The sequence below is a fragment of the Leptidea sinapis genome, chromosome 21, assembly GCF_905404315.1.
Source record: "Leptidea sinapis chromosome 21, ilLepSina1.1, whole genome shotgun sequence".
Lineage (NCBI taxonomy): Eukaryota > Metazoa > Arthropoda > Insecta > Lepidoptera > Pieridae > Leptidea > Leptidea sinapis.
Genome location: NC_066285.1, coordinates 1,765,877 through 1,868,595, shown reverse-complemented (window position 1 = coordinate 1,868,595; position 102,719 = coordinate 1,765,877). Strand labels below are relative to the sequence as shown.

Here is a 102,719-nt window from a genome sequence, read left to right as displayed (position 1 = left end):
AATAATAAATAAACAAGTAACTTTCTGTAACAGGTAATAGTCATGGATAATGGTCGTATAAGTGGGGTCTGTACGCCAACTACAATGAAGGAGGGACCGCTGTGTGACTGGTGGCAGTTAGCTTCTGAGGCCCGAGCGAATGTGGCCAAGAGTGGAGCCGGACCTCCAGGAGGGACTGCGGAAGAACGGTCTACACTCGCTCGAACATTGAGCAGAGTTCAATACCAGAGAAGTGTGTCTGAAGACAACATCGTAAGTTCTTTGTCATTGACAAATCAAATAATTTAATATTATATTTTTATATACAAAATTTTACACTGTGGTAATAAGCCTTCAAGTTTATTTCATTCGCTTAAATAGTCACTTATATGATGTTCTTGATGTTAAAACCTCGATATATCGACTCTGTTACCGACGCGGGTTGACTGTCGAAACGCAAATATTTGGCAACAATCTTTTTGAGTCTTTTGTTACACTTATTATTCAAATTTCGATAAGAATTTCTATAATATACTATGACATATTTTTAATACTAGATATATGGCCATAAAATATTTACATTCACGCACACCTGTCCTTTGGGGGAGGCCTTTATCCAGCATTAAAGCACGTCAATTTCACAAATGAACAATAACACGAAAGTTACTCTGATCTTGTCCGGCGTAAATATGAAAAAAGGTTTTCGATTCAAAAATTGTAACCTACAAATTTGTAGACTTAGAAATATTTAAGTCTATGGAAAAGGCTCCCTGTAATACATCTGTCGCTTCCAAATTGCATTATTTGAAACATTTTTTCCTCCCGTCTATTTATAACATCATATCAATAACCAACAGAACAAAATTCCACTATCTTTCACGTAGAAAGGCGTATTTCCACAACAATGGATATCCTAGCAATTGTGCGTCTTTATTGGCTAACGTGCGTCATATTTGCGAAATGAAACATGTTATCATTATTTGTGAGATTCCATCAGCTAATTATGTATGTCATTGTTTCGTTAGCCACCGTAATACACAGTTATTTAATAATATAAACGGAAACACCCTGGCGGTGAAATATACAGACAAATAAAGATCGAGTTAACTAACTAACGCATATAGACGGCAGTCCAAGGTAACATTCATCCGGTAAAAAAAATATATGTATACAAGAATAGTGGTTTATTGACGGTCCGTTATCCGGGGACAAAAACGGACGTCTACAAGCGCTCTTACGTTCTGTGCAATCTTGTGGCGATTGACCCAATCATTCGGGACCAAGCTTACAAAGCTAGTGGCCCAACAGGTGCAAGAGTTTTTATTAGGTAAAAATATTATATATTTAGATAATTTTGTCTAAATACATAACTCGGAAACAAATACGAGTATGTATGCATTTTGGAAGTATTTTAAATACTTGTCTATATTGTTGTCGAACACACATAATATGCTTGGTTTGTGGCCCGTAATTCGTGTGATAGTTCGCCAGGATCATTTATACCTACATTATGAATTCTATGCGACTTCATAATATATTTAGGCCTCTTAAAGAGGTTACACTAAATGTAGTGTAACTTCTTTAAGAGGCCTAAATATATGCAAACGTAAGTCGCTTTCGTTAGTAGTTATCGTCAGATCAACATCAACGAAGCTACGTGTTGTTTTCTTTCTTCTAAGGACATTCATCCTATTGCTTATAATGATGTATTGACCTATAAATTCACGGATTTCGGGATTCCTGCGCCTCCAGGCCCCCGTGGCAGTTCAGCGGGACATATGGACCGCTGAATTATCGCATCGGTGGTAAATCTTGTTCTATACAAATATATAGAAAGAGTTTATCTTAATGATTTTTTTAAGTTGTTATAAGAATTTATTCAAACAAAACAAATCTTATAACTATATTTACAATACTATGGCTACATAAAATTAAAACTATAAAATTTTGACACAAATATGTTTTGTATAGAAGTGGGCATTGAGATCACAGGGGAATAAAGTTCATCGACATGTACGTGTCATATGCACATATTGTCTGTATTTGTCCACAGATAGACATTAACGAAGCGACAGGTGCGCACCTGCTCGCGGAGCTATCGACATGCGCAGGCTCGGGTATGACCTGGCGCCGAGCACCGCGGAAAGTTCGCACGAGTTTGTCAAGGCAGCTTTCCTCTCCGCCGCCACTGACGCATAAGCAAAAGTAATACATTCAATTTGTTATTTTTTAAAGTGATATTCCTCTATTCTGGGATTAATTATATTAAATTATTGAGGTTGAGCAGGTTATCAAGTGTAAAGTACAGCCTGCAGATAGAGTTGAACAAAACGTCACTCGATCGGTTGGATCAGGGGACCCGTACCTTTATTTAAAAATATTAAATATACCAATTTTAACAAAAAAAAATTATTAAAAAAAGTTCCCAAATTCGTTCTCTGCACCCTCGAAAACCTCGGATTTGATATCCATATTGTTGAAATCATAATTTTGCGCGATGGCCATCTTGGATTTCAAAAATGATCCCAAAGTCGTTCTCAGCTGCACCCTCGAGAACCTCGGAATCGATATCCGTATTGTTGAAATCATAAAGTAGCGCGGCGGCCATCTTGGATTTAAAAAAAATACCTACACGATACAAGGCTAGTAGGGAAGATGTTCTACTTACTAGCGGCCGTGCGCTAAACTTGCTCGATACCAGACTAGTAGGGAAGCCCCAGAGTAAGAAATACTCTTCCTCAATCGCTCTCTCACTTGAACAAATACCTCCTCCTCTTCTGGAACAAAAATGTCTAACATTTTCGTGACGCTTTATTGCGTTTCATTCACAAAAAATTCAATAATTATACCCTCATGCGTCTAAAGAAGTTTCACTTCAAAAATTTAAATATACCAATTTTAACATCATAACATTCTTCAGATCTGTTTTATTTAGTAAGTCTATTTTTTTATTTCTTCTTCCCGAGACTACGCCTACCTGAAACTGCGCTTCTGGCAGGAGCGTATCAGTCTTCAGTCCTAACCCAGAACTCATCGTTGTGACTGAGTCAATACAAGTTTTAATCAACATCGGTTGAGTAGTTAAGTCGTGAAATTATAAAGACAGATATTCAGGTACTTTTATTATTACTTTATCAATAGCTGAATTTTACAATAGGTAAGTACAAGACGAAACTTACTTGTACAAAACTAAATTAAAATAAATGGCAAGGATCAATGAATCTTATATCCGATCAAAATGGTTCGAGTCCCTTCCCGATGGCATATAGAAGTTGCTATGTAATTGAACCTCAAATCAAGGCAGGCATTATTTTTTAAATCGTATACGATTATCCAATCTGCAATGCAGATTGATAGATAAGATATAGAAAAAATAATAATATCATATTATATCTTTGACTTTTGAATATTTGTCCACTTTTAAAATAACTAATTGATTATGTAGTTAAGGTTAAATATTGGGTCATTACACGATGTTATAAAGAAACAAACACAATAAAATTTTTAGGCATTATATTAGATTGCAATTGTAACTGGAAAGCTCAATGTGATACAGTGGCAGGCAAAATAAATAAGTTCGTTTTCGCTTTAAGAAGGCTCAGACAAACTGTATCCTTTAATGCTGCACTTACTGCATACCACGGTTATATTGCGTCAGTTTTACGGTACGGGTTAATAGTATGGGGAAACTCCACTATTATTTCAAATGTTTTTCTGGCACAAAAAAAATGTATAAGAGCTTTATGCAATGTCAGTCCTCTAGAATCGTGTAGACCATTATTCAAAAAGCACCGTCTGTTAACGCTTACTGGTCTATATATATTAGAAATTTGTATGTTCATTAAAAAACATGGTGAACTTTTTAAACCAGCAAAGGACTATTCCATATTAGGATTAAGAGATCCAACTCGCCTTCTGATGCCATACTGTAGAACAGCGCTTCATCAAAATAACGCAAATGTTATGTGTATTAGGGTATTTAACCACCTTCCAAAGAATAATAGAGAGATGCCTAAAACATTAATGCATAAAAAATTAAAATTATGGCTAATAGATAAATGCTTTTATAGTTTAAAAGAATTCTTTAGCCAAAAATAATAGTATTCAAATGTAATTTTTGAGAGGTACCTACAAACTAATGTTTATTTTATATTATCTCATTGGATTAAAGCTATGTAATGTGTATTAAGAACGTATAAGTATAAATTAAATATGATATTCCAATATTGACAATCAAATATTTGTATGCCGATATATTGGCGAATTGTGCTGTACACCAATTAATTGTTAACAACTATGTTACCACGATTCATACAAATAAATCATTTCATTTCATTTCATTTCATTATGTTTAAGTGCTAGTACGATATATATAAATAAATAAATATTAAAAATGTTGACGCCGTCAATTGTTATGTGACAGGTTACGCTATGAAGTACGTCGGACAGTCAGCGCAGACGCTACAACAGATGGTTCAAAAGAGGCTGGCTTCCTGGGGAGACTGTTGCACTCGCGTGGAACACTCACCAGGTTTGTTTTGTATTTGCACAACAGATGGTTCAAAAGAGGCTGGCTTTCTGGGGAGACTGTTCCATTGCGTTGGACAATCACCAGGTTTGTTTGGTAATGTCACAGCAGATGCTACAACAGATGGTTCAAAAGTGGCTAGCTTTCTGGGAAGATTGCTGCACTCGCGTGGAACACTCACCAGGTTTGTTTTGTATTGGCACAGCAAACGCTACAATAGATGGTTCAAAAGAGGCTGGCTTTCTGGGGAGATTGCTGCACTTGCGTGGAACACTCACCAGGTTTGTTTGGTAATGGCACAGCAGACGCTACAACAGATGGTTCAAAAGAGGCTGGCTTCCTGGGGAGACTGTTGCACTCGCGTGGAACACTCACCAGGTTTGTTTGGTAATGGCACAGCAGACGCTACAACAGATGGTTCAAAAGAGGCTGGCTTCCTGGGCAGATTGCTGCACTCGCGTGGAACACTCACCAGGTTTGTTTGGTAATGTCACAGCAGACGCTACAACAGATGGTTCAAAAGAGGCTGGCTTCCTGGGCAGATTGCTGCACTCGCGTGGAACACTCACCAGGATTGTTTTGTATTGGCACAGCACACGCTACAATAGATGGTTCAAAAGACCTGGTGAGACTTTCTGGGGAGATTGCTGCACTTGCCTGGAACACTCACCAGGTTTGTTTGGTAATGGCACAGCAGACGCTACAACAGATGGTTCAAAAGAGGCTGGCTTTCTGGGAAGATTGCTGCACTCGCGTGAAACACTCACCAGGTTTGTTTGGTAATGTCACAGCAGACGCTACAAGAGATGGTTCAAAAGACCTGGTGAGGCTTTCTGGGGAGATTGCTGCACTTGCGTGGAACACTCACCAGGTTTGTTTGGTAATGGCACAGCAGACGCTACAACAGATGGTTCAAAAGAGGCTGGCTACCTGGGGAGACTGTTGCACTCGCGTGGAACACTCACCAGGTTTGTTTTGTATTGCCACAGCAGAAGCTACAACAGATAGTTCAAAAGAGGCTGGCTTTCTGGGGAGATTGCTGCACTCGCGTGGAACACTCACCAGGTTTGTTTTGTATTTGCACAACAGATGGTTCAAAAGAGGCTGGCTTTCTGGGGAGACTGTTCCATTGCGTTGGACAATCACCAGGTTTGTTTGGTAATGTCACAGCAGATGCTACAACAGATGGTTCAAAAGTGGCTAGCTTTCTGGGAAGATTGCTGCACTCGCGTGGAACACTCACCATTATATATATAGGCACATTGAGTATAATTAAGCAAAAAAAGAAGTATGTATAGGAGAAATACTTTGCAAAAGTTCTAATAATTTGGTCACTTCCGGTTTTGGACTTAGTAGCAGAACTGCGGACAGCCTTAGACTAGATTTAGACCAGCGTAGGACTTGATTTTGATGATAAATATCATTAGCAATCACAAAGTACAATGTTTATAAATTGTATTTTTTATAAAGAGTGTAAAAAGAATTCTCGTAGAGTTTCTTGTGCCTTTTCTTTTCTCTCTATTCTTTGAGGAAATACATTTGTTTCTGAAGCGGTGGTAGTGTTTTAATTTATATCAAAAAATTTAGTTTCATGCCATATTTTCATAACGTAATCTAACAAACGTTCCGAATTTCATTAATTATTAAAACATTTTTCCTTTGAATGTCCTACTGAACTTAATTTTTGAATTGTCACAGATGGACACCGAAGACCTTGCGGCGGTTTATGAGTTCGGATTCCGAAACTAACATCGAAGGTGCCAATGGTATGGTTTGTATACTTATATACCGGGGGCGTCTAACGAGACTTGTAATTACTAAATATTTTTGAATACTTAGTTGTTATCAAATACTGGACCTGCCTTCTTAACAGGACGTATAGAGTTGTATGGAGTATGGAGGAGTATGGAAAGCCGTTGTTATTTGCCTGGCTTTGAGGTGAGGGCTCCGACTCCGACGCAGTATAGTGCGAATGACAATATGCATTTTGATGTGATGTTTTTGTGTGATTTCATAATTAGAAATTGTTTAAATTATATATTTATTTCTAGAGTTAAAGTTATGCAGTTCACACTTATGAGCATTTGTCATATCTTTTCCGATATATATGATCGCCAAATATCGCCTCGAGTACCTGCCGTTAGCGGTCACGCTGTACTTATGACGTTATTCGTTGAGTTTGCCTGTAGTTTTACAATAAGTACTTTTTTAGAATACCTCAATATTATAATTATAGGTATGATCATTTTTTCATTAAGATTTTACTATTTGCAGAGGCTGCATATAAGGTCAACGATTCAACATTGAGCGCACTGTCGTCCAATGGCTTAGAATCGAGCACACTACTCGAGGCTCCACAGGCGGACAGAGAACCTTCCGAGCCACTACTAAATGAGGTAAAGTAATTAACTACTAGGTTGCAATCGTAACCTTATTCAATATAAACATTACATAAAAATATCAAAATATACATAAAAGTATAAATTTTGAATCGGTAATTTTATCGCTTTCATATTTTTTTCTCGTATAATGCATAATACTAATAATAAAAAAACATACTAATATGTTCGAGTAGTATTTTTATGTGTCAATCCATTTAATTAGTTAAAAAAAAATATGTATGAATTTTAATTTTATCAGTATTATACTTATATTATTATCAGATTTTATTTTAATGTAATTATTATTTACAAAAATATTTTTTCTGTGTACATATAGTTGTGAGCCTGTTGATTGATGATTGTGAAAATAATTAAGTACCTACTGGGTTTTACTCACTCTTTAAGTTATAAGACGTAGGCAATACTGTGATTATAATTTTACTTTCGCAATATAAAGTAAATATAGCAAATCATGGCAAATATATAATATGTAATATGTATAACAAACCAAACCCAATCGAAACAAAATTTAATTTTAAAATGAATGTTCTAGAATTCTTTCGGAATACAGCACGGTTCAATTAACTTCAAATAGTCTAAACTCTAAAGCAAACCTGTCAAAGCTTTCGATGTGCTCCGAATATTGATTTATGATCTTGAGTTGACTGGATATTGTAGAAGTAATCTTTTAACTTTGGTTGTTTATATAGTTATGATGGTATATAAAGCATTACATTGATTTTCAATTTTGGTAATTAAGAAGGCTAGTTTATATTTTATTTTCATTTATTTTGGTAATTATTTTCCTACTGGTAGGTAAAGATTTCGATTTTTACTACTAGATAAGAAGTTTGGAATAACAATTGTGTCGCGATTTTGAATCACGCCGCGTGCGGGCATGCTGAGAGGGGAGGACGCATGGTGGTGGCCTTGCCAATCTTTTATTGGTCACTTTAAACTAAAATCCGTGTTAAGGCGCGGACTGACTAGGATTGTAAATGCTACAACTAACGCTACAATATTTGTGTTGATCATGTGGCTAAGCTGCTAATGGGCATTTATTTTACTGATTTTCTTTTGTTTACTCAAAATTTACATATTAAATTGAAAAATCGTTCAGTTTAAGTTTTTGAAAAGTACTAATTCTATTAAATTCTGTAAAAACAGAATGTTATTATAGCTGAAGATTCAGAGATTTTTGACTCCAAAGTTTATTTTGGGGAAGCAAATTCTAAATTTTTTATTGGATATTTCAAATTACCTATAAATATTTTTTCTTTAAGTCCTTCTTTGTGCACTGTATTTTTTGCGTCGGAATATTTTCAATGTGTTATGTTGTAATCGACTCTCTAAGAAACCAATTTTTGTGGATATTGAGGTATGGCCGCGCCTTAATTTGTTCAAAACAACTTTCACGGCTTTCGCATGCTCGCAGTGGACTAAAGTCTATTCAGTCTAAACGAGTTGGGGCGTCGGAACCCGAAGCTAAGTGAGCAATTATTTAAGACCACTAAGCTTGTCTAGTAGTAAGTATGCATAGAAGTCTTTGTTGGTAGGTATATATTGACAATGTTATTATTTATTCACTGTTATGTACTACTTACATTTTATTTTTGTTAACACTTAAATTTTTTCATTCAATTACAATCTATCCCTAGTAATAAGCAATTTGTTTTTAACTTTATTTACTAACTAGAGTAAAACTAAGAAAGTGTATATCAGAAGATTTCTTATACTAGGACTATATTAAGAGGATGTTCGATGTAAATCCATCGAACAGTATTGTATTACCAATATTGCTAAGTAGACATAAAATTAATTGCAATAGTAATAGTTAATAAACCATGAGTGTTGCCTTTGGTAAGGCAGTACGCGTCTAACCATTTATCAGACCGGTCCCAGTTTTTTTATGACATTGAGCAACGACACGAGCAGGAGCTGATGGTAATTGCTATTACAATTCAGCTCATTACAATGTAGTGCCGCTCAGGATTCCTAAAAACCCAAAAATTCTAAGTGGCACTACAATTGCGCTCGTCACGTTGAGACATAAGATGTTAAGTCACATTTGCCCAGTAATTCAGTAGCTTCGGCGCCCTTCAGACAGAAACACAGTAATGCTTACACATTACTGCTTCACGGCAGAAATAGGCTTCGTTGTGGTACCCATACTCTAGCTGGCATGCTGTGCAATGGAGCCTTCCACTGCTTACCAGTATTCGCGTATTAACTCTTGTAATAAGAATTAATTATATTAATTTAACAAGAGCAATAGTCTAGATTAATACGTTATATAAATAAATACTACATACCTTTTCAGAGGATACATATAACATAGGACACGATGTTCTTGTTATCTTTACACTACATATTACATGTTGATAGAATAAAATATGGTGGGAGTACGTCCGCAGCGGAGGCTGGTGGGGCGCCGTGTATCTCCTCGCTGCTGCCACCGCCCAGGCAATGATAGTGGCCGCGGACTGCTGGCTCTCACAGCTGGCTCAAAATAATAAACAAAATCCATTCAATAGTGAACAGGTACGCATGTTTTAAACAGAATTTTTAGTTTCGTAATGTCAAATGTCAAACACTATGTAATTGCCCGCTATGCCAAAAATTGTCAGTGCGCAAGGTACAGCGCCGTGTTCCTTTTGTAACATAATAACCATATCTCACATAATATATAGTTTGTCATGATTTATTGTTAGCAGGCAAACATATAATGTAGTAGTAATGGTTAATTTGTTTGATAAACGTAATGGAAAATGCGTGTCTTACTTATGGGTACATATATTTGCGTAAAGAAAATACTATGCTGCTGGACCAAGGTCTCCCCCAAAGATTTCCACGACGATCGGTCCTGCGCTGCCCTCATCCAACGTATTCCGGCGATCTTCACCAGATCGACGGTCCATCGGTCTTCCGGTACGTGGTCGCCATTCGAGGACTTTACTGCCCCAACGGCCATCTGTCCGTCGAACTATGTGCCCCGCCCACTGCCGCTTCAGTTTCGCAATCATTTTGACTATGTCGGTAACTTTGCTTCCCCTACTATAAAAATTACGAAAATAAATCAATAATGAAATCCTTCGTAGTTACGCATAGATAATAATATGTAATTTAGATCTGGTCGATGTTACAAACGTACGCGTTATGGTGTGTGTCCGGAGTGTCAGCGGGAGCGCTCGCACAAGCTGCGTGCGCATGCGCCGGGGCCGCCGCTCGACGTCTGTTGCACGACAAACTGCTGCGAGCCACGCTCAACGCTCCACTGCATCACCATCACACGACCCCGCCGGGCGCCTACTGCCATCGATTCTCAGCTGACGTATCCATCATTGACAAGGTAGAGTTACATAAATATATAAATATAAATCACTGGGCAAATGAGACTTATCATCTTACGTCTCAAGGTGACGAGCGCAATTGTTGTGCCGCTTTGGTTTTTGGGGTTTCAAAGAATTCTGAGCGGCACTGCATTGTAATGGGCATGGCGTATCAATTACCATCAGCTGAACGTCCTGCTCGTCTCGTCCCTTATTTTCATAAAAAAAAAGTCTTAACTTGAAAATCGATTAAGTGATAAAATTCAAAATTTCAAATATTTTTATTCAAAATAGGATGTGATATCACTTATTGAATATCAAAAACTACCACCCATTCGAAAAAGTATGCCTCAGACCTGAGAAGAACGAGCGCAAGAAACTGAGCGGCCATCTTTTTTTTTGAACTGAAAACTTCTAACGTACAATTTAACATATAATTTAACAGCCTGAGGGCGGTCGCTCCATTCCCGATCTGTGTTTTTTTTTTTTTTATGGAATAGGAGGACAAACGAGCGTACGGGTCACCTGGTGTTAAGTGATCACCGCCGCCCACACTCTCCTGCAACACCAGAGGAATCACAAGAGCGTTGCATAGGTATTATTAAGAAAGTCATTTATGTTATAGTCACCTTTACCACACGAACGTTTTTTAACAATTCTTTTGAATTTCGTAATACATTTGTTTTGAACTTTTTCTCGGATCTTGTTCTAAAAGCATATACATCGCCCCACTAAAGACTTACTAACTCGACTTAGCCGAGTAGTAGGCATTATAAGTTTATGTCTTGTACTGGTGTTAACATTATGGTTATGACAGTTTCTAGCAAATTCACGAATGTGCCTATGAACATACATTACATTATCAAGAATATATTGAAATGCAACAATCAAGATGTTTATTTCTTTAAATTTTGCTCTCTATGATCCTTTAGGACCTAGGTTATAAATAGCGCGAATAGTCTTCTGCAGCACAATAATATTTACTAATGTCATGGTTCTGACATAATTCTGTATTCCGTTTCCCTTAGAGAGATTTTATAATTAGCGCTTCTTTTTAGATCTACCCTGATGCATTAGCATCAGTAGCACTACATTAGTAGTGCTACCTTAATTTAACGAAGAAAAAAAGAAGGACCTCCTAAGGTAGAGGACTTTCCATAGTATTGACACGGGAGTGGGTCAGGGATTGGAAATAATACTCCGCTTATAGGAACGAGTCTTTATTTGCGTTCACTTTTTCTGAACTTGCACTTCGCCGGTCTGCCGCTGTTCCTCTTGTGGGCGGCGGTACCTTCAACGCGTCACACCGCACCGAACACTTAGTCTCTTCTATCTTCTTCTTCTTGGAACACTTCCACTTTTCACTACTTCTTCTTCTTCTTCTTCTTTACACTTTCGAGTCAGAACTAGAACTGCCGTAGGCCACGCTTAGCACGGCTTATATACCCCCGGATCCGTTCCATTTTCAAAATGATTCTCCCATTCCATCTTTAAATTTAAATTGTACTAGAAAATTCTTTTAACTATTTTTATCCTGCTTACACATTTTCCATCCCTTTTTTTCTGTTCGATTTGATCCTGAACTTACTAGAAATTTCCTTTAACTTTACAAAACCCAAAAAAATCCATACACTGGTAGGTGTATCGAACCCGGGTCTACAGCGTCTGAAGTAAACACTTTTCCGCTGAGCTACGAGTATTGCTGACGGAGCTGTTGAAATTAACAATGTCTTGAAGTTTGACAACTCTCGTCATATACTTCGAAGGGTTGCTACGCAACACTGCCCCCTCCCAAGACATGATCGTCCCGATCATCGTTGCTTCCGTAGTACTTAGCCACCCGATCGACATGTACGATTTTCGGGGGACTTCGAGGGGTACGCTGGATCCTGAGAGTCACATCATTTATCCTTGTGATTACTTTATATGGTCCCTCCCAACTTGGTTGGAGCTTCGGAGACTTCCCCTTTCGCCTTACAGGATTGTGTAACCAAATCAGGGTTCCCTCTTCAAAACTAGGAATATTAGCTCTTCGATCGTAGCGGGTCTTCATCCGTTCACTTGCCGTAAGCCCAGTTGTTCTAATTTCCTCGTAGATGTCAACCATCTTTTTCCGTAACTCATCCACATATTCTGTTATACTTTTCGGAGTATCCGATGGACAGCCTGAGAGTAAATCAGCTGGCAATTTCAATTCCCTTCCAAAATTGGCGTACGCAGGAGTCACTGTTGTCGTCTCGTGTATTGCGCTTCTATACGACATAAGAAACAGTGGAATGTACTCATCCCAGTTATCCTGATGACTGTCCACTACTTTTGCCAGATGTCGCTCCAATGTTTGGTTAAACCTCTCCACCATCCCGTCCGACTGTGGATGATATGGCGTAGTTCTGGTCTTATGGATTCCCAAGATCTTGCAAACTTCTTGAAATACTTGTGACTCGAAGTTCCGCCCTTGGTCGCTGTGCAACTCCAAAGGCACACCGAATCTGCAGAAAACTTCATTCACCAGCTTCGTCGCAACGGTAACTGCTTCTTGATTCGGTAGGGCAAATGCTTCCGGCCACTTCGTGAAATAATCCATCACCACCATTATGTAACGGTTTCCAGATTTGGTGACTGGGAACGGTCCGGCCATATCCAGAGCTACTCTTTCCCACGGAGCCCCAACATTGTACAACTTCATAACTCCTCTGCTCCGGGTCTGAGGTCCTTTGACAGCAGCACAACTCTTGCATTTTCGGCACCAGTCTTCCACATCATCACGACAATGCAACCAGTAAAATTGTTCTTTAATTTTTGTGAGAGTTCTTACGGCAGAGCAACCCGTCATGCATCACCAAACTGTTCCATTGTGCCCAGAGACTCTTGGTAGCCGTACTGTGTCTAGCCACTTCTGACCATTTTGGTTTAAGTGATCCACTTGCTAGCCAATGTAAAAGTGGTTGAAGATCCTTATCATTTTCCTGAGCTCTCCTCATTGCATCGTTGCTCCAGTTCCCATCGATCGAATCTGTTCTGATCAGTCAGATTATTGGATTTTCTTTCTCCTCCTGACGAATGCAATGTTTGCATTCCGTCGGACAAGGTCTTCTAGATAAAGCATCTGCGTTTCCATGAGTTTTTCCTCCTCGATGTTCGATTTCAAAGTCATACTCTTGAAGTTGCTCAATCCATCTGGCCACTTGTCCTTCCGGATTCTTGAATTCTAGTAACCACTTCAAGGCGGCATGATCAGTCCTTACGAGGAATTTACGACCCAACAAGTACTTTTTAAAATGTAATGTCTTCACCACGGCCAGTAACTCCCTACGAGTTACACAGTAGTTTCTCTCCGGCTTTGATAAAGATTTGCTAAAGTATGCAATTACAACTTCTTGATCTCCTCTCTTCTGAGATAGTACTCCACCAATTCCAGTGTTGCTAGCATCAGCATCCACTATGAATCTTCCCTCTGTGTCAGGATATCCGAGGATAGGTGATTCACATAGTCTTTTCTTCAACTCTAAGAAAGCTTGTTCGCATTCTTCATCCCAGGAAAAGGCTCTTTTCTCCTCCGTCAGTCGATGTAAGGGCTTAGCAACATCGGAAACCACTTTCACAAAGATAATAAGAGCATAGTCCTAGAAATGCTCTCACATGTGTCTTTTCTGTCGGCGTCGGCCAGTCCTTGACAGCACTTATCTTGGCAGGATCCGTCGCAACGCCTTGCTCCGAGATAACGTGCCCCAAGTAATTCACCTGACGTTGAAAGAAGGAACATTTCTTTGGACTCAACTTCAAGTTGGCACCCTGCAGTTTTGCGAAGACTTTTTCGAGCTTCTTGAGATGATCTTCAAAACTTCGTCCCATAATGATTATGTCATCCAAGTAGACAAGGCAGGTTTCTCCCAACATTGAAGGGCATTGCAACTGCCATAATCCTTTTCCGGTTGAAAAAGCCGTCTTCTCCTTGTTTTTAGGGTCCAGATCAACTTGCCAGTAGCCACTTTTCAAATCCAGAGTAGAGAACCACGTCATGCCACAAAGTGAATCCAAGGTGTCGATCAACCAATCGATTCTTGGCAATGGATAACTGTCCTTCTTAGTAACATCATTCAGACGCCGATAGTCCACACAAAATCTAGTTGATCCATCCTTCTTCTTCACCAGAACCACTGGAGAACACCATGGACTCGACTACGGTTCTATCACACCATCATCATATCCCGAATCATGTCTTCCACTTCTTATTCGCGTGCAAACGGAATACGTCTTGGTCTTTGCCGTATCGGAACAGTGTCTCCTGTGTCGATCTTGTGTTTCACCAAACCAGTTCTGCCGATGTCCCCGTCGTTCTTTGAGAAAATCCCGCAGTAGCGTAGCAGGAAATTTCTCGCTTTTATTAACTGTAGCTTGGTAAGATTGTCCTTACAGCTATCCAGAAGTTTCTGTATGTTCACATCCTGGTTTGCAGCTACGGTCTTCCTCCCTTCTTCACACTTTCTTAACCAAGCTATCTCCTCACAAGCTCCCATCACTGTTCCCTTCCTAATGATTTGCTTGTCCTCATGAGGATTAAACACGGGAACCATCGCAATCTGGGAGTTACCCACAACAGTCCTGGCTGGGATCCATGTCGTGTCCGATGTCTCTCTTTCTATTATAGCGCATTTACAAGGTCTTCCTCTGTCATCCCTTCGCAGGACTACCGGGACTAGGGTCTGCGATCTCGGATTTAAAGTAGTGTCTCTTAAGCACAACACTTTCCCAACAGTTCCGCCTTTTATTGGAATTTCTTCACCTCCATGCTTCAATACACCATGTTTCATGTCAATGGTACACTGATGATTTCGAAGAAAATCCAACCCAATGATGCAGTCATCTGTGATATCCGCGATTACCACTTTTTGCCAATACAACGTATCCCCGATTTTCATGGCCACGATCTTCTCTCCCTGGACTGGTATGCGCTGGCCGGTAGCTGTTGTGAGTGTTAAGTTTACATTTTCTCGCATATGTCGTCTTCCGATGCTCTCTAGTCTTCTTTGGCTAACGACTGTACGTGAGGCTCCCGCATCCAAAGTGAAACGGCAAGATTTTCCATTTATCATTCCTTCTATAACTAAAGTGTTTCCGTCACATGTCTGCTTAACGAAGATCCTTGGGGCTTTGCTTCTACCGGCCAGCGCCCACCCCACTGCCCTGTCCTTTTCCTGCTGCTCCAGCGGTGATGTTGAGACCGCCGCATCCTTCCTACCTTGCGTTATGCTCTCACGCCTGGGGCAAGTGCTTCTAATGTGTCCTCGCTCCCCACAACCATAGCATGCTGGGTTATATGCTTGCCTTCGGCTGGAATCTGCTGGTACAATTTTGCGGAGTCTCAACGCCCGAGAATCGTGGCGAACCGCTTCCACTTCCAACGCATGTGCCACCGCTTTCTTCAAGCTGATATGATGACTCAATCGTACGGCTGCTCTAACTTCGTATTCCATCGATGAAAACTTGGAGCAACATTTCTTCTATTGCAGCTGGCGACGACTGATATGCTTTAAGCACTAGTTTCTGGGCTTCCACGGACCACTGCTGAAGAGTTTCGCTGGCCCTTTGACTGCGGTCCTTAAGTTGCGCCCGGTACACATGTGCGAGGTGTTTATCACCATAGCGTGCCTCCAACGCGTCAATAAGGTCTGTGTAGGTCACTTCCTCCTTCCCAGCGCCGAGTGCTTCCAATACGGAGAGTGCTTCGTCACGGAGCGCTAGTGTGAGGGCAGAGTGCGCTTCTTGGTCACTCCAACCGCAGGCTCTTCTGACCGTCTCCAATTGTAGCTTAAAGGCAGCCCAGGAAGACTTGCCGTCGTAGGGAGGTACTTTTAAATTTCTGCTCGATGTGGTTCCGCAGGAAACTCCTGTGTTGGCTGAAGGACACACGACCCTCCCACTGAGCTGATTAATGGTAACTTCCATCTCTCCCATCTTCCGTTGAAAGTTCTCTTCAACTTTGTCCATCTTCTTTTCCACACTGTCAATCCGGGCGATCTCTTTTTCCACAGCGTCAATACGGGTGGAGTTTTTCTGCACAACGGATAAAATGTCTTTGGAAAGGCCTTCATGCAGGCCTCGCAGCTGCTCCTCCTGTCGGCGTGCTAGTTCCTCCTGTTGGCGCGCTTGCTCGTCTTTCAAGCCCTGCAACTGCTCCTCTTGTCGGCACGCTTGCTCCTCCTGTCGGCGCGCTTGTTCCTCTTGCAAGCCCCGCAGCTGCTCCTCCTGTCGGCGCGCTTGCTCTTCCTGTCGGCGCGCTTGCTCCTCCTGTCGGCGTGCTTGTTCCTCTTGCAAGGCTCGCAGCTGCTCCTCCTGTCGGCGCGCTGCCTCTTGCATCATGGCGGCCATCTGCTGCATGAGCGCGCTGATGTCTACGGCAGGAGCCTGCGGTGCTGACACGGTCGCACTGAGTCCAGAGCCGGATGTTTCGTCCTCTGCCGCTGCAGCTGCTCCCGCTCGCGTGGTCACTCCCTTCTCGTTCCTGGGCACTAATGGCATCTTTCCAATCCCACTTCTGACACCAATTGACACGGGAGTGGGTCAGGGATTGAAAATAATACTCCGCTTATAGGAACGAGTCTTTATTTGCGTTCACTTTTCTTTTTTTCACTTTCTGAACTTGCACTTCGCCGGTCTGCCGCTGTTCCTCTTGTGGGCGGCGGTACCTTCAACGCGTCACACCGCACCGAACACTTAGTCTCTTCTATCTTCTTCTTCTTGGAACACTTCCACTTTTCACTACTTCTTCTTTTCTTCTTCTTCTTCTTCTTTACACTTTCGAGTTAGAACTAGAACTGCCGTAGGCCACGCTTAGCACGGCTTATATAATAATTTAATAATAATAATAATAATTTATTTCTCTTAAAATCATAGTTTACAGCAGCTAGTGGCCGGAGTCACCTTTTAAGCAAATAATGCCTGTACCAGGTGTCTCCGCTCTTCCAATTCAGCAATGTGTTATATTTAACAAAAGTTTTATTGACATGGTGGTGAAATAATAATAAAGTTATGAAATGAATATAAATTTAAAAAGGTTATGAAATGAATATAGATTAACAATTTAAATATTTGGAAAGTTACTTTCGAACACCTTAACAATTACAGCGACAAAGATTTACAATTACGATTTTTAATTCTTATCGAACATGTAAGTCACTTTTATTTATTATAAACATAAATGATAAATATGTGTAACTATGTGTGAGTGTGTGTGTGCGTGCGATACTGTGTGTTTTTGTGAGTGTTGTGTGCGTGTATATATGTTAAGTGCGTGTGGAATATTTTCTGTCTGATCTATGTAAACATTGGATAAGTTATTATACTCTGTACATTATTTAAGTTGTTTAAGTAAAATCTCCGTTGCCTCATAGTCGAGAGACTTTAACCACTTCTCTACGATTTTTTGACAATCGTTATATTGTTTTGAGTGGATATGTAGTTTTTTATTTATTTTATTGTAAATTTGAGCTGAGAGACTATTGTATTGTGCGCTAGCAAACTTTGTTTTTGTTCGAGGGACTTTAGTTACGTTAGGTTGCCTCCTACTTTGTTTATTATTTACGAGATATGGTACTTCTTTATGTTTTTTGATTAAAACATGTTTCAGAAACAGTTTCCTCACAGAGAGTAAACCGCACTCAAGGTAAAGTTGTTCTGTAGAATATCTGTAACGTTTGAAATACATGGCCTTAATCAATTCTCGTTGCGAGCGCTCAATGTCTAAAAACTTTATTTTTGCAGCACCTCCCCACACTGGAATGCAGTAGGTTAGGATGGATTCAACTAGTGCAGTATATATTCTCTTTAGCAGAGTGTTAGAGGAATCACTATCGTTCTCAGATTTGTCATTCTTTGGGACCACGTACCTCAGCGAGCGAAAAACCCATATTAATTTTCTGACTCTTTCAGCCAGTTGCTCAAGGTGAGGGTACCAGGAGAGCCTCTGATCAAGTATGACTCCTAGATATTTGAAATTATCTACTTTATATACCCCCGGATCCGTTCTATTTTCAAAATGATTCTCCCATTCCATCTTTAAATTTAAATTGTACTAGAAAATTCTTTTAACTATTTTTATCCTGCTTACACATTTTCCATCCCTTTTTTTCTGTTCGATTTGATCCTGAACTTACTATAAATTTCCTTTAACTTTACAAAACCCAAAAAAATCCATACACTGGTAGGTGTATCGAACCCGGGTCTACAGTGTCTAAAGTAAAGAGTGTTGCTGACGGAGCTGTTGAAATTAACAATGTCTTGAAGTTTGACAACTCTCGTCATATACTTCGAAGGGTTGCTACGCAACAGTATGAAACGTGCAGTGATTTGACATAAGTTTAAAATAGTTTTAATTACAGTATGGTGATTGGCGACGAAGTATAATCCGGCTAAGTTTGAAAGGAACAGTTGCTTAACGGCCGTTTTCAATAACCTATCCATCCTTAGTTTAACTTACGGATACATTGCTGTCACCGTAAAACGTAGTGGATTTCGGCTATCTCTGTTTTTTACAAGATAATAGCCGTCGTCTGTCAATCTATCAATCTCTGTACGTTTCATACAATCGAGTGAATCGCTTTTTTCTTAGAGAGTTTCACTAGGCTGGTCTAAGTCTAACCTACATCAATAATTTTTTTGCACATGTATTAAAAAATTATTTAAATATTCTACTTTTATTTTGGTTTGAGCTAATAATCTTGATACCAATGCTCTAAATAAAAAGTTCAAAAAAAAAAGATTGAGCTCGGAAAAGAAGCAATGACCGCGTAAAAGAAAGTTATCTACGATGTCGAAACAAACATGATTTAGTTACTAATTATTCTAAATTAACACGCGCTATTTATATTTATTAAAAAATTGAGCCGATTGATCACAAATCACAATAAGTTTTATTTATTTATTTAATTAAATTGCGTAACATGCTACTTAGTTACTAAACAAAATTGTAGTACTAAATAATTATCACATGCATCTCGTAACAAGGCATAGCAATGAACGACAGAGGGGCAGACATTCAAATATATTTTTCCTCTAGGTATTCAATAATTTAATTGTAACACTGCTTTCAATCGAGAGTGATTCGACTGCGAGGTTCTTAGTTATTAAATTTCCAAATCAGCACAAGTGTCTCATATGACGTGTTTAAATATGGCGCCAAATTACAAAAGATTCTTTTTATTGTTTTTGTGATTAATTTTGTTTTGTTTTTGTACACAGACTCAGTTTACCTCGCTTCGCTCAAATATACGTCGCAGCGAAGCGGTACGACGAGCGATTGCGGCATCCTAATAAATGATTATAATACGATTTCAGAAGTTACCAACTGCAGTGAGTCGCTGGAGTCAACTAGCTATGTTGTGTTTGGCAGCGTTGCTCGTGAATATCATTCTCTCTCCGTGGACGTTACTAGCTCTGTTACCTGCGTTCCTCGTTTACATCGCACTGCAAACTGTTTACTTGAGGACCGCTAGGTAGGTATAGTTCTTGTTTTTTATTTACTATAATCGTTCAAATTTGACAACAAGCTGGAAGTATTCGAAATGTGCGTGTACAAACGAAGGTTGCGAATCTCAAGTAGACATCGCGTTCGCAATACCACCGTGTTGAACAGTATGGGAAAGTCCGCAGAGTTACTTAAATGTGTACAAAAGAGAATGCTTAAATATCTGGGCCATATATTGCGAAAAGGAAAGATAAAAGGCGAATGAAAACCTGCCGCGGACAGTGGTTTAATATAAGTTCAAAACCACTATTAGGGGCAGACAGCGGTGAACAAAATCCATTTAGCCGTAATTTTTGCCAACCCCCGATAAGAGATGGCACTAGGAAAAGAAGAATAATCGTTCAAACGACACAATCTGGTTGGTCATCAAAGGAGTTCGTACTCCTTACTAGGTTCATACCTATGATAATTATTGTGGAATGCACTTTGTATAAATGGAGAAATGGTATATTAATAAGTAATTTTATTTGAAGGCAATAAATATTTTTATTAATGTTTATAAAATTATGGATCTGAAAGTGGCTACTGGTTAGAAAGTAATATTGAAGTCAGTTTTATATGAAAGATTAGATGCTAACTATGCGAAGCTCATCGGCCTCGAACAGAGTTCTATTTTAATAGGTACAGGGTAGTGGTACAGAGCTAAAAATATTCCAAATAATAATCAGGGATATCATATTATGCAAGATAAAAATAGATTTTTACCTTATTTGATACGGAATGCTTCATAAGGCGGCACTACTAACTTTATGTGTTTAATTTATAATTATGTGTTTAATATATAATTTCCTATATTTAATTAGTGTATATGGATACACTATGCAGTTTTCTATCGGGTAAATTAACAACTGCTCGATGCCGCTTATTGCTTCGGTTTGCTATAAATATCTTTAACTAAACTAGCGAAGGCATTGTGTATTTCTATGAATCTGCAGGCCATAACCTGGACGAAATCGGAACGGATTAAAGTAAAAAATTGGGTGTGCGCTTAAGATCGTACGGCAGATGTGAAAACTTCATTCTAAAGCCTTTTACCGTCCAGCAGAGCAGAGCAGCTGTCTGTATCTTTCTCGGTATTCCGAGTTCATCCGATCGAGCCATTCACCTCGGAGCGTGACGGATCAGCCTAACTTATTACCCTTTTTTTCTCTTTTTTTTTATGAAAATAAGGGACGAAACGAGCAGCACGTTCAGCTGATGGTTGTCAATTGATACGCTCTGCCCATTACAATGCAGTACCGCTCAGGATTCTTGAAAATCCCAAAATTCTGAGCGCCACTACAATTGCGCTCGTCACCTTGACACGTAAAATGTTAAGTCTCATTTGCCCAGTGATTTCAGTAGCTAGGGTGCCCTTCAGACCGAAACAGTAATGTTTCATTACTGCTTCACTGCAAAAATAGGCGCCGTTGAGGTAGCCATAATCTAGCCGGCATGCTGTGCAAAGGAGCCTCCCACTGGTAAATGCAAGATGGAAACCTATTAAAAAAAGTGTGTGCGGTGAGCCAAAATAAGTCTTCACATCAAAAATATGTTTCGTAGTGAACTGCAGCGCTTGGAAGCGACCAGTGCGGCGAGAGTTGTGTCACTGACGACACAGTGCAGTGTCGGCGCGGGCACCGTACGGGCGGCCAACTTGCAGAACAAACTGCGGGAGATCTTCCAAGCCCGAGTCGATGACAACCACAACACATTGCTGCTTCTGAACTCTGCGAACCGGTGGCTTGGACTGGGCCTTGTGAGTAAAACCGTAGATAGTTTGGGTTAGAAGAAGGTTAAGTTAGATCTCATCTCTCTGTTTTCCACTTTAGCCATCACGGAGGGGTAATAAGGGCAGAAGGTAACCCGTAAGCTCGTAATTTTTATATAGCAAATAGCAGTCATATGCACATCATAGAGATCGCTCGCGGTTACTGCGAGACTTGAGATGAATTACATACTTGTAATTACCGCGGTACAAGAGTATCGTAGTGTACACACACACACACAAGTGTGTGTTGTCAGTGATGACTTACGGTACGCAGGCGTGGTCGCTTACAATGGGCCTTAAGAGAAAGCTCATAGTCGCTCAGAGGGCAATGGAGAGGACTATGCTCGGAGTTTCCCTGCGAAATCTAATCAGAAATGAGGAGATCTGTAGGAGAACCAAAGTCACCGATATAGCATATGTGATTGAGAAACTAAAGTGGCAGTAGACAGGACACATAGCTCGACGGACAGATTGCCGTTGGGGCAGTAAAGTCCTCGAATGGTGACCACGTACCAAAAGACGTAATGTTATTAGACCCCCCACAAGTTGGACCGACGATTTGGTCTAGAGCGCCGGAATAGGTTGGATGAGGGCGATGTTTAGAGGGAGGCCTGTGTCCAGCAGTGGACTTCTTCCGGCTGAAATGACGAATGATGAAAGTATCATTACGTAGCGGCAGGAACCTTCCGAGAACAGTAGGTACAGTGAGCTATACTGATACTGTAACAATTCCAGGACCTGGTGGGTATGTCGTGCGTGCTCACCACCCTGTGCGTGGCTCTGCACAGCGACAGCGCGGCCTCTGTGGCGGGGCTGGCCGGCAGCTACTCCCTGCTGCTGCCCGTGTACCTGGCGCACCTCGCCAAGTGCCGCGCTGACCTCCGCCTGCAGCTCGGCTCTCTGGAGCGGATCTTGACCGATATTAACGCGCCGCAAGAGGACTATAGAGATGAATGTAAGATTCATTTTTAATTAGGAATCGATGATACTATTTGAAACTATTAACCCACGAAAAAGCCTCGAGGGAGGCTTCCGCAGCTTCCTACGGTACTAATTTCAGCCACCAGGTCTCATAAAGACGATGGAGAATCCCCGTCCCGTTACCTAATGGGCTAACTTTAATTTACGAGATACTTATAAATCGAATAACTCTATTATCATTTGCTAACAGGTTCAATTCCATCCGGGTGGCAACGAAGTGGCAAAATTGAATTTCAACAGGTCGATGTCCAACATCAGCCTGACTCACCAATTATTCTCAAGAGCGTCAATCTCACTGTTAACCCTGGACAAAAGGTAAATGTCATAACATGATACTCACCGTAATTATAATACAAAGGACTCTTAATACCAGAACACTACAGGTGAAAGCATAATTGAGTATTTTGAGAGTAGGTATTTGTTTTCTTAAAAGATTTTAACTAGCGAAATATAATTCCTTATTGCTTTTAAGTCTTAGAGAATGTTGTCGATATCAAAAGTCAAAGTCAATTAAACTGGCGCTTAAACGCTTTTGAAAAGTCACTATAAATATTTACCATATGTTCGGAAAAGTTGAGCTCGTGAGAACAACATACAAGAAACTCAAAAGCCACTCATTTCAATCAAATAGAGTATTTTACAATGGCTGTAATCTACATGTAGTCATTATTTTTTAGTAAGGTATATATAAGTGTAATCAGTTAATTGTTATTTAAGCAAATCGGCCTTTGTTCACTAGTAAGTCCCAAAAAACAAATTTAGACTGTTGACTACAACACACGAGCCGAGTGTAGCGTGCCGCGGCAGTGCCAGGGAGTGCCAGAACCGAATCGGCCCTTGTTCACTACCATATCGTCAATAATTTCAGACGGATAATTGCATACACGCTCCGATGTTATTGCTTACTTGCTGTTATTGTTTTATTTATTTTTATTTTTACAATTAATAAAAATTACCAATGAGACCACTACTTTATTCGTGATATACCTACATTTATTATAATATCACTAGTGAAATTGTAATATCACGGCTTTGAATTGCTTTGACTCGTGTTTAAATAATATTAATTATTTCATAAAAAGTAATAAAGAATTAAAGAATTAACTGTATAAATATAAATTATCCTGTATTGGATCCATCAACCTTCAGAGCTTGATATCATTGTTTGTGTAAGGATGCTTCTTGAAAATGGTGGTCGTGATTACTGTCATAGTTAGTAATTGCATCAAACAAATACAATGATTTATTAACTATAACAGATCGACCTGCCATTAATGAATGTAGCACCAAAATATGTAGAGTAAAATTTGATTTGTTAATAATCACTTAACCCTTTATAGTTTCTTACTGAACAGAAAAAAATAAAGTTATGGAAAATCATTTACTTTCTTCTTGGTTAAAATGATAAAAATTGTTATAAATTATATAGATACTTACTAAATACCACGGACGAGTAAAAAAAGAAGGACTCCACGCCGTGATATTAGCAAGTGAAGCATCGTTATGCTAGTGTGTGTGCGGTTACGGGGGATACTAGTTACACAATTTTTTCTCCCTTAAATAATCATATATGGTCACAAATACTTATATAGTATCGTTTTTACACTTTGTCACAACGCACGACGGCATTTTTAAAATATTTTATTGAGACGCAAACTGATCTGTCACAGACGATGACAATTCTCATAATGGCCGCCTATCGGCCTGTAGTAGTGTGTGTGCGTGGGGCTATGTATATACACGTTAATCGGATTGTTTTGGTGCTACACTATTATGTAAGGTGACACGGAGTCTTTATTTTTTTACTAGTCCGTGACAAAATACATATTTTTTTTCTAGATTGCAGTTTGCGGCCGTAGTGGTAGCGGCAAGTCTACTTTGTTGATGACCTGCATCGGGGCAACCACCATTCGAAGCGGTCGAGTTCTGATAGACGGGCAGGACATCACTCGCGTCCCGCTCAAAGCGCTCCGCCATCGTATTGTCGTGTTGCCACAAGAATCTATTTTGTTTTCCGGAACTTTGAGAGAGAATTTAGATCCACTGGCGGTACATACGGATGAAGAGATCTGGCGATGTCTGAGAGTGGTCGGGCTGGTTGACTTTGTGTCGGCACAGTCAGCGGGGCTTGGTGAGTCATCAATGATATGAATTGGCAGTTTCTGAAACTTTAGGAACTCTTATATTAGAGTTCTAAAAGTTTCCGAGAACTTCTACTTCTATCTAGATAATAACTCGGGTATGCTAACTGAAGCATAATAGAGGCGTTGTGACTCCTACGATTGGTTACGTTAAATGCTGGGTGGGTGCTATGAATGTAGAATAGATTCCAAATTAAATGTTCGTTCGTGAGACGAAGTAAGAAGTAATTTAAATATTAGAGAGCGAAGTGGATATAAATTGAATGTGGTTGAATTAGATTAGGTAGGTATATCTAGGTAAACACTATCTACCTACTGAAATTGCCTTGCAAAAGTAACAAGTAGAAGATCTTGTATAAAGTAGATGACGCTAATTGAAGAAGCCAGGATTAGTGTCAGGTTCATAGCAAACCAGAATTCTTTCTACTTGTACCTTAGAAGACCGGTGTGATTGTGAGTACAATAGAACTTTAAAGGAAATGCGCCTATTTAACTTAATTTTGAGTTATTGACGTCGAACACGTACCTACTTAATTTATCGAGAGTTTGACTTATTACTTATATATACATAGATAGATTTATGATTTTTTCGTGTTGTGGAAGTTTCCGATCTTAAGTAGGTAGATATGTATTATTATTATTATTAGTGAAATGAGCACTTAAATTTATAGATCTATTTTGTCCCCTAAATGTGCTCGGACGCACGCTCTAGTGATGACTATGCCAGTTGTGATTGTGTTTTATCCCTTGCAAAATCAGAGTTCTTATTTGTATTTAAATCACATCCTCCAGGCCTAAGTATCCTCAGTGGACACAAGTGGGGTAGGGCTTTGAGGCAACCTGCCCTCATTGCGGAGATGTCTTCACATTCCAGAAGGGTATATTTAGGATCTTCGTAGGCGTCTTGGTAAAATCTACATAGCACGGATTCGCTGAGGCTTTTTCGCCAAGTGACCTTTGAGTTTGCAGTCCCCAGAGTGGTAGCCTGAGAGAGTTCGTAACTGTACAAATGTATGTACTATAGTGCGCGCGGAAGCGCTAGTCACCTTGTGAGGTATGTGGGGGGTGAGACGGAGGAGGGCGCGATTGACAAGACGCACACGATATATATGGTCGACGGCAGAATGAGTTAGCTTCACGTTTGTCCACCTCCCCCGCCCTGCCGCTCACACACCTAGGGCGGTGACTAGGTGTGTATGTTTGCAGAGTGCCCGGTGAGCGGGGCGGGCTGGAGCGGCGGCCGCGTGTGCCGCGTGTGTGCGGCGCGAGCGGCGCTGCACGCGGGCCCGGCGGCCGCGCTGCTGCTGGACGAGCCGGCCGCCGCGCTCGACGGACCCGCGCAGCGCGGCCTGCTGCGGGCCATGGCCGCCCTGGTGCCGCAGACCACCGTACTCACCGTGGCGGTAAGAGTACACACAAACAAACACTACTTGAACTACACTCAAAAAGTTGTTGTTCTTATACCTATATTTAGGTAAGTAATTATATCTAAACAAATTGTTATGTTTTTGTTTTCGTTCTTGATAGTTGAACAAAGCATACAAGATTTTATGACGATATTATACGTCACTCGAACGGTTAGCTCAGTTGGTTAGAGCACTGGCACGGAACGCCATAGCCGTGGGTTCGAATCCCGCATCGTTCATAAAAAAATTTTTTTTCAAATTTTATTTGTGAAGTAATTAATATCGTTTTTAAAAATTACATAAATTTTGAAATTGGACAAATAATTTGGCAGTTAAATAGAGTCGCCACTGAAATTACTTTATAGTCAGAAGACGTTAAAGAACGGGCTCTACTTTTTCCAAACAGATTCACAAAATTAAATATTAGGTACTATTACCTTTTTAAGCTACTTTAATAAAGATTATTTTTATTGTATTGTATACATCGGAAACTTTTTGAAAGCCCATTTCACAAAGGAAAACTTAAATACGTAGGTACGTACTTATCTTCAGTAAAATGTGTGCTGAATCCTGAATATTAATATAAGATATTATTGTAAGCCAAATTAAAAAAAACATTCCATATTATATTACGTAGCATTACTTGTGAGACTAACGATACGCTGACGTGTGTTTAGCGAATATCTATGAAGAAATAATACATTATTAATAAATATTGAATAGTTCACTAAATATCAAAGAATTTGTAAGTAGTTTTTTTAATATAATTAGAATATAAATCGAGTACCGTTTACACTCCCCTTTAATCTCGTTACTTTCTCACCAATCTTAGCGACACCACGATTAAGCTCTTTGCCTCGAGACAAAGTAAATAAATGTCATAGTACTAGTAATTCCACTATCGTCGCGCCCTTGCCTTTTTAAAAGGGCACCATTAAAGAGGTAATTGTAAATAATAAAACCTATATTTGAAAAAACTAAATAAAAAAAAATAAAAAAACCTACATTTCAATTTCCAGCACCGAATATCATCAGTGACAGACTACGACAGCGGTGTGACACTTGACGGTGGGCGCGTGGTGGAACGCGGGAACATTGACACACTGCTATCGGATCCCTCGAGTAGACTATCAAGGATGACAGCATCACCCGCCCAACTAGTATGACACCAACTCCACAGATAACGACAATCTGTAGCTAAACTAAAAAACAAATGAGACTAAACATCGTATGTCTCAAGGTGACGAGCGTAACTGTAGTACCGCTCAGAATTTTTGGATTTCTAAAGAATCTTAACCAGCACTACAGTGTAATGGGCAGGACGTATCAAATACCATCAGCTGAACGTCCTGCTCGTCTCGTCCTTTACTGTCATAAAAAAAAAACAATAATCAATACGTATGAAATTAGGATAACCCTTATTTCATTTTTATTATGTAACTGGTATTATAACCCAAAAAATAGCTACTTAATAAAAGGTACTGTGTAATGTATGTATGAATTACAAATTTAATTATGCAGTAATGCTAGTTAACCAAATATTCTTAACGACTGCCATTTTGCAGTAATTTTTTATCGGTCATGAACTTGTCAAGTACTTACATTAAATATTTTTTTTTCATCATAGTCACAACTGTACTCAAATAATATATTATGTATGTTAATTATTATAAGAATTGTTGGATATAATTTTAAGTTTTAACAGAAAGCCATAAACTGTATGAAATTTTCCAAATCTATGTTTGGCCAGTTTGAGTAATAATTAAGAGACTGATATTATGATTAATATGACAATGAAAATGGCGGCGGTACATTCAAGTGTGGGTGTGACGTTGCCATTGTAATAACACTTGTCTTAATATGGGATGTTCTTTGGGGACCGGGGTGGACAGATACTAATTTGACTACTAATTGAGTGTGGTTTATTTGTAGGCGGAAATTCTTGTATTACTAAACAGAGCAATATTCGGATGTGAAATTGAATGTACCAGACTACTGTATTTAGACAACAATTGAATTAATATTAAGTAAAAAGTTGTTTAATAATGAAGAAATTAATCCAAACTTGAAAAATGGCGCGAAAAAGTGGCTTTTGGGTGCCACTTTTTAACAGCTTCCAACGCATTTAAGCCACGCCTCCTTTCCATCCATCTTGAATCTTATACTATGTATTTTTATTCTCATCATGATTTGTATCTCGTTAATATTCAGTATTATACTCATTAACAGTTTTTTGTTATTTTTAAAGTGATATCCTTCACTTCTCGGATTAATTAAATTAAATTTGTAACCAAAATTTATGAACAATGCGGGACTCGAACCCGCGACCTCTCGGGTTCCGTCCAAGCGCTCTTCCAACTGAGCCAACCGTTCGAATGACGCATAGTTCGTAAATCTTGGTATGACTTGTTCAACTCTCAGGTTGTGGGTCCATCTACAGGATCTACTTTACATCATCAGCATAGTTCATAAATTTTGGTTACAAAAAACTCATTATCCATTTTAATTTCCATTCACCCTAGTCTACTGCAACCTGTGTAATAAATAAAATAAATAAATAAATAATACAACGGCTTAACTTTCATTCAAAACTGTATTTCCGACAGAACAACAATGGCATTTATTACGTCATCTAAGTGTGATCGAGGGGAGGAGATATCCCCCGCACATGCCGTCAGAGACGATACAACATTAACATATCTCTACATAACAATTTACAAACAATAATTACGTTGGCACCGATTTACAAAGATACATTATACAAAAAACATTTGTGTCACCGCACAAACCATATAAAAATATTTACTTAAAGTAACTTATGTAAATATATTTACCTAGTTATCTCTTAAAATAAATCTCGACACATTAATAAATTCTGTTTCGCTTAGACACTAGATTGGTTCACGCGTAGAATGTGGACGGGTCACTGACCTGTATAAATACCACTGGACAGGCTGTTCCTTGAGTTTGACAGCAATTTATTGTGGCTATTTGAAGCGCCACTCGCGATCGTCCAGAGAACTAAATTTGACGTATAATACAAATGGCTGCGAAGGAACGTACAATATTCCGAAATATTTTTGTATTTTGCATTAATTTCGTTCGTTTTCCGTGTTATTTCAAGAATCAACGTAATAAGAAGTAGTATTTTTTTTGTAAATAGTTTCCCACCATCAATCGATGTTTGCTGAGGTTGTCATCACTAGTTTTAGTACCGCAGACTCTCGCTATAGCCACTTTGAGAGCCGCCAGTCCAGTGGTATATAGTAGAGGTCAGTGGGACGGGTGGATCGCGACAGTCCAAATTGTTCCCTTTGACAACTTTACAACAATTTATGAAGACACTCTTTGGTTGACAACTATATAACAGAACAGCAATATTCACAGCTATAAGGCACTATAGACAAGACGGTTATGTGTAAATACAATATATACACTATCAATATTATACAAGTCATTTTACAAGGCTTTACGACCATAGAGGTGACATTATCGTAAAAGAGTTAGCTGCTACTGACTCATAGGTTTAATGACTGCAATCAATGGCGTTCTATACAATGTATAGAAAAATCACGTCGCATAAAAGCACAGCCGAAATATGTAACATGCTACAAATTATACCATAAGCTTTACTGCATTAATACATTGCCGCATTAATATTCTTGGTCGAGAAGCAGCAATGTAAAACATTTATTCAATTAAGTTTAGATTCGGACAGTGACAGTTGACACACGACAAAGAAGAAAACTGTGCCTACATTGTCTTTAAGCACACTTTTGCCCTTCCACTATCAGTCTGCGAATGATATGTCCTTATATGTGTAGAGAATGTCATTGACTGCAATACATTTTAATCTCATTTCTCGTTCCTTTGTCGATATAAATTAGTTTAATGTCAACGTTCATCTGATGGCAGGTGATAGCGCCCAGTGCATTACAATATACAAGTAGCGCTTAGGATTTATGATTGAAACTAAAATTCTTACCGGCACCAAAATCGCGCTCGTCACTTTGAAATAAGACATTAAAGCTCAGTAGTTTCACTCTAGCTCTGACGCCCTTCAAACCCAAACACAATATTAAAGGCATAAAAGGCATTTATTTTCTCAAAATTGATTCCTTTAGAATTATTTTTGATGTTATTTCTTACACTACTACCGCTTCGTAAACAAATGGCGCTCTGAGAGAGAAGAAGCGGCGCAAGAGACTCTCGCCGCATTCTTTTTTTGCGCTCTTTTTATATTATTTATTCTTCACGGCAGGAAAACTCGCCGCTGTGGTATAGCCGATGCATCCAGCTGGTAAATTCTGTTGCGCTTTTCGCTACTAACAAGCGGTATTTCGAATTGGAAATAAGTCTGTGTTTTTGAAAATATTCTCTTCGCAGCATAAGAGTATTAATTCGCTGTGAGACTTCTCGTCCTCTCTGCATACCAGTTGGAATTCTTTAAAAATTAAAGTAGAAGACTTAAGGTCCTCCTAAAAGTATCAAATTTCATAATTTGCAATAGAATCATTTACTGTATTATTGGTCCAACCTAGTGAATGACGTAACGCCAGCGCTCTCTCGACTGTCCACCTTTATGGGTTAATATGGAGCTATCACAAGGATTCACTCGTTTGCTCACGGTTCACAAAACCTGCCTTTACAAATTGTGCGTATTAAGTTCCAATCGCGACACATTCACATAGAATAATATATATTTTATAGCAGAACCTCATCTTCTTAGCTGATTACGGACAAGAATATTATAGTATCTAAATTCTATTTATTGAGTATTTATGTTTCCATTCTGCAAAAGTTTAAATACAAATCCATAGTATTTATCTAATCGTAACATTTTTAACCGCAGCTATAATTTAGAATTTCTGTATAAATATTTCATGTCAAGCCAAAAGTAAATACAGAAACGTGTAAAACCCCACAACGATTAGTTCAATATAATTTATCTAACGTCGCGCGACCACATCGCGATCACGTGATTGATACGAGTCAGGTCGTCTTATCGAAACTGATTAGAACGACATGATATTCTCCACCCCGCCTACTCGGCTGCTAATAATATTGTCCCCGCAGATAAAACATTGTCTGGCAGTACATTATATTATTTTACAATTGCATTAAAAGTACGAATTGGAAATGTTGCAAAGAAATATGAAGACTTGTTACATATTCCCGATATTCTTATGAACGTATTGCACATATCAACTATAAAGTTTTCGCCACAATTCGCAAGCATGGCTCGTGTGGGCGTGGCCTGGGGGCGTGTTGGTGACGTCACCGCGCTAGGTCGGCTCCGTCTTGACGGCCGCGGCGGCCGCTCGGGCTTCTTCTGCCAACCTTTCGGGGTGCGTCAATATGTCCGTAGTTGTACACAGGACACGCAGGGAATTCAACACAGCTGTGAAAAAATACAGTATAGTAATTAATGCCTTAGGTATACGTATAATGACCATAGACGCTATATCTATGCATGTAATAAAACAAAAAGAATAAGGCAAACTGCTTTTTTCATTAGTTATACATATATATCATGAGAAAAAGATATACTTCTGGATGTACATGGAATTGTCGAGCTTGTCGGACATCAAACGATCGGGGACCGGGCTAAGACTATCAACAACGTATTGTATAAAAGGGTTAACTTGAGTAATGATGTAAGGAGCCGGGAAGTGTATCAGGTCTGTTCCATATGGTGTCTGCAATCTCTGCCACGTTGAGAGGATTTTGTTACTTTCACACAAAATATCTATATCCCGAACTAGGCATAGCCTTCCTAGACTTCATAGAAGAGGATAAAATCGAGCGTACGGGTCATCTAACGTTAAGCACGACTGCCCTAATTCTCCCGCAAAAAGGAGCGGAATGAAAGGACCATGGGTGTCGTAAGAGGCGACTAAGGGATTTTTAGAAGTGGGAGAGTCACGCTGCCGTCTTTTGACGTCAGCACAATCGGGCCAGACTCGTCCGGGTTAATTACCACACTCGCACAGAATACTGGCGTGAAGTAGCGGCCTGGTGCCGCTATGTTGGTGGCCATCCCCCCCCCCCCCTTCCCCAACAAAGATTACACCGTCCTTAAAGGCCGGCAACGCTCCTGTGATTCCTCTGGTGTTGCAAGAGATTGTGGGCGGCGGTGAACACTTAACAACAGGTGACCCGTACGCTCGTTTGTCCTCCTATTCCATAAAAAAAAGGAGCGTTGCCAGCCTTTTAGAAAAGTGTACGCGCATTTTTTGAAGGCACCCGTATCGAGTACGATTGTGCTGTTTCCAACTGGAATTGCAAAGTTTAGTTGTATGTGGAATTAAATTCCTTGAAAACCGCACTGTTGAGGAGCGTCAGGCATTCAAATTGTAGATATCATATCCTTGTTTGTGCCTTGTCGTGGGAAAGTGGAATTACCGGCAGAAATTAGTTCAAACAGCACTTCGCAAAACTCTCGTAATAAATGCGATAGAAGAGACAGACACATTGGACCGACGTCTCTACGCAAACCAAGTAATCCGGCCGTTCACTAGATCTCCGAGAATTCGAGCAGCACTGCAGTTTACGCGCAAATGGTTAGTTTATATTGGGTTGCACCAGACCAGAGATGAAAGCAATACCAAATGTGGCTGAACCTGCTCTTTCTAGACCGCTAGAATGTGTGAGCCCGCTTTAAGTCTTGCCTCGCTCTAATTATGACCTGGAATTTCTCAGAAGCCGATTCAGTTTCATTTTACACCTGTTCTATAGTTCCTAGATAACAAAGTTATATGCAGGATCAGGCTTCGATATTGCAAGCCTGATCCATGACTCCTAAACAAAAATTCACCAATTAATACGTAGGTCACACTAAGAGTTTTACATTCAAACATTAACAGACGAGCGGCAGTCTTGCAGAAAGAGAGAACTTTTTAAAATCATAAAAAATCATCGCTCTACAATCTTTTCGACTTAATTCCATTTTCGTTGCGTACGTAGAAATTGATAGGTGATAAAGACAACTGACAAATGATTTCCCGCCAATTGTTTTTTTTATTACTAAGAAGGTTGCAACGTTTAAAAAATAACATTCGAAATTCGAATAGTTCCGATTAGCTAGAAGTGCAAAACTTTAACGGCCGTTCCCAATATACTATCTACAGATAGAGATAAATTACTTCCTTCTACTGTCAGTAATTAGCTGTTAATAATCTGGAGCTGGAGCCAATATACCCGATAAGTCATTCTTATCGCCTTATATTGGGACGCGTGAATTGCAATTTCCATACAAACTTCTATCGCTGGTAAGCTATGGAATACGTCGTCCCATTGACAGGCAGCGTGTACGGATAAGGTGAGTTACCGTCGATAAGTTTATTGGGACAGAAAAGTCAACGATTACGATTTTTATTCCAAGTAAGAGATAGACTGAACATTGGGAACGGCCGTTAGTGTGCCCCATGTTCTCGTCCTCTTACGTCCTTCCTTCTAGGATTCGAACCAGGGACTACTACTCTCAACGTCTCAGTAGAGACTTGTGAAAACTTACCAGGTCTCATCTCGACGAGGGAGCAGTGCTGCTCCGCCCACAGCAGCGTGGTCCTCACCAGGTCGGCGCCGCTGCTGCTGGAGACACACGCGCTGTACGACTCCACTAGTGCGGCGCTCACCACGCTGAACTGATGCCGCTTGTTCAGGAAACTTACACAAACACTTCCGAATATGTCATATAGACTGAAGGGTCTGTTTGTAATTTTATCTACACTCATGCTTTAAATCCTCTATTAAAGATTCTGAAACAGTTAGCTTATTGCCAATATTAAAACTATGTTCTAATAACCATTACATCATCCAAAAGAATGTTGTAATGTTGTACTGAATTTCATAACAGGAGTGTTTCCTGTGTTTTTTTATCCCTTCATGCGCAGAGAGTTTCAACAGACAGCCACATTCTTATTGCTCAATTCGTGGTATCTGCATGAATTTAAAAAAAATAACATTTTCGTTTACGCGCGTTCCACACTACCAGAACGTCGCGCGCTTTTTTCTTACATATTTTTATTGTTTCGTTTACAAAAAATGAGCGATTCATTTTAAACGCTGCAAAAGAACATTATATTCGAGTGAATTTTAATTATTGCACTATGAAAAATGTAAATTACTACTAAAATAAATAATTGTTTCATTAATACTTACTTTATTTGTATATAATCAGTAATGAATGATATTAGGTTACTACTAGGACGGGTGTTTTAATGTTAGCAGTAAGCTAACTGTTCCAGAATCTTTTAGAGGATTTATATTCTAGGTGTAGATAAAGTCTTGTATGCAACTGTTGATAATAAGGTATTAAAACACTCATGTGATATTATTATCACACTCGGCTTCGCCTCGTGTGGTAAATCCACATTCGTGTTTTAATACTCCTTATTACACAACAGTTGCATAAATTACTATTATTTATATAATTAAATTGCGTTACATGCGACTTAGTTGACGGAAGTAACGCTCAGTACTAAGAGTCAGCTAAACAATTTTTTTATCCAATAATAATAATAAGTTTTAAGATATTTTTTAAATTGCTTAGTAATATTTTTTGAAAATCTCCCAGTGTATTTGTTTTATTTACCACTTGTTTTTGTAATAAATATTAAATATTTTTTTAATTATAGCTAGTGATTCTTTTTCTTTTACAAGGTTATAAGAATAATTATCTATATATGATATATTTATATTTCTTTTATATTTTGGATTAAAGTTAATTATTATTAAGTTCAACTCCAATCGCGCACAAATATATAAAGCACTCTTTCTTTTTAATACCAACTTTTCAGTTTTTATCGATCTATCTGTCTTTTGCTATTTCTAGCTAATGTTTTCAGACTGTCACAGGTGGATAGTTAATATAAAAGAGTACAGTAATTTTAATTAAGTAATCAATTATGAAAATAAATTTGCAAACTCGACAGAAACACTAACTCTGAGGATGTGATCAAAATATAATAATAAATAATGACTTTTATTATTCAAAGAAAGTAATCCATATATTTGGTATTAACTGGCGTGTTATTAATATTCAAAGACCCATAGGTTTTATATTTATATGGAAGTTTGATTGTTTACAGTTACTTGATGGTTATTCCAACCCTGATTCCTTGATGCACACAAATAAAAACGGTTAATATATGGTTCTTATTGATACTATAATATTTAGTTTTAGTAAATGTTACCCTAAGTAACCGCGGGCGCATATTTTTGCCGTGAAGCAGTAATGTGTAAACATTATTGTGTTTCGTTCAGAAAGGCGCCGTAGCTAATGAAATTACTGTATAAATGAGACTTAACATCTTATGTCTCAAGGTGACGAGCGCAATTAATGAAACTAATTTTAACTTAAGAAATTAATTTTAAATTAGGTAACCTTATGTAAGTTTATAAGATTTAGATGTAAACCACGTTACTTTTAGTTTCCTACCAGTAAAAAGTTTTGCTTTTATTTTATATCAAATATTTTTCGTGACGTCACAAAATGGCCCAACGGAAGACCAGCGTTGGTTTTCAAACCAGCAACATGCTGAGTTGGGACCATTTTTTGAATCGTATATAAATAATAGAAATGTTTCAGTCTTTTTGTTCTTTGCTTGTTTATCAATCTTAAGTTTATATTAATTTTTTATGTTATGTCTTCGTATAAAACCACTTACTTATACGTTTCAAAATAAAAAAAAATTCTTTCTTTCTTCTTTCAATTGTAGTGACGATTAGAATTTTTGAGGTATTTCAAGAATCCTAAACGGCACTTCAATGTCCTGCTCGTCTCGACCTTTATTGTCGTAAAAAGAACCGAGTGGAGTGGTGTATATGAGACGGTATTTATTTGTAAAGGATACGAGCCAATACTTCCAGTTCTGCGCCGTCCGTTGCGCCACGTGCGCGGCAAACATCTCACGCAGGCGTGATGCTCGACCGCGGGACACGGGCGCACCAGTCGCCGGCAACAGCGAGTGACAGTTACTGCGGTACACCACGATACGTTAAAACCATTTATTTTACTCAAACTTGATTCCTTTACAATTCTTTTTGATGTCATTTCTTATAAACTATAATAATAATAATAAACTTTATTGGCAACATAATTACACTGCTAAAATAGGACATAGTTTATAATATAATAACTTTAACAAACAAGTAATTTTAACATAAAATATTAGATTAAAATTAGAAGTTAACCAAAATTATAAACTTAAACTATAAAAACCACTAAAACATAATTAAAACAGACCTAGTAAAATTAAAATAAATAAAACAATTAGATTGAGGAGCAGTGCAATCACTTTAGTATTGCCAATCGGAGGCCCACTCAGTATACGCCGAGCCTTCAGAGACTCTACACTGATTTTCAGTAGGCATCGTGTTACGCAGCACGGACAGCGACTGCGGTATACAAATACTTTCTACATCTTCAATTACAATTTAAATACATATTTCTACACTAAAAGCAAAATTTTATAACTATATTAGCAAAATAAATAAAATATGACACTATTCTGATGTTTATAAATTTTTATAACACAACTACAGTCATAGTTTATTGTTGAAAAATGTAAACTTCGCGGACACAGGGTATAAAGAGAATAAGAAGAAAGACAACATAAATTGGCAATAGACACGTTATTTGGCCATAACAAAAAGGTAATATTAATCTATTTTCAAATATTTTCAGAATAATTTTAAATAATAATAGTCGGTTTGTACAATATTTATGCATGGGAATAAATATTATAATTTCAATTTGTAAAGATCCAGGGTGTTTCAAGTAATGCTACTTTATGTATTATAAATTGAAGTTACTGTTTTTTCTAAGACTTATGGGTTATTGATTGCTTAATTGTTTCTGAAATAAAAGAGTCTTATATTTTAATTTGAAACTCGAAGTTGTTTTCAGGTCACAGAGAGGAGGTGGCAAGTCATTCCAACATTTAGTGGCTGTAAACTTGAAACTACCCCGGAAAGCTGCACTCCTGTGTAACGGCATTTGTAATCTATACTTAGATGATCTTGTGACGTATTCACTAGTATTATCTTTCAACCAATGTAAATTACTAAAAAGATATGGCGGCACTTTATACTTTATTATATTGAAAAGAAGCGAAACAAAGTGTAAATGCATACGATAATCCATTTTTAAAATTTTTATTTTTATTTAAATAAGGTGTTAAGTAAGCACGCCGTGGAATGTCGAAGCAGTAGCGTGCACATGCGTTTTTCACACGTTGTATTAAATTCTTAGTATGTGCAAGTAAGCGTGGCCCTACTACTGTATTAGCATAATTAAACTTGGATAAGACCAGGGCTTCGCATAGCTTAATGCGCACTACCGGTAAAATAAAATCTCTTATGCGATAAAGAATCTTTAAACGGTAAAAGCAATTCTGAGAAATATTAAGAACGTGTTTTTCGAAACGAAGCCTTTCATCCATTATAACCCCCAGATTGCGCGCCTCGGTAACTCGTTGTATACGCTCTCCCTTTATTTGTATGTCAGGGTCGTAGTGTGATATTGCCTTTATTTGTCGTTCGGTACCAAGTATCATGAATTTTGTTTTACTCGAATTTAAGACTAGGCAATTCGATTCTGACCATCGTACGATACGTTCTAAGTCGTTATTTAGTTCTACCATAGCAGAACGTATATTTTCTGGCTTAAATGAAATATATAATTGTATATCATCTGCGTATATATGATAATTGCAGTGTTTTATTTCCTTTATGATATCCGCAGTGTTAATAATAAATAAGATAGGGCCTAATATAGATCCTTGAGGAATACCTCTTTTAACCACACTACACTCTGACCGATCGACGTTGCCGTTCTCATGTCTTACGTCTACTACTTGAGTGCGATCTTTCATATAACTTTCGAACCATAATAATGTTGCTGTGGAAAAACCATAATATGATAGCATGGACCGAAAGCAACGATACATTTAAACAGTCGAATGCCCTAGTATAGTCCAGAAGCACTAACATAGAATCCTCTCCTTTGTCCTGAGCAGTCAAAATGCCAGTCAACTACGTTAATGAGAGCAGTCGCGGTACCTCTCTATTTCCTAAACCCGGACTGCAAATCTGGTAAGATGTTATTTGATTCCAGATAAGTTCTCAGTTGTTCAGAAACTACTTTTTCTAATATTTTAGACAGGCATGGTAATATGCTGATAGGCCGTATGTCCTTAAGGTTATTTGGGTTATTTGTTTTTGGGATAGGCTTGATGATGGCCTGACGCCACTTGCTTGGAAAAGTACTAGTTAAAATTGACGTGTTCACTATTTTGGTTATTATTTGCAAGGTGTAATCTAGTGTAGCTAAAACCATTTCAAAAGAGATACCATCATGTCCAGTTGCGTTTGAGATTAGTGATTTAATGTGCTTATAGATATCAAGCTCTGTGACAGTTTTCAAGCTGAAGGTGGAGTCCCTAAATTTGTGATTCTTGTAAAAGTTTATATATTTTTCAGTAACATTTTTATTACCAGGCACTGTAAGAAAATGGTTATTTATTAAATTTGGGTCTTTTAAGTTATCAGGCAAAAATGTTATAAAATCACTCTTTTTACTATTAATGAAACAGAACAAAATCTAGATACTACCACTGCTTCTGAGAGAGAAGAAGCGGCGCAAGAAACTCTGCGAGCATTCTTTTTTTGCGCTCTTTTTAATAAAATATACAGCAATGTACTGTCATTGTTATTGCTATAAAATAATCATAACCCCGGCTATCCGATCACTTTAGTATTCAGCTGTTGAGTAGTAGGATTTACGAGGGAGCCATTCTTTAATAAAACATAAAAATTTATTTATAAATTATACCTGAAAAGGGACTGGGACATTATTGTAAAAGTGTATACATTTCCCTCTAAGCTATTATATATTTTATGTTAGGTCACACACCCACTACATACCTTACCATACTCATCAAATAATATACAGGTTTTATTTGTTAAGTGTCACCAGCCTAATATTCCGTTACTATTACAGATAATTTAAAAAAAAAACTAAAAACTTAGAACTGAAACTTATATAAAATAACACTTCGAAGATATACAAATTGAATATGTAACCAAAATCCATGAACGGTGCGGGACTCGAACCCGCGCCCTCTCGAGTTCCGTCCGCTCTTACCAACTGAGCCAATCATTCGAGTGACGCATGGTTCGTAAATCTTGGTATGTCTTGTTCACTTGCAAGACATAATATCTTTAGAGCTTAGTAAATAATCATTATATCATATAATCTTTATTTTTGTAGTTATTCGTTATAAAAAATCGCGAACACAATGGCGCGTATTCTCTCAGTATCTTATTCATATCTCACTGAAAATTGAACTCAATTTTGTAGGATATGCATTGGATTTAATGTAAATATACAGGGTGGCGAAACGTACATATTGCATCATCTTTTTTCGCGGGGTAGAAAGTGCGCGGGCGGGGGGAGTCTGCATCGTTGGGTAGGCGGGCTCATGGAGTTTTAGTCACTATGAGTCACTTCGACGGAAAGCGTCGCGTATTTTGCGTGCGCGCATTTTACGAGAACTCTCGTTCATACATTATACGCTCCTGTGATTCCTCTGGTGTTGCAAGAGAGTATGGGCGGCGGTGATCACTTAACAACAGGTGACCCGTACGCTCGTTTGTCCTCCTATTCCATAAAAAAAAAAATACATCGTTACTAGGCGTTTATATTGTTCTGAATATGGACTACGGCAAATTAGTGAAGCTCCGAGTGCTAATTTAATTAAAATATGGGTACAGCGTTTTGAAGAGACTGGTTCAACGTTTAAACCACAAGCAAAAGGTCATCCAAGAACATCTAGGACCGACGACAATATTGAGAGAGTTATGCAGTCTGTACGAGGAGATCCACAAATGTCTACTCGCAAGAGATCGTCTGTCTTACACTTATCGAGACGAAGTTTGCAACGAATTTTAAACTTGGATCTTAAACTGAATCCTTACAAGCTGCAGTTAACACAAGAATTGAAAGAGTAAGACTTCGGAGCAAGGCTCGCATTTGCTAATGAAATGCTTAATCGATTTTCCAATTTTGACAATACAAGACAACTTTTCTCAGATGAGGCCCACTTCCATATCAATGGGTTCGTAAACCGTCAAAATTGTCGTTACTGGAACAGTGAGAATCCCAAACTCAAGCACCAGAAACCACTGCATAGTCCTAAAGTGACAGTATGGGCAGTAATCTCTGGTAGAGGAATAATTGGACCGTTTTTCTTTGAAAATGCGCGGGGGCAAAACGTCACTGTTAATACCGAACGCTATGTTGCGATGTTGGAAGGTTTTTTGGCTCCAGAGCTTGAAAATTCAAGAATAGTGAATTCTAGGACTTGGTTTCAACAAGACGGAGCTACCTGTCACACATCAAATTACTCCATGGCGGTTGTGAAACAGATGTTCCCTGGCAGACTGATTTCGAAAAGAGGTGATATCCCATGGCCCCCACGTAGTCCAGACGTGACGCCTCCTGACTTTTTTTTGTGGGGATACCTCAAGAACAAAGTACAGAACAGCAATAATCCGAAAAACATCGATCAGCTCAAGGAGAATATCCGTGGTGAAATGGCAGCAATTACACCAGCATTACTGAAGAAAGTTTTCAATAACTTCCGTTTGCGATCAGAGGAGTGTCGTCGAGAGGGTCATCATTTAGACGATGTTATTTTTAAAAAATAAACTTCAGTTATTTCTTAATAATACCTCAGTTTTATTTTAACTATACCTTTTGTATTTATTTTTTAATCAATATTTTAAATATGCACTTTCTATTGCGCCACCCTGTATGATCTTAATAATCATAAGATTTATACTTTCAAGATTCTTTTTTTTTTTGTAATTACAAAAGATTCACTCACGAAATAGAGTTATTCAAGCACTCTATCTGCTGCCGCAAACTCTCCATTTCCTCTTTTATTTGATTCCTCTCTGCTTTCAGTTGTTTTATATACTCTGCCCCCTTCTGCAGCATAGCAGCCTTACTTATCTAAAAATATAAATCATACAATAAAATATAAATATTTGAATAACAATATAAACGAGCAGATGAAACGACTCTTTATTTGTGTATATTTATTAATAGGCGTTCCCGCCAACCTCGCTGGGCGAATTTTAAAAGGAAATAAATTAATGAAGGAACGTTGCAAATCGAGAAATAAGTCGGCAAAAACCATCCAGGATAAATTTCGCATCGAGTTTCATGTCGATACGATCAGTGGTTTAGGCGAGATTGAGCCTCAAACAAAGACCATTTTCATTATACAGGTTGGCCGAGAAGTTGACGTCCAAAGCTACAATTCAAATCACCCCTATGTATGTTCTACGATTTTGCGTAGTTTAGGTGATAATATTTTTTTTCCCCTTTTATCCGCTTTTTTCACCTAATTGTGGTTTAGGACTTTTTTCTAATTTTTTTGAACACTTTTAGTAAATTTTATTGTTGATAATTATTAACTACAGTTGCAGAAACCACATAAGAAACTATGAATAGTTTAGACAATGCGGAACTAGTTAAGAATTGAGTCGTAAGTTCAAGATAACTGCTCCAGGTAAATTTATGATAATGTTCAAGGTATCAAAAAATAAAATGGGGAGCCTATGGCTTCTAACTATTTTTAAAAACTTCCCAGAACATTGGCCAATAAAATGAGCCAAATTCAAATTTCAGCTTTGGACGTCAACTTCTCCGCCACCCAGTATATATATATGGAAATAACTTTAAAAATCGTATATTACGAACGTTCCATTATCTTCAGAATTCAATATTTAAAAATCCCACAATATAATATAATATGACATTAGAATGACATCAACTAATAGCTATGTTATATTTTAATATAAATATAAACACCGGTTTAACGAGTGTGTTCGTAAGGCCATTATTGGTCTCAATTAGATCAATGAACAACGGCGGGGTGTTTATTGAATACAACTACAATTGGCTTATTACATAAGATGTAAAAAATTAAAACTTCGTAGAAAGCTGACAGGGTCTAAGAACAAGTCGATTGTTTCGGCATCTGAGTAACAAATCGACAGACTGATTTGGACAGACAAACAACAAAACTCGATATTATGATCGAATACATGTTTAAAAAAGCAAAAAATCTCTTCTAAATTTATAATAAATATGCATTTGTTTGTTATGCATTCACGCCTAAACCAGAGCCCCGATTTTGATGAAATTTAGTACAGAGATAGACAAGAGCTTGGAAAAGGAGATCTGCTTATACCTTTTATTGCAATAAATATATGGAGGGGGGGGGGGGGGGGGGGGTGTTTCGTTTCTATGCTCTTCTGAGCGCCGGCAGCAGCGGAAAGAGCAGTTTGTATGAGTACTATTTGAAAAGTATTTTAAAAAATAAAAAATGGTGCCCAAAGTAACTAATTATACCACGGACAAAGTAGCGGGTAAAAGCTAGTACAATTATTATACTTCGTAATATTTATTTAGTAGTACAATTTTATTTAGTAACTAAGTCGCATGTAACGCAATTTAATTATATAAATAATAGTTATTTATGTAACTGTTGTGTAATAAGGGGTATTAAAACACGAATATGGATTTATCTAACGAGGCGAAGCCAAGTGTGATAATAGTATCACATGAGTGTTTTAATACCTAATTATCAACTGTTGCATACAAGACTTTATCTACACCCAAAATATGAATCCTCTAAAAGATTCTGAAACAGTTAGCTTACTGCTAACATTAAAACAGCCAGTCCTAGTAGTAACGTAATATCATCCATTACTGATTATATACAAAGAAACTAAGTCTTAATGAAATAATTATTTATTTTAGTAGTAATTTATATTTTGTACAGTGCAATAATTAAAAATCACTTGAATATTATGTTTTTTTTGGAAATTAATCGCTCATTTTTTGTAAACAAAACAATAAAAATATCGAAGAAGAATGGCGTCGATTCGAATAACCTACTTAGATGCCACGCATCGAGCAATAAGAATGTGGCAGTCTGTTAAAAAAAAAATAGGAGTGTCGTTATGAAATTCAGTACAACATTACAACACTCTTTGGATGATGTAATGGTTATTAGAACATTGGGTGTTTTAATGTTGGCAATAAGCTAACTGTTTCAGAATCTTTAATAGAGGATTTAAAGCATGGGTGTAGATAAATAAATAAAAACAATATATATTTAAAACATAAAAATATACACTGTAAAATGTACGAGGCCTACTAGCACCACAATACATTGCCTATTATTTACGCGATCACATATTCTAAATATATACCAATCATCATCAAGACTGGTCAAGCCGTAATTAATTTTCTAGAAATTGTGACATTCATAATGTTAACACGAGGAACAAACATAAACTTGTTGTGCCTACTACTCGGTTGGGTCGAGTTAGTAAGTCTTTTATTGGGCGATGTATATGCTTCTACAATATGATCCCAGAAAATGTACAAAACAAATGTGTTACGAAATTTAAAAGAATTGTTAAAAAACGTTTGTGTGGGAAAGGTTATTATAGCATAAACGATTTTCTTAATGACACCACGGACTGGGAATAAAGCGAACACCCTCAGGCTCTTTAATTATAAATGTTTATTGTACGATATTACATTGTAATCCATATTTTATATTAAAAAAAAAAGCCCGCTGAGTTTCTTGTGCCCATTCTTCTCAGGTCTGAGGCAATATCTTTTGAATGGGTGGTAGATTTTTACGTTCAATAAGTGATTTTAAATCCTATTTTGAATAAAAATATTTGAATTTGAATAAGTTATAAAGTCAAAGACAAAAATGAATAATAATTAATAAGAACTGTAGATTGGCATCGGTGAGTACTGAAACTTATAGTTATCATAAAATTAAAAAAAATATGTACAGACAGAGCGTACAGATTTATAATTATATGAAAATATTATTTGGATAATGATTCATATCTACTATGTATTAATCTGTCTAATTTTATTTATGTTGTTGACACAAGTCGTATGGGCGGAATAAATCAGACTATTAAAAAAACCCGGTAGGTATTTAACTATTAAACTGGCTCAAATTCCATCCGCTATTTGTAGTAAAAAATAATATTAATCATTTTTTCTTCTCCAGTATTGATGACATCCTTTGACCGTAGGCACTTAATATAAAGCAAAATATTTATGTGCTGTTGTCAATTTATATGCGTCTCGGCTAAGACCTGAGTCCAAAGTGACTCAAACCGCGCGGATTTTTTACCGCAGAGCGTGCTATTTGAAACTACTACGCGGATTTAATCCGCGCAAAATCAGTGCGGTTTTAAGCCGCAATGCGTACTAGGCCTAATTATATTGATCTCTATTGATCGGCAGAGCACCTCGAATTGTCAGAGACCCAGTGCTCTGTGAACGGCTGGATCACTTGGCGTAGCGTAGAGACATCGCTTCATTATGTGTCAACTACCGCATTTATCATGGGGAGTGTTCCAAAGAGCTGTTTCACCTGATTCCTGCCTCCGAATTACACCTTCGCACGACACGCCACAAGTCAGGATATCATCCCCACCATCTGGCTTATGACGTATCTGGATGATACGACATGGGTACCTTCAAAAAAAGCGCGTACACCTTCCTTCAAGGCCGGCAACGCTCCTGTGATTCCTCCGGTGTTGCAAGATAATGAAGGCGGCGGTGACCACTTAACACCAGGTGAAACGTACGCTCGTATGTCCTCCTTTTCCATAAAAAAAACATAGACATCTCAATCCAGTGCTATTGTTTTTAGAATGTAAGCGCTTACCTTGGCAGCGGGGTTGATGTTGAGATGCGGTATGAGCGCTTGCAGCGTGTCGAAGCCGTTCTTGATGTTGTAGCGCCGCTTCTGCTCGGCGTGTAGGTGCGTGCGGCGAGGCTCGCGGGGGGACGCGGCGCGGGGGGAGCCCGGGGACCCGCCCGGCGACAGGGACTGCGCCCGGGACTACACACACAGTGTTAACGCAATTAGTAGCCAGCCTTTTTTTATATATGAGAGGGGGCCGGGCAAGAGGCTCACGGGATGGGGAGAGGTGAGGCAACCGCCCATGGACAACCCGCAACAACAGGTGTGTCAAGAAATGCGTTGCCGGCCTTTAAGGTGGGAGTATGCTTTTTTCTTGAAGGTCCCTCAGTCGTATCTGTTCGGGAAGACCACCGCCGGTAGTTGATCCCACAAAGTGGCTGTGCGAGGCAAGAAATTTCGAAAAAAACGCGCGGTCGTGGAATGGCAGCCGTCTACGTGATGCGGATGGTACTTTGCACGTAATGCCCGGTGGTGGAATTCGGCCGCTGGAATCAACCCGAACAGCTCCTCTGAGCACTCCCCGTGATAAATGCTGTGGAAGATGCAGGGATAACCCACATCTCTACGCATTGCTAAAGAATCCGAGCCGATCGGAGATAACTTGATCGTCGATGATTCGAGCCGCTCTTCGTTGTATGCGGTCAAATGGAAGAAGCTGGTATTGGGGATCACCCGCCCAGAAGTGAGAACAGTACTCCATGTGAGGCCAAATTTGCGCGTTATAAAGTTACAGGCGGTGGCTTTTAGTGAAGTTCTGTCTCGCCTTACTGAGTACACCAAACTTTTTAGAGGCCAGTTTGGCCTTCTCTTCCAAGTGACCACGGAACTGAACGCCGCTCGATATATGGATGCCAAGTATGCCAATACAGGCTGTGGCAGTTAGAGGAGTGATCTCGAATCGAGGGGATACGACAAAGGGAGACTTTTTAGTGTGTGTGTCTTCTTGGGGTTGAATTGGATAAAATTTTGTCGGCCTAGCGAAACTCTCTAACGGCTGTTCCCAATATTCAGTCTATCTCTTACTTGAGATAAAAATCGTAACTATCGTTGACTTTTCTGTCCAAATAAACCTACCGACGGTAACTCACCTTATACGTACACGCTGTCTGTCAATGGGACGACGTATAGCTGACCAGCGATAGAAGTTTGTATGGCAATTTCAATTCACGCGTCCCAATATAAGGCGATAAGAATGATTTATCGGGTATATTGGGACAGCTTCAGATTATTGACAGCTAATTACTGACAGCAGAAGGTAGTAATTTATCTCTATCTGTAGATAGTATATTGGGAACGGCCGTTAGAAAAAATCGATTGTATGAAACGTGCAGTGATTGATAGATTGACAGGTGACAGCTATGATCTTGTAAAAAACGGAGATCCACTACGATTTAAGCAACTGTTCGCTTTCAAACTTAGCCGGATTATACTTCGTCGCCATATCGTAATTACTATTTCAAACTTATGTCAAAATTCACTGCACGTTTCATACTAACTAAATTTAAATTTTTACTCAGGCAGCCTCATATTACGTTGTATTTACATCCTCTTTGTTAGTAGCAGTACAACGAACTGTATGTGCAGAGCGTCCGATGCAGTACGTGAGCGCTGCCAGATCTATTTATTCCGTAAAAAAACGCGTACTAAACGTGCACGTGTACTAAAGTGTACCGATCTGAAGGGTGGGAAGGGTTGGTGGAGGATTCAAATAGTATTTTGTTATGGACCTATGATGCAGAGCGTTATTATATCGTTTTGTTGTTGGATACCATGTAAAATTAGTTCAGTTTATCCATGAATTATAAGACTCTATCATATTATGACAATACTTAAAATACCAGTCGGACAGGATGCCGCCTAGATTATGGGAACCACAACAGCGCCTATGACTGCCGTGAAACAATAAAGTGTAAACATTACTGTGTTGCGGTCTGAAGGGCGCCGTAGATAGTGAAATTACTGGACAAATGACGTCTCAAGGTGACGAGCGCAATTGTAGTGGCGCCCAGGATTTTTGGGGTTTTTGAAGAATCCTGAGCGACACTGCATTGTAATGGGCAAGGCAGTATCAATTGCCATCAGCTGAATGTCGTGCTCGTTTTGTCCATTATTATCATAACAAAAAAGATAGGGAAGTGATGGCTGGTCCATGCGTTACGTTCATGAACGAGCTGCACTGCTTGCCATGTTTCTACCATCATTAGTAGTACTTGGCGGAGAAGCATTCTGATTAAAAGTCCTTAATTTTTTACTTAAGAATTATCCTTTTTGTTATAATTGAATATCTCAGTATTTGTATGTTTTTGTTTCTTCCATTTTCCTTGCGCACTCGTTTACTGCGCTGTTACATCTGGCCCATACTTCTATACGGATGTGAGACGTGGAATATTAAAGAAGACCTCAGGAAACGTATAGAAGCTTTCGCAATGTAGGCATATAGACATATGTTGGACTCACAAGATCACGAATGTAGAATTTCTGCGCCGCGTCAATAAAAAACGCGAACTCCTGCAAACCATCAAGATGAGGAAAGTCGCATATTTGGGGCACGTACTTAAGCACGACAGGTACGCCCTTCTACAACTCATCATGATGGGAAAAGTTGCCAGAAGAACAGGCGTAGGCCGCAGAAAAAAGTCTTGGCTGCGCAACATCCGGGAGTAGACAGGAATCGCGAGTGCGGCAGTACTATTTCGCCTCGCGAAGAACAAAGGTGAATTTACAAAGCTGACTTCGCTAGTCGCAGAGACACGCGTAGAAGAAAGGTAATATCATCCTATTTAATCAAGGAACATAATGTTATAATAGAAGGCACATGTTCAATATCTCAATGTAAAAATGAGTAGGTAGGTAAAGGTGATAAAGCCAAAACTAATACCATGAGGGCTTAAAACATAAGAATATTGCAGTATCTACTCAGAACAATAAAAAATCTAAAATATACAAGCTGATATCTGAATATTGGTTGGCTGGGAAATAAAACATATTTTTGGTTATCTTTAATACTGCCTCCGAGGTCAAGATACATCTATAGAAATCGCTAAAAAGATAATAGTACAATAACTTAAGTGGAGCGTATGAGATAAACAATTATTATAAAATAGGGAATCGTCTGCAATGTCAGTATTTGTTGTACGATAACGTTATAAAGCCTTATCAGCTGTTAAGAGCGAAGTCTACAATCGACTGAGACAAATTTGCACAAGTCGAATGCGTGATACGCGGGAAATATGGCGACAAGTTGTCAGTATCGCGATCCGATTATGATAGGGTTTTTGATAGTGTAGGCCTTTTTATATTGTTTTTGCACAAATTTTTATTCCAAAACGCTTATCGTCAATGAGTTGCTTTCTCTAATATGGTTTGATTCTGTGAATTCGCAGATTATACTTACTTATTTATACTAATATAAAATTGGCGTTTTGTATGCGAGGAATATAAAGTCAATTTTATTTGTAAAATTTATTTAATTAATCAAAGTATGTACCATTGTAATCTATGCATTTTTCCATCTCATAGAAGTTCCCATTATACAAAAACCATGGAGGCGAGAATCAATAAACTCTCTAAAGGCGGTTTGGACTGCCATATCAAAGTTAAATTTTTTCGTTGCAAGAAGTGTTCCAACCAAAAAAATGGTATTCTGTAGGAGCAAGGTCCGGGGAGTACGGTGGATATCGCGATATAGGAATTCCAATTGCAACTCCTCTAATTTAGCGGCCGTCTGATGTACTCGGTAGTCTAGCAGCTAGATCTTCCATTAAGGTTTGCATTTGCGGTCAATAGATATTTGCCGTAATCGTTTGGCCAGATTTTAGAAACTTTAATGAACGACCCCTGTCCACCAAACACTCACAGGCAACTATTTCTTAGTCGATTTATGCTTGGGTCAGGATTTGGCTGAATCTCTTAGGTTCATCAGCCATTACGACGAGAGCTTCCAATTACCTTACAGGGCCATTCATCTTAAAATACCCCCCTCATTGTGCCGGTTAAACAATGTAACGTAGCAGTCGACGTTTCTTCGGTTGCTTCAGTTGGTGCTACGAAATTCTTGAAAAGTATGACGAAGATTACCCGAATGCTGTGTTTGACATCGTTAATTGCTAGCTCAAAACCGGAAGACAACTGTTCAATCGATTTTTCTATTAGAAGATTCGGTAATAATAGAAAAGAAAGACAGAAACCAAACAGATGATTATAGGGATACGATTTGACTTACACATGTTACCTTGCAGTAATTGTGCCAGATCTTAAATAATGGACTATTATTACAAATTGGTATCTTGAAAATGTTTGGCAGCAGCGGAAGAAGTAGTATCCTCCTCCAACATAACGCTCACTCCACATTATTATACAAAATATTTGTCTGCGATAGGTGTGATTAAGAACATTCCAAGAATTTCGTAGCACCAATCCAAATCACATTATTTTTGATTTTTCATGGAATTTTTTTTCATGGAAAAGGAGAACAAACGAGCGTACGGGTCAACTTATGTTAAGTGATCGCCGCCGCCTACATTCTCTTGCAACACCAGGGGAATCACAATAGCGTTTCCGGCCCTTTAAAAAGTATTCACGCATTTTGTGTGTTGTAGGTACCCATGTCGTCTTGGACACACCGCACAAAGAAGGAATTGCTCGGCTTAGTCGTACGTGGAAGAAAATTCATTGAAAACCGCACTGGAGGAACGCCACACATCCAGATGGTGGAGATGATATCGTTATTTGTGGGGTGTCCTGCGAAGGTGGAATTCGGGGGCAGATCAAACAGCTCTTCGGAACACTCCCCCTGATAAATGCGGTAGAAGACACACAACGTCAACACGACGCGAAGTATACACAACGCAAAGTGCTCTAGCTGTTCACAAAGCACTGAATCCTCGACAATTCTAGAAACTCTGCGCTGCACGCGGTGAAATGGTTCGGGCTTATATTGTGGTGCGCCAGACCAGAGCAATGCGTGACCGGACCTGCGCTGTCTAGAGCACTAGAATGTTGACCATCGTTCGAGATTTCGAGACCCATTATTCCGATACTAGGCGAGGCATTAATGGAAGTGTTGTCGAAGAACCTTGACCTAAGGGAGGTATCCATTCGATGCAAAGCTTTCTGTCGCTTTATTGGTTTGCGTAAGTTTTTTAACAGTTTGCACCTACTAAATCAACCAGTATCGTTTCATCAGTTGATAAGGTACTCTTTTATCAGTTCTTAGCAATAGCGGCACGGCGCTCGCGTTATCTGCAATGGAGGCCGTTGAAGGCTGTCCTGGGTGGAAATCGTCGGTGAGATATCTCCTACCACATTGAACTATTTATATTTGACTATTTATAAATCATTAATTGCCAATGGAACTCAACCATAAAACACGTTTATCAGTCTCGCAATCAGGGTATTTAAATTTTCTTTCGACACACAATATACCTCCATTTTATGGTAAGAAATGAGTGTGACTATGTGAGTTCTTTATTCGAAAATATTTTTTTTTTTCGGCACCCTCAAACTAATAGAAGAGAGATTATCATTTAAATAGTGTGAACATACATTTGTGTTTTATATCTAATCCACATGTTCTATGTGCAGGCTGATACGACACTGATGGTCTTCTGTCCGTGCTAAGCCAGTGCGGTTCGCTAGTTATTTATAAAACATTGGTGGTGTTTATAAATATCATTAGAACTTATTTTAAAATATAAAACAATCTAATTTTAAAAAAACATCCCTTAGAGGGATATGGTACCAAAAGAACCTCACACAATTTTACCCACACAGCGAAATTTAAGAGAGTTTGGCTCGATCTCTTGAGAAATACCAGGTTAAAATTTGCTACAATCAAACTATTTGTCGCGATTTTTTTGGTCCGAAGTCCCAAAATGTCTACAGCAACGGATACTACAAAATATGTTGCGTTTTCATATAAAATAAACGGTATCTTATGATCAATATAAATCTTGATATAAAAGAGTGGCAATGAGTTACTTGCTACTTCTTCTCATTAGCTCAACACTTTACGAAGTAGCGGTAGATTCAATAACAAAAAAATTTTTTTGACATTCATAAGTGTCATTTCCGTGACCTACATGAATAAAGTGATTTTGATTTGATTTGATTTAAATATAGTTTAAATAAAAATCTACAAATTACAAGCGGTGGCTGTAGAAGACCCCTTAAGGATTAAGTTATCAATATGTCAACTAAAAATACAGACATTATCAATCAATTTGATGATAAGGTAGCGGACATAAGCTCGCCGCTCGTGTAGTTACGTATTTATGTTCTAACACGTGCCCGCCTCTATCGACAAATTTATGCTAATAAAAATTTTCTAACACAAAAATATCGAAATAAAACTTATACAATACGATGCATCGTGTTTCGGAGAAGGTTTTAGTATATAATTTATGGTCATTACTTATCTGGAACCTATATTTTTTTTTACTTAGAAATACATATTAATACGACAATTCATACAATGAACGGGCGCGGGTTACTTAACCTCCTGTTTTACTGCCACTGAGACCACTGTTTAGTACTCTGTTATAAAGTTAGCACACAAGACATTAATTTATATCGCAAAACAACGCTTGCCGGATCAGTACTTGTATATTTAGGTTTCTCTACCAAATAATAAATCGTAATGCTGTTCTGTTGCGACGAAGAAACAAGAACCTCAACTTAGTTGAAAAAGATACATTACCAGCGGCGCAGGTGCTAATACAACTAAATGTCAATTGTAAAAAAAAAAGAAAATGTGGGTATAATGACATCATTAAGTTTAGATAACTCTTAATATATAAATCCTGTGTCCTGATGTTTGTGTTGTGTTTCCAGTGAACTCCTAAACTAATGAACGAAATTTAATGGGGATTACTTCATGTAGTAAAGTTTAGACCATCTTGAGGGATAGGATGGTTTTATTGGGACCCCTAATTCGTTTTATTTCCAATATTTGTTTTGTATAGACATATTTAATTTATTGACGCACGGTTTGACTGTTCTGCTGATGTTATGAAATATTATTGACAAATTCATAAAAAAACAGTATTTTATGTCGGGTCAGCTAGTTAATATTATATAATCCACAAATCTACGAAGTGTGACGTATGCCTTCAGATAATTGCATAATAGCATTGCAATCTAATCATAAATAAAATGTGACGTTGAATTTGATAACTGCTTGTTAGTTGGCGACTAATTTTTCAAATTATAAAAAATATATTAGAATGGATCTATTCCATAAGACTTCATTTACGGTTCTTCTAACGGCCGTTCCCAATATACTATCTACAGATAGAGATAAATTACTACCTTCTACTGTCACTAATTAGCTGTCAATTATCTGAAGCTGTCCCAATATACCCGATAAGTCATTATTATCGCCTTTTATTGGGACGCGTGTGAATTGCAATTTCCATACAAACTTCTATCGCTGGTACCGTCGATAAGTTTATTGGGACAGAAAAGTCAACGAAAGTTACGTATTTTATCTCAAGTAAGAGATAGGCTGAATATTGGGTATGGCCGTAAGACAACCATTGAATCACAACTAAAAGGCAACAAACTGGGCTTGGTTACAGTTTCATGTTTTTGGAGACTTCTTAAATACTGTGTGATTTAAGTTGATTCGGTCTCTAAATAATCTAGTTCTTTTATAGATAAACTTTCTACATATATGATATGTAACTACACTATTACTTTTAGTTTAAACGAAGTTTTAAAGTAATACATCTGCATTTTATATTAAGATGATGTCGTCTCAAAGTACATATGTTTCGAACATATAACGAAATACGTCTAGGTTGGTATTATGGGTGACAAAAGTTTGTTGACACCGTTCTATGGAGAAATATAGTATAAGAGTAAATATAATAGTACAAATTATTTTGTAAGAGGCTGGAAATATTGGACTGGAGTTATCGTGGAAACAATAAAAACAGTATGAATATAAATTATTTTAGAGCTTGTAACAATAATTGTTGACGCCTTAGATAATTGTTACGCGTAGATCGAGTGTCTTGCTGTTAGACAAACAGGTCAGAAATATTAGTTTAGTGTGCGTGACACATTCGCGATTTGTATGACATTTTCTGTTAGTGTGCTTACAAAATAGAGGTTAGTTCTAAACTTTTTTTTCGACGTTTTCACAGCTGTCATAGTCTATCCAGATATATAAATGATCTAAGATTGACGCATTATTCGCACAAATTATCTAGTCCCAAACTAGGCATTGTATGCTCAATGGTGGCGGCCATATTGCGAAAATCTTCGCATCCGTGTAGCGACTGGTCCCGCGTGCTATCAAAGCGTAAGATTAAATTGAATACCTACATTATTATGTATCTATAAAGTTTTGTATTGGAGCTGTATGTAATATATACGAAACAAGAAATAGATAAGTGCAGTTCTCCCGTGTCATGTTTTAATTTTTATTACTTATTTTTTAATTTGATACTTATCAAGATGAGCTACTTTATATAATGTAATGGAAAGAAACGGTAATGTTTGAACAATAAATAAGATTAATTACATAAATGGAATATTATTTGTGCTTTTGATAATCTTCTTTGAATATTATCTAATACTACAGCACGAAGCCGAAAAAAAAATGACGAATTTTGAAACTTGAAGTAACCTAACCTAACATTGCTCATTTCCCTACACTATGGTGGAAGTTAGACCGAGAAAAATACAGTTTACTACAAAGTTATACTTGCAGCGTTTCATGTGAAGTCGCGTACATGGAGATCAACCTACAGTTGAAACAAACATTGATATTCAATAAATAAATGTTTGCACCTACCTGAATTCAAACCCAGGACCTTTAGACGTCGGGGTCACTAATCCCTTGGCTATGGGGTTGAATTCAGTTCTTTCGTAAAGATGATTGTCGTAATTACTGTCAGGTTTAGGAATAACATCAAAGCAATGCAATGGTGTAATCACTATCAAAGGTCCGTCAATCATTTAAATTACTACAAGTTCACGGGCAGGACGATCGTCCCAGTCACCTGTACTACCCGTCACACCACATCTCCGCAAGCAATGAAAATATTAGCGAGCATGACAAGTCATAATATACTGCAAGAATCATAGGAGAGAATGGAGTAACAAGTAAATTAAAACTTCAGTTTGTTACCATCAACTCTTAACTATTCGAATTTTAACTTTTACGGCTGTACAAATAAACCTAGTATACAGTTATTCCTGTGAATAACCCAAGAATATGCAAAATATTGTATGTAAATGTATACACTTTTATAATAAAGTCCCAGCCACTGTTCAGGCATTATCTATTAATAAATTTAAATGTTTTATAAAAAAAATAGCTGCCGTAAATCCTATTACTCCATAGCTGAATATCTAAGTGATCGGACAGCCTGGGACTAGATTATGAGCATTTTATAGCGATAGAAATGACTGTACAATATTGTATATTTTTATTGAAAAGAGCGCAAAACAAGAATGCTGGGAGAGTTTCTTGCGCCTCTTTTTCTCTCTAAGAGCGCCATTTGTTTCCGAAGCGGTAGTAGTATCTAGAATATTAGAAATGACATCAAAAAGAATTCTAATGGAATCCATTTTGAGAAAATAAATGCCTTTTATTGTTTATGTAGCTGACAACACTGTCAATACAATGATAATTCTGAAGTTTTCTGAATGTCAAGCAGCCTTGCAATTAAACGCGGGAAACGTTATACGTCTGAATAAGCCAATCATAAGCAAAATGTCTATGTGTAAGCATTTTTCATATTCTTGGTTAATTCACAGGAATAACTTTATACTAGGCTTATTTGTAACGCTATTAGAATTTAGAATTCGATTGTTACGATACTTACATGGTGAGGCGACATGATATCACTCCCGATGGGTGACGGCTGTCCCCTCAGCACAGGAGATTTGGTCGGCTCTGTACCCAGAACGTCTTCCGCGCTACTGTTCAGCTTGTACAAGCTTTGAGCTGGAAATATTCATTTCATAAAATTTTGCCGCATAATAAAATATCGAGTCTCGAAAGAATAGGTATTTACATCGGCTGTGAGCTTATCTATAACTAAAAATGTGTTTACATCTATATAAGTAAATATAATATGATGCAATCAGGGGCGTGCATACCATAAAGATAATTAGGCAGTGCCTGACTCATTAAAAACCTAAATGAATATACATCTTAATTTAGTATAGTGTTTAGTATTTGAGAGTTTCTTGCGCCGCTTCTTCTCTCTCAGAGCGCCATTTGTTTCCGAAGCGGAAGTGGTATCCAGAATATTAGAAATGACATCAAAAAGAATTCTAAAGGAATCAATTTTGATAAAACAAATGCCTTTTATGCCTTTTGATTCCTTTATTTTATATCAAAACTTCTTATGTACACCCACCCAGTAATACTTATAAGATCTGCAGTGCCTACCACGCTGGAATAACTATGCAAACACCCCATAATTCAGTACGTATATCTTTCCAAATTATTAATAATTGCGACTTTAAGTCTTTAGTTATATACGCTCAGGTAGCTAGAATTCCGGCATTTGTCAGAATAAAATATGAATGCATACTATGTACATGTGTATGAATACTAACAATGTTGCGCGGAGAGCAATTGCGCGAGCATCACGCTGGCTTGGGGTAGCGCTGGCTCGGAGGCGACGCTCGTGAGCGGCGGAGGTCGACGCAACGTGTTCGGCTTGACGCTCGTCGAGCCGCTCGCTGAGCCATCCGTCGGGCCGCCCGACGACGACCGGGAACGCAAACGTATCGCGCCCGAATTCGACTCACGACCCTGTTAATAGTGTAATTAATGTAGAATATTAATTAATTTATATTGAATAGTCGCCTTTTGACATGAAATGTAACCACACATCTTACGATTGGCCATAATCAAGGAAAAGAAGACAAAGAAACCACTTGAGCACACCCGCATGGTGAGGTGAACTCCAGCCGTCGCCTAGCAAAACGTCAATAGTGGACGCCGCTCATATCGCGAAATGTAAGCCGCCCTTCTAGGCAAAGAAATTGCAGAGATTGATGTCACCCACCTCAATAGAGATGGAAGGAGAAAGGAAGGACGAGAAATGGAGGGAGAAAGAATTATTGCACTAAATGATAACAGTATATTCTTGAAGTGCCTTGAATAAATAAAGGAAAAGTAAAAGAAAAATATTAGCCATGAGCATACTTGTACCCCGAAGACCTGGGCAAATTGATGGCAAGCACTTGTACCAGCAAACCTTATTTCATAGCCCGTAACAATTCCTGTCGTAGTAAAGTAGTTTAGTATATTCTTCTAAAATATATTTTATCCTAAATTATTTAGTAACCTACCCTGGCATTGTGCGTGGCAGGTCGGTCCTGTCCCGATGCTGGTCCGGTCACGACCCAATCCGAAGTGATTTGCGAACCCAGAGGTAAGCTGTGAGAGCGGAACTGCTCTTTGCCCCGTATCGCAGAAGTGCTTACTACACTTGGACCGGGTGCCACCTGCACCTGAACACAAACGGATATTTAAGTGTCATAAGTGATGATTAACTAGTGTTAATTCCGCTAAGTTTCAAAAAATCACTTCAACACGTGAAGACATCACGTGTTCAAATGTATTCTATTAATAAAGGGATATGTATATTTATTGGTTTCTTGACATATTCGTGATCTTTTTATAAAAATATGGAACGTTTCGGATTCGCCGCAGTCTACAGTTTAAGTAAATAATACATCCGCGTGTGTGAATGTGGAACACTCTAGTTGTCCAAATGTATAATATATTTAATGTATGCTTTCAAAAGAAAATTCAAACGGCACTTGCTAGAAGTTCAGATATAATGGTAGAGGTAGACTTGGGGTATTATAAATATTTAATTCTCGAAGTCTGTGTCTCGGTGTCTAGAGATTACCAGCGTTGAGAAGTAAAATTGCCAACATAATGCTGACTAGATACCATTTGGGTTCTGTGATGTCGATAATATTGTTATTAGTAATAAGTTTTCTGTATTTTTGAACCAAACAAACCTTTTAATTATTATTATTACTATTTTCTTAAATCGCGGGCGTGTATATATTTTATAAAATTTGTTAATATATCATTTAAATACCTACAATTGTAGAAAACTATGTGTTGCTATTTGAGCTTTTCTGTACTAATATTTTTTTTTAATTCAATTCAAAGCAGTGTATTAAATTGAATGATCTGATTTGTAGTTGAATTTTTGTATAAGATTAGTATCATAGACGCGGCACAGCAGATGACTGTCATGTTCTTAATTGAATAATGAACTTTGACATTTGACAACTGCCACTATGATATCTTTTGGGTTCGAAGATTTAATTTTAAATAATCAATATTGTTGCGAGACAAATCTTTTGATATAAATCTTTTAGAAGCTTTTTTTGGAGTCAAATTTTAATATTATTTCGTTTTGTGATCGTGAATACGGGAACCATAAATTTGAATACTGTGTCGGTGGCCACTTGTAGATAAGGTTACAGGTCGATTGGATTCGCGAGAATCTTAGTAATGCTAGTATAGTACATAGTGCCGGCCATCGTTGGTATTCCAGCATCTCGTCAAGAAAACTCTTGAAACACTATAATTTCGAGTTCACTCACCTTTCAGACTGCTCTACACCAAACAAAAATCTTAATTAATAATGCATGGTACAACTGTATCTGAAACTTTGGCTGTTAGGAGCTGGCTTTTAGCAGGATAATATTATGAAGTGCAAGAGGGAATTAATAAGTTACCTGCTGCGAAGTGGCTGGCGCTAGCGGCGGCGAGGGTAGTTTGAAAGAACGCGTGTTTACCACGCTGGCTGACGGCTTGATCTTGAAGTCCGCAGGAGCGGGCTGCAAATATTGTATCTGGGATGAGGTCTGGCGAACACCTTGCACGGGCCGGGAGTCTAAGCTCTGCGGCACATGAGCCTGACACTGTACCGGTTGCGAGTACCTCTGGTACTGGCTGCTTGTCATCGGGACATTATAATGACCCAAACGTGGCCTAGCTTTTTCCCTAGTGTACCCTCCTCTACCTTGTATCACTACAGTTGAAGCATACTTCACATTTTGCACGGGCTGTTGCAACAGAGAAACTGTCTCTGGAGCAGTTTGAGATGGCGGTACAGCTGGAAATACCAAATTTATATAATCATTCTACCATTAAAAAAATATCAGCGTGAAAAAGCATTACCTACCTGCATATTTAGAATACTCCGTTTGTTGTAAAATTTTATGTGGTGCATTTAAGTACTGCACAGAACCCGACTTCGACGGGTATATGTTTCCATGGATTTGTTCAGGCTGATTCGATGTTTGTCCATCATAAGTAGCCTGTGAAAATGTTGGTAGCATTTCTTGGGAGTCGAGCATATTGTTTGACATTTCCGATTCGGAATACAACCGCTCATTACTATAAATTCTTATTTGCTCGTTTTTTGACTGTTGTGAAATGGGCATGATTTGAGTATTATTATTGGTACCTAAAATCAAGAAATAGTAAGTATATGGTAAATAATAAAGAAACTATTGATATTCAGCCTGTTAATACCGTGAATAGTCATTTGACTTGTGGGCATGGTCGATGTAGTTGTGTTGTGACTTGAAGATATATAGCTAGGTTGATTGTATGAATCTATTGACATGCTGCTTCTGTACATCGGATCTTCAGAGGGTAACATCGATTCTTCAGGCACGGGAGGTAAACGAGTAGTAGACAACAGAAGATCTGCATTTAAAAAAGCATGGGTGACACAATTGATCGCAGCTATCACAAATAAATATTATGATTAAATCTATGTAAAAGTGAGTTCCTTACCTTGAAGCGGTTCTAGTGTGTCCATAAAGTCATCAAGGTTAGGCTGCAGAGGACCTAAGCTTGGTTGAATGAAGTCAGCTAAGCTTGCTCCCCTTGCTAAAATTAAAATCATTATTTGTATCGATCATCAGATCGTAGGATAGACTGATAGAAAACAATCTATTGTATCAATTTTCAATACCGATCTCCCTGCAATCGGGGAAAGCAAACGGTTGGTGGCTACTGATTGTTGAGAAGAGTGTGTCACTCATGAAATTAAGATAATCCTCATCGGTCAGCATGTTGCCAGCGAGATCGCTGCACTGGGAGTCCACCGTGTCCATATCCGACATCTGAAAACCGGACAGTTGAAACATCTGAAAATGTTGCCTAACTTAGTAAATCAAATGATGTAACTCAAATATTTAATTTTAGTTAGGTTCTATGAATATAATAATAGAATATAAAAGATATTTAAAAAATTTAACTATACAACCGAAGATACTTACAGTGTCCTGAACCGAGGTGTCCCCCTTTCCAAGGAGTCGCATAATATGAAACATGCGCCATTTTTTATATTCTGCAATCACAGCCTCAGCTCTTCTTTTCCAATATTTACCCTCTAATATAGTTGTCTGCAATGGTTAGAGCACACTTAAGGCATGTTTTATATATTCACAGACAAATCAGTAATTGTCATAATAAGCAACTTGGAGGAATCCAGGCATGTACCATACATGAGGACCGTGGCAAATAGACATTCATAATCTCTGCCTGCCCCTGTGAGAGATAGATGTGATAGTATGTATTATGTAAAAACTCTAGTGAAAATCATAATTTTAACAGTCAATTTAAAAAAAGTTTAAAATAATGATACAACATACAAGAGCCTGTGAATAGATAATGATTGCTTATGTAATGTAATGTTAACATTACTAAAAGAGCACAAAAAAGAATACTGGAGATTTTTGTTATACCGTTTCTTCTCTCTCAGAGTCTTACAGAAGTGGGGGTAGTTATATAATTGACATTATAAAATATTCACAGGAAAGGAATCGATCCAGGAAATATAAATGTCTTGTATGAAATTAAATAAAAAACATGCATGGGTCTGAATAAAGTCAAGTTTACCTCTGGTTTTACATGTGTATCTACATCCAACGGTGAAGCAAATTGGCAAACCAATGTATTCTGTTTCTTTATAACTGTAATTATAATAAATTATTAAGAACCTAAATATTGTTATTGGTTAGTTTAGTTTTGTAGTAAAATGTATATGTTGTAACGCAATACTGTTTAACACTTTAATAACTTAATCAAAAACAACTAAATCAAATTTACTTCATTATAATTCAAACGAGTATAGAATATAGACCACAAGTTGAAGAGATATAAAAATGTTGAGTACTCAACCACATGTCTACTTAACCAATTGTAAGCTTATCTCTGAACGAATTTGTAACCTAATAGATGATAAGGGATATTAATGAGTTCTATTGCATCAAACTCCCCATTGTCCATGTCTTGTTGGTGGCATGGTGGCTATGAGCCAACACCTCATGTTATCTTATCCTACAAGGTAACCTTTTAACAATAAAGTAGCAAAAGAGCTCATGATCTGGGTCGTATGAAAATAGATAAAGAAGTTATAATTCTAAAGGACAAAATTTATGTGCAAAAACAATTAAGTCTATGTAACACACAATGTAAACATACATATTCTTAATCTGAGAAAGGCAAAAATAATATTAACCCAAAATGGATATAAATGGTTTCTTGCATTGCTATACAAGATAATCAAAAGTTTTCAAAACCTTAAAATCATGATTGAATTATATAACACATAGGAAATAGAGATCTTAAGAAAATTCAAATAATATCATAGTACTTCACCTTTCTTCTAAATGTTCTATATCCAAACCTGTTCTAATTGTTTGATAATTATTACTTACACTGCATGTGCCAGCATCTCCATATAACATTGTTTAATCTAATCTTGTCCTTCCACCGGAGCTTTATACCTTTGAAACGATTCCATTTGGGTGATGTTAGTTTTTGTCTACAATTTTCATAATTATTAAACAAGTTGATAATAAATCACTTACCATTCCTTTACTTGGGTGTCAAAGACACTTGCTAATATTGCAGTCTACATTAATTAATAAATTAACTATAAGAGTCCTCAATATTAACTGACACATTTTTTGTTGATAAATAAATAAAGCAGCCATATTGCAAAATTAATAGAAAATAAGAAATCACTTCCTATACAATTGTACAGCTTTGGTTGTGTAACTGTACTGTTGAGTGAGAAATAGAGTGAAGTGAATGCCTTATCATTTCCCCTATCAATAAGTGGTGTTAAGCTCATTTTAAATAACTATTTGATAAGAACAAGCAGTATGACTGTATCTTATCTGTGTATCATTTAAAATACAGCCCATATACTACAATTATTAAATTGTAGGCCTTTTACTGAATACTGAAGTAGAAAATTTAAAAATTCACCTGCTTAAAATATTTAGTAATGCAATAAATATATTATGATAATCACAAAAATATATTTGGTATTTTCACATTATTCTGTAAGATCTATGAAAATACATCTAATATATTCAGATGTTATATAATAATGAGCATCATAGAGTAATGTGAGATTTAACATTGCCATTAACCTTCCGAAATCGGCAGTGCCCCAGGGCACTAGATTTTTCAGATACACCAAAATCGAATATGCGGTACAGCACACTATTCGCTCAACAAGTTCTGACTCCTATTTTGTTTATATGATGATTTATTTTACATGGCCTTATCAAATAATATTACATTTACAGAATGCTGTGCAAGCACCAAAATCACTATGATCTGATTCAAACCGCAGAATCAGAGTTTTTTGGGACAGAAAGGTTAATACAATACATGAAGATTAGTTAGATCTATTAAATGTTGACTAAACAACTCAATGTTTTATGTGATTGTTGTGGCCAGTTCTAGTCATAATTTATTAGGTGCCATAAAAATAATTGCCTCTTAGGTATAATAATAATTAAGTTAAAAAAGCAATATGATAGTATAAGCAACATAATGTTCGATTTAATTACAATGTTTAAAATGTACAGACAGAATTATCTTAAACAATATGACCTGTCTTCTGAAGACTTGATGACCTTATGTTATCTCTGTATTCCTAACTCTATAGAAAATTTATTTCCTTCATTTCATTAAATTATTACTGTACAAGTGAATAATAATATTATAATAAAAAAATATACAACATACAAACTATATGATGTTATATTAATTGCATTGTTTCCTTGTTATTAAATACTCTATATCTATATGTAATATCTAGTATATTTATATTATCTATGCTATTGGTTCTAATATATAATTGAATGTAGGACATTATCATTAAATATGAGCTTAGTAGTAAAACGGAAAATAACCAACAGTATGGAGCATCATATACAGTTATAGGTGCAACTTTATAGGGGTCAGTTCAAAGATTACTTATTAACATCAATTTATAAATTGCATTCTGTTATTTATACTTGAATCTTTCATAATGACGGATCCTTACCTGTAGGCTAATGTCATACATTTAAAGAGTTTTGTTAGAGATATTTCGATAGAAAGTTGTTGTTTACTTTCTTCCTTATCAGATAGTTGGAATGTTTCTGTCAAGACTGGTACTGTATATGTTGTCACAACTGACTCTTTTTGTACGTTTTGCTCCTCATCAGGGACGGGAACAGCAATATCATCATAATCATCTTGCTCTTCAGCCTCAAAATGCGACACCATAAAATGTCCAGAATGTATGGATTCTTTTCCTGGTCGAACTTGGCCTTTACTAACGTGTGTCATTTTTATTGATGTAAACATAACTTAACTGTAATGCGAATTTTTCTTGCCGTTTTTAACTATACTAATATTTTAAATTTTCTCAGCCATAATCCATATTTTCACAATTCACATATCACTCACATTGTTTTTTTGATATTTGATATTATGTTCCATGTTCTTAGTTCTTTCAGCTTTCACTATAAAATTTCAATCCAATATTGACAAGAGACAGGTGACATATTATTGACATCTTATTTATACAAAAAATTCTGTAGAACGAGTGTGTTTACATGTTTCATTGTAGAGTATAGACTCTACAATGAAACATGAACGTAAACACACTCGTTCTACAGAATCTCATATCCTATTGTATATATATGAATATCATGTCCTATTGTATGTTGCTATGGGGCAATGCTGCCGACAATAATACAATCTTTGTGCTGCAGAAGAGGGCTATTTGCGCTATTTATAACCGAGGTCCTATAGAATCATTAATAACATTTTAACTGATGATTCTCGATATATTATTGCTATGGGGCAATGCTGCCGACATTAATACAATATTTGTGCTGCAGAAGAGGGCTATTTGCGTTATTTATAACCTATGTCCTATAGAGTCATAAATGGTGTAACTGTTGGTTCTTAATATATTATAGAAAAGAAACTGTCAAACACTAGAAACTGTCATAACCATAATATTAACACCAGGATCAGACCTAAACTTATAATGCTTACTACTTAAGTCAAGTGAGTAAAGCATATACATCACATGCTTTTAAAACAACATCCCACAAACTGTTCAAAACAAATTATAAATGACTCATACGATACCACATATTGGGAATGGAGGGACTTCCGTCAGGCTATTTAGATTTGATTGCAAGCATCGAAATTTTTATAAAGAAAATAAGAATAAGCCCGCTGAGTTTCTTGCCCGTTGTTCTCGGGTTGGCGTTCACCTCCTAATGGGTAGTTTTGGACTTTCAATAATAGTGATTACATGTCCAATTTTGAATAATATATTTGAATTTAATAATTAATAAAATTAAAACCAAAAAAACTACGATGAATGGTACTAGTATGACAAAATGGCAATAGCTCATCTAACTGCAGTCTAGTACTTTTACTTTACCGCAATTCACAAAATAGCGATTAGCATCACCTAGCATCCATGATCATGCAATAAATAAAAAAAAACACTAATGGCGATTAGCGCGTAAATAAGTTGAAACTTGAAAGTGACAAGAGTGAAATTTCAACTTGTGGATATTAGATATATCATTTAAATAAAAACTTAATAGTACTGTTGATAGTACAGTACACAGTAACTAAGATTGTGACTAAAATCTAAATAGTAAATACAAATTATAAAGAAATTCTCCGGAAGACGGAGCAGAGTAGTATAATCAAAAGTAGTCTGTGACCTTCGTTAAGTGGATATAGATGGTGTCGTAAAAACAAAATTTTTGTAACAAAATATTGTTTAAATTAATGTAATATAAATCAGTTGTAGAAGGGCCTCATAATAAATTTACGTTTACGCAAACCATTTCTAAAAAGATGAATGTAGTCATCTCGAATTCTCTGAAGCCTTCTTCCCCGTCCTATAAAAATCTTAAATATAAACAATCACAGTCGCCGGTAGAACTTAAAGCAAAAATTCGAAAGGTACAGAGTTTTTTATTTCCACACGATGTAACGGTCTATGTGTTTACTTGTTCTAAATTCTAATCAAACTGCATTTAGGATTACAGAAATAAGATACGAAATTGTCGTGATTTGCTGCTGAACAAATATCGAGGAGATTTAGAAGGAAACGATCTTAAGGAAACTCTAACACAACTATACAAAGATGCTTTTAAATTTAATGACGATTTTTCTTTTAATATAGAAGAACATGATCAACTTGAAGAGATAAAAAATGAGTTGATACAAGAAGAGTTAGATTGGTGAGGACTAGAATGTTAATCCATAAATTGACATGTCTCCATTTTTTTTTATGAAAATAAGGGATGAGACGAGCAGGACGTTCAGCTGATGGTAATTGATATACCTTGCCCATTACAATGGAGTGTTGCTCAAGATTATTAAAAAACCCAGAAATTTTGAGAGGCTCTACAACTGCCCTCGTCACCTTGAGACATAAGATGTCAAGTCTCATTTGCCCAGTAATTTCACTAGCTACAGCGCCCTTCACGCCGAAACAGTTTTGTTTACACATCACTGCTTCACAGCAGACATAGGCGCCTTTGTGGTACCCATAATCTAGCTAGGATCCTGTGCAAAGGGCTCCATGGCTTTTGTCCTGTAATAGATGTTGTGTTATTTATTATCTGGTATATGTTTATAGGTTTGATGACACAAAATAAAGTTTACTGTCTATTACTTTTAGTACAGTTATTGGTGAATTTTTAGGCAAAATTCATGTACTCTGTTGATATTATACTTTATTGAAATGCAAATTTAAACATACTAAATTTGTAACATTATGCAACTATTTCACAATAATTGTTAAACATGTTGATAACTATGTCTATACATTAAAATGTCTGTGTTCTAATACTATGGAACCACTAGGCTATATTATAATTTCATATGAATATCTGTGAATTTTCAAATTCAAATATTTGATATTCAAAATAGGATATGAAATCACTTATTGAAATTCAAAACAACCAACCATTGGAAAAAGTAAGCCTCAGACCTTAGAAGAACAAGAATAATAAATTCAACATTTTCATAAATTAATTTTTTCATTTTTCATTCATAAAAATATAGTAAGAGTGTAATATCATTCAACAACAGTTATTATTTAATAGCCTGATGTTGGTCACTATTACCAATCAATGGAATCATGAAGATAGTCATTTAAGTTATAGTAACCTTTACCACTTAAATGTAGTAACCTTCACCACTTAAATGTAGTAACATTTACTTTAAATTTTCAACATGAAGAGATTTTGATACAACAATTAAAATATGTTTTAACTCTTTCAGGTATGTGAAAGAATATGATAAGTCGAATGGTGAAGATTTTGACTGGTCCTCTTATCAAACTGAAGAAAATGTTATATGCCTTATTTGTCAAAAGAATAACTTTACACTTCTTTCAAATAAACTCTGTTGTGATAATTGTAACATTCAACTTAATACTACCTCATCATTAATTGAAATCAAACGGGACATATATGAGTCAATAGAAAGGCATAACAGTAAATGTAATAATGATATACAATTCTCTTTGGTTCCTGAAGACAGTGATTGCCATATCTTTCTTATATGTGATAAATGTTTAGATATGCAGTTGGTTATTTAAAAATGTAATGTTTTCTTCTCTTTGTATCGATTCTCAGTTGTTATTTATTACTTAAAGCATAGTTGTTTATATATAGTTTCTAAAATTTAATCTAGTACATAACATGTCTAGAATGTTAATTATATTAAAGATTATTAGTCTCTTCCTCTTTCAAAAAATCAGATGACTTAATTTTAAATTTATATGTATATTGACTGCTTTGTGCATGAAGAACATAGAAGTATTACAGAATCTCGACTTATTCACTTCAAGTGAATAATTGACTTAAATAATATCAATGTTCGCATTATTGTACAATAAAATTTATAACACAGCAAGTCTGTATTAATGAAGAATAGCATTTAATAATTGTACTGTCCATCCTATTACAATCGAAAATTGCATTGTTTTTAAATAAATTTCAGTTCTGTTAAATTTGATTACTAATAAAAGTCTTTGATTATTATTTTTGGATAATTTATTTTTTAAAGCGATAACCCTCACTTCTGGAATTAATTACACAAATTAAATTTAAAAAGGAAATTTATGAACGATGCGGGTCTCGAACCCGCAACCTCGCGAGCGCTCTTCCACTGAGCCAACTGTTCGGGTGACGTAAAGTTTATAAATCGTTAATCTAGTGTTGAACAAAGACATATCAAGATTTATGACGCCTAGCTTCATTGAAGCCAATTTGACTTTGCCCTCCAGATGACCAAAGAATTGATAATCGTTTGAGATTTCTTTATTTACAAGCTGACCTGGCAAACGTTTTCCCATATAAGTTATATTGAGCTTCAACGAATCTATTACAAAAGATTTCATTGAGATTTCATGAATAGTTAAGGGGTTATTAGGGAACATACAAACATACATTCTCTTTTATATATATAGATTGCTTTACCGACGGATCAGAGTAGGAAGTAGGTACCCTTATCGTTTCAATTTACCTACCTACGAAGGATAATCTTTTCATCTATTTAGCTTCAACGAACTACAGACGTAATTCATTTGAGAGTTCAGCATTGGCCGACTAGTAATTCGGGCGGATGGTGCATTATTGCATGTAGACTATCAAAACTCAAAATATATTTATTAAATATAAAAAGTTGTGTCAGAAAAGATAGTAATACGAAAATTACCTACATCCATTTTGACGGTGTTTAGCATTAGTTGTTAGTTTCACAAAAAGTTTTGTCGGAGAAGTGCATGTCGGCGTTGCGCCAGGGTTTCCTTGAATTGTCCATCATGAAGAAATACAACACTAAAAATTTCTCGGTTTATTGAAGCACAACTGCTAGTATAGATATGAACCGTCTTTACATAAAACAACTGCTTTTATAGCTTCCGTACAATAGATGAAACAGAGTAGATACAACTTCTCTTAAAACACAAATACAATAAGGTATGGTAAATTAATTTCTTAATACAGCTCAATAAATATATTAGTGAATTTATATAACTTCAAATGATTTATATAAAAGTTTGTTCATTTAATTTGAACAAACAGTACGAAGTAAGAAGATGGCGCTGCAAGCAAGTTTCGAAATACAATTAAGGAAGACTTAATGCATAAAATAATAGAGTTTGATACAGAATAACGATATTAATTCTAATACAAATTAATTTGAACATTCAATTAAGTATTTTAACAATAAATGAAACATGAAACATCTTCAAACAGTCAAAACGGTGTCTATTAAATTAGTTAGACCTTAATAAATAACAGTTTTATGTTTACAAATAGCTATTTGTATTTAAAGCTTATATATTTCAGATATATCTATAATAATATATTCATTTTAACGATAAACTAAAACATAAATATCAATAGTTGCAAACAATTGACGGTAGGTGGCGATTTGCGCCCATACGGCCATACGGACTCCAGCGCGTCCCTTGCGCTGTTTTTATGACAATACTAGACGAGGCTTCACCCATATTGGGATCTTAGCCAAAAAGGCAACACATAGCCAACGCAAGACCAGGTAAGGCATCACTCATCGGATCTAGCCAAAACAAAAGGCAACACATCGCCAACGCAAGACCAGGTAAGGCATCACCCATCGGATCTAGCCAAAACAAAAGGCAACATATCGCCAACGCAAGACCAGGTTTAAGGATACGCATGGTGGCCAGCCAGCGTTTTAGGAAGGTTCTTTGGATAGGAAAAATAAATTTCACGCACACACATTAATAATTACAAAAACTTATCACAAATCACAAATTTTCAACACATATTCAATCATATGGAATCTACATAATCCGCAAAGGAAGTGGAAGCACCCTCGGTCTCCACTGATTTCTCTGCCCATACGGTCCATTCGCCTAAGCGCAATCGAAGGCAGTATCCAATAATATGAATCTCTAAGATGAAACCTTCCTCCAATTGGGGGTGAAAGTGCTTTTAAATAAAACAGCACACATCGCGCTCATGGCAATGCTCCATCCTTTTCCGTATCTGTTGCACATAACACCAGGCAAAGCGGCAAATTCAGGTGCCACTTTGTAACACCAGGAGTCAGTGTCACGCAGTTTGATCCATTGAACATGAAAAAAACAAAAAAAAATCATTAAGTTATTTCGTAAAATGCAACGACATTCTTAACGCGATGCGATTCAACATAATTTATAAAAATTGTTTGAGTCTTGATTATTCCATTAATTCACTATCTTTTAACAAATTTTACGGGTTTATCATCAATAGACTAAACTGATCGCTCGTTCGGTCAATCCTGACCGAAATAAGGAACCCCACTGGACAATGATCACATCTGAATAAAATTTTCAATAGGTTGATATGAAAGATATCAACTACATCACTAACACACAGTAACCGCTCAGGGGCAGTCTACCATCGCGTAAGCCTCATCGTGTGTCTTGAGAATACTTCACGGGTCATCACACGGCGTGACAGGCTAACAAAATTATTTAAAAGTATTAACAATTAGAACTGTAACATCAACTTAAAGCTTCCCACATGCTCAGTAGGCATTGAGACGATATCACACGGCTTGGTTAGCAGTAGCAATGAAAATATTTCATTATCAAAAATAAAATTAACAAAAATAAAAACCAATAAAAACAAAAAAAAAACTACATGAATCTCGCAAGCTTTTTCGTTAGAATAACTGAGTTGCGAGACTTGCTATCGTTTTTTATAACGATCGAACAGTCTGTATAAAAAGACGGTTATAATTCACCAATAATTACATTAAAAGTGCCCCGTTTTATAGATGAACATTGTTATAATTCACCAATAATAATTACATTAAAAGTGCCCCGTTTTATAGATGAACAACAGGTTATTTGTTTGGGGCGTTACGTTAGTCATTTAGACGGCGGTAACAATTTTTATCTTAGTGGCCCTTCCGATGTCAGTATTCACACTCAATAAACTTTGATTTGTTACAATCAAATAAACATAAATTATACAACAGATATTTTTAAAGGGATTTTTGCAGTCTTTCTTATTGCAATTAAAACATATGACTTGATCCTTCGTGAAGTGAATTAGGGGTATTTCTCAACAACTCAGAACAAATAAATACCTGTTACCAGTGCATCCACTGCCTCGGCATCGGCAGCTTCTAGTCGAACCCTCCTGAAGGGGGCCCAAGTCTCGGCCGTGTCGTTGCCAAACGTGTCAGCTCTTTCTTCAATCGTTCCCACGTGACCAGGTGTCGGCCCATGTTTTTGCTCGTCCTCTCAATTGCCTATCGACGTCGTCACAAGATCCCTTCATTCGAACTTCATGGATTTAAATATAATTAGCACACCAGTCCCTGATACATGATATTTTTCATCAGAGTTGACTTTTCGTTATGGAGATTAGGAGACCCATTACTTGATCCATGGCAAAGACCATCCCACCTGGAGGCCCTAAGTCACGTGGCTGTGATCCCACCGCTGCTGTCGGCGTTACGCCAGGGTTTCCTTGAATTGTCCATCATGAAGAAATACAACACTAAGAATTTCTCGGTTTATTGAAGCACAACTGCTAGTATAGATATGAACCGTCTTTACATAAAACAACTGCTTTTATAGCTTCCGTACAATAGATGAAACAGAGTAGATACAACTTCTTTTAAAACACAAATACAATTTTAGGTATTGTAAAATAATTTCCAAATACAGCTCAATAAATGCATAACTTCAAATGATTTATATAATAGTTTGTTCATTTAATTTGAACAAACATTACGAAGTAAGAAGATGGCGCTGCAAGCAAGTTTCGATATACAATTAAGGAAGACTTAATGCATAAAATAATAAAGTTTGATACAGAATAACAATATTAATTCTAATACAAATTAATTTGAACATTTTCACATTCAATTAAGTATTTTAACAATAAATGAAACATGAAACATATTCAAACAGTCAAAACGGTGTCTATTAAATTAGTTAGACCTTAATAAATAACAGTTTTATGTTTACAAATAGCTATTTGTATTTAAATCTTATATATTTCAGATATATCATAATAATATATTCATTTTAACGATTTAATCAAAACAAGTCTTATAACTATATTTAAAATACTACGACTACATAAAATTAAAACTATCATTACGTGGAAGCGTACCAAGAATACTGGCAGCATTACCGCGTTGGATAGCAAGGCTGATCCGTTGACCAAAATAGCTGCCAGCGCTTGGGTTTCCAGTAGCCTTATTGAGGCGCGAAGATAGTATTTTGAACATTCTCCGCGCCTCTGGGCCCCACGGGCCAAGTGTCTCGACACCAACGATTGATAGCGATTTGCGCCCTTATGCACGTTTCTTGTTGGTAAGTATGTTTTTTCAGTGGTTTCATCTAACTATTGACGTATATAAACTTCGTGACTTTTCGTAATATATGTTATACAAGCTGCCTGACATATTTTTTTATAAATGTTTGTTTATTCTACTATTCTAAGCTCATTAATTAGTTCCGGTTTGATTTGATTTATAACCTCAAGAAATTTAATACAACTTATAAGTACAGATTGGGAAAGAAAGCAAAGTCGGGGTTGGTACCCCACCTTACCCGCTGATTTGTTATTGTTTTGGAAGTAAATTTAAAATATCACTATTCGTTTATTTAATTTAAATATTTTTTTTATAGAATATGGTTCGAAATTATAAAAGAAAAACTGATAGAGGAGGGTGGAGTGAAGAAGAAATGAAATTAGCCATTCAGGAAGTTTTGGATGGAAAAAAAGGTTATAAATCGGCCAGCAAGGCTTATAATGTCCCTCAAACAACACTCGAGCGTAAAGTTAACCAAGCGAGAAAAAGAGACAATAATATACTACAAGTCAAGGTCCCCTTGGGTCCAATTACTACAGTGTTTTCCGAAAAAGAAGAACAAATACTTGTTACTTATTTAAAGGAAATGGAAGGAAGATTATTTGGTCTGTCAACTTCCGAATTCCAGAAGTTAGCTTATGAGCTAGCGGTTCGTAACTATAAACAACATAAATTTAACGGTCTCAAGGAAAAGGCTGGTAAGAACTGGTTGCGTGGATTTCTTAACCGTCATCCTGACTTGAGTTTACGAAAGCCAGAAAATACGTCAGCGGCTCGTGCTGGGTTTAATAGAGTGTCTTTTGGAAAATATTGGCTATGCAGGAGTGGAAGGTAACGATGACGAAACCGTCCATATCTGTCTGGTTTGTGAAGATGACGACGTTTAAATATTTTACACCCCATCTTACCCAAGGGGGTACCCCGTCTTGCCCTATAAGTGAGGTAAGATGGGGAGATGTAACTATTTTTTTAAAGTTGATATTTATTTGAGAAGAATTATATTTTTTTGTTTTGACTGATTATGATTAAAGGAAAAAAGGCTGATTATTTTCTTAATAAAAGTTCCTACATTGTGCAATTAAAAACATGGGTTTTATTCATGAAATACCTTTCCTTACTTAGTTAATTTTTCTAGCAAGTATATCAATATGGTAATCGAAAACACGAATCACAGTTACTAAAATGCAGAGTAGTTAAAAAAAAATACCACGATTATATTTAGCGAAAAACTGGAACACGCATAACAAGTATCTAGGTATTGTTTTGACGCATATTATCATACAGTCTAGTCTATATTATAGGTTCCTATGCGTATGCATGTATGGCACAAGGCGCTCCTCTCAAAACTTCCATCATTTGGACTTCCCGAGAGCTTATGCAAGTGGACCTCCAGCTTCCTCGCTGGGCGCAGCATACAGGTCATTGTCGACGGTTATTGCTCGAACCCAAAGCCCCAAGGAGCTTTCTTCCACGTACTACAAAGCTGTGGAATGAGCTTCCTTGTGCGGTGTTTCCGGGACGATACGACATGGGTACCTTCAAAAAAAGCGCGTACACCTTCCTTAAAGGCCGGCAACGCTCCTGTGATTCTTCTTGTGTTGCAAGAGAATGTGGGCGGCGGTGATCACTTAAGACCTCGTGACCCGTAAGCTCGTTTGTCCTATTATTCCATAGAAAAAGGAAAACCAAAATTAAGTGAACCAAACTGAAGTGACAGTGGGCAGGGCAACAGTTCGACGGACAGATGGCCGTTGGGGCAGTAAAGTCGTCAAATGGCGACCACTTTCTGGAAGACAAAGTGTCAGTAGGCCCCCCACAAGATGGACCAACGATCTGGTCAAAACCGCCGGAATACGTTGGCTGAAGGCAGCGCAGGACCGATCGTCGTGGATATCTTTGGGGGAGGCCTTTGTCCAGCAGTGGACGTCTTCCGGCTGATGATGATTCTGCCATAGTATTTTATGCCCAGGTTTTATGGATATAATTAGATTGCTAACTTATAATATTAATAAAAACGATCTTAACATAATTAAGATTTGACGAATGCAGACCTTCAAAGTAACTACTATTCACATATTTTTCTATAAACCTATAAATGGGGAGCTTACGCCTCCACAAGGCTCATTAAATCACAGTTGTCTCGATAATTTCTTTGGCTATCGAGTCGAATTTAACCATCGTCGGTGTGGATAATACAACACCATTGTTATCATAATATTGCCTCACACTATTAACACAGATTTAAAAGGCATTTATATTCTTAAAATTGATTCCTTTAGATTTTTTTTGATATCATTTCTAATAAGACACTACTACCGCTTATAGACATTTAAACGTATGTATTCAGTCAAATTGTATTATGATCGTTGATTTTTTCATACATACTAAAAAGAAGTGCAAAAGATTAATAGCGAATTATTATAAAAATAAAAATCGTAATTTTGAGTATGGCCATCTGATGGTATTTAGGAACTTGTTGGTCCCGCTATACAAATTTTAAGCTTATTAATACTCCTTGACACAATCCTAAAAATTTTGTCATTAGAAGATACGTCGTAAATTAACTTAGGGGATGTTCCTTAATCATTTGAAACTCGTGTTTGTCGTAAAAGTAATTTTAATTAGAAATATCCAAAAACTTCCAGATTTCGTTAAATCTGCAATACAATTTATTATACTTACCTATATATTTTTTTACTCTGAAAGAGCAAGTGATAAGTGTTATTTATTTAATCTTCCTTTCGCATTGTGTCCATAGACAAACAAATTTTGTAGAAATAAAACAAGTCAGTTACAAAATAAAAATGACCATTTAATTCAATTCATGCAGCTCGTTAACAAGGTATATTGTTTAAATCATCATTATAATATACTCTGTCACATTAAGGTTAGAACATTTTTAAATATACTTGAATAATTCCTACCAAACATTAAACTAATCGGTAACTTGGTATAAAATGTACATTTATTATTACTTTATATAATAGTATAAAACAGTACCACTTGTTACGGACAATATATGGGCAGTATTTGTAATCGAATTAATTCTCTGTTATAGTAGTCGGCTAAATCATTTATTCTAGGCCTGGAAACAAAATAAAACACCATTACTTTTTACTCGTACAGTATTGATTGTATTAAAATAATCTTATTATTACTTTCTATATATAAAAAAGCCTGTTTTAAGTTGCCCATAACCACATTAACTGCTAACTAACGGCTCTTCCAAATATTCAGTCTATCTCTTACTTGAGATAAAAATAGTAACTCACCTTATCCGTACACGCTCTGTCGACGACGACGTATAGCTTACCAGCGATAGAATTTTGTATGGAATTTGCAATTCACGCGTCCCAATATAAGGCGATAAGAATGACTTATCGGGTATCAATATAATATTAATCTGTCTGGCTGTCAATAATGTGAAGTTGTCCCAATGGACAACTTCAGATTATTGACAGTAGAAGGTAGTTATTTATCTCTATCTGTAGATGGTATATTGGGAACGGCCGTTAGTGAAATGTCAGTATGAATAATGTCAATTAGTATAAAATAAATATTCGTAGAATTCAGTTTTATTACATGCAAGATTTGAAATCCTTTAAAATCCAGCAAGGATAAATGAACGTAGTTCCTGAGAAACGTTTTTAACGTTTCTCACAATCACATTTTAAGGAATTCGTGTTTAAAGTTTAATAAATATTAGTGTATTCCATATATGTGAGTTTGGCTACTAAATCATGATGTCATTTAAAGAGTGACAGTAGGGCTGCCATTTTTCGTCATATGAATCACATGACCAGGTTTGTGTTCTTAACTCTATTTTGACCTTATTGTGGTCTGGAACGTTTTGTCTTAGGAACATGAATGGAGGTCTAAAACAATCATTAACTTATCAAAGATTAACTTGCCGATGACAGACGATCATACAAGTAACGTTCATCGCCGATAGTGGAGAAGAGGCTTTAAAGAAACACTGATTGCTCGCAACCAAGCTCGCACGCAATCACGATATAAATAAATTACTCTCGTTTTAGAAAAAAGTATTAAAATTACAAACAAGTCACAGCAGAGCTGTCAAGGTGAATGAAATTTTCTTATATCAAGCTTATCATAACAACACTAAGGTTGAGTTGCATCATATTAGCTGTTATAGTTAAGGTCTAAGTCAAATTTTAAGTTAACAGTAACGCTGACTTTAACATAGACTGCGGAATGTGTTGCACGATTATATTCCTCGGCAAAGTTAAAAAGAGAATGTAAAGTCAATATCGAATATTGATCCAAACGTTCACAGAGCACTGACAATTCGAGCTGCTCTGCGTTGCACGCGGTCAAATGGATCGAGCTGATACTGGTTATATACTGATCGCTATTTAGCTCTTTAACATTAACAATAGCTTTAACCAGCAAAGATTGGACGGTTACGACTAAAGCTATGACGTCATCTAAAAAATATCAAATGGTGCAACACATTTTTTTGCTTAATCGGTACTTTAACATATTTGATATTGCTAAAGTTAGTTGGTGCAACCCAGCCTTTAACTATGACCTAAGATCTATAGCATGGGGAGGTGCGTCCTTCCTACATAAGCTTATAATACTCACTATATAGGCATTCCTTGTACATCCATGAGGTCCTCTTGTGCGTGCGCGTGATGGTGCGCAGTGGTGGCGGGCTGCACGGAGAACATATGGTGTTGGGGCCGAGGGCGCCGAGGCGACCTCGCGGTGATCACTCGCGGTTTGTGGATCTCGTCCATCACTGATGGTGCCACGTATGTGAAGCCCTGAAAACCAATTGTTGAAGTCGTGTAGTCAGTACGCGAAAGATGTGGGGCTTCATATAGGGCCATAGATGAAAAACTGAAGAATAGAGTGCCTTTATAATAGAAACAATATTAATAGATAGAATGTATAATTAATGCTATTAGGTTTGCTCTTTCCCGCCAAGATGACTGCGAAAGAAAGCTATGGAACGAAAGAGAAAGAGTATGTATGTGTAGCGATGTGACTGAACGGGAAGAGACACCTTTATGAGGCTTTAGTTCATCGTCGTTCTTTGTCGATGTTAGCGTCAACCTAATGCGAACAAATACGCACCAGGAGCAAAGTAATTATGATAATAAACTGTAATGAATAAGTGAATTCAAGTCCATAACAAGGAAAACTTAAATATTAACTGATTTAGTGCTGCGAATGTTGGTTTTCCTTCTACATTTATATACAACAAAATGTCGCCGTTTATCGCTACATATTGTAAACAAAGTCATCCGCTGCGGCTGTCTCACTCTCATAAACGACTGCACCGATTTTCATGCTGATGTCACCGTTTCGTGTAGTATATGATTTGTTAAGATTTCTTGCTATCCCCGATTAGTGGCAAAATCTTATCTAACCATGGTTTGCGTTACATAATCAAAAACAAGTGCTATCTAACTTAAAACTAATAATAACTTGTAAATTTATTGAAAAGAAGTAAGAACAATCAGTATGTGAGTCCCTATCTCTAGTAGACTATTCGTTCTGCTAACGACAAATATACGGTAGAAAATCTGTCGATAGGGTCTTGCAAAGTAAGTTAGCGTAAAAGGATAGATTTGTCTACCTCTAGTAAGTAGAACTAAGGATAGATAGGTTATTGAAAACGGCCGTTAATGTATTATGGATATTTGTGGGAAGTTTGTCGGAAACAAAAAAGCAATCTACGAACTTTCTACGAAAACGCTGCCTAATCCCTTTGAGATATTACAGAATAATGTATGTTGGGATTGTGTATTTTATACAGCGTGCTCTATAATGGCAACATTAAAAGAAAACACAGATAGAGGTATCTAACCTTAATCGTATAAAAATTCATTCTAAAATTTAAAGTAGGTATATAATTGAAATTTTCAAAGAAATAAATTATATATTATTTAGTCATTTCTGCCATAAGGCAGTAATGTGTAAACATTACTGTGTTTCGGTCTGAAGTGCGCCGTACCTCGTGAAATTACTGGGCGAATGAGACTTAACATCTTACGTCTCAAGGTGATGAGCGCAATTATTGTAGTGCTACTGAGAATATTTGGGTTTTTTCAAGAATCCTGAGCAACACTGCATTTTAATAGGCAGAGCGTATAAATTACCATCAGCTGAACGTCCTGCTCGTCTCGTCCTTGATTTTCATAAAAAAAAAGTAAACAAAATTTTAATCATCCTTTCGTGTTCGCATAGCGTAGGAACTGGCACGAAGTACGTGTCTTACAGGTTGTTCCGAAAATATATTATGGAACATTAATTTATTTAGGTGAATTATGTGTATTATTTTTTTATTTATTTTATGATTACGGTGAAGTAGTTCTGCCCGTGTATTTATTTAATGTCGCCATTGTTGAGCCACGCTGTATAGGTCTACTCTTATCCACTCTTGAGGATAACATAATATTTATTTATATTATATTATATATTACATTTATTCATTTTAATACTTCAACAAATTGGCAATTATAAAGCGGTAATGTAAGAGCTGTTTACACAAAATACAATATTAATCATTATCATCATTTCAGTCAGAAGACGTCCACTGCTGGACAAAGGCATCCCCCAAAGATCGCCATAACGACCTGTCCTGCGCTGCCTTCATCCAACGTATTCCGGCGATCTTGACCCGATCGTCGGTCTATCTTGTGAGGGGCCTATCAACACTACGCCTTCCGGTACGTGGTCGCCATTCGGGGACCTTATTACCCCAACGACCATCTGTCCGTCGAGCTATGTGCCCTACCCACTGCCACTTCTCACTTCATTTGGGCTATGTCGGTGCCTTTGGTTCTCCTACGGATCTCCTCATTTCTGATTCGATCTCGTAAGGACACTCCGAGCCATAGGGCTATGGCTAGCCATCGCCCTATGAGCAACAATGAGCTTCCTCATAAGGCCCATAATGTATTTTATTGCTACATGTTATAAAATCATTCAGAAAACTGTTTTTATTTCATTTTTAACTCATTAACTTTAATTTCACATTTGGGGTTGCTTTAGACATTATCACCGAACCTATATCATTTTTTTTTCTATTGACAGAACAACGTCTGTCGGGTCCGCTAGTATATTATGAAAATACTTAGAAATATATCAGTAATAAAAATTTGTGTAAAATAAAAGAGGTCTTGTAATGTAAATAAATTGCATCCATCAACAAAATTCAACAATTCTGAAATGTTAATTATTGTTTCTACTTTTTACTTACATATTATTTTACTTTCTTATATATTTATATATATTTTACTATAGTATATATTATGTGTGTGTATATTTTTGACACTTTTCTTACCTCTTTAATGTACTGTCTTTCTCTTTTATTGTATTACAAATGGTTGCCTGGAAGAGATCACTTTACAGGATGGTTTTTTGAGAAGGGCGGTGATTGCCTAGTCGGATACTACGAGTATTAGAGTAAAGTCGTGAAAGGAGTCATGCCCTCGATTTATAAGGAAACAATAACTGCATATTCAGTTTTTATTAATTTCTTGAACTTTTGACAGAAATCAACCCGAATGAATTTTCAAAACAAAATACATCCTGTATTATTAAACCAATTCACTTTGTTGCTGATTAGGATTAATCTTTAATAAATCGAGGGTATGGCTCGAGGCTCCTTTCACGACTTTTCTCTAATACTCGTAGTTTCCGACTTGGCCATCACCGCCCTACTCAAAAAAACCCTGTATAGTGATAAGGCCGCCATTTGCACCATATGATGTTATTATGTATGTTAGTAGTTAAGTTATATTTTGTTAATGTGGTGTCAAAAAAGTGTAATAAATAAAAATTAAATATACCTGGAACATCAGATTCACACTTTCACTTAATGTTGACTCATCAGGTGAATCTATAGGAGTTTGTAATGTAAATCTAGTGTCGAACTGGGATACATCATCTTCACTGGACTGGAATATAATAAATAAATTAGAGATAATTTCTACTAATAAAATATTACACAAATAAAACTGAAAACTAAATTTTATTAACGATGCGGGACTCGAACCTGCGAACCTCTAGTGTTCCGTGCGAGCGCTCTTTCCAACTGAGCCAACTGTTCGAGTGACGCATCGTTCATACGAACGTGTACGCTTTGTTCAACTCTCAGGTTGTGGCTTCATGGTTAGTAAAATTTTCCTTGATAAGATGACCATGGCCGTCGCTACTATAAAAGTGATCACATAATTGTAAATAATAAGTATTACGGATTTAGTATAACTTCAAAAATTAAACACCATTTACAAACTGCGACTAAAATGTGTGCAGTTCATGTTACATTTTCAAATTTGAAATGCTTCCTAAAGTTGTAATTCCACGCGGACGAAGCCGCGGGTAACAGCTATTCATAAATCTATTATCTATCTTAAATATATAAATGTCGAGAACGGCTGGACCGATTTGGCAAATTTAGATCTTGAATTATTTGTGGAAGTCCAGAGAAGGATTAAAAGGTGAATAAATAGGAGAATGCTGCTAAATTATATAAAAACAACAAATTTGTTTTTCCTTTGATGTGTCCATACATAATTTCTATCAGAGAATTTATTGACGCACGGTTTGACAGTTCTGCTGTGAAACAATTTTATTACTACAGCAGGGTGCATATTTTACGAAGTAATTTTTGATGTTATGATATATTATTGACAAATTCATATAAAAACATTATTTTATTTATTATATACAGAACAACGTCTGTCGGGTCAGCTAGTTAATAATAATAATTAAAAACTATTATTAATAATAACTAAATTAGTGTGAGACTTACCAATTTTGGTTTTATAGGTGGTTCTAATCTACGGGCAAACACGTCATCCCAATGTACATGTTTGAAGAACGCATGTCCGCGTACTGCTGAAGCCCCGGCAGCACCCAAACGTTGCGTCTCTGAACGCTTCATAAGACGTCTAATTAAATCGCGGGCATCTTGTGTGAGGTAGGCGGGCAACATTAATTTTCCTTTAAGTATTTTCTCTATAGTTTTTGTACGATTATCTCCTGTAAACGGGGGCTGAAAGGAATACACAAAAAAATATGTGAATATAATATAAAATATTCACTATCTATCTATCTACTATAAGTTTAGTATATGATACTTGATGTCAAAAGTTTTTTTTTATATCTACCGCCACTTTGGAAAGGGTTAAGCTTTAATGAAAAGAAGTGGCAAGAAACTTATTGCTACTCTTTTGAATCAACATTTACAGCTACATCTTTTTACGAATAATTTAAGTTACAGTATAATATGTAAAGTGATGCAACAAAAATACTCGAGCGTCAAATACTCAACACCTTACGCGAGTTTGTCAAAAAAGGATATGTCAATTAATACGTAAAAACAAGAGTTAATGCATCAGTCCACACACACCGCAAATAGATACAGGTATTTTGTGAGCATTTTATTAGCGATCCTAAAAAATATAACAACTTTAATTCTAAAAACAGGATCATCCAGCCACCATAAGTAGCGCCTGTTCACGAGCATGACGCGTGGGCCAGCCGTCGCCTCCCTCGACAATATTTTAGTGAAGGGAACGACCCGTCCCACGTCGCCGCCACAAGCAGCGACATTTAAGTGAGCATGATGAAACTGCCATTCATGTCTCATTTATTGTTTTAAGAATTTTCAATTTAAAAAAAGGTAGATTAGATAATAAAATAAAACAATATGGGTAAGAGTAAGCTAACAAGGTGAGCTTTCATTTATCAATATGTGATTTCCATTCATAATCTGAAATAACTAAGTAAATATGTTTTTTTTTTATGTTTGTAACCTTAGAATCATTTAATTTGTATTTATACAAATTAAATGATTCTAAGTATGAGCATATTATTTTGTGATTTTAAAGTATTTGTTATGTGTTGTATTGGTAATCAACATTTCTAATATACTAACACATTGATGGCATAAAAGGCATTTATTTTCTCAAAATTTATTCCATTAGAATTCTTTTTGATGTCATTTCTAATATACTAGATACTACTACCGCTTCGGAAACAAATGGCGCTCTGAGAGAGAAGAAGCGGCGCACGAAACTCTCCCAGCATTCTTTTTTTGAGGTCTTTTCAATAAAAATATAAAATATTGTACAGTCATTTCTATTGCTATAAAATAATCACAATCTAGTCCCAGGCTGTCTGATCATTTAGATTTTCAGCTGTGGAGTAATAGGATTTACGACAGAGCCATTTGTTATAACACATTTAAATTTATTTATAGATATATAAATGCCTAAACAGTGGCTGGTAATTTATTATAGAAGTGTATACATTCACCCTTAAAGCTATTATGTATCTTATGAAGCCTACTAGAATAAGTTACAGGCAATCCCTTATTTCTAGTGTAATAATAATGAAAAATCACTATTAAGAGCATCCAAAATGAAATCAGTCAATCAATCAAATCAATTACCATTATTATACTAAATACTAAAAAACTGACAAAAATATTAAATAATTTAATATTTTATAATTTAAAAAATATTAAATAATTTAATATTTTTGTCAAATATAAATGAGTTATAATAGAATAAAATATATAATATAGTAATAGTCACCTGACCAATGAGCATGTCATACATTAGGGCACCCAAACTCCACCAATCTACAGCTTTTCCATGGCCACTTCTAGTTAAAATTTCTGGTGCCCTAAACAATATTATGTTAATACATCATAATACACCAGAATATGAAAAAGCCACATAAAATAAAAAAAAAAATAAGATGATTGAGGAAAATCTTTCTTTCATCTAAAATATGAAAATAATGTATTGTATAAGCAAAATAGATTTGCCTGCACCATAAATAATAGATCATTGCTTTTATTCTTTGACATTATTTTTGTTATTTCTCTGGCTGCATCTATTTCAATCAACCCTTTCATGCACACCCATATCCTTCAATATATTTATTCTGGATTCATCAATTCCTAGATATGGAAATATTTCTCTGACTCCTATTTGCACCATCTCTTTCATACAAGCTCATTTATCCTTGGAAATATTTCTCTGGCAACTATTAGCATTAACCCTTTCATGCACACTCACCTATCCTTTGACACATTTCTCTGCCTTCATCTACTTGCATCAACCCTTTCAGGCCAGCTCACATATCCTTAGACATATTTCTCTGGTTCCTATTTATATGAACCCTTTCATGCACATCTTTTTCTTTGACAAATTTCTCTGCCTTAATCTACTTGCATCAACCCTTTCATGCATGCTCACTCTTTCTTGGACATATTTCTCTGGCTCCTATTTGCATCAAAACTTTCATGCATATTCTTTTATCCTTTGACATATATACCTGGCATCTTCTATTTGCATCAACCCATTGGTGTGGAATGTCCAAAAAAGCCCAAACTTTCCCACTTTTACCAACACATTCACTCAATAAGTTTGCGCAGTAATAACTTTTATTAACTTAACCATAATATTATGACCAATGCAAACTTGAGTAACTGAGGGTAATTCAACTTAACTTACATATATTCTATGGTTCCACAAAATGTATGTGTGACAATGCCTTCTTGAATGTGCTCCTTACATAGCCCAAAATCTGTTAGTTTTACATGCCCTTGTGCATCCAATAGTACATTTTCTGGTTTAAGATCACGATAAATTATTCCTAAACTATGCAAGTGTTCCAGAGCTAGTATAATTTCTGATAAATAAAAGCTGAAACAGTCAGTTATCAGTAAATATTGCTTAAGTATATCTAATAAAAAAAAAATTAACATTCTATGAATAAACTTCAACTTACCAAGCTGTATCTTCTAAGAAAATACCCTCTCTTTCAAGGTGCATAAACAATTCTCCTCCACTTAAATATTCTAAAATTAAATATAATTTACCTCCAGTCTGAAAGGCATAGACTAATTCAACTATAAATGGATGCTGAAAATATAACAAACAAGCTGTCAGATATTAAAACTAAGGCAAATAAATCCTAAAAAACAAATTAATTTCAAATTTTATCAGTTGTTTCAATATTGTGCTTCCAATAGCATGGGAGGTCATCAACATTTACCATCAGGAAAACATGATTTTCACTGAAAATTAAATAGATTAGTATTAAGTAGTAACCTTTACTGCTTCTAGTATATTTCTTTCAGCCTTGGTATGGGCAGTATCTTTTTGATTACGAACTATGGAAGCTTTCTTCAAAACTTTCATAGCAAAGTGGGCCCCAGCATCTGGACCAGTAATTTTTCTAACTTGGAACACCTTGCCATATCCTCCCTTGCCCAATACTTTGCGTAATTCAAAGTCTTGTGGTCCTAGACGTTTGCATAAACCAGGATTTACATTATCTTCTGATAACAGTATAGTTTCTGAATCTTCTGAACTGTAATGATTATTAATAGAAAAAATTATTGTATGAAGATGCAAATATTATACACATACTATTTTTCAAACAACACATTTACTCACTCTACAATGTTGTGAACATGAAGTTCAGGATCATAATCAACCTGAAATGGGGTTTTTGTTTAATTAAAACTAAAAACTATGACTATGTAATGAAATTATTTTAGGTTAGATAATGCCATGAAGGTTACTTATAATAAATGAATATTAACCTCATCAACTTCTATTATGTCGTCTTCATCAGAATCACCCACGGTTACAGTATCAACGTCTAAATCTAAATCAAAAACATCGGCCATATACGATGACATCTCAATAATATCACATCAATAACTGTGTAAGGTATTCTTCTATGTCCTTGATAATAATATAATAACTTTACTCAAAAAGGTATTCAATAATATCAGAATTATTCGACTTTTTTATATATAAAATTTCTATTCACTACTTTTGTGATCCTTTTTGCGATATTGCGATGTATCTTTTCATTTCTCAAAACTCACTTGTGGGCTTTTGGCAAGGCAAACGAACTCCACTGATTAATGCATAGTGTAGTAGCCATAAGCAAATCACAGAGTATATTGACATTTTGAATCGAAACATTGAGGCGAAGTTGCACCCTTCATATTACGCGGTGTCAGTGGGAACATTCAGTACAACCATCCTACCTAATGAGGTTCGGAACCTAAGGAAAACGATCATTGGGCGTAAAAAATCATCATTTTTAATTTCATTAGATGGCGCTGTCATACTGTAGCATTATAATACGAAGTGACTATTTGTACGGGTACTGGACGAATAAATTATATTTATTCGTACATTTATTCATTTTTCAACATTTCTGTGAATTTTTATTTACTTATTTCATGACCTAGCTCAATCGGAAAGTGTTTTTTTTATTTAATTTTATGATTCCCTTTTTATGTATTAAAAAACTTATCATAACACATTTTTCTGATTTATTAATTACCAATTCAAATGTATGATCTGTGTTTTATTTACGTGTTTACCCGTTCAGAGGTTGTAATTTTTTTTCGTTAAAATTGTGTATTGTAATAAGATTAGTAGCACTATAAACATGGACCAAATCTCTATCACTATGATTTATAAAAATTGGTTAGGTTAGGTTAGGTTATATTAGAACAGTTAAAACAAATGCCAGAACCAAATTGTAGGCGTTTCCCGCCGTTAACAAATTAGAGAGGGGGGAGGGTAGACTTTTATTTTGTTTTTTCTTGAAAACTGTGTATTACGTTGTAATAAGAGTGGTAGCACTATAATCGTGGACTAAAGCACTATAAACTACAATTCATTAAAATTGGTAAGGTTATGTTAGAACAGTTAAATTTCATTCAATGATGCCTTTTTTCTCTCTAATCCGATAATCGGACGACTAATTAAATTCATTCGTCCAGTTGCCGGACGATTATCGACATACAAGCCTCTATTGGGGAATGTATTAGTACTAATGTACAAAAATATAACAATGAAGATTTTTCTTCAATTAATTTAAATTAAGTTATTTGACAAGGGAGGACAACTCTTGCAATATCATACAAAATAGGCAACATCCACCAACTATAAATGTTACTGCTATAGATAATCATAATATAAAGCTCATAAATATTGTTCACCAGAATATACAAGGTATCTCAAGTAAGGATTTAGAAATTGAACTGTTTTTGAGCTGCTGTAATATAGATATATTATGTATTACAGAACATTGGCGTAAGAGTCATCAGCTCCAGTTTAGTTTTAGAGAACATAAAGTAGTCAGTTCGTTTTGTAGAAGTAGGGCAATACATGTAGGTTCCCTAATTATTATTAATAATAGATTTAAATGTAAAAATAGAAGAGATATTGTTAATCTCTCTATAGAACAACTAATTGAGATAGCTTGTATAGAACTAGAGCAATTTATTATTGTTAGTGTATACCGCCCCCCCCCCACTGCATCATTTGAACAATTCCAACATAGAATGGAGGAGGTACTATCAAAATTTAGCAAAACCAGCAAGTCAATTAAAGTGTTAAAAATTTATTTCAAAATTTTAATTTGTTCAATGTGTTTTGGGAACCTACTAGAATCACTTCTACAACAGCAACCTGTTTAGATAATATTTTTACAGATGTTACTATTACTAGTAAACTAATAATTAATAATCTTCAGTCCGACCATACTGGGCAACTTATAAAAGTAAATACAAGATTGGACAATGTCAGACCAAAAAAAGGTGACGATTATACCAGTTACGGGTAGCCGTCTTGAGAGGTTTAGAAATAATTTGGTAAATACGATACCATTTTACACTGTGGTGAATCTGCTAATTTTCACTATAACTTAGTCTTCAATTCCTTCTGTGAGGAATTTGACAGGATTTTTACTCCAGTAACGGTGACAGTAAACAACAAACATTGTTTTAATGATTGGGCAACAATGGGTATCCACAAAAGTCGTAAACGCTTATATGACCTTTATTATGAGAAACTTTATAATAATAGTGAAGAATTTAAAATATATGTAAAAAAATACTCCAAGCTCTTTAAAGTAGTTTGTCATGAAGCGAAAACACGTTTCATTGCAGATAAAATTAAAAACAGTAATAATAAAGTAAAAGCGACTTGGAGTGTAATTAACAATGAAACTGGTAGATCGAATTGACATAACACCAAATCAAATCAAATCATTTATTAATAACACCATGTTACAAGTCAAAAAGCAAAAATAGGTCAATTTAAAATTCAAATTATCATTTTACATAGGTAGGGAAGTCCTACCTCACAATAATACAGTATTATGTAATTATATATTGTTATGTATATAAAGAAAATAAATATTTTTTACGCGTTGTAAAATAAGTTTTACCTAGTCAAATAACTGGCATCTTGTAGAACTCCTCAACTGAATAAAACGTATGTTCGAGAAGCCATTTTCGGAGTTGTGTCTTAAGCACCGTTGTGGAAGTTGCATCTTTCTTGATCGAGTTCGGCAGCTTGTTATACACAGATGGACTCATTATGTATACTGATCTCTCCGATTTACGCAGCTTATGGTCTGGTGTGACCAGTAAATGTGCGAGATTGTTGCTGCGTAAAGATCTAGATGTATTAAAACCTTTCTGTCGGAAGAGGTTTATATTATTATACGTGTACAGTGCTATTTGATAAATCAGCTCGCAAGGTAGAGGCATGATTTGACGTTCTCTAAACAGCTCTCTACAAGAAACATCGTCCGAGACGCCCACAATGTCGCGCACGGCTCGTTTCTGCATGACAAAGGCTCGCCCAACGTCCGCGGCCCGCGCCCAGAGCGCCGCACCGTAGGTGAGATTGCTGTGGACGGTAGCGTGATAGCACGAAACTATCACGTTGCGAGATGCAGTGCTGGCGAGCCGGTGTAATGCAAAGCAGGCACGACCAAGTCTAGAGCAGAGCTCGTCAATGTGGACATCCCAGGTGAGGCTACTATCTAAATAAAATCGGAGCAATTTTGTTGATTGTACCATCTCTAGTGGGGCATCGCCCGCGGTGACTGTGAGAGGCGGCGGTGGTGTACCATTAAGGTAGAAGGACATAAAGCAAGTTTTATCTCAATTCAGAGCCAGACCGTTTGATCGGAACCACTGCTCAAGTTTTTGAACAACTGAGCTTAGCCTCTGCTGCAACTCGAATGTTGTCGGTGCGGTGACAATGGCGGCGACGTCGTCTGCGTACATAAATACCTCTGCGTCGCCGACCGCGTCGGGCAAGTCGTTTAACAGAAGGCTGAACAGAGTGTTGGACAGACAAGAGCCCTGGGGGACTCCGAGGGTCGTGACCATCTCAGATGACCTTAAACTTCCGTTTTGCCCTACAAAAGTCTGAGATCTCTTGGACAAGAATGAGGTTAGTAAGGACAGTGCCGGGCCGCGTATACCGTAGAAGTTAAGTTTATTAGAGATAAGGTTGTGATCAGCTGTGTCAAACGCGCGTGAGAGGTCGCAGCACAGGAGAGCGACGTGCTGGCCCGCCTCACGTGCGACCAGCACGCGCCATACCACCTCGCGCACCAGGTCCGTAGTGGCGCGTCCAGCTCTGTAGGCGTATTGCCTATCAGTCATCAAGTCGCGATCTCCTATGAAGGACAGGACCCTGTGGTTCAAGCCCACTTCGAATATTTTGCTGATGACGGGGACTACCGATATCGGCCGGTAAGACTTGATGTCAACTTTTTTGCCTTTGCCTTTATATAGCGGGGCTATTTTTACTCGCTTGAGAGCAGGGGGATATATACCCTTGCGAATGCAGGCGTTAAAAAGGTAGGCTATTATGCACGCAAGTGGGTTCGCGACGGCATGGAGTAGGTTAGCTGATATACCATACAAGTCTGTACTCTTCTTAGGGGCTATGTACTTATTTACAATAAGCAGTATCTCGTCTGGGGTAAAAAACGTAAGCCGTATCGACCAGTTACATCCATTCGATTTAGTACAGAGACAGTTGTATGCGCAAGCAATATCAGCCAACGGGGCGCCGCACTTGCTGGCGGCGGTTGTGAACTCGAGATTCATCGCATCTACCAACTGCTGCTTAGTGCTAAAAGGAGCTACATCAGCGTCCCGTATAAGGTCGGTATAATCGATTCTCTCACGGTTTCCTCGGCCAAGTTCTGAATTAATTATATTCCACATACATTTCGCTTTATTCGGATGGTCACGAATCAGACCAGAGTAGTAATTAGTTCTTTTCTCTTTTAACATTGTATTATATTTATTTGAATATTGTTCGGCGATAGCAATTAGGTCAGTATTATTAGGAAACGATTTTTTTAAGTTTAAGACCTCTAATAACAGATTTTTAAAATTTCTTACTTCACTATCGATCCAAAAATTTTGTTTAGGTATGTATGGCAGTTTTTTAAGTGGAAAACTTACTTCAAATTTATTAACTATTAGGGCCAGCAGAGCTTCTGCTAGCTTCACCTCTATCTGTTTAAATATTAATAATCGCGTTATAAATTCGGAACTAGAAATTGCAAATGAATTTGATAAATACTTCTCCGAAATCCCGATTGTCACAACCAAGACCTTAACTCTTCGCCAAAAGCAGCATATGATATGCTTAAATTACACGTACCAGTTTGTTCCACTGATTTGAAATTTAAGTATGTTACAGGTAGCGATATAATAAAAATCTTCAAATTAATTAACCTAAAAAATACAAAAGACCTATGGGGCCATTCGACTAATATTGTAAAATACATACTTGACATTATAGCACCTGAATTAGCAATAATATTTAATGAATGCATAGATGAGGGTGTGTTCCCTGACCTCATGAAATACAGCAAAGTTATACCTTTGTTTAAATCGGGCAGTTCTTTTAACCCTGCTAATTTCAGACCTATTTCAGTGCTGCCTGTTTTTAGTAAAATTTTTGAAAAACTTTTGCTTCAACAGCTACAAATGCATTTTTGTAAATTAATGAACAAAAATCAGCTTGGTTTCACTAGGGGCTTATCAACAATTAATGCGGGTACTAGACTCATTGAGCACATCTTTGACGCCTGGGAAGAGTCACAGGATGCATTGGGCATTTTTTGTGATTTGTCAAAAGCATTTGACTACGTCCACCATGAAACTTTACTCCTAAAACTAAAACATTATGGAGTGAAAAATAGAGCCCTAAATCTGTTAAAATCATATTTAAGCGAAAGAGTTCAGATAGTCGATGTAAATGGCAAACGGTCTTCGGGTAAACCTGTGGGAATAGGTGTTCCACAGGGTTCTATTCTCGGTCCTTTCTTGTTTCTTATATATATTAACGATCTACGATTTTAAAGTGAAGCGACGTGCGGATATTGATGACGAGGTAAGCAATGCACTCCCAAAGATAGTGCGTTGGCTTGAGACGAATAATCTGCCCTTAAACAGTAAAAAAACAAAGTGTTTACGGTTCATTACACCAAACACAGTGGAGGTACAAACCAACGTACTTATAGATGACCAGAGATTGGAACTTGTGGACACTACGGTCTTTTTGGGTATCACGTTAGATAAAAAGCTTCAGTGGGGTCCACATATTACCCATCTAGCAGATAGACTCAGCCCTGCGGCATATGCAGTTAGAAAGATTAGAGAGTACACGAATGTTGCGACCGCTAGATTAGTGTACTTTAGTTATTTTCACAGCATCATGACGTACGGTATATTACTATGGGGTCATGCTGCTGTCATTGATATAGTGTTTGCACTGCAAAAGAAAGCTGTTTGTGCTATATATCAGCTTGGTAATAGACAGTCTCTCAAAGAAAAATTTAAAGAAATAAATATTATGACTGTTCATGGTCAGTACATTTATGAAAATTTAATATATGTTCAGAAAAATCGTCACCTTTTTGCTCTTAATAGTGATTTTCATTGTAATAACACTAGAAATAAGGGATTGCTTGTAACTAATTCTAGTAGGCTTCATAAGATACATAATAGCTTTAAGGGTAAATGTATACACTTCTATAATAAAGACCCAGCCACTGTTCAGGCATTATCTATACATAAATTTAAATGTTTTATAAAAAATGGCACTGTCGTAAATCCTATTACTCCACTGCTAAATGATTATACTGCTAAATGATATCTAAATGATCGGACAGCCTGGGACTAGATTGTGATTATTTTATAGCGATAGAAATGACTGTACAATATTGTATATTTTTTTGAAAAGAGCGCAAAAAAAAGAATGCTGGGAGAGTTTCTTGCGCCGCTTCTTCTCTCTCAGAGCGCCATTTGTTTCCGAAGCGGTAGTAGTATCTAGTAGTATAAGAAATGACATCAAAAAGAATTCTAAAGGAATCAATTTTGAGAAAATAAATGCCTTTATGCCTTTAATAGCAACAGCCCAAAATAAAATTATTCATCCGACTTCTGTACGAATAATAAACAATTATTTGTCCAGTACCCGTATCAATAGACTCAGCCATTATAATATAATAAGAATATATAATATTATTATATATTCTTGGATACAGGAAAACTATTTACAAAATATAATAACAAATAGATAATATGAACAAAACTTGAAAAACTTATCTAAATAATAAGGAATATAATATACATGCCTTATCTTAATAAAACTAATATCGACGCCGGAACGCGATCTTGTCGTATCTCGAAAAATGCGAAAAAACGTTTTCTACATCATTCGAATCAGAAAAAAATACTGCACCGAATGACCTCGGTCTCAATATTCTACGAGTATTTCTTGTTGATATACGACGTTGAATTTTATGTAAATATGTCGAAATTGACACGAAAAAATGTTGTAAGTCAGCCAAAATTCGCTATTTTGCTATGTAAAATAGATAAAACAAAATTGCTGCATATACTTTGTAAAGTACGCCATTTACTTCGGCCGAGCTGCATTACTTGGTGATGAGTTACAACAATTTACATCACACTGCGATTTATTTTAACTTAGATACAGAAACATCGCCGCTCTAGATTTATAGATCACTTTGAGACATTATCAATTTCACTGCATAGTTCTATTAAAATTGCATACGTAACCCAATATTAAAAGGTCTCATATATTATTCACTAGAATATACACTGCTACGCTTGCACCTCACCTTCGACGGCGCGTAGATACAATGTGGACATTTTATTCGTCAGTCTGAGCTTATAAGCCTCTCTGGGAATTTGACTATGTAGTGTGAAGAATGTACAGTATATCACTATGTCTAAATAAGTATTAAAATTTAAGTTTTTTTTATATAAATATATTTTCAAATTTATTTAAAAACAAATTAAATGTGAATGTTTCTGAAATATAAGTTTATCATTAGTAATGATAATTTGTATTTTTTTTTTCTTCGTTTCAATTTTAAAATTAATTTTAATTGAGTGATAGTATCAAATATAATAACTTATAATAACCTATATAGTGGTAAATTGGTCTTAAGTATTACGCTCTTTTTTTTAGGAAAAAAAGAGCGAAGATAAACCGATAAAGATATGTAAAGACCTCATAAGTAAAATTGTATACAAAGATGGAGTAAAGATACGGTCAATCGATCAGTAAAAGTTCTTACAATTCATTATACGAAGATCATTGTTCCACCAACCCAAGTTCCCCTTCCTTTACATCTAAAAAGTACATCATTTTTTCGTAAACAAATACAATGGTTGAGAACATTTCATAAACTTGCATTCCGATGTAGGTAATGCAACAATGTATTTGATATAAATATTTTGGTAGATTCGAGAGATGGTAGGCATGGAATGTAATTTAGAACCATAGAAAACACTTATTAATCATTGAATACATTTACAGTAGTTGAAAACACAACTACAACTTTGGCGGCTATAATATTATAAAAAACCAAAGAAACTTAAGTCTTATCGATTAAAACATCTAAGTTACTATTGATTCTGAAGGTACATAATATAAATCTACGAGTCTTCATGTTGAAGTTCTACCAGAAGCAAATAGTAGTTAATTTCTCGTTGATCAATATAGCCGTACCGGTAGATAACAAATACTATCTAATCCAATTACAATGTACCTAAACTTAGTTTTGCATTGAAAAATAAATATATATAAAAGTATCAATTTGATTTTTTTCTTTTGTAACTAAATAATTAAACCAACCTACTTTTGTATTAATTACCGGTTTTCTCTGATCCTATATTTTTCAAACTTGCTGGAAGAGTAATTTGTTTTACGTCACACATATGTGTATGTATGTTGTTGTTTACTTGTACTAAAGGTGGCGTTTTAACTGATCGCTTTTGTAGAGTACCGGGAAATTAAATCAGCTTTCAATAATAACTGAATGATGTAAATTCTGTACACGATCGCGTCTAAGGTTGACTTAAATCTTGTGGTGGACAAGTCTTATGGCGAAGATTACTGCCCATGCGCGGAAAAAATTAATTAACGTGGAATAAAAAAAGTTTAAATTAAAAGGTAATTAAGGCCGAACAGATGTTTTTTTTGACGAACACATAAGACACACATAATAGTTTCAAAGTATAAAAAAAAAAGAAAAAGAAATTGAAAAAAATCTATAGTTGGCGCTAACTTGAGATTTAATTTTTGAAAAATGAAAAAAAAAAATGAAAACGAACAAAAAAAATTTTTGATCAAACATTGAAGAACAGAAGAACAATTGAATAAGCCAAAAAATTTAACAAAAAATTAATTACCCCTCGCCAACTTAAGAGAGCCGCATTCAAATGAGTGTATTAAAGTTTTCTATTTCATTAAAAAAACTGTTGTTCGAGTACTGTCAAATTAAAAATATTTTAATTAATATTAATTGTAAATTGAATTTATAATATACTAAAGGTTAGGCACTCGAGTGGTTTTGACTGATCACGTGATCAAAGTACTGCGAGTACCTTACCTCGAAACGCCAGTGCTCACAGTAGAATATGGCGACGATTTACGACGTCATATATTTCCCTAGGGTCCTGCGGCAGTATACTGACAGTCCATAGCGGAACGAATTTTTCTACAGTCATAGCACTGTGCAGTGCTCGCAGTGCATATCGGAACATACCCCAATACAGCTTCTCAAGGAGTAGGTCTCAAAATGAACATAGACGACGAAGTTCATGTCGCACTACTCCGGTAAACAACTTTACTCTCGGAATTGTTGAAGAGTAAGTTCATCATCGCGATGTTTAACGCTGAAATGATGAAGCCCAACAAGTATTTCTAATCTATTCGAATAAAGTACAAATTACCTGTGAGCAATACCACACTATTTATATATTATTCTACCATAATCATTTTAAAATGCACTTCATTGTCACTATTAGTATGTAGCGTTCCTATCGTTGTTGTTAGTATATTAATAATAATAAAGTTTATAATAATATATATATATTTTTAATAATAATAATATAAAATTTCAGTCCATATTACAAAATACTTATTATTTATAATTAAATTCCCAGACAATATTAAGAACTTGGGTGTTGTCTTGCACTCTAAGTTTTATAAATGCAAGTTATAATTTCGTTCGCAAATGTTTGTTGGCTTACAAATCAACAGAATATTATGAGGAGTAAATATAAAATAATATATTGCAAAGAAGCACGGGTCCGAATCCTGCATCGCCCATAAATAAATTTGTGGTATATGTAATATGTATACCTACTCAGTTTGCGAGTTAGCACAGCAAAGCAGGCGCAGACTAATATGATGCTTATTGCTAACGCATAAAGCAGGATAGCTAAGTAACTGGGTAATAGCTTGTAGTCGATTTTTTAATCTATTAACAAACGTTCAGAAATTGTATTATTATTTAAACTATTCTGCTACAATTTATTAGATATTTGATCGAATTACTTACGGCAAATGCTTATTTTTAAGATTTTTAGAATATTTGAAAAGCTACAAAGTACAAATAAAACAGCACCAGTTTGTGTTCATATATGTCAACATTGAACTGTCACTTATTATTGAATTTTGAACGATATATGATGGGCTCGTACATTGACGGTGTAAACATGTACTCGTAATTTATTTACAAAGTATTTTTTATACTTTTATATTTTTCTAATGAGTTAAAGTGAAGCAGACATTTAAATTAAATATTTTTTTGTAAATATGGAAGTTGACGTGTAATATTTGTTTGTGTATGAAACTTTTCAATGGCTAGTGACAGCGACAAAACTTCTGTTAATCATAACTTGGATGGTTCTCTGAAAAGTAATAAGAAACAAGCATTCAGTATCCTTAAAGGTAAATTTCATTTAACTTTATGTAAACACATAACCTAGCTCATTATTTGTACTTTGTTATTCTTTATTGTGTTCCTGTGAACAAAAATATTTTTTGGTAATTTTGTATTTATTTATTCTTATAATGTAAGTTCTCATTAGTTTATTCCTCCGTAAGCAAGATATGTATAATATATTATTCAAATTCAAATTTATTTATTCAAAATTAGATTTTTAATGTAGTCAACATCGAAAATTTAGACCAAAAAGAACATATTCATTGATTGTTTAACTTTTATCTTAATTTTTTATAGAGCTTTGATGACATCATAGTATTAAAGGACAAATTTATAAATCTTACAACTAAATTATTGTCAAAAAATAACTTTGATTAAATGTAATATTTGAATTTATTGAGAGATCCCGCCAATTTTAAGCTTGACAATTTTGATATGCTGCTTATATTTACTTTTTATTTTGCTTCATATTCATAAAAATATTACTTAGCCTTTTTAATTATACTTATAGCTAGATATACTTTTTACAACCTCTTAGTACTTGTTGTTCAAATAAGGATTTTCTATTAAATTCAAAAATTTATATTCATCAAAAACTACCACCCATTTTGGAATGTCTCAGACCTGAGATGAACGGACATAAGAAACTTACCAGGAAACCAACTTTTTTTTACATAAAATTCAGATACCTACAATCCAATTTATAATTTACATAGCCTAACCTTGGTCACTCCATTCCCAATCTATGGTATTTTTAAGAAAGTCTTTCATGTTATAATTATCTTAACCACATAAACATTTAGCAATTGTTTAGAGTTTCATAATACATTTGCCTTGAACATTATCTGGGGAAGGTCATTTATGTAGTGATGCCACTTCTTCGTGTGGCTCCTACCAAATTGATTATGTGTTCCGAAGAGCTGCTTGCCTAATTTCTTCCGCTGAATTCTACCTTCCTACAGCTGCCCCTCTACCAACTCAGATACCATCCACCTTCGCACATCACACTATAATTTGGGAGATCATCCCCACCATCTTAATGTTCAGTTCTCCTGTACAATGTGGTTTTCAAGGAACTTCCATCCATGTACTACCACACTGTGAGCTTCCTTGAGTTGTTTCCAGGACGATATGATATAGGTACAGTGAATGTTGTGGGCTATGAACACAATATCACGGGACCCATATACTTGTTGCCCTCTTCTTCCATATAAAAATTTATAACGGACAGTACGTCTTTTGCCATGGCCACCTGGCGGGTACTCTTCTGGTATACATAACACATAGATGAGAGGCGGCTATTGAAAGTAAGCTTAGCAGTTAGTATGGATATAATGAAGGCCTTTGATTGTATACAGGGTGGTTTTTGCAGAAAGGTGGTGATGACCAAGTCGGAAACTACTGGTATAAGAGAAAAGTCGTGAAAGGAGTCATGCCCTCGATTTATAAGAAAACAATAACTGCATATTTTGTTATTTAGAAATCGACCCGAACGATTTTTCAAAAAAAATTAGAGACTTCTATTGGACCAATGGACTTTGTTGCTGATAAAGATCAATCTTTGCAAAGAAATGTATTACTTAAAATGAAAGGAAATACCAAATTTTTTGTTTTATTATTTTAACATGTAAGAAAACCTATTCACCTCCTATTCAAAGTTAGAAATCTTACTTTTTTTGTCGATATTCTTTGAGAATAAATCCTGTCATGGTATCAAATGCAGTGAGGTCATTAAAGAGATGTTTAAACATATGCCTTTAAGTCAACGGAAACCATTTTGAGCAACTTATTAGTTAGGTTAGGAAAGGTGAGGTGAGGTAAGTGAGGTGTGAAAAGAAAATTGTAAAATTTTTCTATTTCCTTTCATTTTTAGTTACACATATCTTTCCAAAGTTTGATCCTTATCAACAACACAGTCCCTTAGTTCAATAATAAGTTCAATAATACAGGACAACACAGTCCCTTAGTTCAATAATAAGTTCAATAATACAGGATGTATTTTTTTAAATATAATTCGGGCTGATTTCCGTCAAAAGTTCAAGAAATTTAAAAAAACTAAATATGCAGTTATTGTTTTCTTATAAATCGAGGGCATGACTCTTTTCACGATTTTTCTCTTAGACTCGTGTTTTGCAACTTGGCCATCACTGCTCTTCTCAAAAACCAAGTGGCAGCTACCATTAGGTACACCTAGGCGGGTGGTATATAGTTCGGTGGCGAAGGATATTGCTCGAACCCGAAGCCCTTAAACACTGTGTTGTGGTGAACACTGGGCAGTAGTGATCACTAAACATTAGGTGACTCAGGACTTAGAGCTTATAAGTGAGACACAGTTTATTATTTAATAGATTTAAAACTTAATATGGTAGTAAAATCAAAACATCTTCCTGAGTGGTCTATACATGGCACACAAAATAGGCGCGCTGTATTTGTCAAGTTGCAGATAGTACTCTGTGATATATATAAATACATATGGAACATCACTTTTTAATGTAGTGACAAGATTTTTTTGAACTTGATCTACATTTTATGTAGCGGAACCAAGTTTCATCTTAGAAGATCTCAATAAGTCAGCATAGCCCAATGTCGGACTTACCCAACTTCAGGGATGGTTTGGTGGAGTGTTACCTGTCAAAAAGTGACTGAACATGGGCACAGTTGTATCAAGATCTTTGTAGCACTCTTGAGAAGCTCAAGAAGAGCTAAAGACTGGCAGTCATCAAGTCTATATCTTAATCCTACATGTTATAAGTGATAACTGGTCTCAATATTGGCTTGTTTTAAGGTTTAATAGATGTCATTTTGAATAACCTTTAAATTTTGCTTAATACTATATTAATTTCTATATTAATGTGGAAACAAGACACTACAATCCAAAATTATATATACCTTAGAAGAAAATATTTTTTATCTTGTTACAATCCTTATGGTAAGACTAGGTATATAAAAAGTCTAGGTATATTCTAATAAGCCTAAACCTGTATAAGATACGTGGTTCTCTTAAGGTGTTCTGATGCCTATGTTCAGGCTTCATCACAAGATTGGACATTAGTGTTATTTATTGTACATTAGTGTACTCAATTCATTTGGTTGTTTTTTGGCTAGTCATCTTTATCAGTTTTACTTCAAAAACTTAACAAAATTCCATTTGGTTACATAAGGGGTCACAAACATAGAAAAAAACATACAGTTAAATTGAAAACCTCCTTTTTAAAATTGGTTGAAAATGCTGTGTAATATAATTCTAGTAAGTTACTACAGTAAGCAAAAAGTAAGTATTAATTAACCTTGAAATTTAGTTTGTGTATTGCTTCTTGTTTTTTATACAACCTTGTTGAAATAAATATAATTTAATGTTTCTTTTCAGCATATTTTTATTTTTAATACAGCAGAATAATAATAATATTTTTTTAGAGTAGCAACACTGAATGACACACAACACAAAACATGTTTGAAGTTTGATGCTTCAAAATTGACATTGGCATTGGGCATCAATGTTGAAAGAAAAACATAAACTTTGAAATCTGAATCAGAATTGTAATAATTTGAAGTTGTTCATACTTCATATTTATTAATATTTAAGTTATCTGGAATTCGTTTTAACAATTGGAATTTACAGTGGTTTTATTATTACTTTATACAGTCTAGTAACAAAAAAATGCATATTATTTTGAAATATTTTTTTCAATAGTGTAATTCTGGTAGTAAGAAAGTATGAATTTTCTATTGGAAGAGAGTACAACAGAACAAGTACCTGTGAGACTTAATGATATAGTAAAACAGTTATTATTTTGGAAAGAACCAATAGATTTGAGGCAGAAAGATCTCTTTTTTATTTTAATTGTGGTTTTAATGCTAGAGAATGGTTTTTCTCCAGTAACACAAACAAGCAGTGGCCAGTTGGAATATAATAGTCAAGCTTTAAAGGAACAGCTCTTTGATCAGAAAACTGATACATACAGAGACACATTCATACTGTCTGGACTCCATGATATTGTTGTGGACATTATAATGAGTCCTTTAGGGTCTGCTACAATTGTTAATGCAATTGTAAATAATAAAAACTCTGAAATTTATTCAGTGTGCCTTCCAGTTAGCCGATATGTTGTCTCACCACAAGCTTCAACAATACCAATGATGTTTAGAGATTTAAAGCATTTATCAAATATTTTTAGAAATAAAATTGTTGCCCCAGTGAAGAGCAGCATACTTAGTTACTGTGGCTATCCCAGCGCTAGTTTATTGGGTATTCCTGAGGACACATTTTTTTCTATAATGATGTTGCTTGACACAACAGACATTCTAAATGTACTGAAAACATGTAAAAGAATAAAAGCTATAATTGACAGCCCCTGTTTTTGGCATTCATTATTCAAAAGGGATTTTGGAAGTATAGAGCATAGTGAGGATATCAATTGGAAGCAGCAGTACAAAGAAAAGTATGAGGATCAACAGAGTAAAAAACCCAGTTCAGCAGGGACGATGCATGACTTTATGGATGTCTCAGATATGGTCTCTTATATTGATAATCCCTTGTGGGAAATTATTTAACAATTGTATATTATAATTTTTGAAATTAAACAGTTTTCTATTAATGTTGTTTTTTTTTTAAATCAATGTATGAGAATTTTAGTATCATTTCAGAAAATATAGTAAAATACATAAAAATATTATTCCTGACTGATGAATGATAATGATGAATTTTAGGACTAAAACATTAAACACACATTAATATATTATTTAGAATATATATCTATAAAAAAAAATTGTAATAAAAACGTACATAATATCAGTTCTAATATTAAATAACATGAGGCTATGAAAACTATTCTTAACTACATATTTTTTTATTAAAATATACTTTTATGATTTCTATTAGACAATATGCTATGTTTTTAAAGTGATAACCTTCACTTCTAGGATTATTAATACACAAGTAAAATTTGAAAAACACCATTCGGTTAGCTCAGTTGATTAGAGCACCGGCACAGAACGCCAGAAGGCCGTGGGTTCGAATCCTGTATCGTTCATAAAATTTTGTTTTTCAAATTTTATTTGTTGATTTCTATTAGTTCAAATTAATAATATTGGTAGAACCAGGAAGATCTTTGTGATTTAATAAATTATAACAATATAAGTTTAATAAATAATTTTTAGGCAACTCAGGTTTAACCAAAATGATTCATTTCGACTGTAATAATTATAAACATACTATTCTCACAATTTAATTAGACAGTCGACCCTGTTGATTTAGTAGTACACATTTTTTGAAGTGAAATCCTTTTTAGCGGCTTTGAGCACTGTTCTTGGGATGGGTATAAAATGTTAAACTCGCGTCAGGACACGCGGCCTGGCGAATATTCGTAACACAAACGTTGAAATTATGGATGAAAGTTGATTTTTCTGAGAGACAAACTTTTTAATATAAAATAATTGCAATAGTTCAAGTGTTAATTTTTTTTATGTTATATAAATTGCAATTTTTGTGTACGATAGCGCAATAAATGAATATTGTATTCAACCACATAAATGCTAGTACTTTTATACTGATACAGAAAGCAATTCGTGCGAAATTATCATCCCCTAACCATTCCAAAATATTCAATAATGCATAACGTTAATGTTCAAGTTTTCACTTCTACTGGTACTCCCGGAATGCAATTGCTGCTGTTATTTTTTTAATTTAAATCTTTTTGACTTTAAAAAATTTTTTTGACAGTAAAAGTAACATTATAAAAATGTATTTTAAAACTATTTCATAGGCGAAGCAGAAAACGCACTGGGAGTGCAATCAATCGACAAAGGGGGAAGGCATTTGTCAGTTCCATTTGACTCTTCAGCAACAAATGGTGATTTATGTGAGTAAATTATTAGCTATCTATTTAGATAATTCATCCGTCTAAATAGAGCCTGTTGCTGCTAGACAACCGATGAAAACAGGCCAGCTTTATTACTTTAGTGTGCGTGGCAAGCTACGTGTTAGGTACACTTGAGATTTGTATGTCACTTTGTGTTAGTGTGCGTGCATTGCAAAATAGAGGTTAACTGTCAACTTATAATTGATCTATATCCTTATACTTGCGTAAAACTTAGCCGAGTGTGATTAAACGCGAACTTGACAGCTTCTTTTAGCGTAGGCATTATTTCGGCTGTCAAAGACTTTAAATACAAACCGAATCAAAGGTTATGGCTAAGCTTACACTCGGCTAGGATTTACGTAAGTAAAATCTGAGCAAAGTCTTAGTACGCTCTATAGATCTCAGGCTGAGTTAAAGGTCTCCCGTTGGTTACTTTTCGGGTACAGAACCCTAAACAAGGCCTCCTTGCGGTTGCATTAATTTGTTGCATGATATGACATTAATTATAAGTTTATTGACATACTTTCTGTATATTATGACGTCAGAAAGATAAGATGATGTATGTCTGTTACATCAATCAGTTATGAGGTTGATTGTACCAAGAGAGATGTTAGTTTGCGGTGTAGAGGGGTTACGATGGCCGGGAGAGGGATGCGCGATCGAGATGCGCTGCGCCGCTTCCATTCCATAGCACACCGCTGTGGCGCCGCCATCTATGTAACAGTGTCCCGGGCTTAGGTGCTAGTGCTTGGATTTACGTGGGGGCTGCTGCCGTGGTCATGTGGTAATGGAGTGGACGTGAGCCAAGTCGTGGAGGGTCGCAGATACCGCGGCCGTCCTCCGTGGCGGTGCTACGGACCCATGCTTACACACAGCCGTTCAGACGGCGACTTCCCCATATACGCTAGAGGTGAGCGTAAAATATAACCTGTCAAGTGATTTCATACTTTTGTCATTCATAATTTATTTATTCATAAACCTTATATTACACATTTAGCAACATTTACAACAGCTTACCCAAATTTATTTTATTTATCATTTTGTTTTGTCATCAGATAGTATTAATGTAAGTAATCTGACAAGTGATTAGGTACTGTTCAGTTCTAGTTGCAATAGGGTAAAGACCACCAATATTGGAACGTACAATATATTATTATTGGCTATATCTAATGTCTTACTAAAGTTATATTAATCAGTGATTTTCAAATTGATCACAATTTCAATACGTATATTCATATGTGTTAAAATCATAATACTTTGTTATGTTTTTAAAGTGATAACCCTCACTTCTGGGGTTAATTACACAAATAAAACTGAAAATAAATTCATCTACCTGATCTACTTTACAGTTGATAACCTGCTCAACCCCAATATTTGCATATTAGGAAATTGACTTGAGACGTCGCTCTTGCTAATCTAAAAGAAGCCACATCCTAAGAGTTAAACAAAGCATACAAGATTTTATGACGATACGTCACTCGAACGGTTAGCTCAGTTGGCAGAGCACTGGCACGGAACGCGAGAGGTCGTGGGTTCGAGTCCAGCATCGTTCATAAAATTTTGTTTTCAGTTTTATTTGTGTAATAAAAATACTTATTGAGTTTCTTAATATATATAAAATAATTCGGTTCGTAGCATAGATTACACGCGCAGCATAGCCCGAGGCTTGAAATTATGGTCTGTTGAATATGTAGGGCAGAAGGTTTTATAAATAGTTCTAAAGGCTTAACACATTTAATTTAACTGAGTTCACATCATTGGGTTTGGTCGCTGCGGTCCCTTTGGAGCGATCCAACAAAGCCTTAGGTCCTGCTCGTATCTGATACTAACTTATTCGTTGTTATTCATAAAAAGCCGCTGCATTGTCTAACGGCCGATTTCAATAACCTATCTATCCTTAGTTTAAACTACTAGATGTAGACAAATCTATCCTTTTACGCTTGCTTACATTTCAATATTCATAAGTAGCTGCTGCGTTGTCTAACGGCTGTTTTCAATAACCTATCTATCCATAGTTTAAATTACTAGAGGTAGACAAATCTATCCTTTTACGCTTATTTACATTTCAATATTCATAAGTAGCTGCTGCATTGTCTAACGGCCGTTTTCAATAACCTATCTATCCATAGTTTTAACTACTAGAGGTAGACAAATCTATCCTTTTACGCTTACTTACATTTCAATATTCATAAGTAGCTGCTGCATTGTCTAACGGCCGTTTTCAATAACCTATCTATCCATAGTTTAAATTACTGAGGTGGGAGAGTCACGCAGCCGTCTTTTGACGTCAGCACAATCGGGCCAGACTCGTCCGGGTTAATTACCACACTCGCACAGAATACCGGCGTGAAGTAGCGGCCTAGTGCCGCTATGTTTCGCATAGGTTAGTGTCGAGGACCGGAGGCCATTCCCCCCCCATCCCCAACAAAGATTATGAAAGCGGTCCCTAAAGAGATAGTACCCCAGGAGAGTACCGGCTCTACCAGAGTCTGAGAATCCCTCCCCGAGCACTCTAGCTCGGGCTGCCCTTCGTATTCTGGGGAGGGCACAGTACCGCGCATGACCAAGGACAAACGAGGCAGTAACACCACGGCACCCCGCTCCACACTCAACGTGGACTTTTGCAATATCAGGGGAATTCACTCCAACTTAAACGCCGTCCACCACCACCTTGAGACGGCGAAGCCGGCCTTGTGTTTCCTTACGGAGACGCAGATATCTCGACCTAGCGATACGTCATATTTAACGTACCCCGGGTACAAAATTGAGCACAATTTTTTGCCTCATGCCGGGGTATGTGTGTACGTTAAGGAGGATATCTGCTGTCGCCGTCTCGGCAATTTTGAGGGTAGGGACCTGTCCACTCTCTGGCTCCGCGTAGATTTAGAGGACCGCGTCCGCATCTATGCGTGTGTCTACAGGTCCCATAGTGGTAACGCAGAAACCGATCATCTCATGGGCTGCGTTCAAGCGGCAATTGACGACGTGCTTGCACAGATCCCCTCCGCTGAAATCGTAGTCTTGGGTGATTTCAACGGGCACAATGCCGAATGGCTTGGATCACGTACCACAGACTACGCAGGGCGATCTGTGCATAATTTTGCATTGGCGTACGATCTCTCCCAATTGGTTGAGTCGCCAACGCGGCTCCCGGATGTGGATAGCCACATGCCGTCCTTAT

The 102,719-nt window shown here is 36.4% G+C and overlaps 5 protein-coding genes across 7 annotated transcripts; 3 read left to right on the top strand and 2 right to left on the bottom strand.

Annotated features, from left to right (window-relative positions):
* The first annotated feature begins 5,442 nt into the window (after nucleotides 1-5,442).
* On the top strand, nucleotides 5,443-28,588 carry LOC126970577 (ATP-binding cassette sub-family C member Sur-like). The gene is made up of 12 exons (XM_050816556.1): nucleotides 5,443-5,475; nucleotides 6,206-6,273; nucleotides 6,782-6,903; nucleotides 9,274-9,429; nucleotides 10,016-10,237; nucleotides 19,551-19,708; nucleotides 21,283-21,478; nucleotides 22,226-22,445; nucleotides 22,662-22,786; nucleotides 24,311-24,602; nucleotides 25,819-26,015; nucleotides 27,038-28,588. The coding sequence occupies exons 2-12, from the start codon at nucleotides 6,234-6,236 to the stop codon at nucleotides 27,182-27,184; spliced, it is 1,875 nt and encodes a 624-aa protein (XP_050672513.1). The 5' UTR covers nucleotides 5,443-5,475; nucleotides 6,206-6,233; the 3' UTR covers nucleotides 27,185-28,588.
* Nucleotides 28,589-28,592: 4 nt separating this feature from the next.
* Nucleotides 28,593-62,650, bottom strand: LOC126970574 (carbohydrate-responsive element-binding protein). Of its 3 annotated transcripts, none has more exons than XM_050816551.1 (17): nucleotides 62,206-62,650; nucleotides 60,578-60,684; nucleotides 59,757-59,830; nucleotides 59,135-59,260; nucleotides 58,828-59,002; nucleotides 58,647-58,742; nucleotides 58,380-58,556; nucleotides 58,027-58,311; nucleotides 57,578-57,957; nucleotides 56,165-56,326; nucleotides 55,424-55,622; nucleotides 54,682-54,803; nucleotides 44,807-44,983; nucleotides 40,913-41,040; nucleotides 35,876-35,999; nucleotides 33,535-33,664; nucleotides 28,593-31,419 (listed from the first exon to the last, which is right to left on the bottom strand). In XM_050816551.1, exons 1-17 carry the CDS (start codon nucleotides 62,508-62,510, stop codon nucleotides 31,304-31,306), a joined length of 2,883 nt encoding a protein of 960 aa, XP_050672508.1. In that variant the 5' UTR covers nucleotides 62,511-62,650; the 3' UTR covers nucleotides 28,593-31,303. The 3 variants fall into 3 exon arrangements, with proteins under 3 accessions (XP_050672508.1, XP_050672509.1, XP_050672510.1); XM_050816552.1 differs by having other exon boundaries at nucleotides 58,828-58,978; XM_050816553.1 differs by lacking the exon at nucleotides 62,206-62,650 and adding an exon at nucleotides 60,731-61,095 and having other exon boundaries at nucleotides 60,578-60,646.
* Nucleotides 62,651-63,690: 1,040 nt separating this feature from the next.
* Nucleotides 63,691-66,235, top strand: LOC126970583 (RPA-interacting protein-like). The gene is made up of 3 exons (XM_050816574.1): nucleotides 63,691-64,142; nucleotides 64,221-64,423; nucleotides 65,472-66,235. The coding sequence occupies exons 1-3, from the start codon at nucleotides 64,035-64,037 to the stop codon at nucleotides 65,788-65,790; spliced, it is 630 nt and encodes a 209-aa protein (XP_050672531.1). The 5' UTR covers nucleotides 63,691-64,034; the 3' UTR covers nucleotides 65,791-66,235.
* A 7,118-nt stretch (nucleotides 66,236-73,353) lies between these two features.
* On the bottom strand, nucleotides 73,354-83,494 carry LOC126970579 (ribosomal protein S6 kinase beta-2). Its single transcript, XM_050816557.1, has 10 exons — nucleotides 83,167-83,494; nucleotides 83,018-83,058; nucleotides 82,670-82,931; nucleotides 82,347-82,480; nucleotides 82,070-82,261; nucleotides 81,143-81,233; nucleotides 79,354-79,596; nucleotides 78,389-78,496; nucleotides 75,171-75,352; nucleotides 73,354-73,647 (listed from the first exon to the last, which is right to left on the bottom strand). Coding segments are annotated over exons 1-10 (1,353 nt in total). The 5' UTR covers nucleotides 83,266-83,494; the 3' UTR covers nucleotides 73,354-73,646.
* Nucleotides 83,495-97,194: 13,700 nt separating this feature from the next.
* On the top strand, nucleotides 97,195-98,275 carry LOC126970582 (F-box only protein 7-like). Its single transcript, XM_050816573.1, has one exon. The coding sequence runs from the start codon at nucleotides 97,395-97,397 to the stop codon at nucleotides 98,229-98,231; it is 837 nt and encodes a 278-aa protein (XP_050672530.1). The 5' UTR covers nucleotides 97,195-97,394; the 3' UTR covers nucleotides 98,232-98,275.
* The last annotated feature ends 4,444 nt before the right edge of the window (nucleotides 98,276-102,719 follow it).

Bases quoted from the DNA above. Each gene is read 5' to 3' on its own strand.
- LOC126970577 (XM_050816556.1), top strand. From the start codon at position 6,234: ATGAGTTCGGATTCCGAAACTAACATCGAAGGTGCCAATG. The intron at 19,709-21,282 runs GTAGGTATAGTT...TATGTTTCGTAG, and splicing joins GTTTACTTGAGGACCGCTAG to TGAACTGCAGCGCTTGGAAG. The intron at 21,479-22,225 runs GTGAGTAAAACC...TAACAATTCCAG, and splicing joins GGTGGCTTGGACTGGGCCTT to GACCTGGTGGGTATGTCGTG.
- LOC126970574 (XM_050816551.1), bottom strand. From the start codon at position 62,510: ATGTTTACATCAATAAAAATGACACACGTTAGTAAAGGCCAAGTTCGA. The intron at 59,003-59,134 runs GTAAGTATCTTC...CAACATTTTCAG, and splicing joins ACACCTCGGTTCAGGACACT to ATGTTTCAACTGTCCGGTTT. The intron at 54,804-55,423 runs GTTAGTATTCAT...GAATATTTCCAG, and splicing joins ATTGCTCTCCGCGCAACATT to CTCAAAGCTTGTACAAGCTG.
- LOC126970583 (XM_050816574.1), top strand. From the start codon at position 64,035: ATGAATGTAGTCATCTCGAATTCTCTGAAGCCTTCTTCCCCGTCCTAT. The intron at 64,143-64,220 runs GTACAGAGTTTT...AACTGCATTTAG, and splicing joins TTAAAGCAAAAATTCGAAAG to GATTACAGAAATAAGATACG. The intron at 64,424-65,471 runs GTGAGGACTAGA...TAACTCTTTCAG, and splicing joins ATACAAGAAGAGTTAGATTG to GTATGTGAAAGAATATGATA.
- LOC126970579 (XM_050816557.1), bottom strand. From the start codon at position 83,265: ATGTCATCGTATATGGCCGATGTTTTTGATTTAGATTTAGACGTTGAT. The intron at 82,932-83,017 runs GTGAGTAAATGT...TAATCATTACAG, and splicing joins CATGTTCACAACATTGTAGA to TTCAGAAGATTCAGAAACTA. The intron at 75,353-78,388 runs GTATATTTAATT...ATTGGTTTTCAG, and splicing joins GTGTGAATCTGATGTTCCAG to GGCTTCACATACGTGGCACC.
- LOC126970582 (XM_050816573.1), top strand. From the start codon at position 97,395: ATGAATTTTCTATTGGAAGAGAGTACAACAGAACAAGTACCTGTGAGA.